The sequence below is a fragment of the Uloborus diversus genome, chromosome 2 (genome assembly GCF_026930045.1).
Source record: "Uloborus diversus isolate 005 chromosome 2, Udiv.v.3.1, whole genome shotgun sequence".
Lineage (NCBI taxonomy): Eukaryota > Metazoa > Arthropoda > Arachnida > Araneae > Uloboridae > Uloborus > Uloborus diversus.
In genome coordinates this window covers 981,773-1,125,951 of record NC_072732.1, presented here as the reverse complement: position 1 = coordinate 1,125,951, position 144,179 = coordinate 981,773, and the positions used below count along the sequence as shown (strand labels likewise).

At 34.1% G+C, this 144,179-nt stretch overlaps 4 protein-coding genes across 5 annotated transcripts in view; 1 reads left to right on the top strand and 3 right to left on the bottom strand.

The window, feature by feature from the left end:
* Positions 1-33,506, bottom strand: part of LOC129217673 (non-structural maintenance of chromosomes element 3 homolog) — a 57,269-nt gene extending 23,763 nt beyond the window's left edge. Inside the window, exons 1-7 of one of the 2 annotated variants that reach the window (XM_054852002.1) lie at positions 33,378-33,506; positions 29,596-29,634; positions 27,015-27,080; positions 19,664-19,741; positions 9,540-9,668; positions 3,830-3,937; positions 3,678-3,728 (exon numbers count right to left, since the gene is read on the bottom strand). In XM_054852002.1, the coding sequence (XP_054707977.1) occupies positions 3,678-3,728; positions 3,830-3,937; positions 9,540-9,668; positions 19,664-19,741; positions 27,015-27,080; positions 29,596-29,634; positions 33,378-33,413 (507 nt within the window). In that variant the 5' untranslated portion in view covers positions 33,414-33,506. The remainder of the gene's footprint in view (positions 1-3,677; positions 3,729-3,829; positions 3,938-9,539; positions 9,669-19,663; positions 19,742-27,014; positions 27,081-29,595; positions 29,635-33,377) is intronic. The other variant, XM_054852003.1, reaches the window with a different exon arrangement.
* A 7,770-nt stretch (positions 33,507-41,276) lies between these two features.
* On the bottom strand, positions 41,277-90,184 carry LOC129217728 (F-box only protein 42-like). The gene is made up of 10 exons (XM_054852064.1): positions 90,061-90,184; positions 85,870-86,106; positions 80,541-80,644; positions 73,646-73,821; positions 70,162-70,258; positions 63,408-63,464; positions 55,222-55,347; positions 50,679-50,803; positions 42,467-42,835; positions 41,277-41,598 (listed from the first exon to the last, which is right to left on the bottom strand). Exons 1-10 carry the CDS (start codon positions 90,182-90,184, stop codon positions 41,277-41,279), a joined length of 1,737 nt encoding a protein of 578 aa, XP_054708039.1.
* A 449-nt stretch (positions 90,185-90,633) lies between these two features.
* Positions 90,634-112,990, top strand: LOC129217672 (ATP synthase-coupling factor 6, mitochondrial-like). The gene is made up of 4 exons (XM_054852001.1): positions 90,634-90,737; positions 101,106-101,271; positions 108,206-108,336; positions 112,865-112,990. Exons 2-4 carry the CDS (start codon positions 101,108-101,110, stop codon positions 112,906-112,908), a joined length of 339 nt encoding a protein of 112 aa, XP_054707976.1. The 5' UTR covers positions 90,634-90,737; positions 101,106-101,107; the 3' UTR covers positions 112,909-112,990.
* Positions 112,991-121,440: 8,450 nt separating this feature from the next.
* LOC129217671 (cytochrome b-c1 complex subunit 8-like) lies at positions 121,441-132,989 on the bottom strand. The gene is made up of 3 exons (XM_054852000.1): positions 132,905-132,989; positions 132,561-132,724; positions 121,441-121,602 (listed from the first exon to the last, which is right to left on the bottom strand). The coding sequence occupies exons 2-3, from the start codon at positions 132,712-132,714 to the stop codon at positions 121,508-121,510; spliced, it is 249 nt and encodes an 82-aa protein (XP_054707975.1). The 5' UTR covers positions 132,715-132,724; positions 132,905-132,989; the 3' UTR covers positions 121,441-121,507.
* Between the last annotated feature and the right edge of the window lie 11,190 nt (positions 132,990-144,179).

Below are 144,179 nucleotides of genomic sequence, written 5' to 3'. Positions count from 1 at the left end.
AAAACCCCATTATTTAGCCCACTTTTGGGTTTTTTAAAATTTTGTGAGAAGTTTTTAAAAAAATTAATTAATTTAAATACTTTCACAATTTAAACTTCTTTTTTATTTGTTCTTCACCACAGACAATGAACACAAAAAATGAATTTTGAGCTTTAATAGTATTTCTTAACTCTTAACGGCATTAAAAATATACTTCAAAGATTTTAAATAAATGTATTTAACTTTTTTCTTTAACTGGTCAATAAATAACTGAAATTATCTTGACCAAGTCCTGTCACGTCTGATTTTCTCAATATTTGTAGATTGTACAGAGGAAACTAATCTAGTTAAAAGACTTTCATGTAAATTATTTTCTGCTAACCAACACGTCACAAATCTCGAATAAACACAAGGTAATTTTTTTAGAAATAAACAGATTTTTCCAACGGTCTACAGAAAACAGAACAGGTACAGTATTTTCATTATTTTCAAAAAAGTTTAATATTTCTTACCCTGTACACAGAAATAGAAAAACAGGCAACATAAAATTCAAAGAAATGTCTTGATTAAGCTGGAATTCAGTAAAAAGGGATTTAAACTAATTGAGGTTCTACAGTAGTTTTGCATAACAAAATGAAATACTATAAAGTAAAATGCAAAAAAAAAACGTAGTAATTGAAAACGAACAATAGATTTTATCACTCGAGAAGTAACTTTGCCTTAACTGTTGGTAATAAGGAAAATTAAAAAATCTGAAACTTTAACATTCTTGGGTGTTTTCGTCTTTCATACTTTTCTTCAGAAAGCTCTGAATTTTAACTAATTTTCCAGCTTTTTACCCGAAGATAATTTTTGCACTTTGTCCATATACTTATGCTACAATATGCTATAAGTACCCCACATTTTCCCTAAAAAAAGACAAAAAAACCCACATTTCTTTTAAAAAACCCAACTTCAGTTGGGTTTTTTTGGGTTTTATTTAAAATAACCCAAAAAACCCTGGGTCCATGGGCTTTTTTAAAAAAACCCGGGTTTTTGCCAACCCTGCACTAAATGCCCCAAAACAACCACCAGAAATTCTATAAATAGTTTTAAAAATAGAGTAATCAATTTCTAAGAGAACTTAAAAGCATAGAAATTAAGATGCTTGCAATTTGCTGAAAACAGAGATTGATATGCAGAATGGGGTTGTTTCCTTCAGTCAAAAGTGCTACTTTTAGTCATTGAAACCAGGGTTGGGTTTTCTCTGTCCAAAACTGGTTTAGGACAGGACAGGTGGTTTTTACCGTGTAAAACTGTCCAAAAGTTCCCGAAACTGTCTTAAACTGTCCAAAACTATGCTATCAATTCATATTTACTGCAAAATATTAATGAGGTTTAACTAATGAGTATTGGATAATATTTTCCTGCAAAATGCTCATTTGAAAAGTATTTTACTAAAAAAATGTCAATAACTATTACATAAAAACTTCCTTATGTAACAGTTGATAGAGTTATGAAAGGAAATTCACAACACTACCAAGACAGTTAATTTCAGTTCCATTTATAACTCAAAGGAATGTTATTAAATGTGCAATATTTAGGTGAAAAAAAAAATTAAATGGTTTTTGCACATAAGTTTTACATGATGTTTTAACAAAAATTGTTCTTTAAATTATAGATTAAAGAACAAGACATTGATAATTAAACACTTATGTTATAAAACTTGTGCTATTCTTTTTTTAGTTCATATTTTTAATATAGTACATTCTGTAACTCAAAAGTTGTAATTTATTGCATTTAAATCAATTATTGCACTATATTTTGGACATTTTCTTTTGTACACATGCATACAAGTCGAAAAATTTGGTTTATGGAAAGAAAAAAACTCTTGCATTCAAAGAATTTTAATGAAGAATTCAATTTTTACGTAACTAGATTAAAATCAGCTGCATAAATAAGTTGCATATATATTTATACTATTTATACCTGAATTTTCACATAAAATAAATATATTTTTTTTTAAAAAAAAGACATTTTGTTCTGTTTTCATATTTTCTTACAAAATATAGTTTCTCAAAAAGTAGTTTTGGACACAAGGTTTTGAACAGTATGGTAAAAACCTTGCCAACCCTGCTTTCATTTGCACACATGCATAAACATAGGGAAATTTGGTTACTAATATCAAAATAATAATAATAACTAAATAAACTCATGCATACAAATTGATTTTAATCAAGAATTCAACTTCTATGTAACTAGATATAAATCAGCTGCATAAAAAAGTTGAATGTTCTCATTGAATTAATGCTCAGTATAAAACATTAATTTGATAATTTTTATTCTGTTTTGGTGTTTTCTCACAGAATACAATTTATCTAAAAATATAGTTTTGGACACTTTCGGACAGGACGGGTTTTTACCATGGTTTTTACCCTAGTGTCCAAAACCTTGCCAACCCTGATTGAAAATGATAGAATAAGCAAAAAAAAAAAAAAATAAATAAATAAATTATAAATAAAACATGGACCCAGAAAATACTTTCTTTTTCCCAACAGTTATTTCTTAATTATTTTTTTCTAAATGTCCGATTTTTGAAAAAAGGCGTGGTCTTGATGACGTCACAAATGATGCACTTTGCCGCATCTTTCTACCACGTTTCCACTTTATGATAATCAAGAAACAAATTAAATATTGCGCTCTATGCTTGCTATCAACCCTATCGTTGCCAGTACACGTGAGTAAAGAAGCAGATTAAATATTACGTTCTGCGAATGGCATTTCATCATTTGTGATGTCATCGGCAGAAACATAAACAATGAAAGCGCACCGGTTAAATTTTTTTTAAAACAAATTATTTAAAAAATGATCATATCCTACAAGGGTCAATCCAGGATAGTTTTCTCGCTACCTATTTTTGTGAAAGTATTGCATCATTCTATTTTTGTGAAAGTTTTTTTTTATCAGCATTTTTTTTTTTGGGAACTTTTAGAGGCATCCTAATTTTTGTAAAAGAGAAGTAGAACAAGTGAAATTTTAGTTCGAAAAGTGTAAATGACATCTAGTATTATTTTTAACAGGTTTCCTTTTTTGGGGAGGGGAGGGGGGGCTAAAAACCTAAGAAGTACCAAAAATACCGTAATTTCAGCTTAATGGGCTATGTAATGTGTACAACATTGGAAATTATGAGAAAAACAGTTCTCCAAAACATGTTAAAAGATTGCGATAATATTGCATAAATACACTTTGGCGAGAAACAGCTAAAAATGAGTTAAAATACCACAAAAAAAGTTGCTATTTAAGCGATTGTTCATGTAAACCTGCTTAGAATTTTATTTAATAAGCACATTTTGTTTTAAACAGAGAAACAAATTTTAAAATTTAAAATGCGAATTTTTGTGAAATTTTCGATGTTTTTGTGAAGCTACTGATTTTATTACTTTATTTTTGTGAAAGTACCTATTCCAAAACAAAATTTTTGTGAAGGTACCGAAAAACGGTAGCAAAATCAGCCTGTATTGGGCCCTGTCCTATGTTTTTCAGCATGCTCTTCCAGGAAAAAAAGACTTTAAAATTTTGGAAATGACCCCATTATTGAATGACGAAATTCACAGCTATCACGAAATGTCACGAAAGTCCACAAATTCCTAATAACACAACATTAATCGTTCTTCGCATAAACTGCCAAGGTTCAACCGTGGACATAAAAAAGGACATACCTTCTTAGTCTGAGACTTTTGGCTGCTTTGTGGCGTGGAAGGTATCGTATTCTGTAAAAGAGAGATCTCATAAAATAGCACTTTTTTCAAAAAAGAAAAATGAATTGAATAAACTATGATTTAACTCAAAATTATAAAATAAATAAATCTACCCTTTTAGCCACTTTTTGAGCTTGTGATAATTTCTGTACGGGAGGTGGTTTTGGTGCCGGCTTCTTGGCTATCTTCGTTTTCTTCTTGCTTCTGTCCAAAACGGGCATCTGAAAAATTTTCAATAAATTTTAGAATTGTATTCAAGAACCAAACACAACATACAGCTTTTCTGGGGATGTTCATAAATATTATGCACATTAAAAAATGCCTTATTAATTATCCAATTCCTGGAATTTTATTGAATGAAACAATATGCAACAGAATAATAGAAAAATTTGTCTATGATTAGAGATGTGAAGATGACTTGTGAAGTCAAGATAAAAAGTGATGAAACAATAAAAAATTCTTGCAATCCTTGTTCTTTTTTTCTTTTTAAACATAAATTTACATAAAACTTCTACTGTTGAAAAAAAAAAAATTAGCTTTATTTGCTCAGACCACTAAAAATTATCTAAATTACTCAAACCATCAATCAACCATTCATTTTTAATAAAATGTGATTTTTGTAAATTGTTAAATAGAATTTTTTGACAGAAATTTGCTTTTTTGCAATTTGTGAGATTTGCTGCTCTTTCTTCATTTTTTTTATTTGATACACATTAAATTAAAATTCCTTAAAATTTTGTACTGAAACATTTGCAAACTTATATTAATCATATATATATATACATATATTAAGTTTAAACCGTGAATGCATTAACAATGTTAATGGAGAAAGCAGCAAATAATAGTTCGGTTCACACTGAAATCGAGTTATCTTAGGCTTGTATGAAGAATGTTAATGTTTTCATGTGGGATACTGACAAAAAAAGAAGCATTAAAAATAAACATTCAAGTGCAAGTATTACAAATTTTTGAACACCTAATTTTTTACTAGAAATTTTCAATTTTTCATTTCTATTTTCCAGTAGATTTCCAAGTTCAAAACACCAAAAATTATTTAATTTAGTCCAATTATCATTTGGTACGTAATTTTGAGTAGGGTTTATGATTTTTATAAATTGCTAAATTAATTGTTTAATTGTTTGACAAGGGATTGTTTCCTTTCTTAGAAAAAAAAATCACATGCAGTTATAAGCACATATACACACACAATAAAGGAAAATATATTAAAATTTTAACTAATAACATTTCCACTAATTAATGTTATTGACATAACTCTGTCCAGCATATATTTATATTTTCAGTGAGAAAAGCAGCAGAAAACCTTGGTGCTCAGGGAAATCAAATTAACTTTCAGCTTGTATTGTCAAAATTAGTGATTTCATGCAGGATACTCAGCAGGAAAAAAAAAAAAAAAGGAATGAAAATACAGTGTAACTCCAATTTTATGTCCCCTGAATCTACGTTTTTCCCATCGGGTTTTTCGTATGCTAATAATGTTAATTGAACCCAGGTTGCAAATTTGTTATTGATGGAATTTCCGGCATTTTAAGCTTTCTCGGAAGTATGTAAAGCAGAAAAAAATGTTTTAAAATAAGCAATATTTTTCCTTGTGTGCTCTTTCACAGGGTTCGTACTCAATTTAATAAATTAAATGAAGGAGTTTTGAAGGAGTAAAATGAGATTTTGAAGGAGTACTTTGGGGCAATCTTTATATATATAAATTTCGTCACTTTTTTTCAACAGATTTGAACCCTTTCAACCTTCGTCACACTTTACTTTTTTCCTTCCCTTGTCACATGTCCTATTTTTCATAAACATATTGTTATATTAACTGTGTGATGTCACTTTTTGGCACCCTCTCTTCCCCTTGTCACAATTTCATGAAACCGTCTCCCCTCGAGGCATGACATCACTTGTGGATGACTCTTTCTACAATGTCAAAACTGCAATTTACTAAACAATTGCTTTTTTAACAAAATCACTTAATATAGTACATCTACTAATGTATTTTCAATATTTAAATATTGAACACGCTGACTTTTGCTACTGAGAGTGTGGTGGAGGTAAAAGCAATGATCATAATACTTGACAAAATAGCCAAGCACCATTTAAGCATGATTTAATTCACTTATGAAATGTCTTAGTCATTTAATAATATTTTCACTTTCAACTTTAATGACTTCTATAACCAATTTATAAATCACATCAATTTATAAATCACTTTATGAAAAAAATAGATCAAATTACTAAATTAAAATCGCTCTAATACCTTCGTTCCTGTGACAAAGCTAAGTTATCGTCGATTGAAGTATTTTAAATTACTGTCATAGAGGACGATTATGTAGTCTTGATCTAAAAAAGAAGGAGTCAAAACCAAAATGAAGGAGTTTGAAGGGCCCTTCAAAAAAATTTCCTAAATGAAGGAGTATTGGAGGAGTTTTGAAGGAGCGTACGAACCCTGTTTCAACTTTGAAGTAGAAGAGAAGTTCGAAATGAAGCAACTGCAATGAGGACTATCTTATGTTGTTCAGCATTACTTACTGCAGTCCTCTGCATTGTATCTGTATAAATATTATTGAGAAAACTTAATACAGCGAGCCCACCCTCTAAAATAAGGCACTAGCCGCCACTGTTGGAGTCTCAAAACATTAAAAATAATATTTCAAAAAAAAAAGGGGGGGGGGGGACTACTAGACATTAATAAAAGAAACGTTGACATGAAGTTAAATCTGTTCGTAATACAAATGTGATGATAAGCAACGGATTCTGAAACTAGATAGAATAGTGGAGCTAGTCAATTTCCAGCTAGTCAATTTCTTAGTCCCCAAGGAAGATTAACCCCTTCAGACCAGGTGTCCGGTATACCAGACAACCACTTTAAACAGCTGCCAATCATTTAATAATTGATTTAATCAGTTGATTTTTTTTTTGTAGTTGACTCTTTACATTCTGCTTATTATAATCTGAAATAATTTTTCGCTTTGGGACTGACAACACTGACATATAAGGATTGAGAGGAACATTTTATAATGAAGTTTGTTTGGTATTTTATCGTTTTTGTAAATGAAATATTGATTTCAAAAATATAAGTCCGGAATATTGGACGTACTATAACTCTTAATTTTTCTCCTACAAACTCAAAATTTTGTCTATAAGATACCCTTTACCATAGTACACTGTGTACCAAATATCAAATTTTTGGTGAAATATTTCATAATTCCGACCGAAGGGGTTAATGACCATTTAAAAGCTATCTACTCCGTTGCTCATTATAGCCTCTTCCGGCAGACTGTTCTGAGTACCCACAATCCTATTTAAGTAGTTATTTGTATGACATTAACATATCCATTAAAACATGCCGAGTACATAAATATTTTACTATAGGGTGACATCAGTAAAAATTCGAAAAATATAACAGTAATAAAATGTTTTTAGTTCATGAATCTTCATTTTGTATGTACGTCTCCAAGCATTTCATTTGACTTTTCCATTGAGTTTAATTTTTTTTATTGTGATACATAATAGTGTAATCACACCCAATATTTTATTTACATTGTTAAATTTTATTACTTTTAAGTAAATCATGATCGAAAATTAGTTTCACCAATGTGTAATTAAATTTTTTTTTGGAATTACTAAATTCTAAAGTCAACAATCATTCTATTTAAATTAAATGATTAATTCATAATATATAATGTATTAGAATTATATCTTAATTTTATTACACCATAACAATAAATTTATGTATGGATAATCAGTTGATTTTTCATTTTGTCCAATTTTGTTCAGTTTCTTCCGGCGACTTTTTACAAAAAAGTGGACAAAATACCAACCCTGGTATACTCTCAATATCACAAAGTCAAAGGAACGGTAAAAAAAGTTTGAGATAACAAGGTAAGATAGTAAAATAATATTCTAAAAATTAGTCACAATACAGTAGAAGACCATTATAACGCACACCTTGAGACCAGAGCTTTTGGGTTATACAGGTTTTTGCATAACATAGATCATGTCAAATTTCGAAATCAATATCCAGAATCTATCTATATATCAGCACTTCAGAATGAGTTTTATCTGCAATGAGTATTAAAGCACCAATATTACAATTAGTTGTCCACAAATAAATATGTTTCACAATCAAAAGAAAGTGCATTATCCTGCACTTCTGCCAGCTTCATGGTTTGCATAACAGCTGCATTTTCAAGAGCCATCTGGTATTTTCTATTTACTGTAAGTACTAATTTTCCTTTAAAAGCTTTGAATTAAGATGGAAAGAAGAGAAACTATTTCAAAATTTGATTTGCCTTACAATTCTAATGCTTGCAAAGCAAAACAGAGGGATTTCTTAAACTTCAAAACCTATTGTTTACTTCCGAAGAGTAGTGCGTTTTATAGAGAATTGTGTTATATAGGTCGGAGTTATAACGGTCTTCTACTGTAGTTAAAAATAAATGGAAACATGTAATGAAAGTTGAAAAAAGGCCTTAATATAATGACAAAAATTTCAATTTTTTAAATGAGCCAAAAATAATAAAAAAGGACGCTCTAGTAAAGTATCAAAATGTAGTGATTTACCACCACTAAACTTATCAAAGATTTCGGTTACCACAAATTGCGGAACCGTTTTCAAACAAGTTTCGAGCGCCCTGAACAAAAGAAGTTGCACAAAGCATTGCACCATTCCCTGCGTCTTTAAAGGGGTTTCCGGTTCATCTCCCCTTTTTAAGAAGATGAAATATTCTGACACTCCCAGGCTTTAGAGTGAAGGTGGCAGCAGATAAGCTTCGCCGAATCCTTCCTAAACCATGAGAGAAAAAATGAAGGGAGTGAGAATTTTTTGGAAACATTCCTCGCGCTGCTTCAAGACAATAAACTGCGGTTTTTTCCAGAAAAATATTGTTTGATTTCAAAAAATATTCGAAATAACAAGGTTTTGATTAAAACTCTGCAACATAATAATAAAAAATAACATTAAATAAGTACGCAAAATCAAAGGGGAAAATAATTTTTCGTCATATCAAGGTGTTCGAGATATCGAGAGTATGTATTATATTTTCTGAAAGAGTCATCTTTACTGCCCTTATTTTTTTTTCTTTTCTTTTTTTTTTTTTTTCGTTTTCCTGGGTTTTATGTTTTTTTGGTCCAGTCCTTCCAGAAACATAAAATCGAGGTTTCACTGCATTATTAACCCCAAGAAAATGGTCATAAAAGTGTCTATTTTTTTATTTAAGAAAATGATATAAAAATAAGTGTATGACCAACGTGTGCATTCAATTTTTCATTTTCAATACTTTTTAGATTGAAATTTTAAAAAAAATTTAAAATTTTATGAAATGTCAACAATCAAGTCCAAGCAAGTAGCAAAAATTTAAGAAATATGTTTTTTAAACATTAAAAAATAATTTTATTAATCTCTTGTGTAATATAAGTAAAGATAAGTGAATTTTTCTTGTGTGGTAAACATCAAAGCTTGAGATACAGAGGCCAACGTCACAATCTGGTAAGTTAGTACCAAATTTCCTTTCTGCGTCTCTGCAATTACATTTAAAATCTGCAATTACATTTAAAATGGACTGGTGCTGCCATCTAGTGTATAAAGAGAGAAATAAAATATATTTCGGGCAAAATAAATGAATAGTTTTGTTGCGTTAATATTGCATACCCCAGCAAGGCAATATAAAGGGAGCGAGCGGGAAGGGGTTAATTTCTGAAATATTCTAATATGCGAAAAATTTGAAAATTTTCCATTTTTCCAGTACGTAGATAACCCCCCAAAAGTTTCGGTTTTCCATCTTTACCCACGAAAGATGATAAGCCACTGACCTCGTCGGAATCGGGGGTCTCTGTGCCGCTGTCGCTCTCCTGATCGGTCAGCTGTGAATTTCTGCTGCGCAGGATTCTGGAAGCGTTGGCCTTCTCCGGAGACAGTCCCGAACCGTTTAAGAAATCATCCTAGAGAAAACATGATCCGGTTAGAAACAGACTTAGATAAAATGAAAAGCGTTCTGCGAACACAAATCCTAACTGGAAAATTTTCTGCAAATAATTATTTGGCCTAACTCACCCTTGTGAATAAAGAATTAAATTTATATTCAAATATGAAGGAGACAAAAAAAAAAGTGCTTTAAATCATTTTTTTTACAATAACATATAGTTATTATTTTTCAGTAACTGAAGAAAACTACCAAAACCATTAATTTTTTTTCACACACGTGCTTTAAAAGGCTTTTGGAGAAAGGCTTTTACAGAAATGAACTGGGATTTTTTTTTTTAAATTATTTTTTAAAAAGTGTTTTTTTTCATTAACGTTAGCAGTTTGAAAAACGTTTCTGCAGACCCAAAAATTTTCTGCAAACGCCGTTCGTGCGTTCGTCTATATTATGCAAGACTGGTTAGAAACATGTAGGGGCAAAGAGAAATGAAAAAATAGTTTCAGCTTGCAATGCCACAGATCCAACAATGTTTTGGAACATAGACGGGAGAGCCTCATATAACAAGGTTCATTTGTCCCATGTTATTTCAAGATCGTGTTATATGAGATTTTTTTTTCATTTATTTATTTAATTATTTTATTTATTTTTATGTATTGTACATAACAAAAATCACACAACATTATGAAAATATATAATCACATATTGTCATAATCAAATGACCCAGGGGTGGATCTAAAAATATTTGTAAGGGGGGGGGGTCAAGTTTCAATGGCTGGCATTATATCTCCCATGCAAAAAAGCTTCTCTTAAGCAGGGGTGCTCATCCCCTCAAGGGTGATTGTGACCCCCCCCCCCCCCCCACAAAATGAAAACCCATTCAAATCCCCCTCGCTAAAATTTTTTAATGGTTAAGCTAAATAGAGATGATTGTGCTTTTCAAAAACACAAAAACAAAAAAAGAAAACATAGATAAAATAAATAAAAATAGCAATAGCCCATTGAAACGAACCCAGTCAATCCGTTAAACTATGATGACGCGCCGAGAAGAAATGTTTTACATAAAGAAGCAAAAAACAGGTTAACATTGATAAAAACCATGATAAAATTCTTGTCACAGGGGGGTCAGCTGGCCCTTTGACCCCCCCCTAAAACGCCCCTGAAATGACCATATGTATTGTGTTAAATTGGACCCCTTTTTTCTTGGTACATCGAAACCGTGTTATACGAAACTTTGAAGCGATATAAATCAAGTGCACCGCGTTATGTTGAAGTCAAGCCTTAAGGTGGAAAAAGTTTATGATAGCCAAAATAATAGCTTAGTAATTAACAGAGTTCGAAAATATGATATTTTCAAAACCACCCAAAATATTCGATATTTTTGATATATATCCCATATTTTCAATCAGCACAAACTAAAGCCTTTGAATGTAGTAAATGCATCTCAAATCACTGTTGATTAATCTTTTATATTATTGTAGTAATATATGGACTTAAAGCTAAGGTTTATATCATTAGTTATGCTTAAATATGTATTTCATGTAAAAATTTGTGTACTTTAAACAGTATTTTTATATAAATGTTACAATTATTTGCAAAATCCAATTTAATGTTAAAAAATAAATTATTACTCACAACTTATACTGATATCGGCTGCAATATTGGACGTTGAGATTTTTATTCATATGCTTAGTAAATTTACAGCTAATTACGTGCTACATACTACTATTGATTAATTTATGTGTTCCCTGTAAATATCACAGAAATACATCATTGTATCAGATACAATATAAACATATTATATTTATGATAGGTTAGTTAATACACCATCTAAATATCGAGTATTACTGTTAGTCATTTTAAATAATAAATAAACGCGTATTAATATGATTAATATAATTTTTACATTGAAAATATCAAATTTCAAAAAATAACTATCAAAATATCATGATATTTTCAAAATAAATATCAGATATATATCAACGAACCTTGTTACATCATCAACGTTTTGTCATTTTGCAAAAGCTTTTTTCCCAAAACAGTAGAGGACCGTTAAAAAGCACACTTGAGAACCAGAGGGTGTGCGAGGGTTTAACCTGGGTTCAAACGTTCTTTAGCATAAAAGCTAAAATTGGGGGATATGTTTTGCAGAAATGCTGAAATGTTACACGTTTTTCTATCTTTCGCAAGGCCTCAATGTGCCTCTCATCTCCAGGATTTTTTTTTTTTAAATGTAAAATAAAAAATCTTGGATTTTGCTTACTATAAGAAAAAACATATTTACTTTTTAAAATGTACCAAGTACCCTCTTCCAGTAATGCATTTATTAGGTCGACATAATGCCTGTTGAGACTAAGTTTCGTTGGACTTAATAGTAATTTAAACATCTTAGCAGAGATTACAAAAGATTAAGTTTAATACTGCTTCCTCTCTTGGATCATACAGTTTTTTGTTTGTTTTTTTAATTAATCTTTCATTTTAGCAAAAAAGCTTTGCTTATTTTCGCATTTTGTGACAAAATGATTTCAAATTTAAAAAACAATATTTAGAATATATCAATATATTTGCAGATCAGAATATTTATTCATCACAATGAGTATTAAAGCTCGAACTGTACAATTCAATGCATATATTATCAATCACAAATGAATATATATCAAAAGAAAGTGCATCATTGTACATTTTTGCAAGCTTCAAGATTTGCATAACAGCTGCATTTGCAAGAACACCCTGGTATTTTTCAACAGTGAATCCTAATCATCATTTAAAAGCTTTGAATTAAGATGGGAATTGGCCGGAGGGCAAAATAGAGTACTTTTTTTAGCTGAAAAACTTATTGTTTACTTCTGAAAAGTTGTGTGCCTTATAGAGAATAGTGCTTTATAGGTCAGTGTTATGAAGGTATTTCTTATACTGTACAGTGAAACCTGTGTAAGCTGACCACTTGCGGTGCAATACTTTGGTGGTCAACTTGGAGTGGTCAACTTATAGAGGATAGTAACGAAAACTGTTTTTCTTTTTTATTTTTTGTCATTTCTTGCCCCATGCATTCATTTTTTTACTAATTGGAATACTTTAAACTCACTTTCATTACGTGAAATACACCGCCAGCTCAGTCATTTCCAGCCGAGCACTGCAGTTTCGTGCTAATTAGCACTCATCAGCCCGGTATAGGAAGTGAATGAGCTGCAGTTCTCGGCTGGAAATGACTGAACTGGCGTTGTATTTCATGTATTTCTGCTTTAGCCCTGCCTAATGGGCGGTAATTTACTGAATATACCTTGCCTCGCGTTCAATATTCGAGTTGAACCGAACCATTGCTTCGGTCACTCGTCTGGTCAGTGCTAATTCTGTATTAGCTACCAGTTTGTTTGGCACTCTTGGCTTCCTTAAGAGGTTTTCCATCTCCAGCTCAGTCACTTTCCTATGCCGGGCTGATGAGTGCCAATAAGCACGAAACTGCAGTCCTCGGCTGGAAATGACTGAGCTGGCGGTGTATTTCACGTATTTCTGCTTTAGCCCTGGCTAATGAGCGGTAATTTGCTGAATATCACTTTCATTGTTTAACATGACTTTAAAACAAGTGGCTTAAATTCTTAATTTGATTTTTTCTTGAGCATTTGTAACAATCTACTTTTCAATAAAATAACTCCATAACGAAGTTTGGCACATTTTCTGGGACTTAACATAAGCCCAACGTGTTTCGATAGAAACATAAATAGTATTCATTGGGTTTTTTTTTTAAAAAAATGTCTGGTTGCTTATTTGATGCATAACCGATTAAAATTTTAGTACAACTTAATGCTTTTGCCAAGTGGTCAACTTACAAAGGGTTTTTTACAATACTCCAAACCAAAGCTGGTGTACATTAGTGGTCAAGTTACAGAGGTTTTAATTCATTATATAAGATAGGACTAGAAACGCACCGAGTACCCGGTAACTACTCGGTACTCGGCCAATTTGGCGAGTACTCGGTACTCGGCCTAATTCTGATCAGATACTCGGCCAATACCGAGTAGTCGCAAAAAATTGAATATTGTCCAAGACAGATACTAAAATTTATATATAAAAAAGAGCAAGCATTATATTCTGCAATCATTTACAATTAAAATTTACAAGTCAAATTTAAATTTTGAGAATAATGACGTTTGTAACGCTTCAATGGAATAAATCTATTTTAATGTCCCCAAAGTTAATAAAACTTATTTATTAACAATTATGCAAAAAAGGTAAGTATAGAAAATATGGAATTTTTATATTAAAAATGGATTTTTGCTACAAACAAAAATTAGTTATAAAAAACATAAAAATACCTTTGCTTAAAAAATAAAAGAAAATAAAACAACGTTAAAAGCACAGTGCAGGAACACTTCAGACACGTGTTTTGGCGTTACAAGGAATTCCTTTTTCAATGCACAAAATGGGACTGAATAAGACATTTCTTGTAACGGGGGGGGGGGGGGGGGGGGGATCTGCAGTGTTCCTGCACATTTGTTTTATCTTCTTTTAAAAATCATTTATGTTTGGCGGACTAGAACTATAATTGATTGGTATACAGTGAAATCCCTCCTAATGGACTTATGTGGACAATTTTTAATTCCCCAGTTCCATTGCAAATAACATTATTAAACCCCTGTCCTGCGGACACCTCTATTGTGGACAAAAAAAAAAATTGTTCTGTTAGTGTCCACATTAGAAGGATTTTACTGTAATTTCTTTTAATTCCAACTTGATTAATCATAACTTTTATTTATTTTTAATTTTAAAAAATAATTTTTTTGTAAAATTTTTGACACAAACAAAATTGTTTATATGATGCGTAGTTAAATTTCAGCAGGAATTTCGTTTTAAAAACTTTTATATAAACAAGGAGGTCTATACTACTATTCCAATAAGTTCAAAATTCATTACATATGTGTCGGTGGTTCTTCTTAAAACATAATCGATACTCGGTAACTCGGCCGAGAAGTGAAAGGCAGAGTACTCGGTAACTCGGTACTCGGCCGAGTAGTGAAAGGCCGAGTACTCGGTAACTCGGTCGAGAAGTGAAAGGCCGAGTACTCGGTAACTCGGTCGAGAAGTGAAAGGCCGAGTACTCGGTAACTCGGTACTCGGCCGAGAAGTGAAAGGCCGAGTACTCGGTAACTCGGTCGAGAAGTGAAAGGCCGAGTACTCGGTAACTCGGTACTCGGCCGAGAAGTGAAAGGCCGAGTACTCGGTAACTCGGTACTCGGCCGAGTAGTGAAAGGCCGAGTAATCGGTAACTCGGTACTCGGCCGAGTAGTGAAAGGCCGAGTACTCGGTAACTCGGTCGAGAAGTGAAAGGCCGAGTACTCGGTAACTCGGTCGAGAAGTGAAAGGCCGAGTACTCGGTAACTCGGTCGAGAAGTGAAAGGCCGAGTACTCGGTAACTCGGTACTCGGCCGAGTAGTGAAAGGCCGAGTACTCGGTAACTCGGTACTCGGCCGAGTAGTGAAAGGCCGAGTACTCGGTAACTCGGTCGAGAAGTGAAAGGCCGAGTACTCGGTAACTCGGTCGAGAAGTGAAAGGCCGAGTACTCGGTAACTCGGTACTCGGCCGAGAAGTGAAAGGCCGAGTACTCGGTAACTCGGTCGAGAAGTGAAAGGCCGAGTACTCGGTAACTCGGTACTCGGCCGAGAAGTGAAAGGCCGAGTACTCGGTAACTCGGTACTCGGCCGAGTAGTGAAAGGCCGAGTACTCGGTAACTCGGTACTCGGCCGAGTAGTGAAAGGCCGAGTACTCGGTAACTCGGTCGAGAAGTGAAAGGCCGAGTACTCGGTAACTCGGTACTCGGCCGAGTAGTGAAAGGCCGAGTACTCGGTAACTCGGTACTCGGCCGAGTAGTGAAAGGCCGAGTACTCGGTAACTCGGTCGAGAAGTGAAAGGCCGAGTACTCGGTAACTCGGTCGAGAAGTGAAAGGCCGAGTACTCGGTAACTCGGTACTCGGCCGAGTAGTGAAAGGCCGAGTACTCGGTAACTCGGTCGAGAAGTGAAAGGCCGAGTACTCGGTAACTCGGTACTCGGCCGAGAAGTGAAAGGCCGAGTACTCGGTAACTCGGTACTCGGCCGAGAAGTGAAAGGCCGAGTACTCGGTAACTCGGTCGAGAAGTGAAAGGCCGAGTACTCGGTAACTCGGTACTCGGCCGAGAAGTGAAAGGCCGAGTACTCGGTAACTCGGTACTCGGCCGAGTAGTGAAAGGCCGAGTACTCGGTAACTCGGTACTCGGCCGAGTAGTGAAAGGCCGAGTACTCGGTAACTCGGTCGAGAAGTGAAAGGCCGAGTACTCGGTAACTCGGTCGAGAAGTGAAAGGCCGAGTACTCGGTAACTCGGTCGAGAAGTGAAAGGCCGAGTACTCGGTAACTCGGTACTCGGCCGAGTAGTGAAAGGCCGAGTACTCGGTAACTCGGTACTCGGCCGAGTAGTGAAAGGCCGAGTACTCGGTAACTCGGTCGAGAAGTGAAAGGCCGAGTACTCGGTAACTCGGTACTCGGCCGAGAAGTGAAAGGCCGAGTACTCGGTAACTCGGTACTCGGCCGAGTAGTGAAAGGCCGAGTACTCGGTAACTCGGTCGAGAAGTGAAAGGCCGAGTACTCGGTAACTCGGTACTCGGCCGAGAAGTGAAAGGCCGAGTACTCGGTAACTCGGTACTCGGCCGAGTAGTGAAAGGCCGAGTACTCGGTAACTCGGTACTCGGCCGAGTAGTGAAAGGCCGAGTACTCGGTAACTCGGTCGAGAAGTGAAAGGCCGAGTACTCGGTAACTCGGTCGAGAAGTGAAAGGCCGAGTACTCGGTAACTCGGTCGAGAAGTGAAAGGCCGAGTACTCGGTAACTCGGTACTCGGCCGAGTAGTGAAAGGCCGAGTACTCGGTAACTCGGTCGAGAAGTGAAAGGCCGAGTACTCGGTAACTCGGTACTCGGCCGAGAAGTGAAAGGCCGAGTACTCGGTAACTCGGTACTCGGCCGAGTAGTGAAAGGCCGAGTACTCGGTAACTCGGTACTCGGCCGAGTAGTGAAAGGCCGAGTACTCGGTAACTCGGTCGAGAAGTGAAAGGCCGAGTACTCGGTAACTCGGTCGAGAAGTGAAAGGCCGAGTACTCGGTAACTCGGTCGAGAAGTGAAAGGCCGAGTACTCGGTAACTCGGTACTCGGCCGAGAAGTGAAAGGCCGAGTACTCGGTAACTCGGTACTCGGCCGAGTAGTGAAAGGCCGAGTACTCGGTAACTCGGTCGAGAAGTGAAAGGCCGAGTACTCGGTAACTCGGTACTCGGCCGAGAAGTGAAAGGCCGAGTACTCGGTAACTCGGTCGAGAAGTGAAAGGCCGAGTACTCGGTAACTCGGTACTCGGCCGAGAAGTGAAAGGCCGAGTACTCGGTAACTCGGTACTCGGCCGAGTAGTGAAAGGCCGAGTACTCGGTAACTCGGTACTCGGCCGAGTAGTGAAAGGCCGAGTACTCGGTAACTCGGTCGAGAAGTGAAAGGCCGAGTACTCGGTAACTCGGTACTCGGCCGAGTAGTGAAAGGCCGAGTACTCGGTAACTCGGTCGAGAAGTGAAAGGCCGAGTACTCGGTAACTCGGTACTCGGCCGAGAAGTGAAAGGCCGAGTACTCGGTAACTCGGTACTCGGCCGAGTAGTGAAAGGCCGAGTACTCGGTAACTCGGTACTCGGCCGAGAAGTGAAAGGCCGAGTACTCGGTAACTCGGTCGAGAAGTGAAAGGCCGAGTACTCGGTAACTCGGTACTCGGCCGAGAAGTGAAAGGCCGAGTACTCGGTAACTCGGTCGAGAAGTGAAAGGCCGAGTACTCGGTAACTCGGTACTCGGCCGAGAAGTGAAAGGCCGAGTACTCGGTAACTCGGTACTCGGCCGAGTAGTGAAAGGCCGAGTACTCGGTAACTCGGTACTCGGCCGAGTAGTGAAAGGCCGAGTACTCGGTAACTCGGTCGAGAAGTGAAAGGCCGAGTACTCGGTAACTCGGTACTCGGCCGAGTAGTGAAAGGCCGAGTACTCGGTAACTCGGTCGAGAAGTGAAAGGCCGAGTACTCGGTAACTCGGTACTCGGCCGAGAAGTGAAAGGCCGAGTACTCGGTAACTCGGTACTCGGCCGAGTAGTGAAAGGCCGAGTACTCGGTAACTCGGTACTCGGCCGAGTAGTGAAAGGCCGAGTACTCGGTAACTCGGTCGAGAAGTGAAAGGCCGAGTACTCGGTAACTCGGTCGAGAAGTGAAAGGCCGAGTACTCGGTAACTCGGTCGAGAAGTGAAAGGCCGAGTACTCGGTAACTCGGTACTCGGCCGAGAAGTGAAAGGCCGAGTACTCGGTAACTCGGTACTCGGCCGAGTAGTGAAAGGCCGAGTACTCGGTAACTCGGTCGAGAAGTGAAAGGCCGAGTACTCGGTAACTCGGTACTCGGCCGAGAAGTGAAAGGCCGAGTACTCGGTAACTCGGTACTCGGCCGAGTAGTGAAAGGCCGAGTACTCGGTAACTCGGTACTCGGCCGAGTAGTGAAAGGCCGAGTACTCGGTAACTCGGTCGAGAAGTGAAAGGCCGAGTACTCGGTAACTCGGTCGAGAAGTGAAAGGCCGAGTACTCGGTAACTCGGTCGAGAAGTGAAAGGCCGAGTACTCGGTAACTCGGTACTCGGCCGAGTAGTGAAAGGCCGAGTACTCGGTAACTCGGTCGAGAAGTGAAAGGCCGAGTACTCGGTAACTCGGTACTCGGCCGAGAAGTGAAAGGCCGAGTACTCGGTAACTCGGTACTCGGCCGAGTAGTGAAAGGCCGAGTACTCGGTAACTCGGTACTCGGCCGAGTAGTGAAAGGCCGAGTACTCGGTAACTCGGTCGAGAAGTGAAAGGCCGAGTACTCGGTAACTCGGTCGAGAAGTGAAAGGCCGAGTACTCGGTAACTCGGTCGAGAAGTGAAAGGCCGAGTACTCGGTAACTCGGTACTCGGCCGAGTAGTGAAAGGCCGAGTACTCGGTAACTCGGTCGAGAAGTGAAAGGCCGAGTACTCGGTAACTCGGTACTCGGCCGAGAAGTGAAAGGCCGAGTACTCGGTAACTCGGTACTCGGCCGAGTAGTGAAAGGCCGAGTACTCGGTAACTCGGTCGAGAAGTGAAAGGCCGAGTACTCGGTAACTCGGTCGAGAAGTGAAAGGCCGAGTACTCGGTAACTCGGCCGAGAAGTGAAAGGCCGAGTACTCGGTAACTCGGCCGAGAAGTGAAAGGCCGAGTACTCGGTACTCGGCCAAAGTGCTACTCGGTACGTCTCTAGACAGGACTGATTCCGTTCCCAATAAAAGTGGTCAACTTAGACAGGTGGTTAACTTTACAGGTTTTACTGTATTAGCTTTTGAACTTGGCTTAAGGGAAGTCAGTACCCCCTATACCGTCAATGTTAATTTGCACAGGTTCATGTACCTTTTTCTCAAAATCTATTAAAGATACAAGTATGAATTTTTTTCTGTACCTCAAGTAGACTCTGTTCTCTATACTGAAGTAAAATTTTACAGAAAGAAAGCTTAGTTTTTTTGTAAAAAAATTCTAATGTGTAAGTCACTGTATTTGTTTCAAAAAATACCATTTTGCCACACAAAATCAGCTCTATAAAAAAATAATTTTCGAATATGAGAAAAAGTTTACTTCAGTATATGCAGTCAGATGTATGGAATAGATGATAAAAATTTCAAAGCTTAACACAATTTAGTTTCTGAGAAAAAGGAACATTTAGTTTAGAAAATACCATTTCGAGATATTGCAATTTAAAGGGGAAAATCATAACTCGTCGAAATAGGTTTTACATTTTTTAAAGCTTATTTTAACTGACTTCTAATATGAGCACGTTCGAGATGTTTGTATCATTAAAAAGGTATTGAAATGGAGTTTCAAAATATATAAAAATCAAAAAATCGAATTTTTGAAAGTATTTAGGGTACTGACTCCCCTTAAACCCAGTAAGCTGCATATAAAGATCAAAATGCAAATGCGATAAACACTCACGCCGGAGTCTTCGGAGTCGGAAGCCATCGTCGAAGTTGCCGGTGCAGCCCTGGGGCTGGACCTTTTGCCTCCTGTGGCCTAGACAGAGGGAAAAACATTTAGGTTCATTTCAGAAAAATCGCTCACTCGAGAAAAACCTGAAAATCACACATAATACGAGGCAGTGAGAAGCAAAGGGATGCAAGTGCAGGGCAGGGTTTCCGCTATAGTCGCATTTTTCGCAAAATGCAAAAAGACTTTCCCAATTGCGGAAATGAAGCAAGGCATTTTCGCTTTTCTGCTCAAACATTTTGCCGAGTGTCAGACACACGCAAAAAAAAAAAAAAAAAAAAAAAAAAGGAAAGAGGTGGGAAGAAAGGGAGCTAAGATTTTTCAATTACTATGAAATTGAACAATACTTAGTCTTAATGGGGATTATGTCCCACCGATAAATGTTTTATTGTGGGAAGGGGACTTGGGCCATTTTAAGAATCAAACATTGTGTTCTTTCGATGGTAAGTATCATTCTTTACCATTATTATTTCAAACTTAAAAAATTTATAGCAAGTGCTACATTTGTTGAGAAACGTTAGGTTAAATTTGAAACTCAATTATCAACTGCAAATGAAACACTTAAGGCATCTAAGAAGAAATGCAAACATATTCATTCCCCAAAAGATTTTAGCATTTTGCTAAAGCTTTTTTCGCCATTTTAGCTTTTTTGCTAAAGAACTTTTGAACTCAGCTTAAACCCTGGTGCAGGGGTAGAAGTGACCGACTTGTCACATATACATGGGTGCCACTCTAAAAATTGGCCAGGACTGAAAAGCGCGTGGCACCATTTCGCGGCACCAAAATGTTAGCGCTTAGTTTGTTTGCTGTTTCAGACATATATAATGCTAATATTTGATGCTGTAACTATATAGTAAAACCAAATTGTAAGATTAAGTAAAAATTAAAACCTAAATAAAAAAATAACCTATCATTGTCCAAGATTTTTAGGAGGTAAAAGTAGAAAAAGAACCTAATAATAAAATACAATTAAAAAAACTTACTATTTGCTACTGCAGAAAAAAAGCTTCAGATTGTATAGTTCATGTTACATAAATAGTTCATATTTCACACAAAAAATAGTAATTTAAAAAAATTCAGGTATGAGATTCTTGGCTATAAGATGCATTGTGATAAAAATGGGCCAGTTTTTTGTCCTCAGAAGAATAAGACCTTTTTTGAGAGTGAGAGATTCAAAAGTAAAGATTTGTTTCATCTATAAAAATCATTTTGAACATGGAAAAAAAAAATCCGATGGCCGAAACTTTTGAAAAGACGGAATTCCGTCCCTTGGACGGAAGTGTGGCAGCCATGCACATATAGGACATTTTCCGCAAAAAATATAGGACAAATATAGGACACATTATATGAATATTTTTGCTATGAAAGAAGAAATAATACATATCATATATTATTTATTTATTCTTATCAATGATTTTGTTTAAAAAAAAAAAAACTCAAATAAAATTATTCCTTACATCTGAAATGACTTTCCTGTAGTTGAAAGAAGAATTTTTGAAAAAAGAACAGTGTACTTTATAGACGAAATAATTAAACAAAATTTGAACAAAGAAAATTTTTATTTTTTCTTCCTCACTCATGATCCAAGTACTAATTCCACTGTTATTTGATTTTATATCTAAACTGAACCCTTTAACACTTGTGTTAAGAACAAACAGAGCTTGAGCAGGATCCTCTTGACGTTTTTCAGAGTCTTCTTTATGCTTGAATGTTTTAGCATGCTGCCTTCATTGCGAAAATCCACTATTGCTTATGGGCACTGAACAGTTGCAAAAATGGCAAAAAGCGGTGAAATCATCTTTTCCCTTAGTGCACCACGCACCAAAATTTGTAGAATTAATGTCCTCCTGGTTCAACAACAACAAAAAACGGAAATATAGGACATTTTTCAAAAATATAGGATGATTTTGATGTTTTTCTTGAAAATATAGGAATTATAGGATATATAGGACTACTTCGACCCCTGCAAGTGGCAAAATCAAAAATCTGGAGATAACCAGTACACATGGTCGGTGAACCTCTCCTCCGCCTTTGGGCAAGAGATTGTACTAGTAGCCCTGGTAGATGCTGCTGTACAGCATGATTGAGACAAAAATTTCAATGAGAGCCTACCTGGGACATTATCTTTAAATGGGATTCTACAGAACTCAACTCCACGCAAGTAAGATTCTCAGAGGTAGAAGCTTCTTAAAATCTCCACACAGTAAGTAAGCTCCTTAAATTGGCTATGCCTCATAAACAACCTATGCTTGATTAACGAGTAAAATTTGCAACTCAAGCGATAGCAAAGTGGGCTCGCTTCAAAATTTTTATCCTTCATATGAGTGTGTTTTAGTAGGTTCTTTTCTGACTTAAAGCAAAAAACAATGCTAAGGTGCGGAACTTTCATCACTGTAAAACTTTGTCATTGAGTTTATGAATGAAATTGTTAATGTTTTACAAAACCATACATGTTTAAACACAAAAAAAAAAAAATTTCCTTCATTTTTGTGGAAGGTCTGGATTTTGACTCGAAATACAGAAGGAGATCATGATCAACATAGGTGGCATTTAGCAACACTACATTTGCCATTGTTGCTTCAAGGAAACCAGAATATAAAAAAAAATTGTAATTTTCTACAGAATATCACGCAGAAATAGCAGTGCCATAGTAATCAAATCAATTTGTATAATAGAACTTAAATTAGCTATGAATTAGCAATACAATAAAGTCTGGATTATCGACGGAATAGGAGGGCAGAATAGGGGAATCCAAGGCAGGGTTGTAGTTTTGGCCGGACAAAACTGATTTTATCCGGGCCACTGGTTAAAACCGGCCAAAACTAAATTACATGAAAATACACTTCTAATTTGTATGTATGTGAGAGATGTGTGCAACTAATAAATCTGTTAGTTGGAAGTTTTTTAACTAAGCACAGCAATTTTAGTTAATTAAATATAATATTAGTGAAGTAATTTACATTTTTATAACAATAGCAGTGAACAAATTTCCACTTTCTTCAAAATGAATAACTGAAATTGCTCACAACTGAAACAAAAGACATAAGGAATACAAAACAGCCTGTAACATAAATATAGTAACTTTTCATTAGTGTTGCTTTTTAATAGAGACGTACCGAGTACTCGGTAACTACTCGGTACTCGGCCAATTTGCCGAATACTCGGTACTCGGCCAAATTCTGATCAGATACTCGGCCAGTACCGAGTAGTTGCAAAAAATTGAATATTGTCCAAGACAGATATTAAAATTTATAAAAAAGTGCAAGCATATTTAATATTCTGCAATCATTTACAAGTCAATTTTAAATTTTGAGAATAATGAAGTTTTTAATGCTTTAATGGAATAAATTTTTATTTTAATGTCCCCAAAGTTAATAAAACTTATTTATTAAAAATTGTGCAAAAAAGGTAAGTATAGAAAATATGGAATTTTTACATAAAAAATAGAGTTTTGCTACAAACAAAAATTAGTTATAAGAAATATAAAAATTCCTTTGCTTAAAAAAAGGGAAATAAAACAACGTTAAAAGCATAGTGCAGGAACACTGCAGACACGTGTTTTGGCATTACAGGAAATTCCTTTTTCAATGCACAAAATGTGAGCTTGTAGATTTAAAGGCATTCGACAAAAGTCAGATTTTTTTGTCGAATGTCTTAACATTCTTTAGCTCACATTTTATGCACTGATAAAGACGTTCCTTGTAACGCAGAAACACGTGTGTGCAGTGTTCCTGCACATTTGCTTTTAAAAATTATTTATGTTTGGCAGACTAGAACTAAAATAGATTGGTATAGTTTGTCTTAATTCGAACTTGATCAATCATACCTTTTATTTAATTATTTTTAATTTAAAAAATAATTTTTTTGTAAAATTTTTGACGTTAACAAAATTTTTTGAATAATGCAAAATTAAATTTCAGCAGGTATTTAGTTTTAAAAACTTTCATATGGACAAAGAGGTCTATACTACTATTCCAATAAGTTCAAAATTGATCACGTGTGTCAGTAGTTCTTCTTAAAACATAATTGGTACTTGTTAACTCGGCCGAGTAGTGAAATGCCGAGTACTCGGTACTCGGCCAAAGTGCTACTCGGTACGTCTCTACTTTTTAATTTTCAAAAGTGTTTCCCCCCTGTGCCTTTAGTTTTGTTTTTAAAAAAATGCCCATATATGTTTCTAAAAGAAGCTTTTTTTCTCTCTCATTTATTCTTTAAAACTACTTGAAATACTTTGTATGTTTGTGTGTGAGACTTAAAACCTATCTATTCAACTTACAATGCTTCACTCTATTATTGTTTCAATGTTGCTGCATATTTTTCATGTAAACCTTATCTTCCAAACATGCTGTAATTTCTACAAACTGTATAAAACATACTATTTAGATAAATAATGAAAGAGGATTGGTTATGGTTTGTTTTGCATCTCTTTTTAATGAATTATTATTTGGTTTTCATTTAAATTTGATAAGTATCTAAGTGGCCAAAACTGGATAAAAATGATTTTATCCCGGCCGGTTTAAACCGGTTTTATCCATGGTTAAAACTAGTGATGTTCTGGATATCCGTATCCGTGGATATCCGAGGGAAAATAAAGATCTCTATCCATATCCGTATCCGTTACTTTTTTGACGGATCTTAAACGGATCATTGCTATTCTAAAAAATTTTAAATATTTGAATAAAAGACTCTTAAATACCGTTCAAATTAGGTTTTATTCCCTATTTGTACTATAAGGTATCATTCAGAAACCAATTTGTACCCCCCCTCCCCCTCCCCTTGCAAAAGGAAGGGGAAATAAGTTTTAAAAGTGTGTATCAGTGTTTGTAGCATCGTAAGCTTCTAAACAGGTGAACCGTTTTGATAGTTCATTTTTCGTTCAAAAGTTGACTTGATCGAAAGTGTTCTTAGCTAGGCCTCGTTTTTGTAGAACTTTAATTACCAGATATATTAATTAAAAATCGACTTAACGTTTTTCACAATAATAGTAGTAAAAATTTACCTGTTCGTTAAAAACGTTGGCCCTAATTGAAAGAACGAAGTTTTCTGCGTTTGATATTTATTTGAAACTTCCAACTTATATACAGTAGGAGCTATAATCTTGTTAAGTAAATTTTAAATGCAATTCTAAGCCCTTATACATGTGATTGGTAGCGATTTCATTGTCGGAAGATAAGGAGAAAAAGCTCAATGATTTAAAATTTTTACCTGCTGTCAAGAGTGCCAGTTCATATTCGTTAACAAATGCGTGTTCTGACCCACGAAATTCATTTTAATATGAGATCGGCTCTCCGGGACATTTTTCGTTTTTTTAATTTTTAATTTAATATTAGTTTTTGTTATTGATTTCGGGTTTCTGTTATTCTTCATTTTTGTTTTTCTCGGCATCCTTCAAAAAAAAAAAGTGAGACTAAGTTCTGTTTGTAAAGGTGTTCCGGCTTTGTATTTCGTCGGTCGGAGAAGTTCGGTGGAATGGGTCAGCGCTGCATTTATGCTGAAATAAAATGCAAAAAATTGTTTCTAGCTTGTCTAGTAGGAGGTTTACACTCTTGCTCCTGTATCCTACATTTACCGAGTAAGCTAGAAATAATTTTTCACATTCCATCTAAGCATTAATGCAGCGCTGCCCCATTCCTTCCAACCCTCCCTCATTTTAGCGGAGATAGAAGAATAAATCATAGTCTTGATTATATTTGTGCCGCAGTTGACATTTTTTGAAGAAACTGCCATTATTCTCACGGGAATACCTTCCGTAAAATAATGTTACACTTGGGTAGTTGAATTGGGTAAAAAAAAATTTTGAGATCCGTATCCGTATCCGCGGATCTTGAAACTGATGATTCGGATCCGTATCCGCGGATCTACTTTTTTAACGATCCGGCACATCACTAGTTAAAACCACCACTGGCCGAAACTCTTACAATCCTGATCCAAGGATAACTTGCAAAATAGGTCAAAAACGATAGTAGGAATGCAATAGTTCAAAAAATTCAATCGACTTTTGTTTAGTTTATAACTATAGCTGAAACAATAACAGTGCATGTAAAAATGTACATAAAAGCCAAAAACAATGGCTCATCATGGCAAACAGAGTATACAAGAACGTGAGCAAACTATGCAAACAGATCGATAGGTTACAGGAAAAGCATTAAAAGGAGGGAAATTGTTTCGTAAAGGGAGGGGTATGAGTGCATTTAGCCACAATCAATTAATCATCGGCAAAAAAAAAAAGATCAAAGATGTGAAATGCAGCGGATAAGCTGCCTCGATGATGATCGGGAGTTTACTGCATATATAAATGAGTCATGCAGCAGAAATTTTATGTTATAAGAATTTACTAGAACAAAATATTAATATGAAAGTATGAATAAACCACCACCCATACTTGCCAACCTTTGAAGGAAAAAAAACAGGAGATTAAACTAGAGGCATCACCAGCGGCATATCTTCACAGCATAATTATTAATTGTGCTTTTAAATAACATGAATACTAAATTTAAAGTGAAATGGGGATTTTTCACAGATGTAAGCTAATTGGTAGCAGCAAGAAAAACATACTGCAAAGGAAAAACCTAATAATAAGTAGTGAACTTGCTTAAAGTTCTGTACATTCCCCAGTCTCTTCCAGAAATGTAGCTACCAAAATTTAATTCCTAAAATCCGAAAAAAAAAAAAAAAAAAATCGGTATGTGATGAAAATAATATATATAATAAATAGGTATAGGGTAGCGTATGTTAAAATAACTTCAAACTTTCAAAATAATTGAAATATTTTCAAGATGCAAAAGGATTGAAATCTGCTGAAATTTTCAGCAGAGCACGTGCTTCGTTGACATGCACAGTGGAAAGCTTCAAAAAATTAATTTTTACTGACGGAGTTATTAATTGGAAAATTTCTTATTCCCTGACATTGGCAGACTAGAAAGGGGCGCCATATTGAGAAGAAAGTGAAACTTTTTGACGATTGATTGAAAAAACGGGAGAAATTCGTAAGAAACGGGAAATCGGGAGATGGAAGCAAAAAACAGGAGTCTCCCGTTAAAAACAGTACAGTTGGCAAGTATGACCACCAAAACCCATGCTGGAAATAAAAGGTTAGAATTCTAAAATTCATTAGAGAAGTTAAAACCAAAACCAAACACAGATGCACCAGAACCAGAACATAAGAGCGTGTAAGAGTTACAAGCCACAAAGGGTCATGTCAGAAAACAAAGGAAGCAGCTGCCCATTCACAGATTTGATTGCAAAGCCAACACGGAAGCATCCCAAAAGCGGCAAAGCTCTTTCGACATTCTCTACAGACCTGATTGGCATCGGAAGCTCTTCCGGTCGATTTCCTGGCCACATTTCTCCGATCTGTGTCCGGGTCCTTAAAAGTCAACAAAAAAAAATGAGTCACACCATACATTTTCAAAAGAATACAAAAAGCCTCCGAAACATCGAAATGACAACATGCACAATAAAGACTTTTGCGAGAAAAAATAAATAAAACGCAATGCTTTTTTTTTTTTTTTTTTGATGAGCGCATCCAAAAGTCTCAAAAATTTCCAAGACAGAAATGTTTCAAACAAAAAAAGGGACATATACCGAAATTAGTTTCTAAATAAATAAAACAGAATTGAAACTCGAGTTGGTTATGATTGCTTGAGGAATTAAATTATAACAAATGGGGATGCTTCCCCCAGTCAAAAGTACCCACTACTTTTAGGCACTAAAGTTGATAGAATGAGCAAAAAAAAAAAAAAAATAAATAAATAAAAAATAAATAAATAAATAAATAAATAAATAAATAAAATAAAATAAATGAATAAAGATAACATTGACCCATAAAATACTTTCATTTTCTCAACATTTAATTTTTAATTAATTTTTTTTAAAACGTCTGATTTGTCAAACAAGGGGTGGTCTTTATGACGTCACATGTGACGTACCTTGGCTCACAATCCACTGGCCCGCTGAATGTTTAGGCTTGCTGTCTACTGCATTTCGAGGTTATAATAATTTAGAAGCAAATTAAATAATTGCACTCTGCACTAATGGTATTTCTTCACTTGTGATGTCATGTGCAGAAGCGTAAAAAATGAAATTGAATCTGCGCACCGATTAAAATAATTGTTTAAAAATACTAAACTTTGTCAAATTACTTAAAAATCGTCCAAATCCAATGTTTTTAAGCATGTTCTTTCTAAAAAAAATATTTCTGAAATTTCAGAAACGATCCCATTATCTCCCTTTTTTCAAGAGTAGAGATGTAAAATTTCCGGAAAAAATTTGAAGTGGTGGAAAAAAAAAACGTTTTTTTTACAGTTTTTTACAGGAAAAATTGGAAAATTTGATTTTTTTATGAATAAATTTTGGGTTACTTAATAGCTCTGTGTTTTTTGTTACAAATAAAGGGTTAAGCATTAAAAAATATATGCTACCTACCTGCTTGACAGAAATACACATAAAGGTAAGATTAATTAGAAGAAAAAACCTTTTTGTTTTATAACTGAGTAGAGGGCTTTCATGGTCAAACCCAGAAATAAGTCGTCACACAACCAATAATATTGGGTAATGTGTGTCTAATCAAAACAATTACATTTTCTATTTTAGATTGCCTTTGAAACTTCTGAAATTTTTGACTTTCAAATATAATTGTTTTTTTTTTTTTTTTTTTGGAAGAAAAATAATACAATGTTACTGTCTGAAAATGCAGGCTATTGAGTTTTGATTTTTTCCAATCCAGTCTAAGTCCAAATCAAAACGAAATTGGTTTTTCTTAAGCTGAACCAAAATTAAACTGGAGTTTAAGTTTATTCATACGGCCATGCTAAGCACAGTACTAAAAGTAGTCATACCAGCCCTTTTGAACAAATTTGAGTTATTATAACCAAGTTGTTCTCTGTTTTGTATTTTACTTAATAAAAAAAATGTTTTAGGGTCATTTGATCAAGAGCTATTGTTTTGAAAAATTCTTTTAAAAAAAGACATCTGAATCAAATATATGGAAGAGCCACACTTTAAATATCTCAGCTTGAGCCTAACTGCAAAGTCCCCTTTTTTGCTTAGCACGGCAGTATACAGGGTGCGGTAAAAAAAAATATCGGACAAAAATTGTATCATCGAATAATTTCATTTTAATGAGTACCTAATTTATTTTTGCTTCTCAGTTTATTAGGAAATAATTTACAATATATTACCTAGTTTATGTATTGTTTTTCGGTTTTCTTACAATTTTAAGCGAAATAACTGCTATTTTAAGTTGTTTAACCAAGTAGAACGACAGTTTGTTTGCTTGTTGCGCCTCGACAAACAGTATTTGAAACCAGCATGCCATTTCAAGTGGATTGGAAATGATAGTCGATTATTAAACATTTTTTGATCTATCTGCAAATTATAGTGTCATACAACAGCTTGCAATAACTTTAGATAGTATTTTAACATAAAACAGGAGGGGGGAGGAAATTGCATCAGAATTAAAGCGTGAGAAATTTCTAATCACTTTTTGCTGAAAATTTCAACTAAAACCCTGAAAAACTGAAAAAATCCTTTTTTTTTTCCAATTTTTCCGAAGTGGAAATTTATTAATTCGGAAAAAAAAAACGGATTTTTTGCGTTTTTTTTCGGAAATTTTCCGGTTTTTTTCCCCGATTGCTTTCATCTCTATTCAAGAGTCATTTTCTTTTCAAAGTAGCAGTTTTCTCTTTATATGATTAGATAATTAAAACTGAAATAAAACTCATTTCGTAAAATTTACCGCTTGTGAGAAAATGTCCTTCAACAGTAAATAAATGAAATACTATCACTGAAAAATGAAACCAATGATTTAAAATATTAACACTCATATCAAAAAGAGTTTTTTTTTAAACTAAGACTTTAAAAATGAGAATCCCGTAACTTACGTTGAGGAAGCGACGCCTCTTCCTTGCTGCAAACACATCCTGAAACAAAATGTGTTGATTAAATTCAATAAACAATAAAGTAAAAACAACGATAAAATTAAAAATTTTTAAAAACCCTGATTGAGTCGCAACTGCAGAATCAAGAGGGAAAATTGAAAATCCTTTTAAAAGCCTTATATTATTAAAAATCAATTTCAAGTATTTTAATTACTATAGAATAGAAACTGGCAACAGATAAAAATTTTAAATCAATGCGTTTTATTTCCTTGTCGGCCAACAACGAATTCGGGGATAAATCTCGTGAATAAAGCCTTAGCCGTTATTAAAATTTGCTTTAAAAAAAAAAAACGTTATAATTCGATTCTAATCAAACATGGATGTTCCAAACACATTCTATCAGACGCAGAAAAAAAACCTGTCTATTTTGGTACTAAATTTTTTAACTATGTGTTCACTCCAAAAATTGCGAAAAAACGCTTAGAGGATTTTAATTCATGTCTTCGTTAATGAATGTCATTCAAAAATGCAACCTAGCTAAGAACACTCTCGACCAACTCTCCTTTTGAACATCTTTTTTTTTTTTTTTTTTCAAAATCGGTCTATCCGTTTAGTCGCCAGAGTATCACAGACAGACACGTCAAACTTATAACCCCCTTCATTTGTGGGGCGGGGGTTAAAAACTCGATTGATGAGGATGGACTACATTGTATGGTCATCTTATCCCCAGTGGGTAGAATTTCATACACTTTTGCACTTGTCAGCATTCATTTCATATTTACTGCCTGTGTTAGCCAGTAATTTAGCAAAATTTCAAAAGCCTTAGCCAAATTTCTGAAGTTTTAGCCAAAGATTAATTTTAACCAGGGTTGGCTTTCTGCCGGCAGAAACTAGTTTTTGCCGTGCCAGTGGCAGAAACTGGTTATAACCGGTTAAAACCGGCGGAAACTGGCAAAAACTTAAAATCGTCTTAAAAAACTAAAGTAATTACTAAATGATATTTGTTTAGGTAAACAAAAAAATTCAACCCCATTTCAAAAATAAAATGTTATGCTAGTGCCCTTGATTTAGTTCAGAAAGGGAACTTTTCAATTGCTGATGCTCGTAATATTTGGATTAATCTAACAAGGGACGAAAATCCTATAGGTTCTTAGGATAGAGGAGTGACATACAAAATTAAACTGGCATTACTGTTTGTAATTTGCTCTCAAATAAGCTTCATCTAAATTGGTTGTGATTGAAATTATCATGTGCTTCCAAAAGAAAGTGTCAAATTTTACTTGCCAATATTAATCTAGATTTTGTACCTAATATCACAGCTTTGCAAAACAAATTGGCCCCACTTCTCGAAACTCATTTTTCTAGTCGAAATTTTACCACTACCCTAGTTACTACATGATGGACCAGTTTATAAAATATATACAATTTGAATGTTTTATGAATATTGCTTGTTCCTTGATGCATTGCCTGCTAACTCTTTTGTTGCAAGAATATTCTAAAGTTTCTCATTCGTGCATATTAAATTGAGAAACTATTTAGATTTTTGGAACCACCTTTTCCGTAAAGCAACTAAAGGGCTTAAACAATGTAACATTTGATTCTGAATCGTGATAATATTGTAAATTAAACTGTGCTTTGGTTAACAATTAATTATTTTTTCCATGCATTTTCTACTGTCTGTCAATAGTCTTTTTTTATTTTTTGTCATTTTGAGAGTTTTTGCCAGTTTCTGCCAAAAATGTGGCAGAAAGTGGTTTTTGCCATGCCGGTTTTAACCGGTTTCTACCAGTGGTTTTAACCGCCTTGGCAGAAACTTGCCAGCCCTGATTTTAACATATTTTAATGGTGATTTTTTTCTTTAGAAAATCAAGTATAGTTTATTAATAAACTATGCGCTTACTTCAGTTTAAAACATGCAGCATAACGCTTAAAATAAATACCTAACACATTTGATTTTCCTTCTACAATCAGCATTTCTTGTGGTTGGCAGAGATTGCAAATCAGTTCTCAATGAGGCAACATTTTTTTACTAATCCTGTAGAATTTTAACAATCTTTTGACTTTATTTTGAGGATAGAGGGCAATTTTTTCTCCGCCAAAATTTGAGAATTTTTCATTTGCCAATACTAGTGCCAAATTCGAGTTTGTTTCGCCAAATTCAAGATTTTCTTGCATTTGGCAAGGTGAGGAATACTTAGCGGTGGGCGTACTATTTTAGGTAAGGTTGCATAATTAATTGATATTCTTGGAATAAAGTAATTACTCCCTGAGATTCTTTCTTTTGATAGAGTCTGGAATAATTTACTATCAGCAAAGAAAAATAACAATAAAACTTGTTCAATGTAACTTCACCATGCGGTTTTGTTATAGGATGGGCGATAGGGGGCATTCGCTGGTCATAAATTGAACAAAAAATATTATTGAGACTGGTAAAACACGATCCGAGGTCTAACGAGCCCTAAAAATAATGTTACCAGATTTTTCAAGCTAAAAATCAGGACACATGATGGGGGGGGGGGGGGGTAGAGTAGTTGGTTTTTTTTCACAGGCTTAATATTTTATGCAACAGAAAAATGCCAAGAAATAACTCAAACAACCAATAAAGAACTCAAGTTGAAAATAATTTAATAGTATTGATGTAAAGAATATTGCATCACACAACAAATTTATTAATCAAAATTATTATTTTAGTTGTACTTGCTGTTAGAAGCAATTTTAAGAAGCAAATTCTTTTTGCCTTCAGAAAATCGAGGAATTCCTTGCATGAATAACAAAAGTTAATTTTAGTTAAAAGAAGACTTTTTAAAGTGTCAACTGATAATTGCGTTTTTTCAGATGTCCAAATTTTATTCACCAAGGAAAATGTTCTTTCAGGGGACTGTCCAGCCAAAAGCGGGACGTCTGGTCACATTAATTAAAGAATAACATTTTACATGGCATTCTTACGTTTACTGACAGCAAAAAATCAAAAAAGCATTTAAAAAATCTAGACTGTATGTTATATTTCTTGTGTGACGGAATTTAAACAAAAAAAGCGGGACTTTTTCGACTGTTAGAAACTGAAGTGAAGAGAGTTCCAAGTGAATGATAATTGTGATGCACGAGAAATTGTCAGAACACTGTAAAATTAAATTGAAATTAGTAGGAGTTTGAAAAAGGCGCTGTAATGCCTAGATATTTTTGGCTCTGTAGTTTTCTTGTGTAGTTTTAGCAAAATAAATGTCTTTTTATGAAGAAAAGGTGATCTTATTGGATTCTAGCACCCCGCATTGATTAATGCAGTCCTGATAAAGTAATTCATCGTTGGAATTTCAGTTTGTATTCAACATCGACAAAGCAGGACACTTTGGCGGGACAGTAAGACAAAAAGCGGGACTGTTGGCGGGACGTCTGGTCACATTACCCAAGAACAAAGTATATAAAGCGTGCAATTTAAAAATTACACTAGAAAACCGTAGTAAGAGTTAAGGGTCTGCAAAATGACTTTAACCTTTTTTCAAAATGATTCGAAAACCACCAACATCTTAAAACCGGAACTTCGTCCGAAAGTCGAATTAACGAACTAGGTATCTAATAACGAGAAACAATGAAAAGTAAAGCATAAAATAACTAACGAAAATGCTTCGATCGAAAAAAAAATCAGGAAAATTCAACGTCCATAAACAAAATGCTTCGTAAATGGCTGATGGAACTCCTGTCAAATTGTTTTTTGCTAAGTGAATAGTTCCGAAGAAAACAGTTCGGAAATCATTTGATATTTACACACAGCTAAAACATAAACTTACCCTATCATCCACGCTACTGTCATCGCTGTCACCCATTTAATTGCTCCTGTTTTCTAGAAAAACTATTCTCTTCGACACAAAAGATTCACGTGAAACTCAGTTTTTCGTTTGTAAATAATTCCAAGCGCAGTGCGCAGGCGCCAAAACCGTTGCCACTACAAACACGTAATAGTGGTCGAAAACATGAAAAACTGGTTCATTGCTGCTCAGTAGGTGGAGCATCTAGCAGTATTAGAGTCCCTCTACGGACTCTAAGCAGTATAGAGCCTTAATATAATTTTCCTTATAGCTATTATTCTTTTCCCATTGATCAACCAATCGTAATTATAATCCAAATATATAAAGAACCTCGAAGCCCGAATTCTAAATTTCGAATTACTTTTTTTTTCAAAATTAATGAATTAAGTTAAAAAGTAAAGGTATTTCACCTAATTGGGGGTAAAAATCTCTCGCACCCCTTTACATTATATGTCGTTGGAAATTATTTTGTTTTCTGAAAAAGGTGTTTGTTCCATTTTTCCCAATGAATTAGAACAGGAGATATAAGTGATTTTAATTAAACCAATTTTCAAGGCTAAACTCTCGTGACTTTTTGCTCATTTTTCTCACCTTTTTCAAAAACGATTTTGGGAAAAGCTGGCATTATTGTTTGCGATTGTATTAGTTATTACTTTAGGTTAAATTCATTATTGTGCGTACCCCCCAGGAGGAGTTCAGCATCTCAGAAATCTTTTTCTTATTTAAAGAAATGAACCAATTCATAAATATTTAGAAAATCATTTCGAACCTCAAAACCGAACTCTCTATGCTGAAGAGCAGCCACAGTTCCCACGATAAACTCTTTGCTCTAGCCCAGGTATTTTTTGATCTGGACTAGTTCTTTTCTCCCTCCCCCTCTATCGCTTAATAGCAGCCCCATAAACTTCTCCAGATAATCTGAAATTTATTGCTTATTCCTTCCCATTTACAAAAAAGGATGATCAAAAATCTATTTTTTGTTTTCTCAATGTGTTGCTGGTCCCCTAAATGAATAGTAGATTCAACTTTTATTGGAAAATGACAGCTGTGGTATACTTTTTATGTAAAACAAACAAACAAAAAAAATATTAATTTGAATTTTTGCCATCTTGAATTCAAATTACGTTTTCCGCAATCACGAGCGTGTGTGCAGGGCCTGATTAACGCACGGTCCGGCGGGTCCGTGGACCTGGGCACCACAAATTTAGGGGCACCAGAATAACCTAGCCTACATTCACTTACTTACTTCCTTTTTTTTTTTTTTAAAGCTCATTTTATTTTTTCTCAACTTTAACTGAGAGGGGGCTCAAATTTTTTTAAAAATCAGGTAAAAAACTCATAAAGTTAAAAAAATTTCGCAAACAAAAATTTTGGCAATTTTAACTGTGATTAGTTTGGTGACTATCAAGTGTTTAGTATTCAAATCCCAGGTTTCCTTTTAAATTTAATAATGTTCCTTTAAAGTGTAGTTTCTAGTATGAAACATTGATTTTAAAACTGCGGATTTTCTCATGGGGAGGGGGGGGGCACCAATTTCTACTCAGGACCTGGGCACCAGTTTGGCTTGATCGGGCCCTGCGTGTGTGTGTGTATATTTGCGCGTGTATGTGTAAGCGTTCATGTGTGTTTGTGTCTGTGTGCAGGCATGAGTGTGTATGCGTAGGTGTGTGTATGTATGCGTGTGTATGTAGGATATGGACGCAACCTGCAGACGGTTTTCGCTAGAGGAGCAGCATCGTGGAGGCCGGTCGACGATGGGGCTGCAGAGGGAGGCGTTGGGAAAATAAAATCATTGGAACATCAAAACAGTCAAATGAGAACAATAAGCAATCGTGATTGCTCAAAAAACGACGAAAAAAAAAAAAAAAAAAAAAAAACGAAGCAATTGCAACCTATAACTGGAAACTTGTTCCTCCATCTCCTCGCTCTGATTTTATTCACGCACGTCGTCGCATCTCCTTTTGCTGTCGTTCGTGCATTTTCAGTTCATCTTTTTTTACGGAGTTTTTTCACTGAGTTGCTTTTGAAATAGCTCCTAAGCGATTGAAAAGTTTTACTGCAGCCTTTAATGACGAGAGATGAGTTCATCATTGTAGATCGGAGAAATCAACCCTTTAAAGAATGGCCGATCGAGGGATGCCGAAAGGAAAAAGTGCAAGTGGGGGATTTTGAAAAATATTTCATTAACGTTCATTAAAAATACTAAATGGAATTAAAAATATGCCTTTGATTTACATTTTATTCCAGCTTTCTTCACAACTACGTTGTTTAATGTTGGGTTCGCGCTTGTGGCGGGTGCGGTGCTTATACCGGATACGGCTCTTTCACCGGGTGCGGCGCATAAATTAAATCCCCCCTTGAAAATATATTACGATGCGGCACTTACAACCGAAAATACGGGAGTTGAAATTCAAAACTTTCATGAATCAAATGCTCCTTTTTTATGCATTACATACAGAAGTGATAACGAAAATAAAATAGAACAAGGCCACAAAGTCAATGTACATTTTTATTCATTCAAAATATATATATGTCAGCAAGTCTACTTCACTTCACTTACAAATGCCTGATACGAACATTCAGTCTTCTCTGAAGCAAAAATAGTTCCACTGGAATACGTTAGTTTTCTTTTTGGTATTACTCACAAAAATGAACAAAATGGCTATGTAAAAAATAAATATACAGGGTTCACACTGCAGTGACTACAAAATCATTGTCGGATCTATTTTTCTTTTAATCGGGGCAAAAACTTGAAATGATCGCCCTTACCCCTCTCAACATGTATCTATGAAACCCCTTCCCCACATAAATAGGGTGAATTTACGGCTCCCCACAAGAAGCCCCCCCCCCCCCCCCCCAGATCTGGCACTGAACAGGATGATACTTTTTGTATATCTGTAATCGGGAATAAATCGAGCAACACTGAAAAGTACTTGAAGATAAATGCGACTTTCAATGTTACAATTTTTAGTGTTTCTAACTGGCCACTGCACACAAGCAGATCTTTGATTTCACAAAACTGCCCCCCCCCCGTCCACACAAGTTCAAAACATGCCTTATGGTTACGTTTTGGTACAAAGAATTTACAGGGTACTTGCAGAAAATTCATGTGGTGGGCCATAAGTTATGTCCCCGACAGTTCAAAATTTTAGTTCAAGAATTTTCCAACAGATGGAGCTGCAGATATATATATATAATAAGATCGTAAATCAAAGAAAGATAGAAAATTGCATGACAGTTTTTCGGAAAATATTTTTAATAAACAAAATTATGCAACAATATTTTAAAAATGTCCACCGCCCGCTTGAACCACAGGTCCTAATTGGAGGAAAAATCGATGAATTTCAATCCTTTTTTTCCGACTTAAAGGCTTATGCCACCATTCATTGAAACATTTTTGAACTAAAATTTTGAACTTTGGGGGGAAAAATTTACGGCCAACCACGTGAATTTTCTGCAAGATTTTTTTTTTAAACATCATTAACCGTTTTTCTATTATAAATTTTTAAAATCAGTCAGCATAAATAGGAATACGTCTATTTCAGGACACCCTATATCTCATAAGTATTAAGAAACAACAACAATGACAATTTAACAATCTTCTGATTGTTTTGCATGTCAGCCATCATAAATCAACAGCAAACAGTTTTGCTGGAACCCACAATTTTTCGTGTACAAACTAAAGCTTGACCATGGAGAGATGGTGGATGGTCTCGAAGCGGAAACATCATTTGTAATGGGTCGTTTGTTATTATTTTGTAGTAGATAGGATCAGCGAGAATGCTCCTCTTAGTACTTGTCGCTTTCTGGCTGATCTGCCATCTCTCCAAGGTCAAGCTTTATAAAACTGTCCCCAAAATTCACAGCAGGAGTTTTATCACTTTCATCGTTACGAGAAATACTCTTTAACCTTCGATACTTTAAATAATGTCATACCCATCAGGGTCCAAAGAAATCAACATCCGCGACTAAAAAATAATAACTCAGGGAATTTAAAACAGCACTCTTTTACAGGCCATGTTACACTGAATTTTCTTGTAACTTCAAGAAATAGACTGTCTCTCAAGCAAGAAAAGCATGCCTCAAAAAGTTGGCTTTCTGCTATGAACGTGTTTCAAAATGCTCACAGGAGAATTGTTATATAAATAAATCACTCAAAACTCATTAGAAAGCCTTAACCCCTTCCCTCTCTCTCCCGTGATATTGCCGTGCTGGGGTATGCAATATTAACGCAACGAAACTATTAAAACCAATTCATTTATTTTGCCCGGAATACATTTTATTTCTCTCTTCATACACTAGATGGCAGCACCAGTCCATTTTAAGTGTAATTGCAGATTTTCAATGTAATTGCAGAGATGCAGAAAGGAAATTTGGTACTAACTTACCAGATTGTGACGTTGGCCTCTGTATCTCAAGCTTTGAAATTTACCACACAAGAAAAATTCACTTATCTTTACTTTTATTACACAAAAGGTTAATAAAATTTTTTTTTAATGTTTAAAAGACGTATTTCTTAAATTTTCGCTGCTTGCTTGGGCTTGCTCATTGACTTTTCATAATATTTTAAATTTTTTTTAAAATTTCAATCTAAAAAATATTGAAAATGAAAAATTGAATGCACATGTTGTTCATACACTTATTTTTATATAATTTTGTTAAATAAAAAATTGACACTTTTATGACCGTTTTCTTGAAAATTATCTGATCGTGAAGGGGTTAAGCATACAGTCAAGCTCAGCGGAGAGCCCGATTGACTCTGAAAGCTTGGTGGAATTCTGAAAGCATACAACCCACACCCTCACTGTGAGGCAATGGTCCATTTAATTTTTCTGTGGGTGTTTTGATTCAGTATTCAGCGTTAGTAGTGCTGTAAAAATTTGTTTTCTTCAATAATCACTGGACTTTGGATACTCCTGCATAGGGCTTATACAGCTGAAAAATGCTGATAAAAGGGATAAACAACAATATCATATATATATATATATATATATATATATATATATATATATATATATATAAATTAAGTCAATTCTTACTTAGGTCTGAAAAGAAAATTTTTATTTTAGTTACTTTTTATTTAAAAAAATCAGTAACTTTTTCTTTCACCATTGGACGGTGACCCTCCCTAATATTTATATTGCTTTAAAATTAATAAAAGGAGTGAAGCAGTGTTCAATAATAACTGGGATTAAGGTCTGACCTACATTTGATCATGAAATTTGTTAAAACAATTATAATTCACATTCTAATTACGTTAAGCAAATTTTATCTGATACAAAAAAAAAAAGCAGATGTTTTAATTGTAATAACTATATCAATTGTAATCAACTATAAATAATGGTTAATTAATTTAGTTGGGGTTTGATGTTGGTTGCCAAGAGGTGTGTTCGAACACTAAAAAGTCGAGAGGAAGCATCAAATTCGTGTAACAAAAATTATCTACATAACCCTGACTTCACTTTGACCAATCCATTTTACAAACAGATAAAATAAGATTTGCAAATCAAGGTGATCATGTAAGGAGACTTTCAATTATGAGGATTTAGCCAAAGTTGTGGGGATAACATTTCAATACGGCAACCCTAAAATAGAAGGGACACTATTAGCACATTTGAGGGACCCAGGGGAAAAGTCGTTTAAGTGAAAACAAAGTTTTGAGTTAAGTAGAGCAAGAGATCGAAATACCGATGTTAACCTTTTTATGAAAAATTCCCAAACAATTAGAATTTTGCCCTCATTCTGAACAAAATATTTCATGTTACATATATATATTTATGCTTCTCATTATGTTATTTGTTAACAATGTCTGCAACTTTGGGATGAAACATGAGAACACAGATGATGCAACATAATAAAAAGTAAAAATAAAAACTATGAAAAATGAAAAAAAAAGCCATAAAATGCACAATGAGGTACACCTCTTCGTGAGAGCAAAAAAGAATGTGTTGAGAATTCAGAAAATCGGTAAGTGAACAGAAAAAGTAATGCAACAGGTCTGTCATTTAGAACTTTCCCCCCTGTGGAAGGGACAGGGGGCAGGAGGGTACCATGTGTTTCTTATGGGGTGTATACTCTAGCACAAAGTCCTCTGCAAAAGGTGTATACTGAGTGCAATTTTTTCCAGAAAACAAGAAAAATAAAATATTTATGAAAAAACATTAATTTTTCAAAATGGGGGGGGGGAGGATCGATTCCCCTAAGTGACGGGTCTGTAGGGCAAGACAGATTTGTCTTTTCTGTTCACTCACTTGTAGCAGTCATGGAAACAGGAAGACAATGCAAGATCTCCTGTTTCCTTTGCCCGTTTTCTCGTCCCAACTTTGTGACAGTGATGAAGAGGGTTGTTATGTGTTGCAAATTCAAACAAATCATTTTTTTTTATTCCCTCATGTAAATATGCTGTCTATCTTACTTCTCACTTAGAGTACAAGCCTGGATAATGATTAGTACTTTTACCGAGGGAACTCTTGAGTGCTTCCGAAAAATGCCCTGTTAAACTGTGCCACTGTTTTAGGTACATTAGGCTACAATATTTATATCTCTCCCAGTCCCGATGCCGAATTTTCGAGCCAAAGCTTCCAGAAAAATAGTTGCTCGTGGTATGGATGACGTACCTCCTCCAACTCTGGAAAGAGGAGGGAGTTCGGAGGCGGATCTTCCGGTCCGTCCGGAAACGAAAGCACACTTCGGGATTATCTCTGTGATGGCCGGACAGAATCGGAAGGTGCCCCTTTAGCTCCGTTTGGAAATGAAAGCACTTTTTGATGTCCTTGTTGAGCGGATGGAGCCCGAAGGCAATCTTTCCGTTCCCCTCCAGAAATGAATGCACACTTTACGACGTATTCCGAGAACGAACCAGAAGGAGGACACCCGTTCTGTCCGGAAATGAAAGCACACTTCGGGATCATCTCGGAGACCGCACGAAGGAGCCGGAAGGCGATCCTTCCGTTCGGTTCGGAGACGAATGCACACTTCACAACGTGTTCCCGGACGAAGACGGAACTCCCTCTCCGTCCGGAAATGAAAGCACACTTCCGAATCATCTCGGAGACGGAACGACGGAGATGAAAGCACATTTCCGTATCATCTCGAGACCACACGACGGAGATGAAAGCACACTTCCCGATCATCTCCGAGACCGCACGAAGGAAATAAAAGCACACTTCCGGATCATCTCGGAGACTGCACAACGGAAATGAAAGCACACTTCCCGATCATCTCCGAGACCGCATGACTGAGCCAGAAGGAGATCCTTCCGTTCAGTTCGGAGACGAATGCACACCTCACAACGTGTTCCCGGACGTAGACGGAACTCCCTCTCCGTCTGGAAATGAAAGCACACTTCCGAATCATATCGGAGACCGCACGACGGAGATGAAAGCGCACTTCCCGATCATCTCCAAGACAGCACGACGGAGCCAGAAGGAGGTCCTCCCGTCTGGTGTGGAAATGAATGCACACTTCATGCGGAGCTGGAACTTCCGCTCCTTCCGGAAATGAAAGCACACTTCCGGATCATCTCAGAGACCGCACGACGGAGATGAAAGCACACTTCCGTATCATCTCTGAGACTACAAGACGGAGATGAAAGCACACTTCCCGATCATCTCCGAGACCGTACGACGGAGCCAGAAGGAGATCCTCCCGTCCGGTGTGGAAATGAATGCATACTCCATGCGGAGCCGGAACTCCCGCTCCGTCCGGAAACGAAAGCACGCTTTCAGATCGTCTCGGAGATGGCCGGGCTGCCGTACCTTCCGTTACGTCCGGAAACAAACGCAAGAGTAACGGACGGAGAGGGGATGCAGACCTCCCGCTCCCCTCCCGGAAATGAAAGCACAGGCCACACTTTGATGAACGCAGAGTCATTTATTATGCTCAGATGACGAAGCGCTGCGCCTCCATGAAGTGCAGGGAGTTGGAGACCACCTCGGGCACCGTCTCCCCCTCCTGCTGTCCCGAGTGGAGGTCCTTCTGGATGCCGCCGAACATCACCAGCTCCCCCTTGCCCAGCACCAGGGAGTAGAGGATGATCTCCTCGGGGGCGCAGGGGGACTGCCTCCCGAGGGGGCGCCACGCCACCCGCCCCTCCCCCAGGGCGGCCCCCACGTCCAGCACGTACATGCACATGGGGTTCCGGGGCGTCGACGGCCGGGCCGGCTTCCGGAACGGGCCGGAGAACGGCGAGATGGTCGGGTAGCTGCAAGAGGGAAGGAGAGGGCGGTCAGTCGCAGATTTCGGCACGGCAACAACGAATTCAATGCTTTACATTTGACATCACAGAAAAATGGTTATTTTTCAGAAATGGTATCTTCTTTTTTTGATCAATGAACAAAAAACTGGTTTGTTTTCCCTACACTTAACTCGTTGCAGCTGGTGCAGCCACTTTCTTTTCATACCCCGCCAAAAGGCAATAGAAATGTTTTATTTTCTTACTTTCTTTTTTGTTAAGAAAATAGTCTTAGTATGATGATAAACTAATCTTTTTGTAGATTCACAAGTCATTCACTTGTACGTTAATTAAACCAATATTTTTAATGACTAGGGTTCTATTGGGTTTTCAGATATTTACTATGCTCTTCACAACCCAGTGTTACTGCACTCTTTGCAAGAGCATTTTCCGTCACATAACCTGGAGCTGATCTACACTGTCGAGCTTCGTGCTACTTGCTGTTCAAGTTATATGAACAACTGTGAATGTTTTTAGATTTAAAAAAGAAACATGCTCATCACAATTTTAATCAAAGGAAAACATGTATATCAGATCTAATCAGACGAGGACAGGTCCTAACCAAAAAACTTAACTGGTCAGCGTGCATTGAAAGTTTTCTCTTTTAAGAATATTAATGAGACAAAATCAATGTATACAAATACATAATACATTTTTCCATAAATGGTTAGAAACACGTTTTTTGTGAATTCCCAAAAATGATTCAGAATGGACATGTGTGGTTTTGATGAGCCCCTACTCAACTATCTTTTAAAGGCCACTTTGTATTGGGCTGCAAGAATTCCTGGACATAATTTTAAAAAAATTTACTTATTACAGGGAAGTGAAGAATCCTCACCTGTGCGTTGCTTCCCTGAGTTCCCTGAGCCTCTGCTCCATGCGGTCCAGCCGCTCGAGCCTCCGCTCCCTGTTCCTGCGGGAGGCCGCCGCGGAGGGGCCGGGCATGGGCGGGCCCTGCCGACGCCCCTCCCTGGAGGCGGGGCCCTCTGGAGGACCCGCCCCCGACGTGCTCTGGTGACCGGACGTGGAGGGAGGGGCATCCTCCCGGGAGGCGGGGAAGCCGTTGCTCCTCTTGGCTCCGCCCTCCTGCGACCGGGATTCGTCCTCCTCGCTGCTGGAGGCGGGGTCGTGCTTCTGCCGCTTCAAGACGCCCCGCTTGCCATTGATGCAAAGCTCCGCCTCCTGGGGCTTCGGTGCCTTCGGAGTGCTGTCGAGAAACGAGAGATTTAAAAAATATGTATACCACGGTTCGTACTCAGTTGTAGAATTAAAATGAAGGAGTTTTGGAGGAGTGAAATGAGATTTTGAAGGAGTAAATGATGTCACACTTTTTTTCCAACATGTTTGATCCCCTTTACCTTTGTCGCAAAGTGTCACACTCGATCTTACTCCTCCTTTTGTCACGTTATATTTTTAAAAACATTGTTATAACTGCGTAATGTTACTTTTTTTCACCCTCATTCTTCCCCTTGTCACAATTTCATGAACCCCTCTCCCCTCTCAAGGCATGACATCATTTGTGGATGACTCATTTTGCAACATCATAACCGCGATTTACTAAACAATTGTTTTTTTTACCACAGTTACTAAGTATTGTACATCTGCTTATGTATTTTTAAATACTTAAACAATAATTAGACAAACTGACTTTTGCCGCTGAGAGTGGGGTGGAGGGAAAAGCAATAATCATAAAACTTGAACCAAGCACCATTTAAGCATGTTTTACTACACTTACGAAATGTCTTAGTCATCTAATAAAATTCTCCACTTCAACTTTTAAGACTTCTATGATCAATTTGTAAATCACATCTTTGTGAGGAAAAAAATATACGAAATTACTACATTAAAATCGCCCTTGTGGTGAAGATAAGTTGTCGATTGAAATATTTCAAGTTACTGTCATAGAGGAAGACTATATAACTATCTAGTCTTGAACTAAGAAAGAAGGAGTTTTGAAGGAGTTTAAACCAAAATGAAGGAGTTTGAAGGGCCCTTCGAAAAAATTTCCTAAATGAAGGAGTATTGAAGGAGCGTACGAATCCTGGTATACATTTCTCGTCGTTCACATCAACAATTCAAACGCGTGTTTGACCAAGGCCTCCTATGAAAGAGAAGGCCATTGCACAGGTTACGAGATAAATAAAAGTCTGACTGCAAAGCGTTGGCCCTTGGCTCTGCCTCGTTTCAGAAATGTCCATTTTGGTGAATGGGCAATAAGGAGAGGGAAGTTGAAGAGTCGAATTTGAGGGTATGTCATTAGTGCTAGAGCTTGAATGTGTCACTTGGGAATTTTATATAATTAAAAACTCAGCATATGTATCTATGTAGTCATCTATGTATCTATGTCCAAGATTCCTCTCCTGAACAACATTGAACCAGATATCAATGGGTTCGTCATCTTCCGTCTTTATGTTTGGCTGTTTAACAGAATCTGATAATTAGCAGAGGTACAGTCGAACCTGTTTATCTCGAACCTGCCTATCTCGAAAACCTCCCTATGTCAAAGTTTTCCATTTTCTCTGCACATAAAGTATTAATTCAATGATTTCCCCCCATGTTTGTCTCGAATAAAAATTTCTGAAAATCTGTATAACTCGAATTTCGACTAAAGTGTCTTTCTTGAATTCGATCCCCAACGATCTTTATTGACTGGATTTTTTGGGACAAAAACCATTCTTCTTAATATTAGCAGTCACATAATGCTCCAGAATTAAAACTTTATGTACAAGAAGCAAGTTTTCCAGCAATTATATCCATTCGGAAACTGAGAGGATGGGGACATTGTTAAATAGTAAAATTGCTTCCAAAGTTTTATTTTCGAGTCATTGCTCCAATTACTTATTTTTAGAACTTTTTTCAAAACCTCTGTATCTCGAAACATCCATATCTCGAATTTTTCTTCTCTCCCGTAAAATTCGAGATAGACAGGTTCGACTGTATAAATTAATTACTTAATTATGACACTTGGATTTCGACATTAAATCCCTATTTTTGAAGGCTTTCCTTCATTCAAATGATTATTCAGCACTTTTTCTCAACTTTCCAGAACAATGCTTTTATTAAAATTTATAGCGCGAAGAAAATCATCGAGACGAAAGATCTGTTGCCATTTTTTGTCTCGAATACGAGCAAACGAAATTCTGGGTTTTGTTTTAAAGGCACGCCTATAATTGGGGAATTTAAAATGTTTACTTTTTGACTATTTTACCGAAATCTGCTGCAAAATTTTACTGTTTTTTTTTTTTTTTTTGTTCAAGCCTGATTGTTGATCATGCATCACTTGACCTAAATTTTAGTTTCGAGGTGGACCATGCAAAGCCGGGCGACGCAGCTAGTTAAAAGAAATTAGTTGAAGAGGTAAAAGATTTAAATTTTGTGCAGTCAGGACAGACATTGCATTGGACAGGTCACATCCTACATAAGTAGGTGAGTCTTGTTTTTACTTCTTTCGGCAAACAATGGTGATCGATGACAACACCTCCGACAATTAATTTCAATTGAAAATTGTCAAGAGCAGGGCTGCAATAAATAATCCGAAGCTTGTCATTTTTACTGTTTTGCCAACTCAATGCAGTTATTGCTGCAACTTAAACCTTTCAGATCTAAATCATCACAGAATGAAAATACAGTGGAAGACCGTTATAACGCCGACCTATATAATGCAATCCTCTATAAAACGCACAACTTTTCAGAAGTAAACAATAGGAATTGAAGTTTGAAAAAATCCCTCTGTTTTGCCTGTCTGTAAAATTGTAAGGAAAATCAAATTTTGAAGCAGTTTTTCATCTTTCCGTCTTATTTCAAAGCTTTTAAATTGAAAATGAGTACTCATAGTAAACAGAAAATACCAGATGGCTCTCGAAAATGCAGCTGTCATGCAAACCATGAAGCTAGCAGAAGTGCAGGGTTTTGATTCTGGAACATATTTATTTGTGAATAACTAATTTGGTGCTTTAATACTCATTGCAGATAAAACTCATTCTGAAGTGCTAATGTATAGATATATTCTGAATATTAGTTTCAAAATTTGTGAAATGATCTATATAACGCAAAAGCTCTGGTCCCAAGGTGTGCGTTATAACCGTCTTCTACTGTAATAGCTGCGGAACGACGAATACAAAATGTCTCTTGGACTACAACATTTTGCAGCATGGAAAAGAAATGGTAGAGTCCATGTCAATTCAACAAGTCTTAATTTTTTATAAATATTAATATACGTTAAACCATCACGTCACAGCCCTTGTTGAATCGACGTGGATTCTACCAAATATACTGGTATTTGCGTTAATACTTTCACTCACTTATGGCCCAGAGGGTACAGCACTCCTTTCTTCTGCTGCTTTTCTGTTTTATTTCCCCCCCTGCTTGATTTACAGTTAAATTATTTTTTTTTCGGGAGATGGGCACGTTTTATTTGGTCCATACATTTTTATCCTCACTTGACCATTTTTATTAAAGACATACCGAGTAGCACTTTGGCCGAGTAGCCGAGTACCGAGTACTCAGCCGAGTTACCGAGTACTCGGCCGAGTTACCGAGTACCAATTATGTTTTAAGAAGAACCACCGACACACATGTGATGAACTTTGAACTTATTGGAATAGTTTTATAGACCTCCTTGTCCATATAATAGTTTTTAAAACTAAATGCCTGCTGAAATTTAATTACGCATTATATAAACAATTTTGTTTGTGTCAAAAATTTTACAAAAAAAAAAAATATTTTTAAAATTAAAAATAAATAAAAAGTATGATTTATCAAGTTGGAGTTAAAACAAATTACAGTGAAATCCCTCTAATGCGGACACTAACAGGACAATTTTTTTTTTGTCCGCAATAGAGAGGTGTCCGCAGGAGAGGGGTTAATAATGTTATTCGCATTGGAACTGGGGAATTAAAAATTGTCCGCATAAGAGGGATGTCCGTTAGGAGGGGTTTCACTGTATACCAATCAATTACAGTTCTAGTCAACATAAATAATTTTTAAAAACAGATAAAACAAATATGCAGGAACACTGCAGACACCTGTTTCTGACCCCCCATTACAAGGAACGTCTTTTTCAGTGCATAACATGTGAGCTAAAGAATGTAAAGACATACGACAAAAAAATCCGACTTTTGTCTTTAAATCCACGAGCTCCAATTTTGTGCATTGAAAAAGAAATTCCTTGTAACACCAAATACGTGTCTGAAGTGTTCCTGCTCTGTGCTTTTAACGTTGTTTTATTTCCTTTTATTTTTTGAGCAAAGGTATTTTTATATTTTTTATAACTAATTTTTGTTTGTAGCAAAAATTCATTCTTAATATAAAAATTCCATATTTTCTATACTTACCTTTTTTGCATAATTTTTAATAAATAAGTTTTATCAACTTTGGGGACATTAAAATAAAGATTTATTCCATTGAAGCATTACAAACTTCATTTATCTCAAAATTTAAATTTGACTTATAAATTTTAATTGTAAATGATTGCAGAATATAATGCTTGCTCTTTTTTTTATAAATTTTAGTATCTGTCTTGGACATCATTCAACTTTTTGCAACTACTCGGTATTGGCCGAGTATCTGATCAGAATTTGGCCGAGTACCGAGTACTCGGTAAATTGGCCGAGTAGGCCGAGTACCGAGTAGTTACCGAGTACTCGGTACGTCTCTAATTTTTATCCATTCAAATATTCTCTTATTTAGCCGGAAATTTTTAATCAGCTGCCTGTATAGGCGGCTGGTGCATCAAAAAAAGTAGAGGATCAAAGCAGCTATTTTAAGTCATTTTAAAAAAATAAAAAACATCTGACCTTAGGGTTTGAAATAGGGTTCAATTTCTAGGGGGGGGAATGTCCCCCTTTACTTCAGATTCCAGGGGGGATTTTTTGAATTTGAGGGAGAATTCTTATAAATTCTGAAAATTTGTTTAGAATTTTTTTTAATAATTCATTTTTATTTCATTTTTAAATAATAATTTTTTTAGTGTAATATCAACCCCCATTTATAAATAATTATTCAGTAATTTTGCAATTTTATTTTATTATTTCATTTTTAATGAACTATTTTACAATTAAGTAACACACACATACACAATTATTTTTTCTAAATAGACCATTTTCTGGATCTAACTATCCGAACGGGGTTAGGTTCCCATTGATTAGAATAATGTTTCTACTGCACAAAAACTTTTTTTCTGACGATCAAAAAGTTAAAGTATAAAAAAATGCCTATATACCTATTGAAAACGGACTGTCGTTTCCAGCAGCTTTCAAATCGCATTTCGACCGGCCGATCGGAATCGATTGATGCCGGCGAACCAGAATTCCTTGATGTAACTTGAATTACTTTGAATTGACAGACATTTTATTAAATTTTTTCCACCTTTCCAAAATAAAAATGGATTTTGAAATTTGTTTTATCTTCTCCGCTTTCCCGGTCTGGGGTTCGTTATCGAGTTTAAGAATTTACGGGGAGAAAATCCCACACGGACCTTTGGATTGAGCGGGATTTACCCATTTTGTGCATGTTTCGTGCAATCCCGTTCTCTATTTCAAACCCTGTGACCCAGGGTTGGCATTTCTGAATCAATCAGGGTTGGCCGAATCGGATCCAATTGGGTCAGACCCAATGGGTTTTTTTGAAAAAACCCCATTTAAAAAAAACCCAATATTTAACCCACTTTTGGGTTTTTAAAAATTTTCTGGGAAGTTTTTTAAAAAAATAATTAATTTAAATACTTTTTACAATTTGAATTTCTTTTTTATTTGTTCTTCACCACAGACAATGAACATAGAAAATGAATTTTGAACTTTAATAGTATTTCTTAACTCTTAATGGGACATGGGGCAATTGGGATAACATATTTGACAGAACTGTGCATTGGATAAGCATTTTATAAATTACTCTAATTAATGTTTAGAGCATGTTAAACCTTTAAAAACCAAATTAAAAAAAAAAAAAAAACTTTGATTTTTTTACATAATTAATCACAGAAAATTTTCTAATAAACTCAGAGGCAAATGAATGCACAGATTTTTAGAGATGATTATAATGTTCATTTAGCAAAAAAAAAAAAAAATTAAGTTAGTGCAAAAATAAACGAGCTGATGTGTGCATCACATGACTTCCTTTTACTCCAATTTAATGTCATTTCCCCATTATTCGCTATTTTAATGTGATTCAATATTTATTCTCTAAATATCACCAACAATGGCCAAATTGAAACCAAAAAAAAAAACCTCCGCCAAATTTGTCGCCAAGTTGGCGACAAAACTTGGCGACCAAAAGACTGGCGATATATCGCCAAGTGTCCGACAAATTATAACGCCACTTGAGTTTACATCGAAATTAACAATGATTTCCCCCCAAAAAGGTGCAAAAGACCCCCTTAGGAACATGCGAAAGCAACCAAAAGGGGAGGTGCACAACTAGACCCCACTACGAGTCTATGTACCAAATTTCAACTTTCTAGGACATACCATTTTTGAGTTATGCGAGATACATACGCACATACGCACATACATACAGACGTCACGAGAAAAGTCGTTGTAATTACCTCGGTGATGGTCAAAATGGATATTTCGCGTGTCTATACATTCTTAGGCACTTTTCCGCATGTGGTCGAATCGAAAAAAAAACTCAACATTCATTTGGGGGGGAGCAAAATGGAAATTAAGGGCGATTTTTGAGTGAAAATTTTTTCGCGAATACAATACTTCCTTTTTTTGTAAAAGGAAGTAAAAAGCCTTAGAGATTTTAAAAAATTGAAATTTTCCTCAATTTTTTTGAATAAAAGTAGACAATACTTTTAAATTTTGAAAATAAATCATTGATTACGAAATAATTATGCATGATATGGTTTCAAAGGAATATCGAATTAACTTAAATTTAGAAAAAAATGTTTGAAAGATACTGTGACCCCTTAAAGTTTCAACACATGTAATTTTTCATTTTTCATTGATTTGTTTCTTTTGCACGCATTTTGACTAAGGGACTATTTTTGACTGCATCCTGAGTACCTATTACGCTAAATTTGCACGTTTTAAATAATTTTTTCCACATTAAAATTTAAAAAAAAACAACAACCCCTAAACTTAAATTTACGAGTTTTAATTATATTATATACAAAAAAAAAAAAAAGCTTATCTGCAACAACTAAACAAAATATGCAATGTTCAAGTGCTCTCTAAAAACAAAGATCTGAAAAATATAGTCACCTGTACAGGGCAGCTGTACCTCACCTGTACCCTGCAGTTTTTAGCAGTTTATATATGAAGCACAAAGAAGGGCTTAGAAAAATGTGAAAGATTGAAAGTCCTGTCTACCTGATGTTTTCATTAGCAATATAATGATTAATATGTTTAATAAAGAATAACAAATAATAATTATTGTTATTATGTTTTATTATTAACAATTATTAGTTTTATGATAATTAGTAATGAAAAGTAATTTTCCATTAATTCTGCCCAGAACATGGGCAGAAGCCAATTGGCGAGATACGAAATTATCATAAGGTGGAACCGTAACGTCGGCACAAGCCAATTGGCGAGAAAATTCACCATACATTATTTGTAAATATACAAGCGAACCAAAAGACCTTTAATTTTTCTATTACGGGCGAAGCCGTGCGGGTGCCACTAGTTTGAAATAAATCTAGCCCCTTTTAACATTTAAAACAAAAAAACTTAAGCTTAGTTTCATGAGTTTTTCATTAATTTGTACGTAAAAGTAAGTTTATCTGCAATAACTGAGCAAAATATGTAATGTTCAAGTGCTCTCTAAAAACAAAGATCTGAAAAATATAGGCACCTGCACAGGGGCATAAGTTTTTAGCAGATTATCTATGAAGCACAAAGAGGGGCTTAGCAAAATGTGAAAGATTGAAAGTCCTGTCTACCTGATGTTTTCATTAGTAATATAATGATAATAAAGAACAAATAATAATTATCATTATTATGTTTTATTATTAACAATTATCAGTTTTATGATAATTAGTAATGAATAGTAATTTATCAATTGATTTTCCTTTAAAAAAAAAAAAACATTCCCAAACTGAAAATACTCACCAATCTTCGATGGGGTGTCGGGGAGGTACCCAGATGCGAGAGGGGGCTCTCAACAGGTGGGGGAGACAGGAAGGGGTGGTCCGAGACTTCTGTGTCTTGCTCATCACCACCACTTGGCTGCCCACCTGAATAGAAACAACAGGAAAAGGTTATTTTATTTATTTATTTATTTTTTTTGCATAAAGAAATTTTTTTTTTTTTTTGTACTTCTCATAGTGATCGTTTGCTATGTTCTAAAATGATCAAGTTTTAAAGTTCTAAAATAATCCAGTTCTTATTCCCATATCACTTCCATATCTGGTATAAAATTTCTAGCGATCAGTGCTCTGAACATTGTTTTGGCCATTTGTTGCGCAGAGGAATGTATTTGTTTCTTGAACGCAAAATGCATAAAGATTCTTTTTTTTCACAAGATCTTTAAACGTTTCTTTTTCAGTTAGTAAAAAGCCATTTATTACATCTCAAAGGTATTTTCTGATGTGCAAAAATAGTGCAAATGGTTAGAGCAAATGAGCATTTTGAATCAGCAGCATGCAAAGCACAAAAGCAAAAGCATCAGACAAAACCTAAAGATTTCAGGAACTTCAGGACAAATGATGACATTTGATAGTTTCAAGAATATCATGACATAAAATACAAATGCGCAAATAAATATGTAGGTTGCCACTCGATTCTGGGCAAAAAATTTCCCGTGTTTTCCCTGTAGGAGTAAGTAGCATTACAAACGGGCGAACACTAATATTATTATAAGAACCTTAATATCCTGATAGTTTCATCATAGGAGGAAAAATAAATAAGAAGGAATAAAGAGGAATTCATTAAAACTGAAATAACAGCATGGTGACAGAATATTTAATTGTTTATTATTTTAAAAAAAATCAAATTTCAGCAGAACAGTAAATATTGAGGACACAAAATATTTAATAATTTTTGTATTTATAATAGACATTTGAATAAACAAACACTGTCAAAAAAAAAGTTAAAACAAAATAGAGGAGTTGACTTTCAAAACAAATTATATCCACTTTTTTTTTTCGCTTTCGGAATCTTTACTATAGGCCCTATCGACCCATGAATTTCTTTCTTCTTGAAAGGATTTATATCTACTGTTAAGAAAGAAATGCGTAAACATTGGTTTTACCACCTAAACGGTTGTATATCCATCCCCTTATTTTTCACCAGGTCTTTTACAACAAAGTAGAACGTATCCCTTTTTTGCCGGGACCCACTCATTCACTTTCATATCAAAAGGGCACATATCCAAATTCGAAATTGCCACCATGGGCGCCCATGTGCAAAATTGTAAGGGGGGGGGGGGCTCAAATATTTTAACCATGGTTTAGCAGGATATTTTCCCCAAGGAAGCGGATTTCAAGACAGATTAGAGTCATTAAAATTTGACATTTTTAATTACTTACTCATTAATGGCTGGAGAAGAAATGTTTTTAAATTCACAAAAAAGTACTAAAAGCAAGGTAGTTCTAATTTCTAAGGGGGGCTCGAGCCCCCACTTGCCCCCCTATATGGGTGCCCTTGATTGCCACTTCTAATTCAAAAGTACTCCACTAACAAAATAGCAAGGCGAAGCACTGCCTGAGCGTTTCAAATCAAGCATGATACCCGTCCACATTAAGAGATCGAAGCACCTTGCGCAAGTCTGTTATCAGTTAGGCAAGAGCGACCCCAAACTTTGATTACTAAATTAATATTAAATAATTAAAAACTGAGCATATCTATGTATGTCCAAGCTTCTTCTCCCGAACGACAGTGAACTGACCATCGAACCAGGTACCGATGGATTCGTCATCTTCCCGTCTGCATGTTCGGCTATTTAACACAATCCTCCGATAATAATTAGCGGAGATATCCATTAAAAACTATTAATTATGACACTTAGATTTAGATATAAAATCCCTATTTTTCGAAGTTTTTCCTCCATTAAAATGATTATTCAGTGCTTCATCTCAACTTTCCGCAACAACGCTTTTATTAAAATTTATAGCGTGAGGAAATTCATTGAGATGTGAAAGATGTGTTGCCATTTTTTTCTCTCGAATATAAACAGTTAAATTTCTTGTTTTTGTTTTGGGGCTGTTCCTATAATCAGGGGATTTAAAATGCTTACTTTTTTTTTTGGTTAAAGCCTGAGTGTTAATATCACGTCACTTGACGTAACTTTTATTTTCGAGGTGGACCGTGCAAAGCCGGGCGACGCAGCTAGTATTACTATTAAATTGTGACTAATTAATGATTAAATTGTGATTAATTGGGATAAAAGTTGTGAGCTATTAATACCTACAATGTTGTTATTTGAACCGGCTTGGGTGGGTTTATTGTTCATACTTCATTGGATCAAAGGTCCTTATTTTTTGAAATGTTCAATGAAGTAAGAAGGAACAAAGTAGAGTAAAAAAAAAAATCTATATATATATATATATTAAAAATGTTGAATATTTTGTTTCAATCTAACAAAGTTTATTTCTGAAGTAAATGCGTGTTTTTTTGCAAAAGAGATGATATCCACTGTTTTACACCAAAATGGAATACATCAACAACAAAAAAAAAATTGTATTTGACCTCCTCCCTTCTTAGTCACAAAGTGTCATACTCAACCTTATTCCTCCTCTTGTCACATGTAATATCTTTAATAAACATATCGTTATAATAACTGTGTGATGTCACTGTTTGTCACCCTCTCTCTTCCCCTTGTCACAATTTCATGAACCTGTCTTTCCCTCAAGGCATGACATCGCTAGTGGATGACCCTTTTTTCAATATCATAACTACGATTAACTAAACAATTGTTTTTTCTTAACACAACCACTTAACACAGTACACCTATGTAAGTATTTTTAAATATTTAAATAATAATTACGCAACCTGACTTTTGCTGCTGAGAGTGTGGAAGAAGGGAAAAACAATAATGATAAAACTTGAAAAAATAGCCAATCACCAGAAAATTTTACTTCACTTGTGAAATGTTTTAGTCTTCTAACCTTCAACTTTTACGACTTAACTATAACAGTCAATTTGTAAATCACATCTTTATAAAGAAAAAAATAAATGCACGAAAGCACATTAAAATCGCCCTTGTGACGAACGTTAGTGATCAATCAAAGTAATTCAAGTTACTGTTATAGAGGAAGATTATGCAGTCTTGAACTAAAAAAGAAGGAGTTTTGAAGGAGTTAAAACCAAAATGAAGGAGTTTGAAGGGCCCTCCAAAAAAATTTCATAAGTGAAGGAGTACTGGAGGAGTTTTGAAGGAGCGTACAAACCCTGATTTTGCATTTAAAAAAAAAAAAAAAAAAAACTGGATGTAATCTGTTTTGAAAATGAACTCTTCAATTACACTTCTTTTGGCATTAATGCACATAACTGCAAAAAAAGGCAATTTTTCAAAACATGTTATTGGGTTTTGCACTCAGTTTTAGATTGCTTTCATGAAAGAAAGATTACGAAAAACCATTTTATTCCTCATAAAGAACAAAACACTGAGCAACCTTTGGGATTTTCTCAGATGATGTTTTGTGCAATTTTTTAAATTCATATTATCACTAAAAATATACAAAACCTAAGAATAGAAATTCCATTTGCGTTTTTTTTTTCTGCCAGATGTTCCAGAATACAAAATGTGTAGGTTTGGTGCATATTTCATGTACAGTCGGACCTCCATATATCAAAGTAGCAAATTGCCGGAAAAAAATTCAATATATAGAAATTTAGATATATAGAAACGATTTTATTTCATTCTAAAATCTCCTAAAACGTTAAAATTAAAGCTAATTTTCATGTATGAAATCTAATTTCTAATTTATACGAGCATCGGATTAAATGGAAGTTAATAATAACGGAAAAAATAACGGAAATTACATTTTTGCGCCTTCATACATCTTCATTCTTCGGCAATTCAACTTGATCCGCAAAATAAGGGGGATTTTTGTTTTGACAAATCGAGAGAAAAGTAAAAAATCAATCTACTTCACTTGAATGATTTTTACTGCAGCTAAAACGACTAGGAACGATAATCAACAGACAAAAGGGATGAATTGAAACTGATTTTACAATGTTACTGGTTACAACTAAGATATTTGAAATCAACTTGAGGGAATTTAAGAATTCTAGAACGAAACAATGACCCCTGAATCTACACACCCCTGAACCCCAGATTCATTTATGAGTTCCGTAGGAACCTTTAGTGAACATAATTTTCTCCCCTAACCTTTATTTTTCATGAGACAAACAGTCTAAAAAGGAAAAAAATATCTACGAATGTCTCGAAAAAAAAAAATCGATATATAGAGATTTTTTCCATATATAGAAACAATTTTTCTATATAATGAACATAGAAATTTGTTGGGATTTCGATAAAAAGAAAATTTTGATATGTAGAAGTTCGATATATGGAGGTTCGACTGTATTTTCAGTGCATGTTTTGATGGTTTCACTGTGCATATCTAATCATCACAGATATTGCACACTAAAAGATGAGTGCATAAAATTTTTTAAAGGTTTCAGTCATGAGAAAAGCAAAGCAGGTCACCTTGCAGGCTGGATGGAAGGCCAGATAAGGCGCAGCGTTCTCTTTCATCTCCACATCCATTTCCTGCCATTCCCAGACATCGTCTGGATCGTCGGTCATCTTCAACAACCAGATGTCTGTGTACAGCTGAAAACAGCACAACCATCAATTAATTAAGTAGGGAAATGGGGGGCAAAGTGAAAAGGTTAAGATGACTGAGCTTTTTCAAAATGAACAAATTGGAAATTTGTTTCGAAAATTACAGGACATTAAGAAAGAACATTGTATTTTATAATAAAACTTGCCTTGAAACATTATTTTTTATTTTTGGCAGTAAAATATTGCTTTTAAAAAAAAAGTAGAAAATTTTCACTCCTTTTTTTCGTGGGGTAAAGTGAAAAATGAAAATTTTTCGGTGCGATTCTGAAAAATATTTTTGAACGAAATAATGAACCAATAAAAAGATTAACGAATAAATACCTTTGTGCTGAAGATTCAAAAAATCAGTAATCCAACGTTATAAAGCACAAAAATTGCAAAATTTGTATTGCAATATTTTGCAATTTTTGTGCTTTATAACGTTGGATTACTGATTTTTTAAATAAAAGAATTATTTAAGAAATGAAAAGATAATGAAACAATAAACTAATAAATTAAATAATTTTTTAATTACTACATGAGGAGGAATAAATCCGTGAATGAAATAGTGAATGAATAAGAAAATAAGTGAAAGAATGAACTAATAAGTAAATTATTAAATGAAGGAATGTAATTCAGTTAGTTAATAAAAATGAATATATAAGTGATTTGGTAAATGATTGAATGAAAAAACGAAATGAACTATTGCACTTTGCCCCACATGCACTTGACTAATTGTGAAAATTATTATAAATACAAATAAGCCAAATATTAACTAAATAAATACTACACCGAGCATTAAACGGTCCCAATTAATACCTTTATAATAATTACCTTTTTCATTTTATAATATCAAAATGATTTATGATTTACAACAAAAACATTACAATTTGAGTATCAATTTTTGAAAATTGCTTGTATCATCATATGCTTTGATTTTCAGAGGTATTTTCTGCTTGACCGGAATAGACGACATGTGCAACTACGTAGTTAAAATGTCACTAGATAGGTGGCGCAAAAAGCAGAGTAAATATTTCACCATTTCGCTTTGTTCCGCTATTTCACTTTGCCCCACATTCCCCTACATGAGGTGGCGGAAAGCTGCCCCGAATGTTAACAGTTCTCACTAAGAGTTTGCAATTAAACAGGGTTGTAGTTTTGGTCAGACAAAACCCATTTTGGCCATGCCACTGGCATAAACAGGTTAAAACCGGCCAAAACTGGATTTGACCACTATAGAGCTGGCCAAAAGTGTATTGTATAAAAGCACACTAATCATAATTGACGTACAGTGAAGCACCGTTGATACGTTTCTCTTTTATACGTTTTTATCAATTATACGTTTTTAAAATTGGTCCCTGCAAAGTCTCCCTTCCAACTTTCTCCCCAAAAAGCGATGTTTTCTATCAAAATTCCCAAAATTCAAAAATTATTTTTCTGCTAATATTTTCATAAAATGAATCGACTTCCTCTGATATTTTTGTCTCTTGAAATTTTTTTTCCCCCAAATATCTTTATCTTTTTTTATCTTTACTAATAATAAAGCTGAAAGTCTCTCTCTGTCAGGATCTCTGTGACGCGACTGATTTTCATGAAATATAGCAAAGAAACAGTTTGTAGCATGGGGGTGGGCACCTTTAGAAGATTTTTCGAAAATTCGATTTTGTTCTTTTTCTATTCCAATTTTAAGAACATTTTCCCGAGCAAAATTATAAGATGGATGACTAAACTACCAAGTTATCATAATGTGGAAACATAACGTGGGCAAGCCAATCGGCGAGAAATTGATTATGCATTATTCGTAAATATACAGGGGAACCAAAATACCTCTTAATTTTCTACTACGGGCAAAGCCGTGCAGGTGCCACTAGTCATAAATACAAGCATCTGACCGAGAGATAAGAAATAGCCAAATATTTTTTTTTTACTCGCATTTACTACTTTGCTTCTGTATGTACATTTAAGCTGCGATTTTTGCATATATTTATCCAAGAGCATTCTTCATCACACTTATTTTTGCCGGTTTCACGTATCAACTAATAACTCATACAGAACTATTAATGTGAATTCCATAGAATAATATTCCACATAATACGAAATGCGAATTCCATAAAGTTGAGCAAAGCTAAAGCAACGCTGTTTGATACAAAGAATGTAACTACCAGATGTCAACTTGCAAATTTAATTGCAAAATTTTTTTTCCCCCAGGTTTTCCCCAAGAAAAAAAATTTTCCCCAAAGAATTCCCCTCAAAACTCATTTCCCCAGAGAGCACCAGATTTCCCCAAAATGGGGAAATTTCCCTATTAATCTGGCAACACTGAAGCTATACCTATTATACGTTTTTTTCGTTTGTACGCTTTTTTTATACAGTCCCTTCAAAAACGTATAAACGGTACTTCACTGTAATTCTTAAAACTGATTTATTGATTAAAATGCAACTTTTCTTCAGCAAAGACGAAAGACACTCATTTATTAGGAATATGAAACTGCCAGCAATATAAACTATTCTTCACAAAGCTTGTAACATCTATTCAATGAATTAGAAAATAACTAACATACTTTGGTTTAGTTTGAAATTCATTTTATGCGCATAAAACTATAAAAACTATACATTGTGCTATTTACACTGTTTGAAACATATTTTTAAAGAATTGTGACACATTTCTCCTATGATGGGACTAGTGATGTGGATCGGGTAAATACCCAGCGGGTAGGTAAATATTTTTTGGGTATTTACCCAAGGCCTGGGTAAATACCCAAAAACTGGGTATTTTACGAAAACATGCAAAAAGTGAATGGGAAATTTTTTTTTTCAAAATCTAAATATGAAATAATTGGTAAAACTGATACATACATATGTATTACACAGTTTATAATATTTTTTATTGAAAGATTTGATGAAATCATGAAAGAAACATATCGTGAACCAAAGAATCTTTCTTTTCAATGTCATAATTGGAGAAGTATAAGCAATTCAATGATGAACTTGGAAGAATAAAGAGAGAAGTTATTAAGACTATGTTGTTATTTATTTATTTCATTGTTGTTTAAGTGATAACTTAAACAGCAATATAGAAACAGAATATAGCAAATATAGAAACAGTTTTCACATTAATAAGAAAAAAAAAATCAAAATATTGTTTTCTGTTGCCTTGCTCATTTGCATTTGCTCCCCGGTACTTCATGATGAAAATTTATTCAAACTATTTTTAATGCACCCAATTAGTGATGTAGGGTGGGAAGACAAATATTTTTTTTTCGGTATTTATCCGACGGCAGGGTAAATCCCCTAGAAATTGCGCATTTTGCAAAAAAAAAAAAAAAATTAGGTGATATCAAAAGGCGATGATTTTTTTTTAAACATATATAAACCAAAAAAGGACTTAAAAATATAAAACTTTATGTATTATAATTTTTTTAATTAAAGGCTTAATGAAATCTAAGGCTTAATGAAAAAATGATATGCAGAATACGCGTGAACACTTGAACTAGGTTTGGAGGAAATTTCTGTAGAAGATATACTGTGGCTCCCAAAAGTGTTCGTACACCTTGAATTTTTGTAGTAAAACCAAAATAACGCAAAACTGAATTCCAATATGAAGTCCAATTTTTTTTTCACATCATTCCTATGCCATTCTGAATAAAACCCAGCAGTTTTTTTTTTAAATATTGCCAGATTTTATTTTTGAAATTTTTCAAAAAACAAAGAGACAGAGAAAAAATACGCCACAAAAGTCATCATACACTGAAATATTTTCGAATAAATTCATGATTAAAATTATCATATGTGGTTTTTTTATTGTTTTTGCATTGTAATGACACTGTAAAGTCATTTGCCTTTATTTTTTTGTTTATTTATTCCCTAATATTCTGTTTATTTTTTTAAATGGCAGGTATGCGTAGAAAACAACAAACACCATTCGAAATTTGATTTTTTCTCATCACAGTAGACATAAATTGGTTTAAAATGTCTCTAAATTAGTTAATTTATACCATTCTATAGTGAAGTGCTTGATAAAATGATTTAAAGACAAGAATCGGATCGAAACAAAGCATGATCGGAGGTTTACAGTTAAAAAAATTATGAAAAATACACATTTGAGTGCTGAAAAAGTTTCTGCAGAATTGAATGAAACATTTTATGTTCAATTTTCACTTAAAATTGCTCCCCAAGTTCTCGGATTAGCTGGATTAAAGATGACCTCTTCACGCAGAAATTTTCTTTTATCAATATAACGATAAGAAGTACACGTTTGCATTTGGTGCCTCAAAAATTGTCCTTAAACTTAGAAATATCTCCTCAATCGCCAGATTTAAACTTAATGGAACATATTTGGAGATATCTGGTGGCTAGATTACGAAAATACACCATTGAAACGAAAAGCGAACTAGAAACAGTAAGACTCGAAGAGCGGCTGAACACTTACTCAGAAATTGCAAAAAAAAAAAAAGAAAGAAAAAACAATGAAATCTATTCCCAAACGTTTAAAAGCTGTTGTTGATACTGCATGATATTCTACTCAGTAAAAAGTTAGATTATTTACCGATTTTTTGACATTTTTTCAAAGTGCACAAAGATTTTTGTGAGATAAAATTTCCGGCAATTTTTGGTTTTTGTTTTTTTTTTTTTAAATTATGTTTTAATGTTTTATTAAAAATTTTCCATGTAGTTTTGTTAAAAATAGATCATAGATCTTATAATAAAATAATTATTCCGAAATATCAATTCTAACCAATGGATAATGGCCAATTTCATTGAAAGTCGTAGGTGTACGAACAACTTTTGAGAGCCACTGTATGTAAATAAATAGTAATAATAAATTGAGCAACATTTTGATGTCATGAAGGGACATAAATATTACTAGGTTATAAAAGACTAGGACCTTAAAAAATTGATGGGGTTTTTTTTGGTAACCAGTTAAGCTTTTTACTTTTTGTAGAATGGCTTTTTATGTCTGAAATTTGGCTATCAACGTTGATTAGGCATATCCAACACATTTAATGTGAATATCATATTTGATTGCTAAGTTGTTTCACACAATAATTCTTTAAATATGTGATAAAAATACAATTTTTGGGCAAAAATTTATTGTTTTGTATATGGTTGGTTATACATAGTGGAATACATACTGAAAAGTATTTTAGTTGAATATAAATTTTTGAAATAAATACCCGGGTAAATACCCATTTTGGGTATTTACCCGGGTATATACCCTGGGTATTTACCCCTAAAAATAAATACCCAGGTATTTTACATCACTAGATAGGACTAACCTTCTTAAACATGCCATCATTTATTACTTGCCTAGGGTGTAAAATTAACTCTTTACTTAAAATGACTAGTGACTGATTATGGGATTGATGTTTTACGTCTTTTAATTATGTACTTATTTATTTCGATTAAAGTTTTTATTATTTCTTATATCCACATTCAATGGCCAAAACTGATTTTACCCAAGCCAGTTTTATCTATGGTTAAAACCAGCACTGGCTGAAACTCTTATAACCCTGCAACCATGTTTTGAAGGTTTGTCTTTCTTTGAATTGTTCTTAGTTTCCCCTTTTCAAATTGGATGGAGTGTAAAATTAGCTATATGTGCAGTAAAAAACGTGCAAAATTGTAATACAGTGGAATCCGCTTAATTGGACCACTGGTTAAAGGGACCGACCGCTTATTCAGACAAAATCTTAAAGAACCAAAACAAATCCCATTATATGAGCATAATAGCATTTGCTTATTGGGACCAAAAATCTGTTTAATAGGACAGAGAAACATGAAAACAAATCAGTAATAAAATAATAGTTTAAAAAACTAAAAAAACAAGCTTTCATAGCAAAATGAACTAAAAAGTGAAACATAATCTTTGGATGATAGTAGCTGACCCATCACTTAATTTTAATGGAATACAAAAAAGCGTGGGGGGCTGTCTATTTACATTTTTGCTTGGACAACAAATGGAAGAAATTCAAGACAACGGATAAGAAGCACCCCCACGCTTTTTTGTATTACATTAAAATTAAGTGATTGGTCAACTACTATCATCCAAAGATTATTTTTCACTTTTTAGTTCATTTTGCTACGAAAGCGTGTTTTTTTAGTTTTTTAAACTATTATTTTATTTGACTCATTTTTAGTCTTATGTTGGAGAATTATCAGGCAAAGGTTTTTTTTTGTGCGGTATATGAAAATTTCAATCAGATTGGGATTTAATCGACGAAATTATTTATAAAACGAGTGCGAGGTAATATCTTAAAGTTAAGACAAGGACACCCCTATGGGAAGCTACTGTGAGTCATCGAAGTATGTTTGCGGAAATCATATTTATATTACTTTGAAAATTTGAGATGCATTTGAATAAAAGTTTTGTTCAACAATGGTCTGATCAGCAATGAATTTCCAATGGAAGGCTCACCTCAATTTTGGCATGAAATTAGTTTAAAACAATTATATTTCATGATCTAATTACCTCGGAACATTGGAACACATTCTCTCAGATGCAGAAAAATGAAAGGTTTCTGTAGATATTTTTAAATAATTTTTGCGAGCATTTTTTAACATATTTTCATAAATTTTTCCTTTTTCACATTGTTGGATTTAGGCCAAAACATTGATTGAAATTGGAGGAAACTAACAATTAAAAGAGTTAATTAGTTGATTTGATTATAGAATATTGCATTGTCATGGGGTGTGAGGTCGCGTGCCAAATTTCAAAAGAATCCGATCGCAGGAAGTGGGCGAAATTTGAGCTGCAAGATTCCGCTACAAGATACATACATACATACAGGTGAAGCTAATAAAAGCGTGTTAAAAATACTATAAATCACCTGCTTTGACTGCGTTGTAAGCGGGTCATTGAGCTTAAAAATTAGTGCATTAAAAATGAATGATACTTTCTATAACTCAATTAAACCAAGAAATATTTGCAGAGGAAGCACTTAACTGAACTCCAACTTATTTTGCTGGCACTAGTCGAGAAAAGATCAAAGTTCAGTGAAATTTTAAATGTTCAGTTAGCATGTACAATAAAATCATTGGCGCATAAGCTCGATGAATAAAATATAGATTTTTTCAAAACAATTCTTTAGTTATAATATACGTAATTTTACATTCAATTGGAGTTTCTAACAGCTCTCAAGTACTTTTTAGAAATTATTTTTTAACTCTCTAATTTTTACTTCCGGTTTTTGAGTTGAATCGATACTGACCGGAAGGAATGTAACTAAATTAAAAATAGTTATTAGGACCAAAATGGCATCATCCCAGTGTGGCCCGATCTACCGGAATTGACTGAATTATAGCACGAGGTATTGCTGAAATACTGGTTAAAAAAATATTCATTTTGAACGAACAAAATGAAAATGTAAGCCACATTCAAATGAATCGTATTAAATAACTTTTCAATAAAAAGAGAGGATTCTTTAGTTAGATATGATTTAAAGAATAATTGTCTATAATTACTGTATCTAGGCCCCCATTTAAAGTTAAATAATATTCCTAGAATACACAGGAAAATTAACATGTACAAAAAATATGCAACTCAAAAGATATATGCAATTAATAACAAGTTTTCTGAGAAATGGTTACATTCAGACTTCGTTTATTCATATGTCATGTCTTTTCATAAATAAAAAATAGAATAATTCCTTGCATAAATGTTCAGAAAAAAAAAAACCTGTATTAAAAATGACAGTAGTTAGGGGTTAGGGGGGAGTTAAGTTTAGGGGGGGGGGTTAAGTCTGAAACTTTCAAAAAAAAAGCAAATGTATACAAATCAGTATGGTGTTGTTCGCTGTTTTAAAATGAAAGTACTTTTTTTTAAAGAAAATATTTGTAAAGTGTTTTTTGCAAGCAATTTTTCTGGTCAAGAACTAAAACACCAAAAACATTTATCTTAGAAAATAAAATGCATATCTATTTCAAAAAAAAAAGTTATATTTCTTAAAAAATACTCTTACATAACAAATATAAAACATTTTTTTAATTTAATTTAAATTTAAAAAAATTTATTAAAAAATCCTGAATTCAAATAACAGGAAAGTTAATGTTTAATGTACAAAGATGCATACCATATTAGGTCCACCGCAACCACCCATGATTAGCAAGTGGTGTCTGTCTATTGGAATCTGAAATTTGAAAATTATTCATCAGGATAAGAATAATCGATGAAAGAACCACATTTAGCATGAAATCTAAAAATAAACTGATTTTTATTATTGCAATGCACTTAGAACTTGATACAAAATGATAAATCTAGTCCGCAGGGGGTAAAACCGTTTAAAAGGTCCAAAATATCTATTAACCAAAATTTACGAAATACTATCATTTTTCTTTTTGGATACTGACCGACTTTAGCATAATAATTAGCAATTTTATGCTTTGCAAAATGAATGCTTGTTGTATTTGTAATGTAAGGCAATGCTTCATTTGTAATATACATCTAATCAGATAAAAATTTTGATTAAAAGTGATAAGTCTCTTTTACATAATTGTCATAAGACAATGAGTCAAGATTCACATTTTTTTTTTGAAAACTTAGGGGTCAGAGAAATTTTTTAGTGCCCGAAATATTTCTCAGTCAAAAGGAAAATGACTTAAGTCGAAATGAATGACAATATAAAGGATAGTATGTAATGACAATGTAAATAGGAAAAGACATTTATTTAAAAGATCTTGCATGAGGAGAGGCTTTCATTATTAATGTTACGCTTGCGTGCATGCCACCTACATTGAGAAAATTTGGAGTTGACTGTTAATGTGTAACGACTGTGAGAGGTGTGCGCTTAGAGAAATTGCAGACCACTGGAAAAATTAGAGTTGTGTTTTCTTTTGAATTGAGAAATACTTTTTATAAACTGAGCTACTGAGCTATCGAACAATTAATCACACAACTTTTTCTTTTAAAAACTACGGAATATTACTTCGAAAAATTTTTGAAATAGATGGTAAAATATTTTCAAATTGTACATTCAGCCCTGTTCATTTTTTGTTCAAGAAAAGAAAAAAAACCCCACTATAGATTTTAAGTTGAAGTGCTTGAAAAGTAAAAAAGAAATAACTTATAACAAGCACAAATTGTAGATTGCTGCAGACACCTGTTTTGGGGTCACAAGGAACCTCGCTTTCAATGCAAAATAAATGAGCTTATGGATGAAAAGACATTCGACAAAAGATTCCGACATCTTTTTGCGTTAAAAAGGGGGTGGGGATTCAGGGGTTACAGGGTCATTGTAACCCTGAAACACCTTTCTGCAGTAATCTGCAATTTGATGTTATTTCTTATTTTGCTATAGATTTGTTGGTGTGTAAATAAACCAACATGATTCAAGGTTTTAAAAACTTTCAGGATTGTGTTGAAAAAAAAAGAGAGAGGGAGAGAGAGAAATAATTGAACACAGGGCCGTATACAGGGGGGGGGGGGTTCTTAGGGTTCAACCCCCCCTGAAAAGTTTGGTTTGATATTTAAATGTTCGTTTATATTTAAAGCTCTACAAAAAATATTGTTAAAAAACTCAAATGTTTTTCATATGTATATTAATTGCATAAAACGCTTTTATAACAGATAACCTGATGTCTTGAACATTAGCACAAATCATGGATGCAAGACCTTCCGTCTCAGGACGGATTTCCGTCCTGGACAAAATTTCCGAGACGGAGGTCAGGACGGAAAGAAATTCGATGACTTTCTTTCAGTTTTTACTTAAAAAGAAAATTTGAATGTCTGAAAAATATGCTTTAATTAGGACCGTTCCATAACCACGAATTTACATCGTCATTCTCTCGATTTTCCGCCATGGGCTTGTTTTCTTTGCAACGTGCTTTTGAAGGAGTGGCTTTTCGACTCGCACCGTTAGTCTCCTTTTAGGTATAGCTCTGTTTTTTCCAACTCACTGCATTGCAGACCGAGGAGTTGCTCGCTATTCTCCCTGATTTTTCGAAATAATCGGCTCTAATTGAAAATTTAGCCTTTACTCATGCTATTTTCGATCATCCTTTAGTTTTTTTTCATTTGCAGGTTTTTTTTTTTCAAATTTTACACGCATAAATGAAAATTATGCACGCTCTTAAAATGTCTTAAGAGTTGAATCTGAATCACCGAATGAGAGTGATTGCTGACAAGATGAAATGTTTTCGCCACAGCAAAGAGCGTCCACATACCAGGTAAAATAAACTATCAGGGATTTTGAAGATTTCAATGAAAATGGGAATTTTGGAAATAATCGAGGGGCAATTTCAAGCTGGTTAGAAACACCAATGGGCAACCGTTCCTGCATTTTTTTACAAAGACTTGAGGAATCACTAAATTCCAATGTCATTGAATCTAACTCTCGCTAATGGAAATATGGGAGGGGGGGAGAGAGAGAAAGGAAAGAAGAAAAATAACGACAGCACGAGTTTGCGAAAAAACGCTGCTCTTGCGAAGAGGGTACAGTCCGCAAATTAACCCACGATGAGGTCTTAAAACGTTGATATCTTGGACAATGTAGGGAGTGGGGGGGGGGGGGGGGTTACTCAAGGGTTCTGGTATAAAATATCGAAAAACTGAATTGAAAGCCATTTTTGAAGCTAGGAGTGGTTCGATATTTCTCCTCTGCAAACTCTTAAAAATTTAAAAGTCAAAACGTTTTAGGCTGTCTTTAATAATGTAAAAGTGGGGAGGGGGAGGTTTTAAAAAAATCAAAAAACTGAAGTCTTAAAAACACCAATTTAGGCAATCTTTGGTGAATTTATGAGAGATGGTTTTGGTGTTTTAACATTAAAATGTTTTGTAGCTGATTTATTAAAACCTATTTGAGGCTATAATTAAATGACTTGAGTGAAATGACATTTGGGACCCTCTCCCGAAAAGTGTTTGTCATTGAAGTCTTAAAACTTTTAGGTTCGGGGTTCCCCTTGTCCAAAAAATATTCAAAGCTGAAGTATTCAGAACTCAGCTTTAGGTAATCTTTAAAAGATTTAAGAAGGCTGAATTCGAAGGCTTTCTCTCAATAAGTTTTAGAATTTAAATTCTTAAATCTTCGGTGATGAAAAGCGAAATCGCAAATTTAAGTCCAAGGGGAAGGAGTTCGGGGAGGGGGGGGGGAGTCTCTCTCTCCCCGAAAATTTCTCCGTGCTGAAGTATTGAAATGCTATTTTGCCTATTTTTGAGTGAGTTAAGAGTTAGGGAATTCAGGGGTCTTTCTTGAAACATTTTCGAAATTGAAGTCTTAAAACTTTCTGTTGTCTTTGGCGATGTGGGGAGGGGAGTTGCTCTCTCAATAGAAAAATAAATCTTAAACAAAAACTTACACTGCGTTTAGTAAACACAATGAATGGGGGGGGGGGGGGGTATTCCGCACCCCAGCCCGAAATATGTTCGTTTCTGAAATTTTAAGAGCTTTGTTTTGGGCTATCTTTGGATGACTTAAGAGGGAAGGGTGTAGGATGGTTCTTTCAAAAAGTTTCCAAAATTACAGTATTGAATCTTTTAGGTTGTCATAAGTCATGTTTATAGGCAAGAGGGGTACTATTCCTGCAAAACAATTTAGACTGAAGCCTTAAAAATTGAAATTTAGGACATTTGTGGTGAACTCAGAGGAAGGGTTTCCGGAGTTCTCTTCGGAAAATGTTTTGATGCTGAAAATTTAAAGCGCCACTTTAGGCTCTGGGGTTAAGATTCATTTCCCCTATTTCTTTTTTTAATTAATGAATATTAGAAACGATACCCTGTTTTAAAAATATATCTACTTCACTGAAGCGATGTTTTATTGCTAATTTCACCACCTGCTATCTTATAAAAGAATTCTTTTTCAAATGAAGACTGCGTGGGGGAATGGTGCCAGTTCATTATCATTAGTCGACCATACCCTTCCCCCACCTTTCCTTCTTTTCTGTTTTGTTGGCGCTGCCTTATGTAAACATTCCGATCAGAACTGATTTATGTTGTAAAAGTGAAAACCTTATGTCCTAAGCGATTTTATTGCTACTATAAAAATGTTTACAAATCGACAAAAACTAATGGTGGGGCGCTGCGAACGCTTTTACCCTAACATTATCCAACATCGTCTAAAAATGCGTTTTTGGAACTTCAATTTCAAAATATTGCCGAAGGATTGTCTCTGAACTCCATCCCTTCCATAGTGCATTCAATAAATGTTATGAAAGATTGAAAGATGGAGTACAATTTCGTTTTTAAAACTTCGATTTCCGGGAGAGCCTAAAGCGCCTCCCCCCCCTCCTTTCTCTAATATTTTTGAAGGCTGCCCAAAATTGTGATTTTGGGACTATCAGTTTGAAATAATTGATGTAAGAGTCCCTGAACCCCTCTTTTCCCAGAACTTTACCAAAATGGCCTACCATAGCGTTTTTTGGACTTTAACTTAAAAATATTTCTGGGGGCGAACCCCCAGACCCCCCTCTCGCCACTTACTTCTGGATTTTACATTTTTTGGAATTATGATGTCAAAATGCTTAAATATTACAATTTAAAGGCTTAAAATTCAAATCAAACACAGATTCCAAAACTGGCATTGTAAAAATCTACAACATTTATACACATAAATTTTTCCTTGAGCCTGCATGCGGGCGGAGGGGGGGGGGGGGGAGGCTGAAAATATTTTCCGTCTTGAACACATCTCCAAACTTGCACCCATGGCACAAATAGTGCAAAACTCCACATGAAAGTTTTTAAACCCTCCCCGAAATTATTTTCTGGTCACGGCCCTGATTGAACACCCAAAAACAAAGTTTGTCAACTTTTTAGTGAAACCAAGATCTTCACAAAAAACCCAACCTAGATAGTCTTCAGGAGACTGTTTCAACTGTCAATAAGAAAATAGTTTAGTGTAGAAATTGAATTCTTTTGTATCACAATAAACATATTCACACAACGAAATTCGGTGGCATTTAAATGAGTTTTTTTGAGTATTCATGAATTTATATTTAAATGATTTTTTAACTTAAATTTATTATGTTTTTCAAATAAAAACACAAAATGTAAACTTATTGTTTGTTTGCATAGAAATAAATTTTGCTTATTTTTTGCCAACACTGGAGCCAAGCGTGGGAATGACATTTGGTACTTTAGACTAACATAAGGGAATTTAAAATAAATTATTGAAATTTTACTTTGATTATCTTGTTAAACTCTTCTGAAAAGTATTCAAACCCCTAAAAATATGTAATCGTAAAACATCCCTAAATTATAACAAGGACATGAAAATGACCTAAGATTAAAGAGATAAGGAGAAAAAATCAAAATCAAACTGAAATTTTAAAGATAAAAGGAGCAGATTTCAAAAACTAAATAAAATAAATAAATAAATAAAATAATATAAAGACTTTTTACTGCTAGAAACCAACCAGTTGGAATGCCAGGGTTCATACTCAGTTTCAGAAATAAAATGAAAGAGTTTTGAAGGAGTATATAAAATGAGATTTTGAAGGAGTACTGATGGGCTGTGGAAAATCTCCATAAAAATCGTCAAGTATACCTGTGCGCAAGAGGGCGCTTTTCGATATGCAAATTTCCCACCTCTCGGCTCAATTTAGTTAGATATCTTTCTGTTCATGTATCGTGGATTCGTGGCATTTGATAGCTTGATTTTAGTTGATGTTGGTCGTCTCGAATAGCAAGGGCAATTTGGAAGCCCTTTCGTATGTAGAATCCAAATAAAGTTAATTTATGTTTTTAGATAGTTGCCTTAGCATTTTCTTTATGGGCTGCCCTTAAATGATGTCGCCCTTTTTTCAATATATTTGACCCCCTTCTCCCTGGAATGAAAACAATAATCATAAAACTAGAAAAAATAGCCAAGCATCATTTATAAGTATGTTTTACTTCACTTATGAAATATCTAAGTCATCTAATAACATTTTCACCTTCAACTTTTATGATCAATTTGTAAATCAAATCTTTATGAAAAAATAAATATACGAAATTACTACAGTGAAATCGCCTTCATGGCGAAGTTAAGCTGTCGATCGAAGCATTTTAAGTTACCGTCATAGAGAAAGATTATGCAGTCTTGAACTAAAAAAGAAGGAGTTTTGAAGGAGTTCGAACCAAAATGGAGGAGTTTGAAGGGCCCTTCAAAAAAATTTCTTGGATGAAGGAGTATTGGAGGAGTTTTGAAGGAGCATAGGAACCCTGTAAATGGAAAGAAGCTCGAAGGCCACGTTCAGGGTCGCATATAAGCAACCTGTACTCTGTTAGAGACTATGTAAAAATTTGGAGACTGCTAATTGGCTACTACGTAAAAACGTCATCCATCTAATGAAAAGCGTCTTTCGCATGCTGTAATCAGTCAGGTCAAATGACCTTTATTTGAGTGTTCTCAAATCCACAGTAGATAAAATCAAAGATAAACTTCAAGTGTAAATTCAAAGTACTTGCCTTCTTTTCTGCGGGAAAAAATAATCCCATCGCCTGGTAGGATTTGCCGGCATTCGGCCATGTTGGCCGACCACATTGTTCTGTTTACATTCATAATAGTTGTGTTGAGTTGTCTAGTGCTGCTCATAGTTAGTTTCTCAAATTAAGAGAGGTACTCGCAATAGAGGAAAATTACAAGAACTCACATGCAAAATAGGTAGAAGTTGAAGTAAAGGTTTATGACATCATCAAAGTGGTATGCCGATTCGCCACCGAATAAATACAACGGGGGAAGAGCGTTCGATCTCTCTCGTTAACATTTCAGTCAAATTTCCTTTTAGATAAATAAAAAAAAATGAAATAACCCACCATTATTTCATCTAAAATACGTTTTTGCCCCATGCAGTCCGGAGAAAAATAAAAGATCCCCATCAGAGATCCATAATTTGAGAAAGCAAACAGTATCTCACCTGTGAGTGTCCATAGCGAGGGGGTGGCTGAACGGGGGAGGTAGCTTGTTTCTGCCATTTCAGTGTCTTCAGATCTAAGGTCCAGGTGTCGTTGGAGCTACACAAGAAAAATAAGAATGAACAATCGGGTCTAGAGCAAATATTATTACTCGTAAATAGAAAACTATCCTCCATGGTATGGAAAATATAACCACGAGAATGCAAAACTGGAAAAAAAATATTTAAAGCCGAGTTTAAAAGTTCTTTAACACAAAAGCTAAAATTGGGGGGAAATTTTCAGGGTTGGTGGGATTGGACCCAATTGGGTTGAACCTAATGGGTTTTTTTTGCAAAAAAACCATTTAAAAAACCCCATTATTTCCATCACTTTTGGGTTTTTTTTAAATTTTCTGAGAAGTTTTTAAAAAGTTAATTCAAATACTTTCACAATTTAAACTTCTTTTTTATTTGTTCTTCACCACAGATAAAAAATGAATTTTGAGCTTTAATAGTATTTCTTAACTCTTTAACGGCATTAAAATATATTTCAAAGATTTTAAATAAATATATTTAACTTTTTCTTTAACTGGTCAATAAATAACTCAAATTATCTTGACCAAGTCCTGTCACGTCTGAATGAATAAGAAAATAATTGAATGAATGACTAAGTACAAGTGAGTAACTAAATGAAGGAATGTAAATAAACTAATTAATAAATGAAAACGTAAGTGATTTACATTAAATGATTGAGTGAGTAAATGAAACAATTTCACTTTGCCCCATCTACTTTGTGCCGTATGTACTTGATTAATTGAACAATTTATTTAAAATACAAATAAGCTCAATGTTAACTAAATTTTTGCTGCATTGAACATTAGGAAGTCTCAATTATTATTTAAAATGTTAATAACAAGTACTTTATCATTTTATGGCAACAAAAATAATTTTCGACTTTCAACGAAATATTACGATAGGAGTATCAATTTTTTAAAGTTGCCTGTATTAATTTGTAAAGTTGTTTTCGGTAAAGTTGCCTGTATTAATTTGTAAAGTTGTGTTCGGTAAGGTTGCCTGCACCAAATGCTTTCACCATCAGCGGGACTTTTTCCTGACTGAAATAGACTACATACTGTACTACACAGAGTTGGCCGGATTGGACCCAATGGGTTTTTTTGAAAAAACCCATTATTTAGCCCACTTTTGGGTTTTTGGATTTAAGTTCAAAAATGGATTTTGAACTTAAATAGTATTTCTCAACTCTTGATGGCATTAAAAAAATACTTCAAAGATTTTAAATAAATATATTTAACTTTTTTCTTTAACTGGTCAATAAATAACTCAAATTATCTTGACCGAGTCCTGTCACGTCTGATTTTTTCAATATATGTAGATTGTACAGAGGAAACTACTCTAGCTACAAGGCTTTCATGTGAATTATTTTCTGCAACCCAACACGTCACAAATTTCGAATAAACACAAGGTATATTTTTTAGAAATTAACAGGTTTTACGAACGGTCGAACAGAAAACAGAATAGGATGTATAGTATTTTCATGATCTTACGAAAAAGATTAATATTTCTTACTTTGTACACAAATAGAAAAACAGGCAACATAAAGTTCAAAGAAATGTCTTGATTAAGCTGGAATTCAGTAAAAAGGGATTTAAACTATTTGAGGTTCTACAGTAGTTTTGCATAACAAAATGAAATGCAATAAAGTAAAATGCAAAAAAAAAATGTAGTTTTAAAAAACAAACAATAGACTTTATCACTCGAGAAGTAACTTTGCCTTAAATGTTAATAATCGTGGAAACTAAAAAATCTGAAGGTTCCCCATTCTTGGGTTTTGTCGTCTCTTATACTTTTCTTCATAAAACGCTGAATTTTAACTAGTTTTCCAAGTTCCTTTACCGCAAGACAATTTTTAGGCTTTGTCCATATACTTACGCTACAGCATACCTGCCAACCTCCGAGAAAAAAAATCCGGAAGATTTTTTTATTTTTATCCACAAGATTTTAACGCAAAATAAAATCAAACAGGACACCTACCCTCTTTACATTTAACAATATATTAGTTATGAATTTTATATCAATTGAACTTACTTTCGTTTAGTAAATATTACTTTTATTGCTTTCTTTAAAAGTTTGGAAATAACATTTGTTACTCATCTTAAAAAAAGAACGAAGCAAAAACAGCTCGAAATGAGAGAATGAGAAGATTATTGGCGCCGAAATTGTGCCCCTAGTTGCCCGCCGCGACGCTTGCTTTGATTGGATCCCGATGAAGTCATGCGCTGTATCACTCAGTGACGTCATAATCTTGCCTCGCTTCCTCTCGTACCATTCTCTTACGGCAACCTTTCCTCGGCTACTTGGCCTAAAACGAGGTGCCGCGTTCCACAAAAGTATCGTTAGCGCCAAAATTGGCGAGATAATTATTTTTCCTACAAAACGTGAAAAATCCGGAAGATTTTGCTCATAACCGGAAAAAACGAAAAAGGACATAAAAATCCGTAAAACTTCCGGGAAATCCGGAAGGGTTGGCAGGTATGTGTTATGTATACAAACTGTATGAGTATACATATTAGTGTGCTTTTATAAGTTTTGGCCAGCTCTATGGTGGTTGAATCCAGTTTTGGCCAGTTTTAACCGGTTTTTTGCTAGTGGCATGGCCTGAGCTAAAAGCAGAGTAAATATTTCACCATTTCACTTTGCCCCTTACTTGCACAACAAGCAAACAAGTCCATAGACTAATAATAAGAGTAGACCGAGCTTTCTCATTCTTGCTGATGAAGAAAATTGGTTCATAGATGCATCATGTGACTAGTGGAAGGGCTTGGTGAAGACTTTGGCAGCATGGTTGCTAGATGGCAACATTATCTATAGTTTGGCACTCGACATGTATTTTAAGACGTAATGTGTTTTTCATTAGAATTTTTTTCCAGGTGCTGAGATTGAACTGTTTTTCTTTTAGTTATACATTATTTTGACATTAGTCATTAGTTTTTGATCACAGTTTTCAGTAACTTTTATTTCATTCGGAACTGCCACGTCAGTGTTGGCGTAAACGTTTTGCGTCAAGGCAAAAATGTACTCATCGGTATCTTAAATTGAAATTGTAGGTAAAAATCTTACCGTTTGCCGATTCTTTTTGGGCGCTTGCCTCTTTGATTGCTTAGAGAGTTATTGAAATTGAATAAAGAAAATGCACAGTACTATCTAAACGAAAAAACTCACTATATTAACAAATTATTTACAGCCTAGAATAACAAATTTACAAGTCGGACTCCATAAAAGATCATTCTTCCGTGTTCCATCAATTCTATTTATTTTATTTCTCGCGATCGTTGATCGTCTGCTAGGATCAACGGCCGCTGTTGCTAGGATATCCACCAGTCACATGGTTTGGTTTATGAGCAGCAAAAGGGTTGCCATAGCTCGGTCTACTCTTATTATTAGTCTATGAACAAGTCTTCCAATAAGTAAATAAACGAATGAATGTTACCTGAGGAAGGGTCCGTCGCACATCTGCCGCTGTATCCCCCCGAAGACCACCATGAGGTGGTTGTGGACGGAAGCCGAGTGCCCCGCCATGGGGGGGCAGTAGCTGGGGGACACCAGGTGGGTCCACCTGTTGCTCACTGTGTTGTACAGGTGGATCTGGTTGAACACACGCCACACCTGACAGAGAGAGAGAGATCAACTTTAAACACTCGGACACAACAAAACTCGCGATTCTCGGCATGATCAGATGGGTCGGATTAAATCAGGGTTCAAAAATATCAAAAATATCGGATATTTTGATATACATCGGATATTTTCAATCCGTACAAACTAAAGCCTTCAAAATAGTAAATGCACATTCTCAAATCACTATTTATTTACTTATATTATTACAAGCAAAAATACCTGGCGTTGCCGGGGCCAGTAAAAATTGTGAGAAACAATCGCTGCTTTCTTTCATTTTCTGTTTTAACTGAAAGAACTCACACGCGAAATTATATGAAAAAAGAGAGGAATAAAGAGTTGCAAATCATATGGGAGAGATCAAAATATTTCTCCAAATACAAAAATATTGTAAACTCAATCAATGAAAAGTATAAGTGGATTAAGAACAGAAGCGAAGAAACAAAATTGAATAGAATCCTAACCGATTCCTTCTTAACTAAAGAAAAACTGTTTAAACTAAGGAAATCAAATACCCCCATCTGCGAGACCTGCCAAAAAATTGAAAATACCCAGCACGTAATATGGAATTGTAGTAAAAACATTGAACAAAGGAACTTTATTATAAAAACTATAAAGGCTAATAACTTATGTTCAAATGACATTTTTAGTCTGGATTTGCTTAGGGATCCAAGATACGGACGGGCTATCCTCGCCCTCTTCTGATCCCGACCTCTCTTTGCTCTACTTTTATACTGTCAGATTACTTCAGTTATTTGCATATTTTACTCACATTAATGCAGTTACTTCACCCATCAAAAATAAATAAACAAATAAATAAATATATATATAAATATATATAATTCTACGCAATTTTTAATATATTTAAGACGGCTATAAAAAGATCTGCCTTAACAAAACTGTTTTTAATTCAAAATAAGATACGAAAGGGAGGCAAAGCGCGCTGTACGCAGTCCTCAACAATATTTTCTTCCGGGAACTCCAGAAGAAGAAGAAGAAGAAGAAGAACTGAAAGAACTCGAAACACACCGCTTTGACATGATTAAGAATTGAGCTTCTTCCTTACCCATAAAAGTCAAATAGCAGAAAGTATAGAGAACGAACGAGTTTTCATTTAGAAACGAAAGCATAAATTTAAGCATATAAAAATGTGAAGAATTTCCAAAATAGGAACTAACAAAAAACAAAGATCACTAAAAAAACGTGCTCTTTATTAAATTAAATAGTATACACACACACAAAGAAAAAAAAAAGGCTCTCTACTAGTTTCCCTAAGTGTGCAAAAAGTAGAGTTTCCAAATGTTTAAAGGACTTTAAACTCATGCTTACTCCAGAGAAGCCTTGATTCAAAATTTTCATTAAGATTACTTTTAATATTGCTCTTGTAAGGCGACAAATTTTCGTAGCAATGGGTTTTACATTTAATCATTTAATAGGGAAATAACATGACATTTACTGTTTTCCATCATAACACTTTTAAACTAAGTTTTTTAGAAATAAATTATAGACTATGTTGCTCTCTGATAATGCAGCTATCTACGGTGAAAAAATGGTTGAAATCGATTCAGTAGCTTTGAAGATAACCCCGGACAAACATACATACATACAGAAGTAGCCATTTATGTATAAAGATTACAATGTGCAGACTTAAAATTTAGGTTACTTACATTATTTATATCTAACATTTCATTTTTCATTTCTATCCATTTTAATGGAGTTCATTTAGCATTAGCTGTTTTACTTATTTTTCTTCTGTTTACTTTTACACAGTTGTATGATTCGGAAATAAAATATTATGCATTAGTCGGTGCAGTCATTAGGCATTTTCTTTTTTTTTTCTAACCAACATTTAATATTTAACTAAGCACTTTTAATATAATTTAAAATGGTTACATTACTAATAATTTTGTGAATATAAAATAAGAAGGAATATTATATTACTTTGTTGTATTAATGATGTATCAATACATCATAAAAATATAGTACATAACTTTTTGGTTACTTTTAATGATAAATGAACATTACTAGAGACGTACCGAGTAGCACTTTGGCTGAGTTACCAAGTACCAATTATGTTTTAAGAAGAATCACTGATACACATGTGATGAATTTTGAACTTATTGGAATGGTAGTTATAGACCTCCTTGTACATATAATAGTTTTTAAAGCTAAATTTCTGCTGAAATTTAATTATGCATTGTTTAAAAAATTTTGTTTGTGTCAAAAATTTTACAAAGAAATTATTTTTAAAATTAAAAATAAATAAATAAACGGTATGATTAATCAAGTTGGAATTAAAACAAATTATACCAATCTATTATAGTTCTAGCCCGCCAAACATAAATAATTTTTAAAAGCAAATAAAACAAATGTGCAGGAACACTGCAGACACGTATTTTTGCGTTACAAGGAATGTCTTTTTCAGTGCATAAAATGTGAGCTAAAGAATGTTAAGACATTCGACAAAAAAGTCCAACTTTTGTCGGATGCGAATCTAAAATATCTTTAAATCCATGAACTCACATTTTGTGCATTGAATTCCTTGTAATGCCAAAACACGTGTCTACAGAGTTCCTGCATTGTGCTTTTAACGTTGTTTTATTTCCTTTTATTTTTTAAGCAAAGGTTTTTTTTTATATTTCTTATAACTAATTTTGTTTGTAGCAAAAATCCATTTTTAATATAAAAATTTCATATTTTCTATACTTGCCTTTTTTGCACAATTTTTAATAAATAAGTTTTATTAACTTTGGGGACATTAAAATGAAGATTTATTCCATTGAAGCATTACAAACTTCATTATTCTCAAAATTAAATATTTGACTTGTAAATTTGAATTGTAAATGACTGCAGAATATTATATATGCTTGCGCTTTTTGATAAATTTTAATATCTGTCTTGGACAATATTCAATTTTTTGCAACTACTCAGTATTGGCTGAGTCAAAATTTGATCAAAATTTGGCTGAGTACCGAGTACTTGGTACGTCTCTAAATATTACTGTGCATAACATAATTTTTATATTGAAAATACCAAACATGAAAAAATAAACATCTGAAGTATCAAAATATCATGATATTTTCATAATAAATATCGGATATATATCGTGACATATATCATGATATATATCGACGAACCATGGATTGGATTCGAATAAAAGTGACAAAGGGCCACATTGTCCCAAGTATGGGACAAAGTGATCAGTAAAATATTTCTTTTTAATAAAATGTTTTTTTTTTTCTGGCTACTAAACATATTTTTCTTCAAATGAGTAAATAAATAAATGAGACAATACATGAATAAATAAATTATTCAATAAATGAGTAAGTAAATGTGAGAATAATAGGAAAGAGCTTAAAAGCTGTGCGCGGAAAAAAAACGAATTTTGCGTGCCCTAACTTTGTTTTTGGTTCCATTTACTATAAAAATGATACAAGAAATGTTTGAACAATGTACTAAACTATTTGGAGGTAGCTCAACTGTCTCAAAGCTTAGAAAATATAGCAAAATTATGATATCTTGAAACTTGGGAAATGCGTTTGAAATTATCGCATTCATTTCAAAGAATTTTTGAACATGAGAGTACACATTGACTTTAACTTTTAATTTGAAATTAAAAATGTACTGCCATTGCAAAAACTAAGACTTTTGACTATGCCAGCGGGATACTTTGACTTTCAATAGCTTGTGATAGGAATGGCCTTCAGCTCTAGGCATGGGTTAACTCACTGTCTTCTATTAGAGCATTTTGACATTTGGTTATCTTCTATTCCTAGGGCTTATATAATTATATCCTTTATCTGTTTAAAGTCATCCTTCTTACTCAGTTAAGTCTAAATTACATCCAAGATATCCAACTGGAAATTTTAACAAAAGAAATAATATCATTGGCTTTTTTGTAACAAAATCTGCTATGATTTTATTTGTAATTCAATTCTCAACTGAACACATGTTTTGCGAAAATGTGAACATATTCGCCAACATTCCAATATAATTTCTAACAACGGTAAGTAACATCTCAAACAAAAACTAATTCACCATATTTTTACATGAAAGCATATTACAAAAAACATCGTGAAAGAAGATTTTAAAAATATCGAAAACCAAGGCTCGAAATTAGAGGTGCGACATTGATGGCAAGACATCGATGTTAGAAATTAAAACATCGATGGTATTGATACATTGACACAATAACATCAATATTTCCAAGCATCGATGTTTTAAACATCGATTTTTTTTATCATTGTATAACATACATTTTTGAATAAACTACACTAATTTAAGCAATACAAAAGAATACGTACACCTGACAAATATATTGAAAATACTGAACATCAAATCATGAATATAATTTAATAAGAATAATTTCGCAGCATCTTGGTATTATAGTAGGACAAAAATTGATAATATAATAAGCACCGATTAATACAAACTAGTTTTAGTAATCTATATATATAAAAATGAATGTTTGTCTGTATGTCATCCATGAACTCAAAAACTACCCGGCAGATTTGGCTGAAACTTTCACCGTTTGTTATTTTTGGTACTGGGAATGTTTATAGACCAGTTGGAAAAAAATCCGATCGATAGTTCCTTTTTTATTCCAATTTAAGTCACAATCCATCGGATAAATACGAATAAAATGATCGGCTGCAGAAATAAATTCGCGTGAAAGATCTCATTGATAAGAAGTTAGCATTTTTCTTGAGTTTGAACCAATAAATTCTTTCTTTATTGTTTTACGGCTTTTCATGCAACGGGGGGATTTAAAACTTTTTCTATTTGATATTTTTAGCGATGGATTGATCTTGCAAACTGCGTGAGTACAAAATTTGAGTAGAGTCACTGGATACCTGGACCGATGATTATGAAAATTGCTATATATATATATGTATTTTTCCACGGAGAAGGTGCACAATATGCTCATTGAATCCACTCGCCACCAGGTGGCACTGCAGAGTAGCAACTTCTGCCCCGTTCAACCGATTGTCATGAAAATCAGTATAATGATGTATTTTTTTTGTTGGCATAGCAACGCGCCTCGGGTACAGCTAGTAAGGAAATAAAATTAAAAGTAAATTTACATCAAAAAAGAATCTAAGAAAAAAATGTATCATAGCACTTACCGTGATGAGAAAAAGTTGTGCTAATCATTTTAAAAATACAAAATTAATTCTAACAATTATTTTTAAGAGCAAGAATTATGTGCTGTACTGTTAATTAATGATTAAACACACATTGTAAGTAATAGCGTGACGACTTGTTGGGGGAAGTCGATAAGTAACCCCGAATATTGGTGTTGACAGTTTGGAGGAAAAGAAGTTTGTTTATTTTGTCCCCCAAAAGCGCATTTCTCTTTTCGCAGACTGTCCCGCCACTCAGAGAAACATCTCTTTCCGATGGAACAGAAGTTGCCATCACTATCAAGTACTTTAAAGTAACTTTTACCAGCTCTGAATTTTTAAAGCTGTAATTTTCACTGAAGTAACGTATGGGATTTTCCTTTAGTTTAAGAACTGGAGCCAGGGGCGTAGCTAAGGGGGGGGTTTTGGGGACAAACCCCCCCCCCCCCCGAAAAGTTAGTCTCAAAAAAAAAAAAAGAGAAAAAGAAGAGAGAAGAGAAAGAAAAAAAAAAGAAAAGGAAAAAATTCCAAGCGATTATACATATATATATATTATATATATACATATTTATTATATATATATATATATATATATATATATATATATATATATATATATATTATATATATATATATATATATAGATATATATTATATATATATATATATATATATATATATATATATATAAATAAAAGAAGTAACCCCCCCCCCCCCGAATGTCGGGTCTAGCTACGCCACTGACTGGAGCCATGAAATAGACTGCAAGGTCTGGCATCAGACTAAGTTCTTCCAATAGCTTGGACCTCTTCCTCACTCTCTAGTTAATCTTCTGCTATCTTGTAGTGATCTTCCCAAAAATCCTCCACACAGAAAAACTGATATTATAAAATGGGTGCAAAGAAATGATTTTTTTTTGGTAACTCCATAAGTAAACTTAATTACCTAGCGAGAAAATTGCAGCAAATTTTTTGATAATTTTCAATTAAAATGAAAAAACATCAACATCGAAAAAACATTGAGACCAAAACATCGATGGTCGAAAAACATCGAAAGTAAACATCGATGTTAAAAACATCGGTGTTTTGACAAAAACATCGATGTTTCCAAAACATCGACGTCGCATCCCTACTCGAAATTAACAGTGGTCTTCTGGCCCAGGATCACAAAAACATCCTTTATACCAGCAAAATATAAACTTTTTTCGTCCTCCCCCTTTTTCTGAAGAATGAAATTTAATTGAATCTATTGAAAGTTTGTGCCTATTTACAATGTTAAGGGTTTCTTCGCAAGAAAAGATAGGGTCAGAAATTTCTACAGCAATACAACATATGGTTGTCACCTCTAATTTTTTGTTTATTGAGAACCGCTAATTGACTCTATGTGTCATGTTACTTTATTTTACTTTCTTTCTCCTTTATTTTTTCATTATTTAAAACTAGGACACAAAAGTGGATCAATAAAAGTTTGTACAGACCAATGAAATTGCATTGTTACTGGCCCCTTGGAATAGTGTCTTATTTTTTCAAAATTCCTACTCTTGCCAGAAATAATGTGTTCAAAATTTGACATAATACACTGGCCACAAACCTGATGCAGGGGGTAGGGCGCTGTGTGGGTCCATCCCCCGAACAAGACTAGATTATCTTCGTGGCACACCAGAGTTGCACAGGCTTTAGGTGGTGGATAGGTTCCTGGAAATAAATTCATCAATTAAGTTTTGAAATAAAATTCCATATTCCATTCCAGCAGAATCGGTAAGAGGGTGAAATTGCCGACTCTTTCGTTTTTTGCCCGCATACAGGAGTCCCCAGCAACTTGACTTTTCGTAAGCCACAACATCCAGCATCCAGTCCCTGGCATTTGTTTTGAATGCAAATTATGGTTGCAATAAAAGTCATTGCAGAAAAAAAAAAATCCCAATGAGTAGGGTAGTCTTGCAATTCGTTATTGCGAAAAACAAAATTTTAATTCACGACACTAAAATTCAAACTACAGTCGGACCTCCATATATCGAAGTAGCAAATTGTGGGAAAAAAATTCGATATATAGAAATTTCGATATTTAGAAACTATCTTATTTTATCATAAAAGTCTCCTAAAACACTAAAATTGAAGCTAATTTATGTGTATGAAACCCAATTTCTAATTGATATGAGCATTGAATTAAATAAAAGTTAATTAAAAAAGTAACAGAAATTACATATTTTTGCAGCTTTATACATCTTCCTTCTTCTTCAATTCAATTTGATCGCAACATTAGGGGAGTTTCATTTTAACAATGTAATTGAAAGAAAAGTAAAAAATCAATCTACTTAACTTGAATGATTTTTACTGAAGCTAAGAAGACTGGGAATGATAATCAACAGACAAAAGGGATAACTTGAAACTGATTTTACAGTGTTACTTGTAACAACTAAGATATGAAATAAACTTGAGGGAATTGAAGAACTCCAGAAGAGAACAACGACCTATCTACACACCCCTCAAACCCAGGTTCTTTATGAGTTTCTTAGCAACCTTTAATAAACATAATTTTCTCCCCCAACCTTCATCTTTCATGAGACAGTCTAAAGTGGAAAAAAAAATCTATGATTGTCTCTAAAAAAAATTCGATATATAGAGATTTTTTCGATATACAGAAACAATTTTTCTACGTAATGAACCTAGAAATTTGCTGGGGTTTCGATATATAGAATATTTCGATATGTGGAAGTTCAATATATGGAGGCTTGACTCTAGTTTTTTTTTTTTTTTTTTTTGCATATCTATGTATGTAAAAAAAGAAAGTTTTATCAAAAGAATTTATCTATTTCAGTGGACTTGATTATGCCTACAACCTTGAAATTTGGTACAAAACTACTTTGGAAAACAGGCCCCTCCTGCTCCACTTTTTTGGCCAAGCAACAGCCCTGAGGAATAATAAAGCAGATGATTCGTCCCCTATGAAATAATAATTTTAAAAAAGTCAGGAGTGCCTTCCATGTGCAAATCAAGTGCTTATATCAATGCCCCTAGCAACATCGCTGTATCAACTCCTAACTTTGTACAAGGTTCGTACATAATTTCAGAAATAAAATGAAGGAGCTAATTGAGATTTTGAAGGAGTACTAATGGGCTGTCATTAAATGATGTTGCACTTTCTTTCAACATATTTGACCACCTTACCCCTTTGTCACAAAGTGTCACACTTCACTTAACTCTTCCTGTCACATGTCATATTTTTCATAAAAAATACTATTGCAATAACTTACTTTGTCACCCTTTCTCTTTCCCTTGTCGATTTCATGAACCCATCTCCCCCTCAAGGCATAACATCACTTGACACAATCACTTAATATAGTACATCTACCTATGTATTTTTAAATATTTAAATAATAATTAGAAAACCTGACTTTTGCTGTTGAGAGGGTGATGGAAGGAAAAACAATAATCATAAAATTTGAAAAAATAACAAAGTGCCATTTAAGCATGTTTTACATCACTTACAAAATGTCATCCAATAATCTTCTCATCTTCAACTTTTATGATTTCTCTGATCAATGAATATATATATCACATCTTCATGAAAACAAAATAAATATACAAAATTACTACATTAAAATCACTCTTATACAACTGCCCTTGTGAGTAAGTTAAGTTGTCAATTGAAGTATTTAAGTTACCATAAGAGAGAAGGGTTATGCAGTCTTGAGCTAAAAAAGAAGGAGTTTTGAAGGAGTTAAAACCAAAATGAAGGAGTATGAAGGGCCCTTGAAAAAAATTTCTTAAATGAAGGAGTATTGGAGGAGTTTTGAAGGAGCGTACGAACCCTGTTTGTACCTAGTGCTTGTACTAAATTTCTCGAGTTACGTGCAAGCATCCTAAAACAACAAGCATGTGTCCTCCTGCCTTATTACCGAGACAAAGGCTCTAAAATTTCTGGAGTCGGTCCTTTTCCTCCGACTCCGCAGCTCTGGGATTTTCTTCAGGTGAAAACACTAAACATCAGGCTGAATACCAAATAGCTGCCGGATATTGGGTACATCCCCATTCTCGAGTTGCCCGAATAAATACGGAGAGTAGACGGCTGGGAGAAGAGAATGCTAAATAGCATAGGAACAGTTTTGCATAATGTAGAGATTTACGCAGTGGAAAAATGAAACAGGGCAGAAATTTAAAAGCATTTAGTTTTATTTGTAAATTCAAACGTTAAAATCATGTTCAATAGGAACTTAATGCACAAACATGTTACTTAAATGGTCAACTCGCCATTATAACTAAAGACACAAGCTTTTATAAGAAAAGAAAATGATAGCGCTGCAGTAAAACTTGTGTGACGTCACACTGACGAATTGGGAAGAAAACGTCATTGCCGATTCGTTCCCCCTCATTTGCATGAGAAAACATCGGAAACAAATTAAAATCTCAACACATAATATAGACGAATGCGTGCACAGTGTTCTCAGAAATTTTTTTCATACTGCTAACGTTAATTTAAAAAAAAGAAAAGGAAATTTTTTAAAAAATCCCAGTTTATTTCTGTTGAAGCCTTTCTCCAAAAGCCTTTTAAAGCACATTGTGAAACAAATAATGGTTTTGGTAGTTTTCTTCAGTTGGTGAAAAATATGCACAAACTATGCATTGTAAAAAAACAAGATTTAAAGCACTTTTTTTTCTCTTTCATATTTGAATATAAATTTAATTCTTTACCTAAGGGCGAGTTGGGCAAAATAATTATTTGCAGAAAATTTTCCAGTCAGGATTTGTGTCGCAGAAAGCCTTTCATTTCATTTAAGTCTGCCGAGGAAACAGGGTTGGCAAGTTTCTGCCAAGGTGGTTAAAACCACTGATAGAAACCGGTTAAAACCGGCATGGCAAAAACCACTTTCTGCCATATTTGCGGCAGAAACTGGCAAAAACTCAAAAAATGATAAAAAATTAATTATTGACATACAGGGGCATTCCACGGTATTTTGGACATTATGTAGAGTCCGTAACGTGACCTTTTTTTGCCATAACTTTTTAATTTACCGTTTAATTTGCAAATTATTTTAATTGGAGCTGGTGTGTTGGTAGGAAAAGATCAAAATAAAATAAAATGCTAATCAAACAGTAAATTAAAAACTTATGGCAAAAAAGGTCACGTTACGGACTCTACACAAATGTCAAAAATACCGTGGAATGTCCCTACAATACAAAATGCATGAAAAAATAGTTAACTGTTAACCAATGCACAATTCAATTACAGTATCACCACAGTTCAAAAGCAAATGCTGCATTGTTTGAACCCTGCAGTTGCCTCTTAGAAAAGGTGATTTCTAAAATCTAAACAGTTTCTCAATTTATGCACAAATGAGAAACTTTAGTATATTCTTGCAACAGATGAGCTAGCAGGCAATGCATCAAGGAACAGCCATTGTTTGCGAAACTTTCATTTATTGTAATTTTTTTAAACTGGTTCACCATGTACTAACTGTAGTAGTGGCAAAAATTTGATTGAAAAATTAAGTTTCGAAAAATGTGGCCAATTTGTTTTGCAAAGCTGTGACGTTAGATATAAAATCTATGTTAATATTGGCAAGTAAAATTCTGGCACTTTCTTCTTGAAGAACTTGATAATTTCAATCACAAGCAATTCAGATGAAGCATTTAAGCGAGCAAATTACAATTAGCAGGTAAACATTACGCACATCCGGAATGGAATTAAAGAGTTGCCTTTCCGAACTAAATCAAGGGATAGGAATCATAGGATCAAATCATAGAATTAATTTTTTTTAAATGATGAAATGAAGTTTAAATTTTTAGTTTACTTAAACGAGTTTCATTTACTAATTACTTGAGTTATTAAAGACGCTTTTAAGTTTTTGCTAGTTTCTGCCGGTATTTTTTTCTGCCGGCAGAAAGCCAACCCTGGTTATTAAAGACGCTTTTAAGTTTTTGCCAGTTTTCAAATGTGGCAGAAAGTGGTTTTTGCCATTCCGGTTTTAACCGGTTTCTACCAGTGGTTTTAACCGCTCCGGCAGAAACTTGCCAGCCCTGTTAGAGACGCTTTTAAGTTTTTGCCGGTTTTTACCGGTTATAACCAGTCTCTGCCACTGGCACGGCAAAAACTAGTTTCTGCCGGCAGAAAGCCAACCCTAGTTATTAGAGACGCTTTTAAGTTTTTGCCGGTTTTTTACCGGTTATAACCAGTCTCTGCCACTGGCACGGCAAAAACTAGTTTCTGCCGGCAGAAAGCCAACCCTGGTTATTAAAGACGCTTTTAAGTTTTTGCCAGTTTCTGCCGGCAGAAAGCCAATCCTGGTTATTAAAGACGCTTTTAAGTTTTTGCCGGTTTTTTACCGGTTATAACTAGTCTCTGCCACTGGCACGGCAAAAACCAGTTTCTGCCGGCAGAAAGCCAACTCTGGTTATTAAAGACGCTTTTAAGTTTTTGCCAGTTTTCTGCCGGTTTTTACCGGTTATAACCAGTCTCTGCCGGCAGAAAGCCAACCCTGGTTATTAAAGACGCTTTTAAGTTTTTGCCAGTTTCTGCCGGCAGAAAGCCAACCCTGGTTATTAAAGACACTTTTAAGTTTTTGCCAGTTTCTGCAGGTTTTTACCGGTTATAACCAGTCTCTGCCACTGGCACGGCAAAAACTAGTTTCTGCCGGCAGAAAGCCAACCCTGGTTATTAAAGACGCTTTTAAGTTTTTTCCAGTTTCTGCCGGTTTTTTACCGGTTATAACCAGTTTCTGCCACTGGCACGGCAAAAACTAGTTTCTGCCGGCAGAAAGCCAACCCTGGTTATTAGAGACGCTTTTAAGTTTTTGCCAGTTTCTGCCGGCAGAAAGCCAACACTGGTTATTAAAGACGCTTTTAAGTTTTTGCCAGTTTCTGCCACTGGCACTGCAGAAACTAGTTTATGCCGGCAGAAAGCTGCGAGGAACCCGTACTACCTGTGGCCAGGGGTCGTATCCAACAGCGTGTCCCCAGGTCGAGGCGCCAGAGGTCGTTGAAGGTCGTGTTGGCCGTGGTGCATCCTCCGAAGATGTACATGGAGTTCCTGATGCAACAGGCGCTGTGCGAGTAGCGCTTGGAGATGGTTGGCCCGGGCTCGGCCAATCGGTGGCACCACTGGACTGTCATGTTGCACACCGCATTGTAGAAGTCACGCTGAGTCTTGCGAATCACATCTGAACAACAAAACAGGAGGCTTCAAACGACAGCTCAAACAGCAGGTCATTACGAATTAATGAACTTTAGGAAATAGGAAAGAAAAATTAAAAATTTGTTTCAATTTGGACAGAAGGATTAGTTTCCTTTGATATATATTTTTCAAAACTCAAATAAAGCTTTGAAATTAATAATTGCAATTTAAATTTGCAATAGTTGGATCCCAGAAACTCTTTGCCCGAATCCCGTGCCCCCTTCCCTAAATGTAGTTCCTGATTCAGGGCCGGATTTAGGGGGGAGGGGAGGCAGTGCTACTGCCATGGGGCCTCCACAACAAAGGTTTTTTTAACAAAATATACTAACTTTCACGGGTCGAAAATATCGGACATATACATATATATCATAATATTCGGACATATATCAAAGTATCGGATATTTTCGAAAATAGGATGATCTTTTCAAACCCTGATTAGGGGCCTCCTCTCCTTCGTTGCCCCAGGGTCTCTACACTTCCAAATCTGGCCCTGTCCTGATCATAAGTTCTTTTATGAACAATGGTGATAATTTAACAATACATCATTATTTCAAACAGTAAGTGATTATTGAAATGGGAACATGAAAAGGTTTATGAAATAAGAAAGAAAAATTAGTTTTAACTTGAACAGAGGATTATATACTTCTTTTTTACTTTTTTCAAAAAATTCGAAATTAATAATTGCAATTTCAATTTGCAATGTTGGGCCATTCCACAGAAAACGGTCATTTTGTCCCCCACGTGATGCTGCATATACAGTAGACTCCCGATTATCCGCGAGCGGATTATCCGCGAATCAATCAACAATCACGAACATGTATTTTCGCAGTAAAAAGCTAATACCAGTGGCTGTTTTTTTTTTGTTTGTAAAATTGTAAATTTACACTCAGTTGTTTTTGCTTGGTTGATTGATATGATTTAATTTTATTATTATTATTATTTTTGTGCGTTCTTCATCGTACATACACTTGTTCGTTATTGATTTTAAGTTCGGTTGTGCAAAAATATAAAACATTTGTACAGTACTCTATATATATATTTTCACTGTTTGCAGAAAGTGTTATGCATCAATACAGTTAAGAATTTGAGATAGGACAATTTTTACCTGATCTGTCCCCCATTTTAGTCTTTTTGCGGTTATCCGCGATTTTTATTATCTGCGGCACTTGTGCCACCCAATTCCGTGGATAATCGGGAGTTTACTGTATTTCATAAAAAATAATAACTTAAAATGATGCACAAAATTTTGTTGCTTAAAAAATTACAAACGCATGTGTGACTTCTTAAGCAAAAACTTTCTTCAAAAATTATTTCTTTTTTATGAAATATAGAAACCGTCACGTGCGGGACAAAATGGCTATTTTCATAAAAAAAAAAATAATAATATTAAATATTTATTCCTTTACGTTGGAACCATAGCTTTCAAAATCTACAATCTGTTTCGCCATTTGCTGTATTAATGGAGCAAAAATATGAGCTTATGCATAAACAAGTGACCAGAGGCTGACTTTGGATGTCCCGCATGTAAATAAATTTTATTTTAAATAACAAAATTGTTTATTAAAAATATAATTGTGCCAGGAATATTTTAGTATCAAATGTAAAGGTTAAAAAAATTGCTTACCCCTGTTTCATTAAAATATTAAGAGATATGACGAAATGTTAATGAAATGTAAGCGTATTTTTCTCCCGCCTGTGATGGTCGAATGGCCCAATTTTGAAACGACTCACCTGGCCGAAAAAATTTTGGCTTGAATCTTGTACTAAATTTTAGTCTCTGGCTAATAAATTTTTCTTTGAGTAATGGTGTTAATTTAACAATAAATCATTAAAAAATATGTAAGCAAATCAGTGACATAAAACCTGAAAATTTAGTTTTAACTGTGCAGTTTTGAGGGCCGACTTCAGTAACAACTAATATTGGGCAGGATTCTCTGCCCCAAGAATGAAAGACCCCCTCTAAATATACCCCTGAAAGCAACGCCTAGTAAAATTATAATAAAGCAGTCAGAAAAATGCCTGCCCTAGCAATTAGGCAGCACGCCAAACCATCAAAGTTTTCAAGTCAGGGCGAAAATCTGAAACAGCCACAGATTGTACTTGCCCTAACTCATCTTTGTTCTAGTTGTTACAAAATGCTAGTTAAAAAAAAACAAAAAACAAATAGGGTGGAGGAAGATACGACGACCGGTTCAATATGAAAGAAACGCTCCTAGTGCATAATCTTTGCAAAATAATTTGCATACTTGTTCAAAGTTACAATTAAATATTAATTTTTTAAAAGTTATGGTTCATTTGTTTATTCCTCATAACTTTTCCCTTCAATTAAAAATAGAGACGTACCGAGAACTCGGTAACTACTCAGTACTCGGCCAATTTGCCGAGTACTCGGTACTCGGCCAATTTGCCGAGTACTCGGTACTCGGCCAAATTTTGATCAGATACTTGCAAAAAATTCAATGTTGTCCAAGACAGATATAAAAATTTATAAAAAAGTGCAAGCATATATAATATTCTGCAATCATTTAGTAGTCAAATTTAAATTTTGAGAATAATGAAGTTTGTAATGCTTCAATGGAATAAATCTCTATTTAATGTCCCCAAAGTAAATAAAACTTATTTATTCAAAATTGTGCAAAAAAAATAAGTATAGAAAAATATGGAATTTTTATATTAAAAATGGATATTTGCTACAAACAAAAATTAGTTATACAAAATGTAAAAATACCTTTGCTTGAAAATAAGAGGAAATAAAACAATGTTAAAAGCACAGTGCAGACACGTGTTATAGCATTACAAAGAATTCCTTTTTCAATGCACAAAATGTGAGCTCGTGGATTTAAAGGCATCCGACAAAAGTCGGATTTTTTTTTTTGTCGAGTGTCTTTACATTCTTTAGCTCACATTTTATGCACTGAAAAAGACGTTACTTGTCACACAGAAACACGTGTCTGCAGTGTTCCTGCACATTTGTTTTATTTGCTTTTAAAAATTATTTATGTTTGGCGGACTAGAACTATAATAGATTGGTATAATTTGTTTTAATTCCTACTTGATTAATCATACCTTTCATTTATTCTTAATTTTAAAAATAATTTTTTTGTAAAATTTTTGACATAAAAATTTTTTTTTTTAAATAAAGTGCAATTGAATTTCAGCAGGAATTTAGTTTTAAAAACTATTATATGGACATGGAGGTCTATACAACTATTCCAATAAGTTCAAAATTCATCACATGTGTGTCAGTGGTTCTTCTTAAAACATAATTGGTACTTGGTAACTCGGCCCCGAGTAGTGAAAGGCCAAGTACTCGGTACTCAGCCAAAGTGCTACTCGGTACGTCTCTAATTAAAAAGGAAAAAGTACTCCTCCAGTATTAGGCCAGGCCTGAAGAAATTTAAAGGTTTTTTGTACTGATAAAAAAAAGCAAGTAAATGTTGTATTGAAATGCTACCTCCAAGAATTTCTTTCCGGAAATTAAATATAGAACAACTTGGGGGATACTTGTAATAAATGTAGTAACTTACGTTTGTAAGTAACCTTTTTGTGAATGTGTTCTGCAAGCTAACTAATAAAAACTTCACTAAAATTAAAAAGAAAAAGTTACTTTGAGTGCTACAGAACCGAAAAAAAGTCAAATGAAGTTCATATACCGTGAGGCACATAATACGAACTCATATCTCATAGTAAGAAAATGCTCCAATTTCAATCATTCGTTTGTTATTTATTTTAATGTCATTTCTTACCGATTTATGTCCATTTAACGTAATTATATTTAATTCAAATTTTGTCAGTTATAAAGCAGGCTATTTAAGCAGGTTGTACAGAAGTCAACTGCCAAATAAGAGTTATACGAATTGAATAACTACCAACGGCAATGATATTTAATGACGCTGAAAGTAAAAATTTAAAGAAAAATAAAACTAAAAAACAGACATACCATAAACATATCTATACCATGCTCTATTCACTTGCATACATTGTTTTAAATCTTTATAAGGCGATAAATAACTTAGTATGTATTCAATTATAGGATCAGGTAAGTCTTGTATAGTGGGAGGCATTCTGTCTTTTAAAATTTTCATTGAGAAAAAGTCATGAATTGTTTTGAAAATCCGGTTCAAATTTCGAAATAAAAAGAAATTTAACAACAAACATCTGACATTTCTCACTCTTCCTCGGAAGCTTCGCCAGACGAATCCAAGTTATTGCCATTTTAAAAGAAAAATGTTTACAAAAAATGAATTTTGCTAATTATTGTCGAAGATTCCGTTTTTAAATCTTATAAATGCTAGAAATGCAATTAAATACACTTTTTGAGTTGTTTCACAAGTATTTAATGTTTTTTGAATTAAATTCTTGTTAGCAATGGTACAAATGCAAATGGTTCCGTTCGATGAGCAACCGGTAGCTCACCGGTTGAAATAATGACGTCAAATAATGACGTCACGTCCAATGCTTTAGCATTAGCTGAAGTCACTAGTTGTGACGTCACAATGAATCGGTAGCTACCGGTTGAGCTCGTCGAACGTAAGCAATAAAAATGCGCACTTCTACTTCGTCTTATATCGTGGTTGTAGTTCGTTCGTAGATTTTGTCGACCTTTAAAGTTTTAAGGTTAGAAATATTCCTTAATATTTTATATGATTTATTAATGCGTTTTTGTTTGTTCTCTTTTGTGCTTTCAACTTTATAGCTTTCATTTCAAGGTTTTACCTTTAGATACCTGATACCCCACTCTTCCGTACGTACACATCAAATATTGCTAGACCAAAATTTGTATGGACTTCGTTTCCGAATGAAAGTTTACTTATATTTTTTTGTCATATATTAATGAAATATTTTAAATTTTTCATGTAATTTAGATATTTTTTACGTTTTTAAATTGAATTTGTATTTGCTCCACATTCAGGATTGGCTTTCTGCCGGCAAAAACTAGTTTTTGCCGTGCCAGTGGCAGAAACTGGTTATAACCGGTAAAAACCGGCAGAAACTGGCAAAAACTTAAAAATGTCTTTAATAACTCAAGTAATTAGTAAATGATATTTGTTTAAGTAAACTAAAAAACTAAACATCATTTCATCATTTAAAAAATAAAATCCCACGCTAGTGTCCTTGATTTAGTTCTGAAAGGGAACTTTCCAATTGCAGAGGCTAGTAGCGTTTGGATTAATTTAACAAAGGATAAAAAAATCATACAGGGGTGTTTAGGAAGGAGGAGTGACATACAAAATCAAACAGGCATTACTGATTGTAATTTGCTCCCTTATATGCTTCCTCTAAATTGCTAGTGATTGAAATTATCAGGTGCTTCAAGAAAGTGCCAGAATTTTACTTGTCTAGATTTTGTACCTAATGTCACAGTTTGCAAAACAAATTGGCCCCATTTCTCAAAACTTATTTTTCCAGTCACATTTTTACCACAACCCCAGTTACTACATGGTGGACCAGTTATTCAATAGATGAAAGTTTCACGAACATTGCTTGCTCCTTGATGCATTGTCTGCTAGCTCTTGTTTTAAGAATATTCTAAAACTTTTCATTTGTGCGTAGTAAATTGAAAACCTGTTTAGATTTTTGAAACCACCTTTTCTAAGAGGCAATTGCAGGGTCCAAACAAGGTTAACATTTGATTTTGAATTGTGATAATTTTGTGATAAAATTACAGTACTTTGGTTAAGAATAAATTATTTTTTTCCATGCATTTTCTGTTGTGTATCAAGAACTAATTTTTCAATATGTGAGTTTTTGCCAGTTTCTGCCACTTTGCGGCAGAAAGTGGTTTTTGCCATGCCGGTTTTAACCGGTTTCTACTAGTGGTTTTAACCGCCTCGACAGAAACTTGCCAACCCTGTCCACATTTCTTTCAACTCTTTCTCTCAAAGGAACAGATTTGCCGATCAAACAATTTGGAAAGGTTCGCTTGTTTGTTTAAAGCAGATTGTTTACCCAATCGTGGTTTATTCATTAACAGAATGATATAATTAAAACTTTTGTTGTATTTGTCAAAACTTTCATTTGCTTTTGATAAAAATTGATATTTTCCCTCATAACTTTTTTCAGTAGGATGCTTTAGTTTGTCAGCTCCCTGTACCAAAATTTTCAGAGGCGTTACTTATTCAAATTTAGAAAATGGGACAGCAAATCATAACGGTGCACACGTTTGCACAGTGATAAACACATTTTCGTTTGCCTTTCACTAGGCTAATGAAATACTTATCTTAGTTTGGTATTGCAAAGTAAATGATAGTAATGATTATTTAATTTATTCGTCAGATCATTTTAAATTTTAATAGAGGTGATTTTTTCAGTTGGTGCATTATTTCAGTGGAATTATTTTATGTTATTTATTGAGCTTGTGGTCATTTTAAGTTTTAATGACTTCATTTCTTAATTGATGGATTCCTTTTTAGTTTAATAGAATGTTTAGTCCTAATTCTTAATTAACAACTTATTTTGTTTAAGAAATCCTTGAAAAAGATAAAGTAATGTATGTATAGTATTTCAATACAAGTACTTTCTATGAAAAAAGTGAAAAAGTATCTAAAAAGTAATAAGTATAAGATATTGCTTGGTGATAGCCGTTAAAAAATAATATAATTTTTGAAACTCAATAGGGCAATTCCATGGTGTCGGACGTAAAAAATGAAGAAAAATTTCTCAGTTTTAATTCCATTTACCAAATATAAACTGTTCCAAAATGATCAAATTTATTTACAAGATACTTACTACATCCCACTGAATAAAAAATCATGTTAGTTTTTCAAAATAGATTCCTAAAGTATAAATTAAAAAAATTTTAAGAGTTGGTGTTGGACGTAAACACACAAATAAGTAAAATTGATGGTTCACTTAAAACTTATTAAAAGTCTGTGAATTGGCTTAAATTTTAATTTTAAAAGCAGCATAATTCTAAAGTATACTTATGATTGAAGCATATTTCAGTTTTCAAATGATATTATAAGGAATAAAATTATTTTAAAAATATTTTTAGCTTGGTGTCGGACGTAAATTTTCAGTGTTGGGCGTAAATTGTTCGTATTGGATGTAAACTATTCCTCTTAAATGTAAATACATGCCAATGATTACAGTTATAAATATGTAAATTATAGATTACCTATACTAAAACACAAGTTATACGGTTATACCAAGTAGACAGGGTTCGTACGCTCCTTCAAAACTCCTCCAATACTCCTTCATTTATGAAATTTTTTTGAAGGGCCCTTCAAACGCCTTCGTTTTGGTTTTAACTCCTTCAAAACTCCTTCTTTTTTAGCTCAAGACTGCATACTCTTCCTCTATAACAGAAACTTTAAATACTTCAATTGACAACTAACTTTGTCACTAAGGCGAGTTTAATGTAGTCATTTCGTGCATTTATTTTTTTGGATTTATAAATGGATCAAAGTTAATTCATAAAAGTTGAAGGTGAGAATTTTATTAGAAGACTAATTTTATAAGTGAAGTAAAACAAGCTTAAATGATGCTTGGCTATGTTTTCAAGTTTTATGATTATTGTTTTTCCCCCCACCACACTCTCAGCAGCAAAAGCCAGGTTGTCTAATTATTATTTAAATATTTAAAAATTCATAAGTATTTGTGTAAAAACCCCCCAATTGTTTAGTTAATTGCAGTTATGAAATTGTAAAAAGGGTCATCCACTAGTGAAGTCATGCTTTGAGGAGGAGACGGGCTCATGAAATTGTGACGAGGGGAAGAGAGAGGGTGACAAAAAGTGACATCACACAGTTATTGTAACAATATTTTTAAAAAATGGGGGATATTTTGATAATTTGGGAATCTGGCGATCTTTCTTTATTGGCGTCAATTTTTGGCTCCAGCGCCTGCGCGAGAGGTTTTTTCTTTGCAAATAAAAACAAAGATATCGGAAACATCTATTCACATAGGGTTACTATAAGTTAGCGGGGTTACCAAAATAAAATTATCCTTAAAAAAGTTCTTAAAAAAATCCTTAAAAAAGTCCATCTTTACGTGACCATAAATGATAAAGTTATAAATTCGGATTTTTATGTAATTTCAAAAGATATTTCAAAAAATTTTAAAGTTATTTTGGGTCAGCCGTTCTTGGTTGAAAACGGATGTATCATCAATTATAGTAAAAAAACGGTAAAAATAAACAATGAAATGATTTCATGGGAAAATTCGGAGCAAACAGACGCTATGTTTAATATTGGAAATGGGAGTCAGGGCCAAATAGGTCATATATGCAGAAAAATCACCTTGCCCCCTTTTTCACAGTCTGTCGCAAAGGTTAACTTGAAAAATACATTAGGTTCGGAGGTTATAATGATAGAACCATATAATCAACAGGAAAAGAACTTCTTAATTGCCCGTTCTGTAAGTAAGGGAACGCAAAGGGATGGAATTCCGGTCCTGATAATGAACCCAACAGATAAATTTATTCATATTAACAAACAAACAAAGTTGGTCAGATGCGAAGAAGTAGTTAAAGCTGAGAGTATAATGAATGACATGTATTTTGTGGAAAACGAGGAGCGGTTTGGAGAATGCGACGAGGCCGATTTAGAGTGGAGTAATATATTTAGGTTAGATCATTTGCAACCTGATATAAAAAATAAAATGATGGACTTTCTGAATAAAAATAGAGGTGTTTGCAAGCTCGGTACGGGACCTGCAGGGATGCGATGCTGTACTACACAAGATTCCACTTTCGGATGAAAATCCGGTAAAGAAGAAACCATACAGGGTCCCTTATAACTTAAGGGATGAAATGGATAGGCAGTTAAATATCTTGTTAGAGGCAGGAATTTTGGAACCATCCGAATCACCTTATGCCGCACCCGTTCTACTTGTAAGAAAAACCTCAGGGGAATTTAGATTGGTGGTCGATTTTCGCGGCCTCAACATGAAAATGGTGCCGTGGCACCATTTCTTTTCTTGCAGCTTTATAATAAAAAAAAAAAAACATATTAGCGGTGTATAATATGTGGTGGTTTTTACAAGTTTTAAATTTGTAATTTTGTGTGTTTTTGCGTATTGTATAAGGAAGGGATGGCCAAGGACCAGGCATCAGGAGTTTTTGTACCTCACGGCTTATCTGTAATGAATCTATCAATGATACCTGTGTTTAAAGGTATTAATAGTGAAACTCCTCTTCCTGAGTTTTTTTGAAAGGATAGAGGATTCGGCTTTGCAGTGGAATTGGTCTGATTCGGAGAAATATTTCGTGGCGCGAGATAGGCTGTTTGGAAACGCTAAGGAATGTTTCAATGAGTTTCGCGACGAAATTAGTGATTTTAAAACGTTGAAACTGGTCCTTTTCAGAGAATTTGTTAGCAAGCCGCCCCCAAGCGTGACCCTTTTCGAGTTTATGGCATTCCGGCAGCCACCAAATATGCCAGTGGAGAGGTTTATCGCAAGGGCTAATGCGAAAAGCAAAATGCTAGATTTCGGAAATGATTCTAAAGAAATAGTGGAAAGTCAGCGTAAACACATGTTAATGAACATGCTTCTTGCAAATTTGCGACCTGAAATCTTGAGGGGAGTAATTGTCAGAAATCCTAAAAATTTGGAAGAACTCAAAGATTATGCAGGTCATGAAGAAATTGCCTGGAGGGCAGCACAATCCGCCGGTAATCCATTTTTAAATCAATCTGAACATTTCGAGGCAAATTCTGAGTCAGTGTTTGGGATAAATCAAACGAATACAGAAAATAATAAAGTAAGCGACGGGTTTAATACCTTGTTAGAGAAAATGGATTATCTAACAAAAAGGGTTGAGCTGTTGGAGGGGCATAGATGCCGGGGTAATGAAAGAAAAGTAAGTGTAACTTGTTTTAAATGTGGGCGAATAGGACATATAGCTCGATATTGTAGAACGAATCCAGGATACGAGCACACAAAAAAATCAAATTCCGGAAAACTAGACCAGGGGGTCTGGTCGGCACAAACGCAAACATTAATCCCTGGGGTGCGTATAAATAATGGGCAAAAGGGAAAGCTTCCTGTTATAAAGGTTAAGATTAGCCAGAACAAGATGGGGGCTTTATGCGACTCGGGGGCGACGTTGAATTTAATTGAGGAGGGTTGTATACCATTGGAGTCAGACTGTCAACCATGCTCGTTGTGGATAAATACTGTTGCGAAAGAGGCTATAAAAATCCTGGTCACGGCACCATTTTTGTACTGTCGAAACGTACAGTACGCGAAACACCAAAACACATACCCAAGATCACATTAATTACAATTCTTTAAAGAAAGAAACAGCTTTATTCTTACTAGGTGGCATGGTTAAGATGCAGCATTATAACACAAATACAATTGCAAGAATAGTGCTTTTAAAAGAATTTAAAACTACTCCTTGATCAAATACTGACTCTAAAATTAACCCCCAATAAAAGTTAAAATACATTAGTTATCACACGGCCAGAGTTTCCGCCTATATATATTTACAAAAGCACCAAGCCCAAAAAACTCTCTGCTTAAAATTAACTAATATGAAATTTGCATTTTACACCCATTAAAATAACATTAGCCTATAACAACATAATACCACAATTTGCACAAATTAAAAAGTTCTCATGTAATACATTAAAACATTACTTCACAGGGGTTGAATTCTACGACGAGGCATCAAACACTAAAAATCTCACACGATGTACAAAAGGCACCAATTCGACCTTGCTTCAAAGATCTAGCGTTGGCTGAATGATTTGAGGATTCGCCCGCTGCCGGTAGCTCCGAACTCCAATTCCTGCTATTCATTTTCACGGGCCTTAAGACTTATAATTTCCAACCATCCGATGCGTTCATTAGCTCCCAGGTCTGGTCCATGGGGCCTCCACTTCCGACACAGCGATGAATTTAGTCTGGCAGAAGCATAGACTAATAATAAGAGTAGATCGAGCTTTCTCATTCTTGCTGATAAAGAAAATTGGTTCATAGATGTATCATGTGACTAGTGGAAGGGTTTGGCGAAGACTTTGGCAGCATGGTTGCTAGATGGCAGCATTATCTATAGTTTGGCACTCGACATGTATTTTAAGACAATGTGTTTTCATTAAAAAAAACTTCCGGGTGCAGAGATTGAACTGTTTTGCTTTTAGTTATGCATTATTTTGACATTAGTAATAGTTTTTGATCAGTTTTCGGTAACTTTTATTTCATTTGGAGCTGTCAGCGTAGGCGTGAACGAAATGGCGTAAACGTTTTGCGTTAACGCAAAAATGTACTAATCGGTATCTTAAATTGAAATTGTAGGTAAAAATCTTACCGTTTGCTGATTCTTCTTGGTCGCTTGCATCTTTTATTGCTTAGAGAGTTATTGAAATTGACTAAAGAAAATGCACAGTACTATCCAAACGAAAAACTCACTATATTAACAAAATATTTACAACTTAGAATAACAAATTTACAAATCGGACTCCATAAAAGATCATTCTTCCGTGTTCCATCAATTCTATTTATTTTATTTCGCGCTGGCGTTGATCGTCTGCTACGTTTAATGCCCGCTGTTGCTAGGATATCCACCAGTCACATGGTTTGGTTTATGAGCAGCAAAAGGGTTGCCATAGCTCGGTCTACTCTCATTATTAGTCTATGGGCAGAAGACTCTGATAGATTCTTGGTTCACTTATGTGATGCCGAGACTTCACATCTTAGCGAGGAACATTTATCTGCACTTAACCTTGCAAAGGGCCATCCCCACATTCACCATTTTAACGAAACTCGAGAGGCTGTTTCAGCCACGCACGCAAGGCGAGATGATATGCGTAAAAAAGGAAACTTTTTAGCTCTTTCGTACTGCCTTATATCCATTGCGTCATTTCCAACTGTTGCCACTACGCTTTTGGGCAGTACAATTATTTGCACCAAAAATGAGACGACCACGCCAGATTTCCAATTATCGAAATATCCCCAAAAAATGACGTGACAAGAGGAGTTTGGGGTGAAGTGTGACACTGTAATAAAGGATGTGGATAGTCAAATATATTTAAAAAATGTGTGACATTTAATGACATTCCATTAGTACTCCTTCAAAATCTCATTTTATTCCTTCAAAACTCCTACATTCTATTTCTGAAATTGAGTACGAACCCTGGTAAATTCAAAAGTAGGGTTGATTTGGGGAAGTGGGACGCTAGGGTAAGTGGGTCACTCCAAAAACTGAAATATCCATAATCCATATGGTTTTTATACTTTTTTACATTGATCATGTCATGGTTCGTCACAGTGATTAGTTTTGCATATATTTGGGTTACGTGGAATTTTTTTTTTTCTAGGTCAGAGAATTTAGTCAAAAACCAAAAAAAGAATCTGAAAAATATTTTTTGGCAAGTTTAGGCAGCATTTTGCAAAGAAGTGTTTTCCAGTTAGTCTTAATTTTTTTATGATCATTAAACATTCATGTACAGTTTAACTTAAAGTGCATACTGCAATCAGAATTTTTGAGTAAAATATTATTAAAAACTTTTAGAGGAGAGGCCCCACTTACGCCATAAAATTTCGCTATAAGAGGTCCCCACATTATGGGGTAAGTGGTTCCTCCCATAACAGTGAGGATTTGAAAATCAAAAGCAACTCTGATGAAATATTTGTATTAGTGAAATACAAGACAACTATGATGACATTTTAGGAAATGATGGTTCAGCTACAAAAGTGGTGATTAGTTATTTGTGAAACTTACCTGAAAGAAAACCATCAAGATTTATATGGGTTGAATGTTGATAATGGTTCTTCCTTAGTCAACTTAACATAGATGCAGTCATTTAGTGTTTCCAATATCTTTTTCCAGTTATAGTTTTGGCAGATTTGCCAAAATTGATCTTACTCAACTGTATTATGTTCATTCAACACACCTTTTCTCAAAAGGGGTCCTACTTACCCCTATCATATGTATATACAGTAAATTCACTAAGTTGTTTTTTATGCATACTTCACTTTAACTTTGAAATTAAAGGCAAAAAAAAAAAAGAAGGAGAAACACAGTTGAAAACATATGCTGTTTAAAGGAATGTAACAGTGTTGGACGTAAAAAAATTTTTTTACTTCCGACACCTAGATCGTAATAAAAAATATTCACTTGTTACAAAATTAAAATAGGTTACATCAATGAGATTGAAAATCTTGCTTTGCACCCAAAAATACATGTATGTAACTTTAAAATTATTGGCTCAGCATAATTAATTGCACATTTTGGGGGTCGGACGTAAAACACTTAATGTACCCCAGAGGAATTCTAATGCAAATCAAAATGAATTATATTTTGACGCATTTTTGCAACATCACCAGCAACACATTCTATCTTTAAATGGTTATTCATCTCAATTCATAATATTGGAATGTATTTTTTGGAAAAAATGGAACTTCTTTGAAAGTCACCAAATATGGTACTCAAGATGTTGACCTTAGTTTAACAGGGTTCGTACGAGTCATGTAAATCCTGGAAAATCATGGAAAAAAATAAGCAAATTTCAGACCTGGAAAAGTCATGGAAAATTGAAATTTTATTCAAAGTCATGGAAATTTATTTCAAGTCAAAGAGAAAGTAACAGTAACTAAAACAGCATTAGAAATCTTAAGTGTTGTAATAGTATAGCACATAAAAGTTATTAAAAGTCGAAAATTGAACAATCCAAAAATCAAATCTGAATTTTGAAATCTCATTGCATCCACTTCTGTCGCAACCACTCGCCTTTTTTAAGTGATGTGATTTTACTTCTTGGGCATCACTCACACACACACACATTTTGTATTAACTATTATTTTCAACACTTCTTATGTTTTATATTGTGTGGTAGCAAACTTGCAAGTTCTTGGTTTGGCCACGCCCACTCTAAAAACGCAATTCAATTGTGTCCGAGTTGGTTTCCATCACTCGTAATAACTTTATTATAATATTTATCAGAGTTTATCTTAATTTGTTGAAGGTTTTAGAAAATAAAGATCTTTAGTCAGATGATAAAATACAGAAAAAGGGGAATTCTAATACTCTAAAACGTGCCCAACATACGGCCCGCAAAACTAATCCATGCAGCCCACTGCTACGTTCAATGTCGGGAATCACACATTATGTGTTGAAATTTCTGAACTTGTTAGTTTATATGCACTTGAAAATGTGCAAATAAGTTAAGAAAACAAGTATTTTTGAATCAGTAGATTTATTCACGACTGAATGTTTTTTTTTTTAAATATAATTACCTGGATTAGAAACATAAAAAACCAAACTATGAGGCTTTACTTTAAAGAACCAAAATACTTTCAAGTTATGTGGATGATTAAATGCTTTGTTGATACTAAAAAGCCACTTTTGAAGCAAATTTATTGAAACTAAGTGATGACTCTTTTATTTTTGTCCCATTTGTTATTTTTTATATATATAAAAAAAGTATTAGACATTTAAGCATCATTATATTCCATGTACTGCGATTTTACTTTACTTAACTTATATAATGAAGACAAATAAGAATAGTTTAGTTTTTTAAGTGTACACTGATATTTTTTCCTATTACGGGTAAATGCTTCAATGAAGTAGTGGCATTCATGTAGAAGTTTTTGCTAATGCTCATTTCTGAAAATTGGCAAGTTATATACTAAATAGTGCTATTATTGTTAGATATTAAGTAATGCTGTAACAAGGTCATGAAAATTTTTATTGAAGTCATGAAAAAGTCTTGGAAACGTCATGGAATTTTTTCATCCAATTAGAGTATGAACCCTGGTTTAACCTCCTGTAACTTATTTATAACTGAAGTCATCAAATTTTAGACAGGCATTTCAAAATATACAACTCTTTACCTTTAAAATAACACCTTAATTGTTTAGAAATTTTAATTTTGAAAATTTGTTCATCTGGTTGACCTTATCATGGAATTGCCCAAAAGTATTTAAAAAGTAATAAGTATAAGATATTTCTTGGTGATAGCCTTAAAAAAATTGGTGATAGCCATAAAAAAATAATATAATTTTTGAAACTCGATATTGAATTTCATGTAAATATTTTAGCCATGCTGACATCGAAGTTGTCCGTGAGCGCCAAATCTGTCTTCAACTCCTATGTGGTGCGAAGGAATTTTGGCGCCTGTTCCACGTTGATGGCAGCCAAATCCCCCACGGATCCCATCCAGAAGCTTTTCCTCGACAAACTCAAAGAATACACCAGACTCAGCAGGTAAGTGAGTCGATATTTTTCGTTTCATGTTTGGTAGAGACGTACCGAGTAGCACTTTGGCCGAGTACGTAGTACTCGGCCTTTCACCACTCAGCCAAGTTACCGAGTACCAATTATGTTTTAAGAAGAATCACCGACACACATGTGATGAATTTTGAACTTATTGGAATAGTAGTATAGACCTCCTTGTCCATATAATAGTTTTTAAAACTAAATTCCTGCTGAAATTTAATTACGTATTATTTAAAAAATTTTGTTTCTGTCAAAAATTTTAAAAAAAAAATTATTTTTAAAATTAAAAATAAATAAATGAAAGGTATGATTAATCAAGTAGGAATTAAAACAAATTATACCAATCTATTATAGTTCTAGTCTGCCAAACATAAATAATTTATAAAAACAAATAAAACAAATGTGCTGGAACACTGCAGACACGTGCTTCTGCGTTACAAGGAACGTCTTTTTCAGTGCATAAAATGTGAGCTAAAGAATGTAAAGACATTCGACAAAAAAAAATCCGACTTTTGTCGGAGCCTTTAAATCCACGAGCTCACATTTTGTGCATTGAAAAAGGAATTCTTTGTGATGCCAAAACAAGTGTCTGAACTGTGCTTTTAACGTTGTTTTATTTCCTTTTTAATTTTTTAAGCAAAGGTATTTTTATATTTCTTATAACTAATTTTTGTTTGTAGCAAAAATCAATTTTTAATGTAAAAATTACATATTTTCTATACTTACATTTTTTGCACCATTTTTAATATATAGGTTTTATGAACTTTGGGGACATTAAAATAAAGATTTATTCCATTGAAGCATCACAAACGTCATTCTTCTCAAAATTCAAATTTGACTTGTAAATTTGAATTATAAATGATTGCAGATTATATGTATGCTTGCACTTTTTTATAAATTTTAATATCTGTCTTGGACAATATTTAATTTTTTGCAGCTACTCGGCATTGACCGAGTATCTGATCAAAATTTGGCCGAGTACCGAGTACTCGGCAAATTGGCCGAGTACCGAGTAGTTACCGTGTACTCGGTACGTCTCTAATGTTTGGTATTCGATGAGACTTGTAAAGCGCCATTATCTCATGGCCTGTATGAGCTTTTATCTTTTGCAGATGAGATCCTCTTGCTTGCACTGTGGAACTGATGTGATATACCCCACCCTTGGCGACTTTTTCTTGTTGGCGCCAAGAAAGCGTCGTCAAGAAAACGATGTATGATGCAGAGTTTCTGCTACGGTCGCATTTTTCGCATAATGCGAAAACACTATCTGAATTGCGAAAATAAAGCAACGCATTTTCGCTTTTTTGCTCAAATAAAAAATTAATAAATTAAAAAAAAAGAAGAAATGTATGATCCTAGAGAGGAAGCATGCATGGCGATAATCCACTTAATCTGTTTTAAATCTTAGCTAAGATGTTTAAACTACAATTAAGTTCAATAACTATTAGTCTTATCCAGCATTATGTCCCCCCAATAACTGCTTTATTAGGAGGATGGGACTGCAACGTTCTAAACACCAATCGTATTTTCTTTTTTTATTTTATGTTTTTAAAAAATAGCTGTTGTACTTATTTCTTCAAAGGTGTCACAGATGAAATATGAATTGTATTTTCAACTGGAGATGAAACACACTGAGGCATATATAAATATATGAGAATGTGTACCATTTTGCTAACATTTTCCCCTCAATTTTAGCGTTTATGCTAAAGAACTTTTGAACCCATTTTAAACCCTGGTATGACGACATGTCATACATCATTCTTAGCGATGCTCTTTTAGTGCCAACAGGAAAAAATCAGATAAAAAACATGATCAAGGCACTTTAGAACACAATATATATAAAAACCACAACAAAAAACATCACGAATATACACTTCAAAAATACCAGAAACTAGAAAATTTTTGTACACGGAGAACAATTACTAGAAAGTATTTAAAATGCTTAAATTGACAAATTACTATAACAGCTCACCAATGAAATATGTACCAATAGAAATAAAAGCTATTTTCCAACATGCATTTCATCGAACAAAAACTTTTCTCATACTTTGCTAAAAAAGAGCAAAGCGATTCAAATTGCGATGTTTAAAGCGGAAAACATCCCCAAAATCTAACTATTTCAGCCAAAAAAGTGCTTAGTTACTCAAATTTCGATGTATGAAAAGTAGAAATGTCCCAACAGAACATCCTAAACATAAACACTACAAAAATACCATACATTTATTTGCTATCCAGACATGCTTTCGAAATACCTATTATATTTTACATAAAATAACACCGTTATATTTTTATAAAATGCTGGCGTCAACTTATTTTCAGAAATTCAGTACCTAAAGGAGGTACGTTAATAGAATATGTCTAAATAATTCGTAGCATCGATAAGAAGTAGCTTTTAGAACAAGATAACTGTACTATTTTTGTAAAATTAATTTATATACAGTAAAAATAAATTTGAAAACTTCAAGAACCCCTCAAGGATTTGTAAAAACAAAGAATTTCGGAAGTGAGAGTTTTTTTTTTAATTCTAAAATAAAGAACTTACCTTTTTATGGTATAAATCCTCACACTGAGTCTAAAACAAAACATCATGGCAGGTTACAAATACACACCACATTGGAGTTAACTTTGAATTAACGTTCAAGTTTGAAGAAACTGGCATTTTCTAATATTTATTCGTCAAAACACAACTACTGAATTTAAACTGACACAAAATAAGCTTTCCTGTAAGGTATATTGCACGAAAAAACAAGAATCTCTCCTGCATGAAACCGAAAAACAAGTAAACAAGTTTGAACAGATCTAAGATTGCCTTCGGGTTGCCAAACACAGGTTAGTTTCGTCAGGGATGCCATGCTTAAAAAATTATCGCCTCATTGGCGAGAAAAATATTTCAGTTTTGTGCAAAAATTCGGATGCCGCCAAATGGGGGGGGGGGGGGGGTATAATCACATCTGTACCGCACTGTTTTTAAAGAGAGAGATCCAAGAAATTTTGGCATGAATCTCACCATCCTTCCTTTAGGGTTTAATGACTGAATCTCTTACAACTTTGTTGTATGATTCGGAATCATTTGTGAACAGGGGCGCCGACTTGCAAAAATTATTGGGGGGGGGGGGCTAAATGACACCGGTTAATAAAGTTAATATAGTATGTAAATATTCGATTTTTATAGGGTCTTATACCCTAAAAATATTTAAGTATTTGAAAAAAACTAATGCAGTGCTATAGTAATATCGTAATAAAATAATAGTACTAATATTCCGAAATTTTAATCTAACATTGTGTATGTAGTTAATTCTCTATTTTACAGAGATTTTTAAAATTGTTCTAAACACCAATATTAGGGCTGTCTTTAGAAAGGTGCAAATGTCGACCGCCTGACTAGATTACTGAATTTGAAGTCGTTGACGACTTGTCAAATATTCAATTCATCCAAAATATCCCGGTGGTTATGAAGAACAGCCAAGTTGTTCAATCACTTCTGCTTTTCAGTTAACCTGCTTTTTACTGTAATAATTGTTTTAACTCATTATGGATTGCATTTTACAAGGTAACTATCTCCAAACAAGGAAAATATAAAATACTAAGATAAATTTGAGTTTAGAAAGCATTAAATAGCTAGTAATTTTCTCAAAAATTTTTTGAGGGGGCTTGGGCCCCCTCAGGCCCCATGGAGTCGGCGCCACTGTTTGTGAATCAAAGCAGGCTAGAAAAATCTTTCAAATTTTACATGCCCTGCCAGTCTGTCTAAAAAATGCATGCCCAAATCAAAATTTTGCATGCCCAGTTTTTTTGTTGTATAATAAAAATATTTGAACCTGTCATATAGCATTAATCAGACAAAAAATGAATTTAACAGCTTTATCTGAATAAAAATTATTTCAATTCGAAATATTTAAAAAAGTTTTAAAAAATAGTACAGTATAAGTTTTCATTAAAGTTATCAAAACTTGATAAAAAATTATAACATTCACATGCCCGCCCGGGCATGTAAGGGTAAAAGATTTATTCCCGATTGGAATTTTTACATGCCTTGGGCATATCAGGCATAATAAATTTTGATTCAGAGAATTAAATAATAATAATAATGTTTATGTTAGCCTTATTTAACATATAATTGATAGCTGCACCAGTGGAATTTTATTTATTTTTAATCCATCATATATTTTGTAATTTGTTACTTTTTTTGTTTTCAAAGCTCATTTGGCAGAACCAACTGATGAAGGCTCTGTCGCAATAGCAATGAAGGGCTACTCCACCTCAATGTTAAAATTTCTTTCATTAAATTGATTTATTACTTTTTGACACTTGTATTCACCATGCTCAAATTCCTACTTTACACAAAAGTGTACATTTAATTTCTTATTGTTCAAATCCTGCACAAATTTTAGACAGTTGTGAATTTCAGTTGAATGGATTTCAGAGATGATTGCATGCATTTATGAATGCATTTACATTGTTCATACTTGCCAACTCTACTGTTTTTAACGGGAGACTCCCGTTTTTTGCTTCCACCTCCCGATTTCCCGTTTTTTAAGACTTTCTCTTGTTTTTTCATTCAATCATCAAAGTTTCATTCTTCTCAATGGGTGGGGCTCTTTTCTAATCTACCAATGTCAGGGAAATGGAATTTTTCTAATTAACTCATTTAGTAAAAAAAAATTTTTTTTGGAAGCTTTCCAACAGAGCTCGTGCTTTGCCGAAAATCGCAACAAATTTCAATCCTTTTGCATCTTTAAAATATTTCAATTATTTTGAAAGTTTGATGTTATTTTAACATGTGCTACCCTATACCTACTTATTTTATATTTTATTTTTATCATATATTGATTTTTTTTTTTTTTTCGGATTTTAGTAATTAAATTTTTTTGTCTCCTTTTTTGGTAGAGATTGGAGAATGTCCGAAACTTTAAGCAAATTCACTCATTATTTAGTTTTTCCTTTGCAGTATATTTCTCTTGCTTTATACCAATTAGCTTACATCTGCAAAAAAAAAAAAAAAAATGTTTCACTTTAAATTTAGGTTTTATGTTATTTAAAAGCATGATTTAATAATTCTGTTGTGAATATATGTCTCTGGTAAACCACCTATCTACCTCTAGGGGAATCTCCTGTTTTTTTTTCGTTCGAAGGTTGGCAAGTATGCATTGTTTATTCAAGAGAATTTTGAGAGTTATAATTTGCCTTGCATAAGAAAATCTCTATTGGCTATTGATCTTTAGTAAATATCAAAGCAGATCAATTGTGATATATCAAATCATTGATGGCTTTTATTTGATGGCTTAACCCGCATCACAACCACTTCTTGAAGTATTTCGTATCATAAAGGGTCTATATATACATGCATACTAATATGTTAATCAAGTCAAACATTTCAATCAATATTTCCCCGCAGAAAGCTATTTTAATTATTTAATTTAGTTACAAGATTTTGTTCTTATCTCTTTAATTAATCAAGAAATTAGGTATAATGTGACTTTTGAATAACTGTTAATTACATGGAACCTTAATTACCGTCCGAAAATTAATTGTTTTTCTCGCAAATAGTATTTAAACCAAAAAAACCTGGTTTAAACCAAAAAAAACGGTTTTTTACCAACCCTGGCTTTGCTTTATTTTGGTAATTAAAATAATATTTTTGTATTTTGCAAAAAAAAAAAAAAAAAAAAAAAAAGCAACAAAATTGAGATATAAGTGTTTTTGCATTTTTCAAAAAATATGACCAAAACTGAAACGCAGACTGTGGCCTCCTAGAATTTTTCTCTGACCCCATTTGAGAAACCCTGTTCTAAACGTTTTATGTAATCTGTGCTATTTTTTATGGAGTTATATCGCATTTTATAGTCCCGGTTATTACTGGACTTTTCTTGTGGTAGATATGGGTATGGCAAGATAAAAATCCGAAAATTTTCGGGAGGGGAGGCTTTTTTAGGGGGAAAAGTAGTTTTTCTCTGGAGAAGTTTATTTCCACTTTGGAAAAATTCAAAAAATTTTGCGCAAAATAAATGTATGCAGAAATTAATAATATGTATAGTCCGATTTTTGAATATAGATAGTCCTCACATGAAGCTACAGTTAACCCTTGTTTATCGCGGTTAATTCGTTCCAGACTTTACCGTGATAACTGAATTTCCGTGAAATAGAATTCTGTATTTATAAACCTCAAATTTTCCTTATTAGAGTACATAAAACTTACTTACGACTATTTAAATAGGTTTTTAAGATGGAGCACCCTAGAAAAACATGAAACAGCACCCTTAGCCATCATTAAATTTGTAGTTTTAAATATGTTGCACAAAATAATACACTAGACTAAAACGATATCACGTTATTAATTTTTTGGAAATAAACTACACACACACTTACAGTTCTTACACACTACTACTAATCTATGAAAATAGCTCAACTTGTTTGATGATGAATTAATTGCCAGTTAGTGACCTTATGTACCCCCGTTTTTCCTCAACATTCGTCCTCTAAAAGCTAGTATATTGTTGAACACCATCTACACTCTACAGTTGTATTTATCCCTTAGTAATAATACAGTAATTTATACATTTCAGTTAGTGCTTAACGGTTAAAATGAGATAGCGATTCCCTTCATTCTTAGGAGAGTTTATACCTCCACTCCCTCAACTAGTACAACTACAGCCCCTCAAAAGAGCTCACCTTACTTAAAAGACATACTTCGTTATTCTTTTAAAGTAAAAAGTTTACACCAGCGCATAAAAAAGGTTAATTACTATATTTGAAAAAATTGAAATCTAGAAAAAACCGCAATGTAGTGAAGCCGCGAAGTAGCGAGGGACGACTGTATGCCTTTTTTTTTTTTTGGTTATGGCTTCTTATGTTGGGCGTGCAATTTGCACAAATAAAGTGATAGAACTTTGAGCTGCAAGTAATGTTTTTCTTTTCTTTTTAGTGGAGGAAAATTAGTGGATATGACGCCAGAGAAACAGAAGGCTTTTGACGAAACGTTGAACAACCTAAAGAATCAGTATGGTGCTGGAAAAGGAGAAGACTTCACTAAATTTCCAACTTTTAATTTCCCAGGTATGTCAATCACTGCCATGATTTTAAATATTCATCTGAAATTGTTCTCATTTCTGAATTGCAAAGTACAGTATAACCCCGATTCAACGATTGTCAAGGGACTGGAAAAAGTTATCGCTACATCAAGGATATCGTTAAATCGAGGAGCATCGACATTCAATGCAGTCAAATCCAGCAGAGTGAAATGTATTGTTAAATTGAAGTTATACTGTATTCATACTTGCCAACTCGACTGTTTTTAACGGGAGACTCCCATTTTTTGCTTCAATCCCCCGATTTCCTGTTTTTTACGATTTTCTCCCGTTTTCTCAGCTTTTTCAGTCAATCATTATAACGTTTCACTTTTTTCTTAATAGATGGCGCCCTTTTCCAGTCTACCAATGTCAGGGAATAGGAATTTTTCCTATTAATAACTCATTTAGTAAAAATTATTTTTTTGGAAGCTTTCCACATTGCATGTTCAACGAAGCACGTGCTTTGCGAAAATTGCAGCAGATTACAATCCTTTTGCATCTTGAAATTATTTCAATTATTTTTAATGTCTGAAGTTATTTTAACATGTGCTACCCTATACCTACTTATTTTATATTGTATTTTCATCATATATTGATTTCCTTTTTCTTTTTCGGATTTTAGTAATTAAATACTTGTAGCTACTTTTCTGGTAGAGACTGGAGAATGTAGGAAACTTTAAGCAAATTCACTCCTTATTATTTGGTTTTTCCTTTGCACTATATTTTTCTTGCTGTTACCAATTTGCTTACATCTGCAAAAAATCCTCATTTCACTTCAAATTTAGTATTCATGTTATTTAAAAGCATAATTTATTAATTCTGTAGCGAGGATATGTCGATGGTGAATCACCTGTATACCTCTAGTAAAATCTCCTGTTTTTTTTTTCCTTCGAAGGTTGGCAAGTATGCTGTATTCCTATATTGTTAGATGCATATTTCTCACCTTTAAATAACTAATGTGATTTATTTTATGCCTCAATGTTTTTTGTCAATTTGATCATCGTGTTTCTTCGTAAAAAATTAGTTTGTATCCATAGCTAGATAATATAGGCGCACGCCCTGTGCTTAATACATTTGCTGTACATAAACACTTTGCCCAATAAATGGTAATTTAGAATCCAATTTAAACACATATTATCTACAAATTCTGTCGATAAATTAATGAGAAGTTCGCATCTTGCTTATGTAGATATATGATTGTAATCAAATGACATTTCGTTGATTATTAAGTAAAAAAAAAGTTAACATTTTATCTACCCACTGTAAGTTGTTTTTCTTACCTGCAGACAGGTTTGTCTGTTTTTTTCCATCCCAGAAAAATACAGCAAAAAAAAAAGTAAGAAACTGCTTGAATGAAATATTGTTTTGTCTATCTTGCTCACCTTTTTTTGGTAAATAATAAAATTTTAGACTAAAAATGAATAACTTAGCAACAAGTAAATATATATTTTAGATTTTTCAAATTGATAGAACATTTTTACACTACTATGGCTCTTGTGCCAAAAAAACCCAATCTAACCAAATCAAATTATCACACAAATAGATGTATATACTCAATATTATGTGAAATATTGATTATACAGCGAAATCCTATTTCAAGGAACGGATGACTTTGTTTGTTGTAATGGACTGAATTTTTTTTTTAAACGGATGATGTGTTGTATTGGTATTTATTGCTATAGTATTTTTTTCATAGCACATTTATAAAACAAATATTGACATCGAGTTTCAATGCATTTAGTGATGCATGCTAATAATGTGGCATAATGAAAATGCTACAGTAAAATAAAATTGAGTTTGTTATGAAATTAATGTAATTTAAAGCTCAGCTTTTCTGTTTTGGTTCATCTTTTTGCTTTTGGTTCACCTTTTTGCTTTTGGTTGAACATCTAAATAGACTTTGACCAAAACTTCTTGTAGTAGTAGTAGTAGTCAGTTTCCAAATTTGTAGAATTCTAGTTCCTTCATAAATTATAACAGCATTCAAATCAAATAGTTAATTAAGCGCCATAACATTTACTATTTTACAAAATGCATTAGATTACAAATTGCTTCATCAAAAAAATTTGAGGTGGAAAGTGCTGTCAAAAGAAAAAAAAAAAAAAAAAAAAACATTTTGACAGCAAATCTGTCATTAAAAAGTTGCTAACTAAATACAAACTATATACTTTTGCTAACTATATACTTTTTAATAAATAATGTAATAATGTAATCACACCATTGCAATGATTGTATGTATCGAAATTATGGAAAATCTGGATTTTCATTTAGCCCAATTTCTTCTGCTGCCCTGGACTTTTCACTAAAGTGCAGACAAAATAGAAATGCTGCTTGCAGATAGTTTTGAGTCGTGTGCACTGATAATTTATATTTTTATCTTCCTGCAATACATCTTCATGATAGAAGTTTGGAGGTCGATAGAGATATTGGCGATGTTTTGTATTTTAAATATATATAATCATTTTATCCGGGATATCACACCTGAATGAATAGTTAAAATGTACAAATTAACTTCTAAATGTATGAATTTGCCAGAAAAATTATGGACCAGAAATTTTTCTTACAAAATGAGCGGTTAGATATTTTATCACCTTGTGCAATGTTTCCATTGTAAGGATGTAGCAGTTTTTTTATTTTTGGTGGAGGGGATTTGCTAGTTTTCAGCATTTCAGGTACTGTACATGAATATAATTAGTACGCCTGATAATATTTATAATGGAAAAACTGATTATTTCATGCACATTACTAAGATACTATCTTTTTGAATTACATTAATAATTTAAAAAAAAAAAATGAATACAGTACAACCTGTTAAGTTGACCACTAAAGTAGTGCACTGCAAGTGGTCAACTTACACAAGTTTCACTATACTATATATTACAGTATATTAACAATTAATTAATATACAGTAAAAGACTGTTATAACGCACACCTTGGGACCAGAGCTTTTGTGTTATACAGGTTTTTGCGCCATATGGACCATTTCACAAATTTTAAAACTAATATTCAAATTATATCTATATATCAGCACTTCAGAATGAGTTTCATCTGCAGTGAGTATTAAAGCACCGATATTACAATGAGTCATTCACAAATAAATACGTTTCACAATCAAAATCCTGCACTTCCGCTAGCTTCATGGTTTGCATAACAGCTGCATTTTCAAGAACCATCTGGTATTTTCTATTTACTGTAAGTACTAATTTTCCTTACAATTTTAGTGCTTGCAAAGAAAAACCGAGGAATTTTTTTAACTTCAAAACCTATTTTTTACTTCTGAAAAGTTGTGTGGTTTCTAGAGAATTGTGTTATATAGGTCGGCGTTATAACGGTCTTCTACTGTATCTTCTTTATTAAAATAAAGTAATTATAAATAGATAATATTTATATGAGAAAATGCATGTAATTTTTTTATTATATCATATTTCGAAAAATGCATATAAAAATATGCTTTCAAAATAAATATCAGATATATATATGTGTGTGTGTGTGTGAATGCTGGTCTTATTTGATGTATTTTATCATAAATATGTAAACTAAATTGGATGTGATATTTTCAATTCACTGTAAAAAAATAAGTTGTGCCGACATACGATCGTAAACAAAACATACATACAGTCAAACCTCGTTATCGCGACACCCAGATTTCACGACACTCCGGATGTCACGTCACTTTTTCAAAGTCCCGAACCTATGCCACATAATTTTAACGTTAAGTAGCTCCGGATTTTACGACAGTCTTTTTGGTACACCTCCGGTTACGACGACACTTCGAACAGCGCCGACTGGATCAAATATTTCTTTGCAATTGTTAAATTTTCTGTAAAATAATGAAAACATCAGGAAATATTTGTTGTAGGAACTTCGGACTCTGCAAGAGATTTGACCAGGCATGACACCTCAAGAATGGAGGGGGGGGGGCAAGTAGATAAGTTCTGAAAGGTACAGGTTTCATACTTTGACAAGAGGGACAATAGAAAGGAATTCAAAGCAGGTGGAGAGTCTTGAATTAGTTTCTTTCTTGCTGATACTTTCGTGGAAAAGAGGAGTGTTAAAAATGCTATAGAAAAGTTTTTTAGTTAGAAAAGTTTTTAGTTACACAAAAAACAATAATAATAAGTGAAGATTTTTTTAAGAAAAAAATATTTTTGTTATATCTACCAATAATTCAAATTTACATTAGTTAAATCTAATTTAAAATGTATATATACATACTACTATTTTCTTCATTAAATCTAATTTTAATGTTAACAAATGTATAATTATGAATTTTTAAATACTCCGGTTATGACGTCGATCCGGCTATGACGACACTTTGTTGACAGTCCCAAAGGTGTCGTGATAACGAGGTTCAACTGTATTTAAAAACATGACATCAGTTGGTGAGCAACACAAGAACCCCTTCATTAGCAAGCTGTTTCTTTTTCTGACTTATATATTAATTTTGATCCATCAAAAGTAATGCATGAAACACTTGTAAAATAATGTAATATATTTGTGTTCTTTATTTTCAGAGCCAAAATTAGATCCTATCAACATGGAAGAAAGGTCTCAATAGCTTGTTTAATTTTCTAGCCTAGAAATTGTTCGTCAACATTGTAGTTCCCTATGTAATTATGCCATTTGTAATAAAGGACTAAAATATTCAGTTACATTTTATTTTATTTTTTGTAAAAAAACTATTTATAAAATAAGCCCACAAGATTGTTAGTGAAAACTGATTCATAGTGCAATAACTGTTGAGAAATAAATATCCAATTCTTTTGTTTAACAGAATGTTAGAGTTCGTGTTTTTTTATTGATCAAGAAATGTTATAAATATATAATATACTCAAAATAAAATGGGAATATTGAGTAACTTACATTTGGAATATTTCTTTTAAGAAATTGTCAGCTGAAACTTTTCTATTTTTTAAGGCATAATTGCAGTCTCAGTTACGATATGTAAATGGATGGTTGAATGTTTTAATAAAATGTATGCAGACACTGTAAAATGTCCTTCTCTTTGAAATAGATACTACTTTTTTGTGTAAAAATGTAAATGACACATTTTAAAAAAGCAAATTGAAAAAAATTCAGATGTCTTTTCACCCCATGACTTTTTTTGTACAAATTTACTCTTTTCAGTTTATATTCAAATACAAAAAACCTGTTCAAGCAAAGTACATGATCATGTATAGATTGCTGATTTGAGTGGATAGTGTGAAAAAATTATCAAATTATTTTTTTTTAAATATTTTAATCTGTAACCCTTCAAAAGTGTCTTGCATGACCCCTGTACAAAATAAGGCTTTTTGATATTTATCAAAATGTGTTGAATTTGACAATCTAGGACTTTCAGCTTTGAATGCAGTGATCCTAATAGTCTCTGAGCATTTTAGAGCAGAAAAAAGTGCTTTTTGAACAGCTCCATAACCATCAATACTTGTCTTATGACTTCCATGAAAAATAAAAGTCCAGAATTAAGTGGCTACTAAACATTAAAAAAAAGCTACTAAGTTAGAAGTGTCTTCTGATCGTGGGCAACTAACAAAATATTTGAATTTTTGAGTCTACTTAACAGAATGTTATTTACTAACAATTAGAAAATTGGCTTAAAGAATGAATAAAATAAGTCATCAGTCAGAAATAAACAAGCTAAGCGTGCAAAAATCAAATTATAAATTGAAAAAAAAAAAATAGAGAAACTGATGCATTAGAACTCCTTAGTGTAATTTTGGCTGCCGAATAATCGATAAGTAGCCAATTAACTGCTATTGGTCTATTCCTAGTACAGTGAAACCTATGTATAACAATAAACCTGTACATAAAATGATAATTTTCTTGGTCCCAGAAAAATGACAGCATGAATAATCAAACTGTCTATAATGATAACCTGTCTCTAACACTATTTTTTTAGGTCCCAACAGTATCCTTGTAGACAGATTTTACTGTAGTAATAATGTACCTACAAAAATGCTATTATCATGAACTTTTTGCAAAATATATAAATGAGAAATGGATCCACAAAATTCTAAGGTGGGGTATATGCACAACGAAATATGAAAGAAGGAAAAAATCTTGTGGTTTTTTCCAGTACAGAACATAGAGGCTGAAAGATAATTTTTATGAACCTTACTTAAAACCATGTACTCTGCATAAATCAGGATCTTTTCAACACACAGGGTTTCAAAATATTCAAGTCAACGGCATTAATTTTCGAATTTTGTGTAGCAACGACACATAAACTTTGTACTCATATTCCACTATAAACTTCCAAAGACAAAAAAATTAAGGACTTAAATGAAAGACTTAAAGATTTAAATGAAGAGCAAATTAAATTTGATCATTAACTTTGAAAAATATTCCTTTTTTCATTAAGAATATAGGTTGTGAATTTTGCAGGTTGTCATAGGCGTAGAAGCCCTGGAATATTTCAGACCGGCTCAGCTCCCCCGGAAAATTTCTCGCACTGCAGCTTTCTGTTGTACATTATTTACCTCAAACCTGATTTCAAAAATGTGATCTGCCTTTTCTAAGAATTTCCACACAATAAGCAACAAAAGCAGCAGCGGACAGGCGGAGTGGTCAGTGCACTTTTGAGTTCACCTTCACCCTTTTTTTCACTTTTTACACTACTCTTGATTCCCGGAGGAGAAATAAAAGAATTAAACACAAACTATTCTACCGGCTACAGAAAAGTGGGCTTTGCCCCGCGTGAACATACGTATATTTCGGGTTTAAATTCTATGTTTCGATCAAAAGGTACCATTAGATCGCAAAAATATCATTGTTCGATGATCTATCGAAACCAAAAAGTAATCTGTTGCCAGATAGAACCCTTTGTGCCGGAAATAAGATATTATTCAAACAAATTTTTTATTCATTTTTTGATGGGAAATATTGTCAAAAGAAACAACATAAATCAGTGGCATACTCAGAAATTACTTTAGGGGACGCAAACCAATGCTGTGGTAAAAAAGCAATTTTTAGAACCATCCCATGGTAAAAATTTTTTTTTAAAAAGTGCCCATTACTTCATTTCATTTTAAACCATCAGTGATAGATTTTTTTAAATGAAGTTATAAAACTGCAAACTTAAATATCATTCAAAGACTACTAAAGGTACCTACTACAGGAACAAATATTCACATAAATCAAAATCGGTGAAATGTTCATTATTATAATATTCTTAAAATCTTTCAATGGTTGTAAAAACAGTTACTACGCAAAAATCAGTTTCAAAAGGTGGGAGTTTACTGAAATGAAAAAATTTTGAACATACTTTACGAAGTTTATGTTTTTTGCTTTCCTAATATGTATTACGATTTTTTATCACTCACAGATATATTTTCATGCCAAAATTGTAACTTTTCATTTATTAAAAAAACTCCTACAATATTTTATAGTTTCTCTCAAAGACTTTTACTAAAATTTATCAGAACAATAAAATATATAACAAACACTTCCTTTTAACACATTTCTGACGTTTTGTTCCCTCCTTTTTTTTATAATTTTCCCTTTTTCTAGTTCTCAGAAAATAAGAGAGTCTTCTAAATGCTACACTGCCGAAGTCATCCCTTTCATTGAAAATTATTACAGAGCTCCTCAAAATTTGTTTCAGGGCTCGGTTCCCTGAAAATTTCCTAAAGAGAGTCCCTAAATACCTTGCCCTCCAACAACATGGCAAATTAAATAATATTCCCTCTTTGGGATTTAAATTTCAAAAAATTGCTAGGGTCCCTAAAGAGGGCCTAAATACCGCATTACAATTATACAAAAAATTCATGTTTTTTTAAAAGTAATAATAAAAAAATAATGACTTTTTATTTAGAAAAGAACTTCCTTAAAAGAGAATTTTTATTAATTCTGCCAGTAGCGAATTTACCATGTCACAATTTCGAGTGCCCCAAAGGGAATTTGTGAATGCACATGATAAATAATTTACATAGTTCTGGGGCTCCCCAAAATGCATTCCGACCGAGTAATAGAGCCTTCAGGGAGTTCCGAAATTATTGTGGGCCTAGGGCCTCACATTTTGCTAGTCGGGACCTGCCCCTAGCGCTGACAAATATCATCCACGGCGCCCCACACGCGAAAGATTACTATTTCAAAAAAAACTAAGGAGAAGGAACATCTGAACCTTTTCTGATAACACCATCGAAGAACGCTCTCTAGGACAATTTTGAAAAATTACCAGAGTAGAGCCCTAGTACAGCCTTTTCCCCTGACATCATTGAACATTGTCTTCAATTGCAATTTTGGAACTTCAAATTCGAGAAATTGGGAGGGAGATGTAAATCGGTTTGAAAATCTGATCGAGGACAATCCCTCGAGTCGTACTATTTTCACTAACGTCAATAAATATGGTATACAATCGCATTTTTTAGACATTAATTTCGAAAATTTTTCAGGGAAGTTTATTCAAACTTTTCTTTCCTTAAAATTACCAAAGTTCACTTGAAAGCTTGTTTTTAAAACAAGAATTTTGAAATTTTCACGGGGGGGTCCCCCAGAATCCCTCTATTTCTACGTACTCATCTTCGAATACTGACCCACCCCCTTTCAAAACCAGAATTTTATCACCTCATTCTCTCCATGTACAATGTATTTATTAAATATAATTGAACATTTTGTTGGGAAAGAGAGAAGAGAAGTTTCGAAGCTAATTTCTTATGGGGAAAAATTTAAGTGCACCCCTCCCCCCCCCCAATAAAAAACATTATTTTCTGGTTTCGGCGTAATGTGTCCCAGCTCCCCCTACTTCCACCAAGTTCCTACGCCTCTGCAGGTTGTGAATCAAAAATAAGTACCTTTTTTTAAATGAAATTATTTTTATAAAACTTTAAAAAAGTTCTCCCCAATATAAAAACATTTATATGTACCAATTAAAAGGTGAGCTGTTAGCAATATAACATTAATTCCTTTATAGTTTTTCTAAGAATACTTTCAAACATACGAATTGTAAAGTAATCAATAATCCAACGTTTTGAAGCACAAAAATTGCAAATTATTGCAGACACGTGTTTTGGTGTCACAAGGAACACCTTTTTCAATGCAAAGAAGTGTGAGCTTCTGGATGAAAAGCAAGAAAAGCAACACGGTGGAAAAGGAGATAGTATAAATACCAAAAAATAAGAAATTAAACAAAACAAAAAAGATAAAATGCCACCAAGGCAAAATTTATTATATAATTCCATCAGGAGAAAACTTAAGTAATAAATTTTCCAAGAAAACCCATAAACAATGCAAAAAGTCCAAAAATGAAACCACTCTGAATAAATTTACCAGCGGGGGGGGGGGGGGGAACTATGTATGGGGGGAAGCAATGTATCAAATGAAGAAATGCAGGAAAAAACCGAGTGAAGGATAAACATATTGGAAAATCGTTATATTGGAGTTAGTTAATCACAAAACCAAACAAGAAAGCAAAAAATGAAAAAAAATAAAAGTAAGAAATGTACGACGTATACATAAAAATAATAGAGAAACTAAACAAATTTTAACAAAGGAGTCCACACAGAAGAAAAAAAGGGAATTGCAGTAAGATCATTGACTAAATTAGAACGGTTCCTCAGGATGTGGAAAGATTCCCAAAAATCAAGATCCAACGAATTGGGGCATTTTTGGATAATTTGATAAGAGTTGAAATCAAAAGAATGATTTGATTCCCAACAGTGTTGAGCAATACTGGATTTATTCAGCTGTTGTTTTCTCACATAGCTACATATTAATTCTGTTTCAACCACAGGCAAACCTAACCTGGCAGCATGCTGTGGTTCATTGTGCTGTGCCTGGCATTCAGGATGCTTCCAGGAAAGGCTTATCCCAACTACAACTCAAGTCATTAGCATTTTTTGACTATATTCAAAAAATTTGAATTCAGGATAAACAGATATGGACAGATCAAGAATTTCTTTGCCGTGGGAAGCTCAGGGGCAAGTTTTCCCTTAATTTGCTCATCTGCAAATCCCTGTCATCTATTGTACTTCAGCTTTATTGAGCAAGCTTGCTTATTTGGTTTCCACCGAAAATAAAGCACACACACACACACAAAAAAAAAAAATCCAATTCCAACATTTTCCTATTTATGATATCCAAAATAACTTTCTTCCAAAATCTCAAACACTCATTTCTGCAGATATAGCCCTATATGTTTCCATGACAGCACTGTTTTAAGATATTTCAATTACCAAATGCAAAAGGAAGTTTTTTTTTTAAATGTACTTATAATTATTTTTGGAATATCAAACATCATATATATTTTTAGAGTAGGAAAACAAAGTTCTTGGAACTTTCCCCAATTATTTTGTCATACTTCTAAAATCTGTGCAACAAACTGATTATTCTAAATTTCATCCATTAATTGAAAAAATATTTAAGATCTGAAGAAATAAATGCAACTTTTAATTTACTCAAAATCAATTATAATTTTTAAAAAAAGCATAAGAGGAAAATGACGTCAATTTACGATCATTACGGGATCCCATTGCATTTTTGCAAACTTAGAAACAAGTAAGGTAAATTTGGCACAGCTAGTTAATTTTAAAAAATGAAAAAAAAAAAAAATAGGTTTCGAAAGTTTTTGCTCGGCAGAAGTCACTTCCTTTTCTTCCTTGTAAACGTTCACCATTTTATAAAAATAATTATCAATTCAAATGCTGCACAATTTTTTAACAGTACTGTGGATTAAAAGCTAATTTTGGGATAAAGAAGTCTGAGTCAGGAACTTAAAAGTCCAAAAGTTGAAATTGTTTACAGGGTGGAGACAAGAACTGCAAAAAAAAGTTCCCTGACTTTTCCCTGATTAAGTTCACTGAATTTCCCTGATTTACGTTACCATGGATAATGGTTTCTTTCCTTTACATTACCTGAAAACCATTGCATATTAAATAAAATGCAGTATTTAAAACGTTTTAAGCTGTTAATTAAAAATGTATTCCGAAAAGAAGCTCCTTATTTAGTAAAAATAGTGTACTAAATTATCTACAGAGAAATGTTATGAGAAATCTAAAACAAATACTTCCAGTATCCAGTTAACATAAGAATTCTAAAAAATTATTAAAAGCACTCTTAAAAACATATCTAATTATGATGAAACTAAAAAGTTTATTTGGAAATAATTTTAAACTGAATTTTCAAGCCGTATAATTGTTGCTGCAAGAATAACAAGTAATAGTAAAAGTATAGAAGTAATGCAGTTTTACTTACGTAAATAATAGAAATGTTTATGTAAAACAAATTGAAACCTTTTAACAACCAGTCATATTGAGCTATTCTCTAATCACAAACTTAGGATTTAATGAAGGAATACAGCATTTTAACTATTACAAAATAATAAAAATATTTACGTAAGTACGGAACTCAATTTAGAATGATTTCATTATAAGTCGAAGAAAAAATCTTTTGTAATGAACAACATTGAAATGCAAAAAAAAACAATTATTAATTTCAAAATATCGTCGCCTCACTTTTATCAATTGATCAGAAAACGCCAAGTAATAGCTTTTAAGCTTTTAGCAGTATCAATTTAGAAGCACAAAGATTTTTTTCTTGAAATCATGATTACAGAACTAATAACTTCAAGACAATGAGTAAAAGCAAAGGAGCCAAGTCATTAATGACGGCTTCCGGTTTTCCTCTAGGGTTGCTTATTTTACGTAGCATGGAGGGCGTGGCAGAAAAATTTAAGCTAAGTAAAATAAACAACTTTACATTCACAGAAGCTTCGGAAGTTTATTTTGTGGTTAATAACAAGATTTAATACTTTGACCTTGAGGAAGAAAAGGTGAACAAATATGCATCAGTGTATAATCACACATCACTAATTTTACTTTTTTTTTAAAACAAACAATTGGCGGAAAATGCACAGGAAAAAAGGGTATTTAATTTTGCAAGGCAAATTTAAAAAAAAAATTCAGCATTTAATCAATTTTCCCTGAATTTTTATTATTTTTTCAAAATTCCCTAATATTTCCCTGATCAATAAAGTTCCCTGACTTTTCCCTGATCTGTCGCCACCCTGTTATTTTGTCCACAACTCTACCAAACAATAGTCTGATTAATTTTAGGGTAAAGAAAAATTAACAGTATCATTTTCCCTTGGACTGTGCCCCTGGCTTTTAAGGACATTATGAAGTTTTAAAAATGAACTTACATGTTTATTCACTGGTCAGTCAGTCTACTGTATATTGCTTTTACCTTTCATTTTTTCATCATAGGCACCACTAGTGAGGTATCCCTAGATTTAGGCCCCGGGGCAACGAAGGAGTGGAGGCCCCTAATCAGAGTTCGAAAAGATCATCATATTTTCAATATATTCTATCCGATACTTTGATATATATCCGAATATTTTGATATATATGTATAGATCCGATATTTTCGATTTAAAAAATTTCCATTCAAGTCATTTCGTCAAATAATTTTTAAATTTCTGAGCTCAAGAAGCGAGAAGTTGTAAGGATGACCTGCAAAGTTAACCATTTTTCCGATTTTTTTTACTCATAGGTTTTTTTTCCGTCACTCATAGGTACAAATTACAAATTTAATGAATAAAAAAAATATATATTGCCACTGAAATGCTTGATCAAACAAAAAAATGATAGGAAGTGGATACTTGCAACCAGGGCCGATATATCGATAATATTATTTTTGTACAAGCATTCTTTGTAGAAATACAAAAAAAAAAAATGTCTGGGAGAAAAAATTTGCTGACCTGTGAAAGTTAGGATATTTTATAAAAAATTTATTGTGTGGGGCCCCTTTGTTGTGGAGGCCCTGGGGCAGCAGTCCCGCCTGCCCTCCCTAGATCCCTCTATATGAGGGGCCATGGTTCAACTGGAGGTGGACTTTTTTACTTTTTAAGATACTAGGAAATCAATCTCTAAACATCTGCCGTTGGTTTACCATTTTACTTATCACTTCCTACACAGTGGATAAAAAGAAAAACACTGAACAAAAACACAACAGTTTTGTTAAATTCCTGTATATTTCTTCTTAAAACTTAAAAAAAAAAATAATGAAACTGAAATCAGCAGAGTTTTACCATAAGTGGAAAATCACATGTATGGACTATTTACATAAAATTTTCACAAAAAGAGTCAACCAAGACTTGGTGACACAGACATATTATTTATTAACTAGAAGAGTCATTCAAATATCAACATAATTACAAGATACTATTCATCATTTGCATAGTCGGCAGGATTTTTTCTCTGTAGCCGAGCGTGCTCCTTGTTGCCCCAGTCGTAGATCAGATAACCCATGATGAAGGCTATGGAGAAAGCACGGCAATATATCAGAATACAATCATTTCATCAAGCAGACAATTAACGTCTAACTGTCCTAATTAAAATATTTATAAGATACAAAAGGATTGAAATTTTAAGTACAGGAATAAGTTTCCTGCTACCATCACATAAATGCAGTTTTTGCTTTGAGGTGCATAGTAAACAAGATAAATAACTTAAAGCCTTTATATTCTTTTCTTTTAAATGTATCACATTGCTAGCCATATGTGTGTAATTTTTTTGAGCAATCTTGATTGCTTATTGTTCTCACTTGACTGTTTTTGGCATTCCTATGATTTTATTTTCTCACCAGCACCCTTTGCAGCATTACCGTCCACCGGTTCCTCAAGATGCTGCACCTCTAGCGAAAACCGTCTCCAGGTTTCGTCAATATCCTACACTTACACGCACCTACACACACATACATACCCCTACACACATACACAAACACCATACACCACACAAACACACACCTACACACTCACATATACACAACTGCCCACCATGGGTGCAAGTTTGGTGATGTGTTCAAGACGGAAAATATTTTCAGCCCCCCCCCCCCACGTATGCGTGCTTAAGGAAAAATCTATGTGTATAAATATTGTAGTTCTTAACAATGCCAGTTTTGGAATCTGTGTTTGATTTGAATTTCAAGCCTTTAAATTATAATATTTAAACGTTTTGTTATCGTAATTCCAAAAACCTAGCCAATAACGGAGGGGGGGAGGGGCAACTTTTTTAAATTGAAACCCCCCCCCCCCAACTTTTTTAAATTGAAGTCCAAAAAACGCAATGGTAGGCCATTTTAGTAAAGTTCAAGGAAAGAGGAGTTCAGGGACTCTTAGATCAATTATTTCAAACTGATAGTCCCAAAATCACAATATTGGGCAACCTTAAAAAATATTAGAGAAAGGGGGAGGGGGGCGCTCTGGGGCTTTCCCCGAAATTGAAGCTTTCAAAACGAAATTGTTCTCCATCTTTCATAACGTTTATACGCTTTTTGAATGCATTATCGAAGAGATCGAGTTCAGGAACCCCCCTTCAGCAGTATTTCGAAGTTGAAGCTCTAAAAACGCAATTTTAGACGATGTTGGATAATGTTAGGGGTAAAAGCGTTTGCAGCTCCCCGCCATTAGTTTTTTGCCGAGCGCAAAATTTTTATTTCAGCAATAAAATCACTTGGGACATAAGATTTTCACTTTTGCATCATTGGAAAGTTTACACAAGGTAGCGCCAACAAAACCAGAAAAGGAAAAGTGAGGGAAGGGTATGGGTGACTAATGATAATGAACTGACACCATCTCCCCCTCCCCAACAGTTTTCATTTGAAAAAGAATTCTTTTATAAGTTAGCAGGTGGTGAAATTAGCAATAAAAAAACCGCGCCAGTGAAGTAAATATATTTTTTAAACGAGGTACACTTTCCAATATTCATTAATTAGAAAAACAGAAATAGGGGAACTGAATACTTACCCCAGGCAGGGCCCCTGAATCACATCCCTCTTAAGGCACTCAAATATAACTAAAGTAGCGTATTAAATATTTCAGCATCAAAAATGTTCGGAAGAGAACTCCCGAACCCCTTCCTCTGAGTTCACCACAAATGTCCTAAATTTGAATTTTTCAGGCTTCAGTTTCTAAATTTTTTTTCTAGGAATAGTACTCCCCTTACCTATAAACATGACTTATGACCGCCTAAAAGTTCTAATACTTTAATTTCGGAAACTTTTTGAAAGAAGCTTCCTATCAAAAGATGGCTCAAAACAAATCTCTTAAAATTTCAGAAACAGAAATATTTCGGGTTGGGCGGTGGAATACCCCCTCCTCTCATTGTGTTTACTAAAGGAAGTGTAAGTTTGTGTTTAAGATTAATTTTCTATTGAAAGAGCTACTCCTATCCCCACATCGCGAAAGACAACCCAAAGTTTTAATACTACAATTTCGAAAATGTTTCGAGAAAGACCCCTGAATTCCCTAACTCTTAACTCAGTCAAAAATAGCCTTATTTGCATTTCAATACTTCAGCCTGTAGAAATTTTCGGGGGAGAGAGTAGCCCCTCCCCCCCCCATATTGTCCAAGATATAAAAGTTTTAAGACCTCAGTATCGTGGGTTAATTTGCAGACTTACTATCTTTGCAAGAGCAGCGTTTTTTCGCGGACTCGTGTGTACTGCCGCTATTTTTCTTGTTCCCTTTCTTTCTCTCACCCCTCCCCATATTTCCATTATAGCGAGTGTTAGATTAAATGGCATTGGAATTTAGTGATTCTCCACACTTGTCAAAAATGCAGGAACGGTTGCTCATCGGTGGTTCAAACCAGTTTCCTATTCAAATTAAATAAATTCCTATTTTCATTAAAATCTTTATAATCCCTGATAGTTCTCATTTTACTTGGTATGTGGACGCCTTTTGCTGTGGCATAAACATTTCATCTCGTCAGCAATCACTCTCAATCAGTGATTCAGATTCACTTCCGTCCCGACCTCCGTCTCGGAAATTTTGTCTAAGACTGAAATCCGTCCTGAGACGGAAGGTCTTGCACCCATGCTGCCCACACACTCATACCTGCACACAGACACAAACACACATGCCTACACACATACACATATCCCCTACACAAAAACACACATACCCCCTACACACAAACAAACATACCCCCCACCCACACACACACTCGTGATTGCAAAAAACATAATTTGAATTCAAGATGACAAAATTCAAATTTTTTTTTCTTTTTTTTTATCCACGCATTTTGGAACCAAATGTTCTGTAGATTTTAGCACCTTGACCAATTTTAATAATTGATTTGCCACGACATTTTGAAATGTTACATTATAAAATCATCACCTTTCTTTCAAATAAAAAAACTTCATACAAACATATTAAAATTTTGTTTAAAATATTGCACATTTAATGTGTGTTGTGTGTTTTGTTACACATCACAGCCTTGAAAAATGCATCTGACACCATTCCTGCTGATTCTTATATGAGATATTTTTAACTCCACACAAGTTTTAACCAATTTTCAATTCTACACAAATCCAAAATTCTCACAATAAGAATGACCACAGATGCAACAAAAGATACACGTTTTAGGATGTCATAAAATGTATTAAAAATACTGTTAAATACTGGCAAAACATCGATGTTTCAAAACATCGATGTTTCAAAACATCGATGTTAGAAATTAAAACATCGATAGTATTGATACATCGACCAAAAAACATCGATGTTTTAAGACATTGATCTTTTTATCAATATATAACATACACTTTTGAATATACTACACTCATTTAAGCAATACAAAAGAATACCTACCAGACGATTATATTGAAAATACTAAACCTCAAATCATGAATATAATTTAATAAGAATACTTTCGCAACATCTTGGTATTATAGTAGGGCAAAAATTGATAATATATATGACAAGCACCGATTAATACAACTAGTTATACTGATAAGAAAATATTTTCAAACTGAATGAAACTAAAAGTAAATTTACATCAAAAAAGAATCTAAGAAAAATGTATCATAGCACTTACCATCAGTTTAATGATGAGAAAAAATTGTGCTAATTATTTTTAAAATACAAAATTAATTCTAGCAATTATTTTTAAGAACAAGAAATATGTGCTGTACTGTTAGTTAATAATTAAACACAAATTGTAAGTAATAGAGGGGCGATTTGTTGGGGGAAGTCGATAAGTAACCCCAAATATTGATGTTGACAGTTTAGAGAAAAAGAAGTTTGTTTACTTTGTTCCCCAGAAATGCATTTCTCTTTTCGCAGACTATCCCGCCACTCAGAGAAACAACTCTTTCCGATGGAACAGAAGTTGCCATCACTATCAAATACTTTGAAGCAACGTTTACCAGCTCTCTCTTACCAGTTATAATTTTCACCTTAGTAACGTATAGGATATCCCTTTAGTTTAAGAACTGGGGCCTTGAAATAGACTGCAAGTTCTGACACCAGATTACTGGTGTTAGGTTCTTCCACAATAGCTTTGACCTTTTCCTCACTCTAGTTAATCTTTTACTATCTTGTAGTGATCTTCTTTAAAATCATCCTCTACACAGAAAAATTAATCTTATAAAATGGGTGCAAAAAATGACTTTTTTTTGGCAACTCCATAAGTAAACTTAATTACCTAGAGAGAAAATTGGAGCCAATTTTATGATAATTTTCAATTAAAATACAAAAACATCAACATCGAAACCACAACATCGATAGTCCAAAAACATCGATGTTTTAACAAAAACATCGATGTTTCCAAAACATCAACATCGATGTCGCACCCCTACTACACTCGAGAAAACTAGGATTCGTAAGCAGCTTGTACAAAGTTGGGGTCACTTTCAAATAATAAAGAGCATTGCCCCAACACTTTCAAAATGAACAGTTGTTCAAAAAATTATAATCTTACATTAGGGTTACTGTCAAGGTGAGATTTCTCACGGTGACCGAAATTTTAAGTGGGATTCTCAAAATTTAGGTAGGATTAGTTATTTAATAATTTCTCTTCCTTTCTTTTCTTTATTTTTTTTTTTCAAATTAGTTTATTGCTAGAACATTTTAGACATCTTTATTTGAACAAAATACTTACACATCACTTAACACAATTTTTAAAAAAATTATAATAGTGTTGAAAGATACCATTTTATTTGTATGCTAGAACAAAGGTCATCCTAGTATTTTAGTGACATCGACTGAAGAGAAATTAATTAAATATTTTTCAATGACAGTAAAGATTCCTTTTTGAATCAATCCTTTATTAAAATGATGTGCTAATGAAAAATGCTTAATTGTTCTTAAAAATGTATAAATTTCTCAAAAAAAAAAAGTCTGAAAATGGGGATATTGCGGACAAAAAGTGTTTTAGTGCAGCTTCAATGCAAAATGGGTCTAAAAAATGTTTTTTTTTCTTTGGTGTAACTAGGAGCAGAAGTTCTAAAGGTGTTAGATCGGTCAGTGAGTCAGTTAACTATAAGAATAAAGCTGTTCTCAATCTTTTCTTTCTGTTTTTTTTTTTTTTTTTTTTTTTTTTTTTTTGTGACTAAATTCTTAAGATTTTTCTGTCCATTGACAATAATAATATCATAGCTGAAAACTATCTTAGGCTCAGTCCTGGATCTACATACCCGCAGTGTGGAGACCAGGGTTTGCTGGTATATGTCACGGATATATATCCGATATTTATTTTGAAAATATCATGATATTTTAATATTTTCCATATTTAATTTTTCAACCACGTTTTTTTCAATATAAAAATTATATTAATTATAATAATATTGTTCATTTATTTTTGAAAAAAAAATAACCAAAAAGTTATGTACTATATTTTAAAGATATATTAATACATCATAAATGTAACAAAGTAATATAATATTCCTTTTTTGCTTGTATTTTTTATGTTCATAAAATTATCAGTAATGTAACGATTTTAATTCACATTAAAAATTCCTAATTAAGCATTGCTCAGAAAAAAGAAAATGTCTTATGACTGCATTTCTGAATCATAACTGTAAAAGTAGCTAACAAAAAAAAAAAAGAGTTTCACAGCTAATGCTAAATAACTCCATTAAAATTGAAAGAAATGTAAAATGAAATATTAGAGATAAATAATGAGAGAAACCTTAATTTTAAATCTACATATTATAATTATAATCTAAGAAAATAAAGAGTGATTTGAGGACGCATTTACTATTTTGAAGCAGGGTTGCCAAGGTTTTGGACACTACGGTAAAAACCACGGTAAAAACTCTGGTTTTTACCATCCTGTCCAAAACTGAAAGTGTCCAAAACTACATTTTTCAGAAAAATTGTATTCTGTGAGAAAACATCAAAAACAGAATAAAATGTATCAAAGTAATGTTTTATATTGAACATTTGTTCAATGAGAACATTCAACTTATTTATGCAACTGATTTTAATAGTTACATTGAAGTTGAATTCTTGAATAAAATTTAAATTTGTATGCATGAGATTATTTATTTATTTATTTATTTTTTTGACATTAGTAACCAAATTTCCTTATCCTTATGCATGTGTGCAAATGAGAGCAGGGTTAACAAGGTTTTTACCATCCTGTTCAAAACCCTAGTGTCCAAAACTACTTTTTGAGAAACTATATTTTGTGAGAAAATATCAAAAACGGAACAAAATGTGTCAAAATTATTTTTTTGACGATTTAATATATTTATTCAATGGGAACATTTAAGTATAAATATATATGTAACTTATTTATGCAGCTGATTTTAATCTAGTTATGTAGAAATTAAATTCTTCATTAAAAATTTCAATTTGTATGCTGGAGTTTTTTCTTCCATAAACCAAATTTTTCGACATTTATGCATGTGTGCAAAAGAAAGTGTTCAAAACGTAGTGTAAGTTTGTGTTAATTGATAATATGGGATATATATAAAAATATCCTATATTTTCCAAAACATCATGATATTTTCAAACACTGGCGAGGGCACTGTACTTAAGAGGCCTGTGGCTCTCAGTGGCGTAGAAATCCAGTAGGCAGTTAGGGGCCCTGCTGATTTTTTGCAGGGGGGCCCAAAATTTATAGATCTGGGACTGCTTAATCTATTTATCTATACAGGTTGGCTTGTTAAAATAAATACGAAAAATGGAAAAATCCAAGGTGAGAAATTTTGCAATGTTTTTAATGAATGTCCTTGAATTTTTGAACAGCGGGAGCAGCGTGTAAAAGTTTTTTTTATTGAGTGGGACTTTAGAAAAAGTTGCGGGCATCAATTCCCCGATCTATCACGAACCATGCCTTGGATCTTTTTGATGTGTTTAAAGAAAGAAGATTCGGCTTAAATTATTGCGTATTATATTTTCTTCATGTTACTTCATAACAATTATGATTTTACTTTGAATTGAAAGGATGCTATGTGTCTCAAACTTTCGAGAAGGTCATTTAATCAATAATGCCATTGAAATCCAATGGTTTAGACTGATTTTTGAAGAAGAAAAGAATCTATTTTAGGGATGTCACCTACCTAACCTGCCTTTACATATCATCTTTGATCCCCCTCTCACCTCTTTTGGTGCACCAGTCACCTATGCTGCCTTAAGATCACTCAGACACAAAAGATAAATATTTCCAAAAGCACTAAAAGATTTTAAAAAGTATTGGGGTTGAGACTCCTGATATTAGAGATGTACCGAGTACTCGATAACTACTCGGTGCTCGGCCAATTTGCCGAGTACTCGGTACTCGCCCAAATTTTGATCAGATACTCGGCCAATACCGAGTAGTTGCAAAAAATTGAATATTGTCCAAGACCGATATTAAAATTTATAAAAAAAGCACAATGATATTCTGCAATCATTTATAATTCAAATTTACGAGTCAAAATTAAAATTTGAGAACAAAGAAGTTCGTAATGCTTCAATGGAATAAATCTTTATTTTAATATCCCCAAAGTTAATGAAACTTATTTATTAAAAATTGTGCAAAAAAGGTAAGTATAGAAAAGATGGAAATTTTATATTAAAAATGGATTTGTGCTACAAACAAAAATTAGTTATAAGAAATATAAAAATACTTCTTTTAAAAAATAAAAGGAAATAAAACAGCGTTAAAAGCACAGTGCAGACATGTGTTTTGGCATTACAAGGAATTCCTTTTTCAATGCACAACATGGGAGCTCGTGGATTTAAAGGCATCCGACAAAGTCCGATTTTTTTGTCGAATGTCTTTACATTCTTTAGCCCACATTTTATGCACTGAAAAAGATGTTCCTTCTAAGACAGAAACACATGTCTGCAGTGTACCTGCACATTTGTTTTATTTGCTTTTAAAAATTATTTATGTTTGACAGACTAGAACTATAATAGATTGGTATAATTTGTTTTAATTCCAACTTGATTAATCATACCTTTTATTTATTTATTTTTAATTATAAAAATAATTTGTTTGTAAAATTTTTAGCATAAACAAAATTTTTTAAACAATGGGTAATTAAATTTGAGCAGGAATTTAGTTTTAAAAACTATTATATGGACAAGAAGGTCTATACTACTATTCCAATAAGTTCAAAATTCATCACATGTGTGTCGGTGGTTCTTCTTAAAACATAATTGGTACTTAGTAACTCGAACGAGTAATGAAAGGCCGAGTACTCGGTACTCGGCCAAAGTACTACTCGGTACTAGTGATGTTCCGGATATCCGAGGAAAAATAAATATCTGTATCCGTGTCCGTATCTGTTACTTTTTTGACGGATCTTAAACGGATCTTTTCTATTCTAAATTTTTTTAAATATTTGAATAAAAGACTCTTAAATTCCGTTTAAATTAGGTTTTATTGCCTATTTAAATTATAAGGTATCATTTCAGAAGCCAACGCCCTTAGAGAGATGTTTTGTTTTTTAAATTTTTAATTTAATAAGTTTTTATTGATTTGGGGTTTCTATTATTCTTCACTTTTGTTTTTCTCGGCATCCTTGTAAAAAAAGTGAGACTAAATTCTCTTTTTACTGTTTGTAAAGGTGTTCCCGGCTCTGTTATTTCGTCGGACGGAGTAAGATGGGTGGAATGAGTCAGCGCTGCATTTATGCTGAAATAAAATGCAAAAAATTATTTCTAACCTATCCAGTAGCAGCTTTACATTCTTGCTCCTGTATCCTATATCTACCGAGAAAGATAGAAATAATTTTTCACATTCTATCTAAGCATTAATGCTGCGTTGACCCGTTCCTTCCAACTCTCCATCAATTTTAATGGAGATTTCTTCAAAGAGTAAATCATAGTCTTTATTATATTTTCGCCATAGATGACATTTTTTGAAGAAACAGTGTTATTATAGTGACGGGAATACCTTCCGTAATAAATTTTACACTTTGATAGATTGGGTAAAAACATTTTGAGATCCGTATCCGTAGATCTTGACACTAATGATCCGGATCCGTAGATCTTGACACTAATGATCCGGATCCGTATCCATATCCGCGGATCAACTTTTTTAACGATCCGGCACATCACTACTCGGTACGTCTCTACCTGATATACATGAAGAATTAAATTTCTTTAAATAACTCTTCAGCTAGTGGAACTTTTCGTCATGATTTGCTTAAAAATGCTAAATTGAGTTGAAAGTTCAGCAACATTGTTTTGGATCATTTGATAAGAAAATAAATGACACGGAAATATAAGTTTGTTGCTTGAGGCACCTGGGGCCCTGCCCCTTATCCTCTGGTGTGCTATGTTGATAGTAGTGATGTTCGGGATATCCGAGGGAAAATAAAGATCTGTATCCGTTACTTTTTTGACGGATCTTAAACGGATCTTTTCTGTTCTAAAAACTTTAAGATATTTGAATAAAAGACTTAAGTTTGGTTTAAATTAGGTTTTATTCCCTATTTGAATTATAAGGTATCAATTCAGAAGCCAATTTGTATCCCCCACCCCATTGTAAAAAGGAAGGGGAAATAAGTTTTAAAAGTGTGTATCAGTGTTTGTAGCATCGTAAGCTCCTAAACAGGTGAACCGTTTTGATAGTTCATTTTTCGTTCAAAGCAGAACTTGATCAAAAGTGTTCTTAGCTTGGCCTCGTTTCTGTAGAACTTTAATTACCAGAGATATTCATTAAAAACCGATTTAACGTTTTTCAATTATGGTAGTAAAAATTTACCCGTACGTTAAAAATGTTGGCCCTAATTGAAAGAACGAAGTTTTCTGCGTTTGATATTTATTTGAAACTTCCAACTTACATACAGTAGGAGCTATAATCTTGTTCAGTAAATTTTAAATGCAATCCTTAGCCTTTATACGCGTGATTAGTACCGATTTCATAGTCGGAAGATTAGGAGAAAAAGCTCGATGATTTAAAATTTATAATTGCTGTCAGTTCATATTTGTTAACAAATATGTAATATGACCTGCAAAATTCATCTTAATATGAGGTCGGCTCTCTGGGCCTTTTTTTTTTAAATTTTTAATTTAATATTAGTTTTTGTGATTGATTTGGGGTTTCTGTTATTCTTCAATTTTGTTTTTCTCGGCATCCTTCAAAAAAAGTGAGATTAAATTCTCTATTTACTGTTTGTGAAGTTATTCCGTTTTATTCCTTCTGTCAGAGTAATTTGGGTGGAATGGGTCAACGTTGCATTTATGCTGAAATAAAATGTGAAAAAATATTGAGCCTGTCCAGTAGGAGCCTTACACTCTTGCTCCTGTATCCTACATCTACCGAGCAAGCTAGAAATAATTTATCACATTCTATTTAATGCAGCGTTGACCTATTCCTTTCAACTCTCCCTCAATTTTAACGGAGATTTCTTCAAAGAGTAAATCATAGTCTTTATTATATTTTTGCCGCAGTTGACATTTTCTGAAGAAATTGCCATTTTACCTTCCGTAACAAATTTTATACTTGGATAGTTGAATTGGGTAAAAAACAAATTTGAGAATCATACCCATGGATCTTGACACTAATGATCCGGATCCGCGGATCTACTTTTTTAACGATCCGGCACATCACTAGTCGATAGATCCCCGGTTGGGGACATGGCTTTGTTTTGAGGCAGCAGATGGTTGGGTGGATGTACGAGGGATATGGCTATCTCTGACAAGTGTACCATAACAGTTAGCCAAGGAGTCTTCAAAATAAATTTTAATAACAGTTTTAAAAATAATTTAAAGATTTTATCCCCTTCCTACATATTTTGAGTCCCTCCCCCCTCCTCCTCTTGACGGTTTTCTAGGCTATTTGAATGAATAAAAGTAATAAAATAAAACTATGTTTATGTTTAAACGTATTCAGAAAAATAAATAGGAAGGAGCATGCTCCCAGCCAGTTCGATGCACAATTTAGAAAACGCGCTAAGTGTATCAAGTTGTGATTATGCTCCCCCGAATAGTGTATTAAATACTTTTCCTAAAAATGCAATTCACACAATATGAAAGAGTAAAACACAACTCACGTGGCACGACATATAAAACCTGGCTTCGTATCCGTCGCACTAAATTGGGCAGGCCCTTCGATATCATCCCGGCAAATATATTCTGCTCGTAGGGAGAGAGGCGGTAATGAATCACGCCTCGGATTTTGGCCAATTCACCCCACTTTTTACCCATCTTTCAAGTTCTGAAAAAGTACAAAAGATAATAAGCAGAAGAGTCAGCACATTCACATCGACATTTAACGAGCAATTACGCAATAGCCATATATAACTTTATGCAGCAAAGATATGAATAATAAAGAACAAAATGAAATGAAAAGCAGCAAAGGAAAATGTGTAAATATTTAGTTTAAAAAAAAAAGTACTTTAAAGGGCAAGGACACCTTGAACAGATCTTCTTCCGGATTGTTTACCTCGTTTTCCAGAGAGAAATAACTGCTGTTGCCAATCGGGTCTCGATTTTGGATAAACTTGATGAACTAGGTTTGTGTTTGGCTTAGCTCAATCCTCAGTCACACTCTGGTTGCGTTCGACGAGCACGACCGGTTAGTTAATCACGTGACAGATAATGATCACGTGCATCAATCAACCAATCAACTGCTTAGAATGGTGACCACTGCGGTAACCGGTTGATCATAGAACGCTGCGGTTAGTAACCGGTTACCTACTGGTTAACCGGTGAGGTTCGTCGAACGCAACCTCTATATTTTTCCCTCTCCAAATTTATTAGTTTTTCTGTTTATTATTAAAAATGTTTTTTATCCATGTGTTTATCTTCAAAACATTGGTTTTATTACATTTTCATGGGTTCTAGTGAGGTAGCAGGTATGAGCTTCATATGTCCCGTGTGTTATCCGAATGACACTAGATGGCACCACTATTTCCTTTATTTATCCAAGAATTTGCTGATTTTTTTTATATTTTATCAAAATAAATAAATTAATTAATTAATTTGAATTTTCTCATCTTGAATTCAAACTATGTTTTTCGCAATCACGAGTGTGTGCGTGTATGTAGGCGTGTGTGTTTGTGTGTGTGGGGGAGGTATGTGTGTTTGTGTGTAGGGGGTATGTGTATGTGTGTGTAGGCATGTGTATTTGTGTCTGTGTGCAGGCATGAGTGTTGGTAGTTGTGTGTATGAGTGTTTGTGTGCGTGGGGGCGGGGTATGTGTATGTGTGTGTAGGCATATGTGTTTGTGTCTGTGTGCAGGCATGAATGTGTGGGTAGTTATGTGTGTGTTTGTGTGTGTGTATGTGTGTGTGTAGGTGTGTATGTATGCATGTGTGTGTAGAGATATTGACGCAACCTGGAGACGGCTTTCGCTAGAGGAGCAGCATCGTGAGGAGCCGGTCGACGGTGATGCTGCAGAGGGTGCTGGCGGGAAAATAAAATGATAGGAAGTCAAAAACAGTCAATGAAAGCAATAAGCAATCGTGATTGCTCAAAAAAAAATGTTATCAATAATAGTGAGAAATATCTAATTGGGGTTATACAATCATTCATTTCCCTTTTTTTCTTTTCTTATTTTTTATTTATTCACTAGCAGCGTTGCCCGGCTTTGCTCGGTTTTCCTCGAAAATAAAAGTTATGTCAAGTGACGCAGGTTTAACAATCAGGCTTCAATTAGAGAGAAAAAAAAACTGTTACCTTCCCAATAATCATTCTTAAAGAAAGAAAACGGCAAATTAAAATTCCCAAATACATTAAACGCCATTCTTTATATGTACGACTAAAATCCTTGATTATGTTCTGTTGGCAGCGAAAAAAAAGGAGGATAAATCGCCAAATAATAATCAAAAGGGGAAATTTTTACCTCAAAACCTTAGAGCAGGAATATAAATGGAGGGAGTGAGTCCAATCATTGGCTTTGCAAAAGCTGAGGCTACGACTCCAAGTTCCGAGATTTAACAACGACGAATAGTTGACACGCTTTGCGTGAAACTTACGAAAGAAACCTCATTCCTTCCAATGCTTTGCTTTAAAATCTATCACTTGACGGAAAGTCTTCACTCTCTTTATTTTATCTCTTCTCAATGCTCAATACAAAAACAAAATTTTATTCAGTCACAGTCGAGGAAAAAGAAGTGGCGACCTTCTGAATGGTTTTATTCAAGCTAATTTAAAATGAGATTGCGCAAACGATAATAGGGAAGTTTTCGATTTTTCAATTTTATTTTCATATGATAGAGTAACATGTATGAACATCATAGGTGAAAAAAATTTTGCGATACGATAAGTAGTTTTTTTTAAATTAATTTTTAAAGTTCAAGCGCTTGTGACGTCAAATGGCATAGGAAGTGGCGTCATGCGCTCTTCCGATAGGGGGAGAAGCCGAAGGTCACGCATTCGACTTCGAAGACGAAACGTAAAAGGTTTATCTCCTCGCATTTAACTCCTCGCGTTTCTGGAACATTAAACCTCTCATCCTCTCGGAAATATTCGAATATCATCATTGATGTTACATGAGGAAGATTATTTAGATTGTGCTTTAACGAATCCGCCCTCCATAGTGTATTTAAAAGGATTATTGAATTTTTAAAATATAAAAATATCTGCGCGCTCAAAATGTCCCTAGCTAAAACAAGGGATCTTCGGCGGAAGGTTGCCCATGAGTGCCCTGTGACGTAGGCTCGTGACGTTTCAGAAGAGCGCACTTTTGCGCGTGGAGTTTTAAAAATTCATCAAAAATCAATCAGTGTTTCAAAATTCGGCGATGTTGAATTTTTTAGTTTTGAGGGTCAATTAACAATATCCAATAGCCAAAATATGAACATTAATAGGTTGTAACTTCCATATTATCCGAATAAAAATGCTGTTCCATTTGGCTTAAAAATGCTTATAACTGTTCTTCTGGTGACTTTAAAAAGCTTTTTTTTTTTTTTTTGGAAATTCGAAGGAAGTAAATGTGCTTCAGGGGTAATTTTCGCGAGTAAAGTCAAACTGGTAGGATAATTATTTGGAGTAGAAAGAGCCATTTAATTCCATTTTTGCCCTATAAAATTAAAATTTGAACTGTTCGGTACTTTTTTGGATTTTGAAAACGCCCCTACGTTTCTTCTGGGGTGCCCAAATACATCTCTGCCAAATTTGGTCGAGATCCGACGCAAACTGTGGATTTGTGTAGGGAACATACATACTTACATGCATACAGGTTGTTTCAGTTAAGCATTGGTTTCCTTGGAGCGAATCGCCGACCTTCGGCGTCGCTTCTCGCCGAGAGGAAAAAAATTGATTCTTCTGCGCATGCGCGCCCGAGCTAAATCGACGTCGTGAGTGGCCACGCCGGAATCATTTGACTTTGATTTCAACATCACGCCGAGTAGCGACGCCAAAGCTCGGTGATTTCGCTTCTAGGAAACCAGGGCTTTAACTGTTTCAGAACTCCCAAGAAGGATAGGGTGCATCGTGACGACTCGAAATCATACAGCAATATGGGGTCGGAAATTCCTTCCCAAAGCGAGAAATTTGAGATATGCCGGGAGTATTCCAGACTGTTCGGAGTTCCATGCGCCGAGCCGGTTGAAAGCACTTCGATCATTTACTTGGTTTCGCTTTTTTACATGCATTTTTAAAAAGATTTTCCCCTCGCGGTCTCTTTGCTATATGGTGCTTCTGTGCACATCACAGCTTCAGGAAAGTATTTCAAACCCCGCATTGCTGGTAGACAATTGCTAAGGACGGATGGCAATAGCGGCGTTAGCAACCACAAAATGGAAGGCAAGGAAATATGGAAATTAGCATAAGTTTGGGACACAGTAAGAAGTGTTGTGAGTATGCAATGTTTAGACTCTCGACATTGCTGGTCACGTGAGAGCGCTGATAAGCGATATAAAGGATTGGGCGCGTGATGACCATTATTCCTCAAAAGCAAACTTTGATGGGAAAGAATCAATTGACGAACTTGCTTTTTCCGGTATGGTCTTCCCGACTACCCGTAGAGGATTTTATGGGTTTCCGTGTGGTTGACAACATCGAAGACGGTCAGAAAAATTTAGATGTTGCCAGGGAGTTCGACGTCAGCCATAGGGTTGTTTATCGAGTTTGAAAATTCTTTAAAACAAATGGAATGTGTAGCAAATGTCACGATGGAGGTCGTGTGCGCAATACGACGACAGCAGAGGATTGGGATTGGTACTTAGTGCTAGCTGCGAAAAGGAACCAGCGCAGCACAGCTACTGAAGTAGCAAAGCAGTTTTCCGCTGCTACTAGCAAGCAAATATCCCGAAAAACTGTAGCCAGACGTTAGAATGCAGTAAGGTTATACGTATAATAATCGGTATCTTAAGTTTAAATTTCAGGTACAAATCTTACCATTTTCCGATTCTTTCTGGGCGTTTGCATCTTTTGACTTCATGGCGAGTTATTAAAATTGACTAAAAAATTCACAGTACTATCAAACGAAAAAAAAAGAAAAAATTTCAATATATTAACAAATATTTACAAATTCAAAGAACAAGCTTTACAAATCGGACTGTATTGAAAATCATCTTCGGTGTTCCAACGATTCTATTTATTTTTATCTCAATCAAAAGTTCACTTCAAATCAGAAAAGCGGTGGGCGGAAGGAAAAGTTCAAAAAATAAAAGTTCAAGGCTGACCTTTATCAATTGCGACCATACGCCCGCCAGCTTGTTTTGTACATCTCATTGTCTACAAAAGTCAGTGTTTTTCTCGTTTTTAATGATGTCTTCAGCATCGCATTTGGAGAGAAGTCGACTCGGCTAGTGTACTATTCTCAGATGAAAGCAGGTTCAGTCTGTCGTCTAATTGCGAACGACAGATAACCTGACATGAGAGTGATACAGCATACAAGCCGGCAAAAGTAAAAGAAAAGGACTAGTATCCTACAAGTTGTGTCATGGTATGGGTAGGATTATGATCAATGGCCGTACGTCGCTCGAGTGCTTCCAAACAAGACTATGACGGCTAGAGCCGCTATATAGGTCTAAGTAGAGCCGCTATATATAGATAGGCCGACGCATCAGCTTAAGTTTAGCCATTTTGGATCGGATTTTTCACCGTTGCGCTGCTAAAGTTACCGCAGCAAAGGTTTGGATTTCGCCAAATTTGTCGAAAATAATATTTTATTTAATAAACAATTCACGTGCCGCTAATAATTGCTCACAGTGAACAATCACCAAACGCGATAAATTGCCAGAAAAGACAACCTCTCAAACACGCGCTCCGATACAAAATGGCTAATCTTAAGCTGATGCGTCGGCTCGTATATATAGGGGCATTAATGACGGCTAGTGATACATCAATGTTGCTCTACTGTCTCATGTTCACGTGTTCTGTGGTGCTATGGGCGAGAAATTCGTTTTCATGGATGGCAATTTAACATGTCATCAACAATCACTGTCCGGGAGTGTCTAGCTCACTAAAAATATTCAACCCATCGGATGGCCAGCACGTTCTATGGATCTGAATCATATTGAAAGTGTTTGGGATGCTTTGGGGAGCAGTCTTGCTGGTTGACAACGCCCTTCAATAAGCAAGTTCACCCTTATCCGGGACTGACAGAAGAATGGGATAAATGACCCCAACAGCTGCTAGATAATGGTGTGCAAAGCATCACATGACGTGTGGAAGTTTGCATCGCTATTCATGGTAGCCATATCCCATATTGACATCTTACGCCGGAACGCTTGGGGGCGGTAATCACCTTTATTCACTTTTCCGTATTCAACCCAAAATGACCATTTTGTCTTTTGAACACTTTTCAACGCCTTCTTTATTTCAGAGCACAACAAATTATCGTCATTGCAATGCTCCAGAGCTCTGGCATTATAATTTATTTAACTTGGCATCGAATTACACTTACTTCTCTACGCGCTAGATAGCCCATCAGAATCCGTCCTTAGCAATTGTCCACCTGTGGAGTAATTAAGTGAAAAATTTCAGTAGACGTTAAATCCCGGTTATCACAAATTTGCCATTTCAACTGCGCTTGCGCGCGGACTTAGCTTTTTGGGCTTTCTGTTTTAAGATTTCGTGTTGCTTGTTTATATTTAGGCTGACCAAATTAATGAACGCGATTAGAATATTTTCACAGCGATTTCGTGATATATTATATGAAACTACGGATATGAATACCTGATAATCTTTATAATGTAAAGGGAAAAATGACACTTCAATACTTATTGGTTTGAAAATATTTACTTAACGTAAACGTAAAACACGTTGTGTACTTCAAAAATGATTGGAATATGAGTACAGATGTCCGTCTTTTGCAGATATTTTACGTTAGGCGTAAACAGCAGTATTACACATTTTTATTTAGGTTGATGGTTCGGCTTTGTATTAGAAGTGATGCTGAAATTCTAGTACGCTCTTCTGAGGTTGAAAATTTGACTCTGGAAAGGGCCTTTGATAGAAAAATCAGAATCCGAATCCATTAATAATTAAGATTCAAAACGCAATTATTACCGAGACCTAAAAACTAAATCAGAGAAAGCTTTGTGATTTCTAATTTTTATCTGTTGCCATCACATATTTATTAACAAATTTAAAATGTTTAATTAATTTTAGCAAGATTTTTCAAATCAGCTAAGTCCGCGCGCAAGCGCAGTTGAAATGGCAAATTTGTGATAACCGGGATTTAACGTCGAGTAAAAATTTCAAGTTTAATTATATTTGAGAAAAAAAGCCAACAATGCACTAATATAATACATCAAGTATCAGGGAACGACAATGCGAGATTTTTAGTTCTCTGTCGTAAGACAATGCATCAAATGGCAACAATGCATTGGGGATTGGTTTGGGTCAACAATGCTTCTGTTCTACAACACAGCGAAAAAAATTTCGATTCATCACTTTGAGTGGATGAGACGCCATTTCGGTAGAATTCTAACTCAGGAGATCGAAAACTTGATTTTTTTTGAAATATTTTCAAAAAGTTTCGAAAGATTGTGAGTAAATGTCTTCTCTTTGTTTTACATACTGCATACAGCTCGATTGTTTCCGTTTTTATCTTTAGTTTAGCCCACGTTGAGACAGTTGTGGATTTCACATTTTAGGGGCCTATACTTGGGTCAAACCTGACCTGGCAGCGTCATAATGCTGTCATTAGGATCTTTGTAGCCTTTACAATGCTGCCAGGTTAGATCTGCCTCAACTATAGTTACAGTGAAGCACCGTTTATACGTTTTTCTTTTATGCGTTTTTATCAATTATACGTTTTTAAACTGGTCCCTGCAGAGTTTAATACACATTAACCTATACCTATTATACGTTTTTTCATTTGTACGCTTTTTTCATACAGTTCCTTCAAGAACGTATAAACGGTGCTTCACTGTATTTTGAATTCATGTGAACGCAGTGGCGGATCCAGACGACTCTTAGGAGGGGTGAATGCGGCTAATGAATTATATAGGGGGGGGGGAGTGGACAAACTAAAACATTTTTAAAAACACTAAAAACTGAATGTCTTTTTTTCAATGTTTTATTATTAATAATATATGTGATTAAAAGAATTTAATTAAATGTTACGAATGCTTTGAGTACAAAGAATACAAAGCTATAACATTAAACAAAAAAAATGTAGGGTGTGAGGAAGGCTGTATCAAGTTTTTACTCCGTCTCAGAAAAATCGAAATCCAAAGAAAATTTATTAAAAAAATGCAGCATTCGACAATCTTTTATGGATAAGGAGAAAGCAGCATGGGCGCCCATATGGGGGGGGGAGTGGGTGCCAAGTCCCCCCCCCCTTAGAAATTAAAACTTTTTTGCTTTTAGTACTTTTTTCTTTGCAAAAATGTAAAAACATTCCTTCTCCAGTCATGAATGGATAAGTTATTCAAAATTTCAAATTTTAATAACTCAAATCTGTTCTGAAATCGACTTCCATATTCTGCTAAACCATGGGGAAAATGTCTGAGCCCCCCCTTAAAATTTTGCATATAGTCGCCCATGGAAAGTAGATTTTGAGGCTCTTCGGAAATTTTTCAAAATTGAAGCTTTAACAATGCGATTGTTGTTCATCTTTGGGGTGATGTGAATGGAAGAGATGGAATTCAGCTACATTTCGATATTCGAGTTTTGAAATACGATTTTGGAGGATCTTTAACGATGCTTAGAAAGGGGCGGTTCAGAGGCTCTTCCCCAAAAGATTCTCGGAAATGAAGTCTAAAAAAGCAGTTGTGAGTCATCTACAGTGACTTTAGGGGAGGTATTGATTTCAGGATTCTTTCCCAGAAAATGTCGACACTGAAGTGCCAAAAACGCAGCTTTAGACGATTTTTGATGATTTCGGTAGCTGGGGAAGGAGGACTTGAGGTCTCTTCTGCGGAAATGGTTTGAAACTGAAATCCTAAAAACGTCTGGTGTGTATTCAGAGAACACTTAACCTAACTTTGTCTTCCATTTTTAAAATCGTTTTGGCTCAGCATTAAAGTACTGAGTTAGTATAGCAAAGGTCTGTGGATCAAACATCGCCACGAACAAGCTTACTCATTCTGCTTCCTCATCTGAAGACTCAGCAACTCAACAGATGGCGTTATGTAACGCAGCAACAGGCACATTGACAGCAACAAGATGTAACTAGATAGTCTCATTGCTTAATCAGAATGCCTGGCTTCTCGGCTCCCTATCTGATTCAAGTATCACTCTCTAGCTTCCCCCCCTCCATCATTTAGGGGGAAGTTATATGGCGTACATTCAGAAAGCACTTAATCCAACTGTTTCCCCCCGAGCCTTGAGATCCTTTTGGCTAAGCAGAAAAGTACTGCGTTACCATCACAAAGTACGTGGTTCAAACTCCACCATGGACACATCGCTCACGACAGGTCCACATGCCCCGTACGTCACTAACACAATTGAACACCATCTTTCATTACGTTAGGAAAAGGGACGGGGTTCGGAATTTTGATCCAAAAAATTTTCAAAATTGAAGTTCAAAAACGTAGTTTTTTACACAAACTTCGGCACTTGGAGGTTCGGGGGACTTCCCCAGGGAAATTGTTGAAAAATGGAGTCTTACAAAAGTTATTGTTAGCCATCTTTGGCAGCGTTCAGAGAAGCGATGCAGTTGATTAACTTTCCCTCAATTTTTCAATATTGAAGTGTCCAAAGAAAACAATTTTAGACAATCCTTGATCATAGTATGGATGGAGGCTTTCCTGGAATCTTAAAAATGCGACTGTATAATCTGACTTAGCTACACTGTTAGGGGAAACTCGACGTTAAATCCCGGTTATCACAAATTTGCCATTTCAATTGCGCTTGCGCGCGGACTTTACTGATTTCAAAAATCTTGCTCAAACTAAATAAAAACATTTTTACTTTGTTAATAAATATGAGATGTTAACAGATAAAAATTAGAAATTTCAAAGCTTTCTTTGATTTATTTTTTAGGCCTCGGTAAAGATTGAGTTTTGCGCCTTAATTATTAATGGATTCGGAGTCTGATTTTTCTATCAAACAAAGGCCCTTTTCAGGGCCAAATTTTTAACCTCAGAATAGCGTACTCGAATTGCAGCATCACTTCTAATGCAAAGCCGAACCCTCAACCTAAATACAAATGCATAATACTAAGCTGTTTACGCATAACGTAAAATATCCTCAAAAGACGGATATCTGTACTCATATTCCAATCATTTTTGAAATACATAACGTGTTTTACGTTTATGTTATATAAATATTTCCAAACCTATAAATATTGAAGTGTCATTTTTCTCTTTTCATTATAAAGATTATCAGTTATTCATATCCTTAGTTTCATATAATGTATCCCGAAATCGCTGTAAAAATATTCTAATCGCATCCATTAATTTGTTGGGACTCTAGCTCAGCCTAAATATGAACAAGCAACACGAAATCTTAAAACAGAAAATCCAAAAAGTCAAGTCCGTGCGCAAGCGCAGTTGAAATGGCAAATTTGTGATAACTGGGATTTAACGTCTAGTTTAGGGGAAGGGCTGGGTACAAAGAGTCTTCCTAGGGCGATTTTTAGAAATTGAACAAAATTTTCGATGATCTAACGATAAGAGGGAGAGGGGACTCTACGAAAAATTTTGGAAGTCAAGTCCTAAAAACTCAACAGTAGGGTATTTTTTGAGTTGTTGGGGGGGGGGGGAATCTCAAATTCTTTGAAATTTTCAAGTTTTTTTTGGGGGGGGGGCGATCACCCCAATCGCCCTCCCTGCGGATCCACCACTGTGTGAACGACGTCCCGTCAATGTACATCTGCATACTGTTGCAAATCATCATATGATCAAACGAGTCGTTTCCATACCTTTTACCCTGGCGCCACCCCTTTCTCCAGAGTTGTGGTGTCGGAGTCTGGCTATTTCAGGAGGCGTTGATTTAAAATTTTAGGAGTCGGAGCCGGTCCTTTTCCCTTTATGTCCGAATTTCTGTCAGTGTTTGGGGTGTCGGAGTCGGACTGAATTTTGAGTGAAGGCTAGTTCCATACGTGACTTACTCTACTAGTGAGCTAAACATGAATCTTAAACTTAAAATGACCATGAAAATACTGTTATGACGAAAAACAGAGATTTACCAGTTGTTTTACCTCGATTGGTTTTTGATTTGTATGTCCTAGCCATTCAATTTCATCCATTTCATTGCATGTACTTCTTTCATGGATAAAGCTCAGCAGTGACTCATACTACACGAAAAGGAAGTGATACATTGTATCAAGTACAAAAACTCATGTTTTTTCCTGCGTTAAGGGGGTCCGGGACACATTTTGAAATTTTTTTTATTATGTACTTTAGAGTTTTGAAATTTTTTGAACTGATTCATCATTTATTTAATAAGCAAAATCATAACATAAATATGAAAAAAAATTATTTTTTATTTAAATTTAATTAGTTTTTTTCAAAAAAAAAAATGGGGTTGCTTTAAATTGCTATAACTCAAAATATTGTTGATCAATTTTCAATTTTTTTTTTCAAAAAAGTATGCACAAATATCTAAGCTTTAATTTTTATTCATCGATTTTAAAAATATTGATTCAATAAAAAATAAAAAATATTTGAAGAAAATTTCGAAAAATTCGAAGATACTTTTTTTAAAAAAATCATAATTTTTGCAGTAAACGTTTTTTTTTAATTCGCCGAATAAAAGTTAAAGTAAATTGCTTGAAAAAGATATGCTCCAAGTTTCATTACCTTATCTCTATCGGTTCCTGACTTATAAGAGTTTGAATGCAAGAAATCGGGAAAAATTGCATCATGGAGAAAAACGCGTTTAAAGTTTTAAAGTTATGTACACATTCGTTAGATGCATGCAACAAAAACAACTATAACTTTCGTTCTATTTAAGGTAGAAACAAGATTCAAACGTCCTCTTAAGCAGAAAAAAACGGAGCAATTTTTCAAATTATAAAAAAAAAAAAATTGCAAAATTTGAGGATTTTTGTGTCCCGGACCCCCTTAAGTAAAAAAAAACTAATTTTTTTAGGTGGTTGTAACTTGTAATGATAGTACAATTTTATATTGCTAAGAGATTAATGATACACATTTGACACACAATTATTTCAGCAATGAGATGACGGGGCAGCAGTGTTATTTTTATTGACCACAAAACGGAATAAATGACTGTTATTTTTAAACATTCACATGCCGTCCTAAAATCGCGTGGGAACTTCAATTTCTCGCCAAGTCTTTAAAATTTGGCGCTTATCTAAAAATTTC

What these genes read in the sequence shown, in the direction of transcription:
- LOC129217728 (XM_054852064.1), bottom strand. Translation starts at nt 90,184, where the DNA reads ATGCCTCCCACTATACAAGACTTACCTGATCCTATAATTGAATACATA. An exon ending in TGCGACGGACCCTTCCTCAG is followed by an intron (nt 70,259 to 73,645) that starts GTAACATTCATT and finishes TTTCTTGTGTAG; the next exon opens with CTCCAACGACACCTGGACCT. An exon ending in GTTGCGGTGGACCTAATATG is followed by an intron (nt 55,348 to 63,407) that starts GTATGCATCTTT and finishes TGCTGTTTTCAG; the next exon opens with CTGTACACAGACATCTGGTT.
- LOC129217672 (XM_054852001.1), top strand. Translation starts at nt 101,108, where the DNA reads ATGCTGACATCGAAGTTGTCCGTGAGCGCCAAATCTGTCTTCAACTCC. An exon ending in GAATACACCAGACTCAGCAG is followed by an intron (nt 101,272 to 108,205) that starts GTAAGTGAGTCG and finishes TTTTCTTTTTAG; the next exon opens with TGGAGGAAAATTAGTGGATA. An exon ending in TCCAACTTTTAATTTCCCAG is followed by an intron (nt 108,337 to 112,864) that starts GTATGTCAATCA and finishes CTTTATTTTCAG; the next exon opens with AGCCAAAATTAGATCCTATC.
- LOC129217671 (XM_054852000.1), bottom strand. Translation starts at nt 132,714, where the DNA reads ATGGGTAAAAAGTGGGGTGAATTGGCCAAAATCCGAGGCGTGATTCAT. An exon ending in GGTTTTATATGTCGTGCCAC is followed by an intron (nt 121,603 to 132,560) that starts GTGAGTTGTGTT and finishes CTTTCTCCATAG; the next exon opens with CCTTCATCATGGGTTATCTG.